The sequence below is a fragment of the Oryctolagus cuniculus genome, unplaced genomic scaffold (assembly GCF_964237555.1).
Source record: "Oryctolagus cuniculus unplaced genomic scaffold, mOryCun1.1 SCAFFOLD_81, whole genome shotgun sequence".
NCBI classification, from domain to species: Eukaryota; Metazoa; Chordata; class Mammalia; order Lagomorpha; family Leporidae; genus Oryctolagus; species Oryctolagus cuniculus.
The window spans coordinates 194,004-338,182 of NW_027208248.1; the positions used below are offsets into that span (position 1 = coordinate 194,004).

The window sequence follows — 144,179 nt, forward strand, 5'->3', positions numbered from 1 at the left end:
TATAAGTTGTAAAATGTGAATATATTGGATGAGGTTTATATACAGAGATAATCCAGGAAAAACTAAAAACAAATACAATTGATAAATGAGATTACTGGAAAGATTGTGTGTGTGTGTGTGTGTGTGTGTGTGTGTGTTTCTACTAAGTACCAGGAAGAAGCAAATAGAAAATAATATTAAAGGACAACAGGCAAACTAGAAATAAATGTGCAAGTAAAATTGGAAAAAAGGATTAAATTACGCGGCGGCCATTGGAGGGTGAACCAACGGCAAAGGAAGACCTTTCTCTCTGTCTCTCTCTCTCACTGTCCACTCTGCCTGTCAAAAAAATAAAAATAAAAAAAAAAATAAATAAAAAAAAACATTCTTTAAATCAATATTAAAAATAGCATAGAAGATTCATTAGACGAAAAGTGTCACATATATGATAAAAAAACAAAGCCTCTTAAGTCAATAAACAGCCATTAAATTGTAGCTGACCTGAATTACGTTCAACCCCCAAGCAGAAGCCACTCAGGAAGATGCAGGAGGGATCCAGCGGCTGGCAGGACCAGAGAAGAGAAGAGAGAATTCCCCCGCGCCCACCGCAGGGAGGTGGAGCTCAGGAGGTCCTAGTGTCAGAAATGAATCCAAACTCCCTCTTGTTTTCCCATCCAGAAAGACCTGAAGTTATACGTCAATGCTATGGAGGATGTTGATTGGCTGCGTCTTTTATGGCGTGATGCTGCCCCTGGTATGCAAGCTATGCAATCAGATCACGCGGGATGTTGACGCCATAGTAGTCCTCCCGTTCCACTGAGGAGAGAAGCCCCAGGAGGGGGCTCCAGCACTCGGAACACTGCGGGTAGCCGGCGTCCGCTGCTCTGTCTGTTCTCTGCCCCTCTTCCATCGCAGGACACCACCCCCTCGGACCCGGGACATGGTGAGTGTGTGGGGCCAGGTCTGAGGAGCAGGGAAGGGGAGCAGGTGGACGTTGCTAGAAAAGGCTGGTGGGATGCGGGCTTCCCAGAGGTCGGATCTGGGGTCTATGGGCCCTCTGTTGCTGGCATGACTCTTCCCTCTGTGTGGGGCCAGTGTGGAGGCTGGACTGCAGGATGGTGGCTGGACTGGCACCAGGGACTCCAGGCATCCTGTCCCATTCCTACTCACAGCTCAACCCTGCCCTCAGTGTGGGGGCTGGTCTGCAGGATGGGGGCTGGACTGGCACCAGGGACTCCAGGCATCCTGTCCCATTCCTGCTCACAGCTCGACCCTGCCCTCAGTGTGGGGCCAGGATGGGGGCTGGACTGGCACCCGGGACTCCAGGCTTCCTGTCCTGTTCCTGCTCACAGCACGACCCTTCCCTCAGTGTGGAGCCAGCATGGGGGCTGGACTGCAGTATGGGGGCTGGACTGGCACCCGCGATTCCATGCATCCTGTCCCGTTTCTGCTCAGAGCCATCACACAGGCACAGACCAGGTAAGTTAACCAAAGCAGCTTTATTTCAGTCAGGGTTTTAGTCTAGGTTTTAGGGGGTCACGAGGACGTTGTATTTTGCTACCTCGATGTCATCTTAGCATTTATATGTTCGCTAGACAGACTGCGATGTGTCTCTGTACTTTAAAGTTGGAAATTTTAGGTAGCCACATTTACGAGTGTTTTAAAACTGTTTCTGTTCCACCATGTCTTTCCAACCACAAAGATATCAATCTAGATTCCTAAGTTAATTTTAATTTTGATGTAGGGTGATTTTTTCAAGGTTATTGGAGTATAATTGACAAACAAAATTTGTATGTATTCGAGGCCTGCAACCTGATATTTTGATTTGTAAGGGGACTTTTTTAAAAGTTTATGGAAAATTCCCTTTATCTTTTAATCTAGTTTTTCACAAATCTTTTGGAGTTCCCTTGTGCATGTACATTACGAAATGACTAGGACAATCAACCTAACAAGTCCTTCACCTTACACAGTTTTTAAAAGAATAATTAATATCTTTACAAGTGTGAGTACCCAGTAGTGTATTCATTTTGATTCTGTGCTGTGTATTATGTCTCAAGGAGTTAATTTATCTCCTAGTGATAAATGGGTGTCATTCAACTAATATCTTACCATTTCCTTCACTCTCAGCCCCTGGAAACCACATTACTATGATCTGTTCTTAAATTTGATTTTATTAGGTTCCACAAATAAAGGAAAGTGTGAGAGATTTATCTTTCTGTGTCATACTTCAATCAACTTAATGTCCACATTCATACTTTTGAATCCAGGTTATGACAAAATGTCAGGATTTCTTTTTTAAGGTTGAATGTGATTCGTGTGTGTGTGTGTGTGTGTGTGAGTGTGTGGCATTTTCTCTATTCATTTTGATAGACAATGTATTTATATATCTAGTTCTTGTGAATAGTGCTCACATGAACATGGATGTGCAGATGTGTCTTTGAGATATTAATTTTATTTAGATACGCATCCAATTATGGGACCGCTTTATCATTTATTAGTTCCATTTTTAATTTTGTTTGAGGCAACTCTGTAGTGTATTTCATAGTAAGTATATCAGGTTACATTCCCAAAAAGAATTTATCTGTTCCCTTTCTCCAATTCTGGTTCAGTACTTATAGTTTCTACTTTTTGATAATAGCCATTTTTACATATGTGAGATCATAACCATTGTGCTCTTGATTGGCAGTGCTGAGAGCCCCTTTTCAAATACCTATTGGCTTCTTGTGGAAAAACTGATCAGATCCTTTGTCCATTTTTATTACAGTATTTCCCTTTGAGTTGTGTAAGTTCTTTGTATTATTCCTTTAATCATACTATGGTTTACCAATATTTTCTCCTATTCCTTGCTTTCACTTTTCAGCTTTCCCTTTAGTACACATAATTTTTTTTATGTTTTTTTTTGCAGTCCTACTTCTTTATTTTTCTTTTGTCACCTGTGCTTTTGATGTTATTCCTAAATCATTGTTGAGGTCTGTCACAACCATAGTTGTTGTAGGCATTTGTGAAGTGAACCAGTGGGTGAGAGTGCTCTCTCTCCCTCTCTGTTTCTCTATGTGTCTCTTTTTCCTTAAAACTAATTAATTACATAATTTTTAAAAACTACTTGGAGGGCTCCTCTCTTTTTGGAGAAGTTAGATGATAGATGAGTTGGATGGTAGGGGTGAGTTCCTAGTGTTACATAGCATGGTTGTGTGACTAGAATAGTAATACTATTAGTATTACTAATACTAATAGTATTACTAGAATAGTAATCTATTCTATATTTTATAAACAAACAGGAAAGGTGCTCAAAGGCTGTGATCATGAAGTGTAATTTCAGAGAAGGGAAAATGTTGTTTACCATGCTTTGTTCAGTACACATTGCATGCATCAATTAAAATCTCACACTGTAGCCAATAGGTATATATAATTATTGTCAATAAAAATAAACTCAAAACATCATCTTTCTTGGTGTATAAGGTTAAGGGGTATTAAATTAGTATTGCAACTAATAATATGATCTTTGGAAGGAGTTTATTAAGACAAACATAATCTGGAAATAAGTATATTGGCATTTTGTCATTCTAAGTGGAGTGATTAGGAGGCAATACTTTATCTTAAATTGATGATTAATACATCTTTTAAATTGTTTCATGTAACAAAAATGAAATATTTCTTTAAGTATGTATTCAATTAATTTGAATTAGGGCAGTATCAAACAAGAAATATGGAATTAAATCACTTGTTGAAGTATGAAACAAGACCAAAAATCCACTCAACATGCATTAAAGATCTAAATCTATGCCACGACACCATCAAATTAATCAAGAGCATAGGGGAAACTCTTCAAGATATTTGGGCTATTTAGATCCTTTGACATTCCATATGAATTTTCTGTATAGTTTTTTTAATTTTTTTTCTAAAAATAACTATTAGGATACTATAAAGAATGATTTGAATCTAAGGATCACTAGGATCATATTGATTTCTTATATTATATATTTTATAATCCATGAACACAGGATATATTTACATTTATTTGTGTGACATAGTTTTCAACATTTAGATATTTTATTTCCTTGGTTAAGTTTATTTCTAAGTATTTTATTCCCTTTTATGATTTTGAAATTGAATTGTTATCTTTATTTCCTTTTGATTTATTTACTGATTTTTACATTTTATTTATATAAGGGGAATAAATTTTGTGCATTTCATATATTCAGATTTTGGAGCATAGTGATCTACCCTAACCTCTCTCCTGCCCAGGCTCATAGCTTCCTCCCTCCTTCATTATTAGTTTAATTTTTACAAGGACATACTTTCAGTTTATGTTATAATCACAAGCTTAACCCTCCACAAAGTAAAGGATTCAACAAATAATAGAAGGAAACTTACTGTTCCTGAAGAGTATAGAAAGAGCTATAAACAATAATCTGAATTGTCAATTTCACTCCTATACATAACATTTTTGGACGCTATATATTAGTAACCACATATCATGGAAATCAGGATGTTTGTATTTTTTGAGGCTGGCTTATCCCACTGATCATAATGGTTTCCAGGTGCATCCATTTTATGGCAAAAGACATTATTTCTTTATTCAGTTATCAGTTGATTGGCATCTGGGTTGATTCCAATCTTAGTTATTGTGAACTGAGCTGCAGTAAACATGGGGACACAGATAACTCAATTATGCTGATTTCACTTCCTTTGCATACATTCCCAGGAGTGGGATGGCTAGGTCATATTGTAGATCTTTCTCAGATTGTAGAGGAATCTCTACACTGTCTCTAGTGATGGTTGTATAAATTATATTGCCACCAAATGTGTATTAGGGAACTTTTCTCCTCACATTCTCACTAACATTTATTGTTTGTGTGTGTGTGTGTGTGTGTGTGTGATTCTAACTGAGGTGAAGTGAAACCACGTTGTGTTTTTTTTTTTTTTTTTTTGGACAGGCAGAGTGGACAGTGAAGAGAGAGACAGACAGAGAAAGGTCTTCCTTTGCTGTTGGTTCACCCTCCAATGGTCGCTGCAGCCAGCACGCTGTGGCTGGCGCACTGTGCTAATCCGAAGGCAGGAGCCAGGTGCTTCTCCTGGTCTCCCATGGGGTGCAGGGCCCAAGCACTTGGGCCATCCTCCACTGCACTTCTGGGCCACAGCAGAGAGCTGGCCTGGAAGAAGGGCAACCGGGACAGAATCCGGAGCCCCGACCAGGCCTAGAACCCGGTGTGCCAGCGCTACAAGGCAGAGGATTAACCTATTGAGCCACAGTGCTGGCAACTCCTTTCCTTTCAAATGTGGGACTCAATAAGTCCAATTAGACAGAACTGTGTGTACTAGTACATGTAATACCTCAGGTGTGCTATTATTTTGGGGAAAGTGGAAGGGAACATCTGGGATCCCTCTGCAGAGAGAAGAGAGCCCCAGTACTGGTCCCTTTGCTGATTGGATTAGGGATTGCAGACTCCACTGCAGTTGGAACATTGACCCTGGTCACCAGTCAACAAAATTTCAAGATCCTAAGCAGACAGGTGGATGGTAGCCTAGCAGAGTTAGAGAAATCTATAACTCATCTTGAATCTTCACTAGACTCTTTGCCTGAGGTAGCCCTACAAAATCAAAGGGGCTTAGATCTTCTATTTCTAGAACAAGGAGGGTTATGCATGGCCTTGGGAGAAACTTGCTGTTTCTATGCTAACCACTCAGGTGTGTGATTAGGAACAGTGTAGCACTGGTTTGAAAACAATTGAGAAAAAGAGAACAACAAAGAGAAAGTGGAGATAATTGGTATCAAAACTTCTTCTCATGGTCACCTTGGCTAACAACACTTATCTCAGCAATTGTTGGAGCCCTGACCATCATTCTTATAGGACTTTTTATAGGACCATGCTTCCTAAATTATCTCTCAAAGTATATTACCAGCAGGTTAAATGCAGTCGAATTATTAATGCTCTGAACTCACTACCAACAGCTAAGTCAGGAGGAAAGAGAAGGGCCATGCCAGGTGTTGGGTCAGCAAGGCAAGTCAATAGTTTGACTCCTGAGTAAAACCAGTGGGGAATGTGACAGCATGTCTTTAAGTTTAAGGTTTTCTCATGGGACATAGCCTGCCCAAGTGGTTATAGGTTATCTTGGTTGGTTGTTTCAGAGCAGGGACTGTTCCTCTGAAAGAAACAAGTTATAGATATCAGTCTGCTCTTCCAGCTGTAACCAGCATATTTCTGGCTTCTGTATTTCTGCTTGCTTGCTTGATAATGGTCAAGACCACTAAAATGTAGTTTCTGCCTTTAACAACCCCCCACCACCACTAAAACTCTGGGCTACCTTCTCCAGACTTGCTCTGTGAGAGGGCAATCGCCAGCTGGCTAATAAAGACTCCTAATTTACTTCAGAGGTCTCACTATGTTTTAATCCGTGTACCCACAACAATGCAGCTTAACTCTCACATACTTAAATAAAATTTAATGAGGTTTGCAATGTATTGTTTAGTTCTTGTTTATTTGGTGTAACACACGTGATGACAATAATTGAGTGGAATGATGTGTTTTGTACCCTAACTGGAAGTGAAGTTTTCCCCATGAGATAAAGAATGACGAGCAATTTGGTCTAAGTATAGTTGTATTATTTGACGTAGAAGAATGACATTTATTTATTTCAAGTTTACATCTGGTTTAAGGACATAGTATGCATTCAGTATTGATAAAGAAACTATTGTAATCAACAACTCAACTTAGTCAACTTAGTTGCACTGTTGTGATGAATTTGGCAAAACAGTATTATTGATATTGCTATGTATATATTTTGTAGATGTGAATAACATGTCATTGAATAAGTAAGGAAGATTATGTTTGTTAATGCTAATTCCTCTATTAAGAACCCAGACTGATATAATAACTAAATACTGACAAGAAAATATAAATTTAAATTAGTAATATGCATATCTGCATGCTCTCTGTGAAATGGAATGTGGGCATAATTAGAAAGCTTATGGACTCTTAAGAATGAGTTTATGGGGCTGGCACTGTGGCATAGTGGGTAAAGCCACTGTCTTCAGGGCTGGCATCCCATATGGGTGCCAGTTTGAGTCACATCTGTGCCACTTCTGGTTAAGCTCTCTGGTATGGCCTGGAAAAACAGTAGAAGATGGTCCAAGTGCTTGGGATCCTGTGCCTGTGTGGGAGGCCTGGAAGAAGCTCCTGGTTCCTGGCTTTGGATTGGCACAGCTCTGGCCATTTTGGCCATCTGCAGAGTGAATCTGCAGGTGAAAGACCTCTCTCTCTCTCTCTCTTGCTCTCTGTGCCTCTCTGTGCCTCTCTGTACCTCTCTGTACTCTGTCTTTCAAATAAATTAATATTTTAGAATGAGTTTACTATTCAATTAATTAAATATTTTTACTCTGTATAATGTAAGTAAGTTTTTAATAATGCATTCTAGACTGTTGCTAGAACATTGCTGTTCAAGCCACCTGTAGGAAAGGACCAGTATCTTCCCTAATGCATTGTGGATTGATATTTTGTAACATTTAATACTAAGTAAAATGTAAATTAGTTACTAGAAAAATGAAATTCTGAAAGGACAGGAAATATATAATCCTGCTATTTCATTTTAAATCAGATGCTCCTACAAAATTAACCATTCTTTCTAATGATAATTACCATATTTTATTTTAAAATATCTGCAAACTTTATGTTTTGTGCTGTCTTTGAATATATAACAATTACCAATACAGATTTAATGTCATTTTTATGGGCTACTTTTTGGCAACTTCTCTTATCTCTTGGCATTTGTATTGTTTCTAACAAAGTACTCATTTCTTCTCATAGTAATGACAGCAAATTGCTTTTCATTTCATAATATTTGCAGCACATTTGAACTTTTTGTTCTTTGAATTTCTACTTACCACCTGTACATACCTTTAATATCCAAGTTTAAGTCAGTATTTGCCTGGTGGAATGGAGGCCAGAAGTTCTGTAAGCTGTCCTGGAAACTTTCATGTACACAGTTTCTCAGACTTAGGATGGGGTAATCATTCACCACTTTCAAGTAATATATTTTGTACATTTTATGGATGTTTATGGGTCTTAAATTTTCCTTTAGTTGTGAAAGATAAAGAAGTCGAAGACTATTCTGGTAAGTGCTATTGTCTTTGATTTTGTTTTTCTTGAGCCTTTATTTTCCTTTTTTCATGTGTTGTAATAGTCTGTTATCAGCAATTTTCCATATGTTTTTTATTAATCTATTATTTCTCCCACTGGATTACTCATTTCTCCTCTCTTAAACACAACTTATTTTATTTCAGAAAACATCCAATATTTTTATGCTTCATATTTCCTATTACCATTACCTGTGTGTGTTTATAATATCCTTTTTTTTTGAGAGGTAGAGTGGATAGTGAGAGAGAGACAGAAAGAAAGGTCTTCCTTTTCCATTGGTTCACCCCCCAATGGCCACTGTGGCCAGCATGCTGCAGCTGGTGCACAGCACTGATCTGAAGCCAGGATTCAGGTGCTTCTCCTGGTCTCCCATGTGGGTGCAGGGCCCAAGCACTTGGGCCATCCTCCACTGCACTCAGGGGCCACAGCAGAGAGCTGCACTGGAAGAGGAGCAACCGGGACAGAATCCGGAGCCCCGACCGGGACTAGAACCCAGGGTGCCGGTGCTGCAGGCAGAGGATTAGCCTGTTGAGCTGTGGCACCAGCCTATAATATCCTAATCTAAGTTTATCCTTCCATTGTGAACCTGTGAACAAATTAAATTTTGATTATGGGGTCATGAATTCCAACAAAATTAAGAACCCATCATTTACAAATATTTTGAAAGATCTTTGCATTCATGATAATTCACATCATCCGTGTCATGAATTTTAAAGCCATCTTTTATTCTTTTCCTTTTAAAATTTTTTTTCTTATTTGAGAGTTGCAGAGAGGAGAGTCAAAGATCTGCCATCTGCTGGCTTACTCTACAGATTGCTGCAATGGCTGTGTGGTCCAGGCTGCAACCAGGAGTTTCTTCCCATCTTCCACATGAGTGGCAGTGGCCCAATCACTTGTCTATTTTCCACTGCTTTTCTCATGCCATTAACAGGGAGCTGGATGAGAAGTGAAGCACCAAGGATAGGAACGAACACCAATATGGAATGCTTGCTTCACAGATGGAAACTTTATCTGCTGTACCATAATGTTGGGTCACAGGCAACATATTTCTAACTTATTTGAATTTTATGGGACTCTATATTTACTATCAGTGTATGATAGTTGCATTATAATAGGTGCAGACACTGGCTTCTTTGAATTTTTACTGCTAACTTACTTGAGCTTTGATTTCCATTTTTTATTTTTTTCATCCATTTTCCTTTTTAGGGTAATTATAGTCATGTAGTTTCCAGCCAAAGTACTTATATCTACTTGTTGTTGTACTATTGTTTCTCTAAAATTATTTTTCTTATAATATATTTGATTTCATAGCATCTCTATCTTTACTTAATTTTTTATCTTGGTCCTTGTAACTATCACCTATATATATATTTAGTGATCTATGCTCAGCAAATCCTACCACTGTGAACCTTAAGCCATCTTTCTTGGTGTTTTCATTATGAGGTTATCAACTACCACAAAATTGTATAAGTTGTTCTGGGAACCTTCATGTACAGAATTTTTCAGAGCCATTTTAGGAGCATTTGATCTTTACCCACTTCAAGGTAACAGATTTTATGGTAAGTGTGATTGTTTATGGAGCCATACCATTACCTTTGATTTTTTTGGAAATATCAGTAGGTTAGCCCTAAATACTGATATTTTACTGGTGTTTTTATTCTGGCAGGTGGTGTTTTATTTGATTAACACTTCCTGAAGCACTCATTTATTTTTCTTTCTACCTTAATTATAATAGTATATTGCTAAAATATTTTATTTATTTAAAAGGCAGAGTTACAGGGTGAGAGGGAGACAGTGAAATTAAGAGTGTGTGTGTGTGTGTGTGTGAGAGAGAGAGAGAGAGAGAGAGAGAGAGAGAGAAAAGAGAAAGATCTTAAGATCTTCCATCCTGGTTCACTCCTCAAATTCTGACAATGGCCATGGCCAAGCCAGATTGAACCCACACCCTAGTAGACTTCCATGTCTCCCACATGGGTGCAGGGGCCAAAGAATTGGTCCATCATCTAGTGCTTTCCCAATAGGGAAATCTAGATCAGAAGAGGAGCAGCCAGGACTTGAACAGGTACCCATTTGGGATGCCAGCCCTGAAGACAGTGACTTTACCCACTATATCACAATGCCAGCCCCAATAGTATAGTTTTCAACAGTTTTTTTTTTATCTTCTTTGCATTCTATCATTGCTACTAAAACTATTCATTTTTTCATTGCAATCATAATATATTTTATTTCATAACAGCCTGTTTATTTGCTTTTGCATTTGAGTTCATAACTTATACCTATATATCTCTTTAACTTGATATTGTAAGCCAATTCTAGCACTGTGAATGTGTGGTCATCATGGTTGGGCTTTTCTTTATGAGATCATCAACTCCATCCAAAGACTACAGTTTTTGCTGGCAATCATCATGGACACACATTTTCAGAGACATTGTAGATTTATCTGATAATTCTGATAAAAGCCGAGACACTGTGGCAAAAATATTCTACATCAAGGATTTCAGTGAATGATACCCCAGTGGAAAGAAAGGGTGATAAAAGAAAGATGTGCTTTTCTCTGAAGTGAAGGGAGAACTTCCACTTTGCTTATGGCCTTGTCTAAATATTGACAGAGTTTGTGGTCAAAAAGGCTTCCATAGCCTTGACAGGTCATGGCAAGAGCCTTGAGTGATCACTGAGGTCATAAATAAGAGTGGTAATTGTTAAATTAACAAAAGTCACAGTGTACTTATTCCCCATGTATGACCTCTGTCCTTAATGAGTTGTACTATGAGAACTGCAAAACTTGTTCTCAGCTGTTTTCTTTACATTGCATGTAGGTATGTGTGTAAATTGTTGAGAGCTTTACTTAGTATAAAGTTGGTCTTCTGTATATAAAGTTAATTAAAATGAAGCTTAAAAAAGAATGGGATGTGAGAGGAAGTAGGAGGTGGGATGGGATGGGGGAGGGAAGGTAGGTATGGGGGGAAGAACCAATATATTCCTAAAGCTGTACCTATGAAAGTTGTATTCATTAATTAAAAACTTTAAAAAAATAAAAGACACACACAAATAAATCAATCTCTATGATGTCAAGTCAAAAAAGTCAATGTGATGCCACAAATCCAATGTTGTTATATCATAATCTCTGAGATATCCTAATCCACCTTTGTGATACTATAATCAGTAGTGATGCTATAAAACAATTATGATGTTATAAATCAGTATTGGGGTGGCATAAAGTATTGTACTACAGTAAAACAAAATAATAACAGAAACTAACCATTGTGGTATTACAAAACTACCATTGTAACATTATAATCAATTGCAATGCATAAACAACCATAATTATGTCATAATGACCAATGTGATTTTATAAAATTACCATTTTGGTGTCATAATCAATTGTGAAGTCATTGAAATAATTGGGACATCATAACCTTACCATTATGACATTATAATTAATTGTGATCTCATAAAGTAACCATTATAATGTCATATTTAATTGTAAAAATCATGAAAACCATTGTGATGTCATAAACTTATAATATGATGTCTTATTCAATTACTATGTCATAAACCAGCATTTTGATGGCAGTATCAATTGTGATGTCATAAAACACAATATTGATGTTATAATAAAATCAGATATTATGAAAACTATTTTGATATCATATACTAATATGCTGCCATGAATGTTTAATTGTGATATCATAGATCAAACATTGTGTAGTCATGATGAAATAGTAAAACTATGAATATCATTGTGATGTCATGAAACTGCCATTGTGAGGTAACAATCAATTGAGATGTCATAAATGAACACTGTGTGGACATGACTTTTCACTGTGAGGTCATCATAATTTATAAAGTCATAAAACAATATTTTGATATCATAAGCCACAATTGAAATGTCATAAAACTGCCAATATAATGGTATAATCAACTATGATGTAATTAAAACAATTTTGAAGTCAATACCTATTATGATATGAAAAACCATGATGTAAATGACATAAAGCTATAATTGTAATGTCATAATCAATTAGGATATCATAAAAATCCTTGTAATTTTCTAATCAGCTAGGATATAATACACCTACCATTGTGATGTCCTAATCAATTGACTCATAAATACCATTGTGATGTTATACATATACTAGTATGAAGTTATAACCAGTTTGTGATGTCATAAACTATAATTGTGATAACATGAGCAACCATTGCTGTTTAAACTATAGTGATGTCATATCAATTATGATGTCATAAAGCATCATTTTCATGATAAACCCAATTATAATGTCATAAAATCTATTGTGATTCCATAAACCAGTATTGTGATGGCATAACATACAATTGTTATTGCAATAAAGGTACCAATGTTATGTCATAATCAATTGTGATGTCACAAAAATCAACTGGAATATGATAAATAATCATGGTGATTTCATAATCCATTTGATATTACGATCAATATTGCAGTCTTAAAAGCCACCATGATGTTATGAACCTATCATTGTAACATTATAAGCAATTCTAAATTCAATAAATCATTGTGATGCTATAAAGATACCATTTTGATGTCATAGTCAATTGTGAACTAATAAAAACCATGGTTATGTCACAAACTTACCTTTAGGAAGTCATAATCAATTGTGAAGTGTTAAACTGCCATTGTTGTATGATAATCAATTGTGATATAATGAAAGCCATTATTTTGCCATCAATATTATGATGCAATAAACTAATATTTTCATGTCACAAACCAACCACTGTGATGTCATAATCAATTGTAAAGTCATAAATACCACTGTGACATTTTAAACCTAGCATTGTGATGTCACATTATGATTCCATAGACCATGATTGTGATGTCATAATCAATTGTGATGTCATGAAAACCACTGTGATGACATATACTAATATTGTTATGTATACTGTGATAAATAGAAAAATGCGATTTCATAAACCAACTACAATGTTGTCATTATTAACTGAACTTTTATTTTTTTGACAGGCAGAGTTACACAATGAGAGAGAGAGAGAGAGAAAGGTCTTCCTTTCCATTGATTCACCCTCTCAATGGCTGCTATGGCTGGTGCTCTGCGGCTGGCACACTGTGCAGATCTGAAGCCAGGAGCCAGGTGCTTCCTCTTGGTCTCCCATGTGGGTGCAGGGCCCAAGCACTTGGGCCATCCTCCACTGCACTCCCAGGCCACAGCAGAGAACTGGACTGGAAGGGAAGCAACCAGGACAGAATCCGGTGCCCCAACTGGGACTAGAACCCGGGGTGCCAGTGCCGCAGGCAGAGAATTAGCCATGTGAGCTGTGGCACTGGCCATTAATTCAACTTTGAAGCCATAAAAGCCATTGTAGCATAACATACCATTGTGATGTTATAATTGTGATATCATATACTACCATTGTGATGTTATAAGCTTCCACTGTGATGCCATAAAACTTGTTATGGTGTTATAATCATCTATGATATAATAGAAAACATTGTGAAATCAAAATCTGTTGTGATTCTGTAAAAAATTTTGATGTCCTAAACTACCATTATTATCTCATAATCAATTGTGATGACATAGGACCTGGTGATGTAATAATTAATTGGAATGTCATAAACCACCATTATAATATCATATTTTTAAAAAGTTACCAGGGGAGTGATGTTCCATTTTTGGGCAATTTACATATGAGTGTGAATTTTCAGAAACATAACAATAGCAATGTTTCCCCACAGCATCAGCCCCAAGACCCCATTTCTTAAATCTGCAATTTAATATGCAATTCCAATTTTTTAATGTGCAGGCAAAGCTCAACATTTCTGCAAGACAAATAACATCAGTTTATGGCTCATGGCTCTAGCATTTACATGTTTACTATTTTTCATAAAAAGATCCAGCTGAGTATATATTCAAAAGAAATTAGATCATTCTATTAAAAATATACCTGAACTCCCATGTTTATTGTAGTGCTCCTCACAATAGCAAGATATAGAATAAACTTAAATGTACATTACCAGATAAGTGGATAAAGAAAATGCAGTACATATTCACAATGGAATACTATCAGCCATAAAAAGGATGACATTCTGTAACTTTCAGCAAAATGGATGGATTTGGATTTGATGTCACTTAAAATATGCAAAACAGACAAAGATAAATACTACACTTTATCCTACATGTGTTGAAGCTAAACAAGTCGATCTGAACACAAAATAATGATAATTGTAGGATGGTAAGTGTGTATGTTAGATTAAAGGAGTTGAATAATGGGTACTAAATCAGATTTTGAAGGAATAAGTTCCTAGTGTTAAATAACAGAGTGGGATGGCTATAGTTCACAATAACCTATTAGATATTTTTTGAGCAAATAAAAAGAGAGGTTCTTAATAGGCCGCAATCATCAACTAAAGGCAAAGATGGGAAAATGTTAATGACTGATTTTACCAGCTCATGTGATGTACATTTGTTGAAATTTCACATTACACTTCATAATTTTGGACAATTATTAGAAAACCATTTAATATTTAAGAAGATGAAAATGCTAACTAACCTGAGGTGTTCCCTTATCCTGTCATGTCCCATAAATATGTACAATTACAATAATTTAAAAAATATTATTCTAAAATAATTTTTACAGAATTTATTTTAATTAGTTGAGATGCAGAACACAGAAGATGAGGGAAAGATAGCTAGAAAGGTCTTCCATCTGCTGGTTCACTCCCTAAATAGATGCAATGGTCAGAGATGGGCCAATTTAAAACCAGGAACCAGTAGATTCTTTGGGGTCTCCCATGCTGGTGCAGGGTCCAAGCACTCAGATCATCTTCTGTTGCATTCCCAGGCATAGCAGAGAGCTAGATCAGAAGAGAAGCAGCCAGGACATGAGCCAGAACACCTATGGGATGCTGACACTACATGAGGAGGCTAAGCCAACTATACCATAGCATCAGCCCTTCTAAAATCATTTTTAAAAGAACTTTCTATTTGAGTGAATAGCTAAAATAAGCTTAAAATTATGAAGTGAACATTTGTCCTAACAGTTGAGATGCCTGCATTCCATGGTGGAATGCTGAGTTTGAATCCCAGCACTAACCCCTCATTTCAGTTTCCTGCTTAGGTGCACTCTAGGAAGCAGCAAGTGATGAAGCAAGTAGGTACCTAGATTGACTTCTCATCTGGTCCCAGCCTCACCTGGGCTATTGTAGGCATTTGAGGAGTGAACATGTGTGTGGGAGATGTCTATCTCTCTGTTTTATCTATTGGCTTGTTTCTCACTCTCAGACAAAAAATAATTGAAGAGGTACTTGCAGTATTTACTATGATTCCACAATAAACATCTTGTGCTAATATTTTTGGATGCACAGATTTTTTAAATGAAAATAATTAAGGAAATTACATAGATACTATTTACTTTGTGTGCATAAAATAAACAGCTATATGATAAAAATCATATATAGTATTTAAAAAGAAATATCAAAGCAGAAATAATCTTTCCATGTAATAAAGAACAGCAATATTAAACCCATGAGAATATTCATTGCTTCTACATTTCTATAGGCAAAATGTATGAAAAAGTTACAAATAAAAATACTTTCAGGATAATCATTTGTTCTAGCAAATAACACATAGGTTGGGATGTTTGAGTTCCATATCAGAGTTTGTGTTCCATATCCTGGGCTTGAGTCACATTTCCATTCTGAACTGTAGCTTCCTGTTAATGCACCCCTCAGGATGTGGCATGAGATGGCTCAAAAACTGGATTCCCTCAATCAAGTAGGATTCTGGATTGAATTCTAAGATCCCAATTAATCCTGGTCCAGCTCTGGCCATTGTGGGCATTTTATAAGAGAACCAGCAGATGGTGCTCTGTATGTTCATATTTCTCTGTCTTAAAATGTAAATTTAAAAATAATATTACTACTGATCTATTAAAACAATAGGCCTTTATCCTAACAAGGTTATTTGATATAGTATTATATATGTTTTAAATTAAACTGCATGAATGATTATTCTAGAATAGTTATCACATCAAGTATATTTAATTACATTATTACATCACATTATAGAAGCAGAGGAAACGTGCAGAAACTAATTCAGTTTTCTACTTTTCAAAAGAAGTCTCTGTAGAGCCCAGTTTATGCAGGGGCATCCCCGAGCATCACTGAATCCAGCAGCAATGGAGAAAGGCATGGAGTGCTCCATGGAAGAGAGTCCACCTGAAGTTCAGGAGGCACCACACACTGAGGGGTTGTGACAATCACTTTCCCCACCACCAATAAGGTCTTCTAGCACCTTGTACAGGAATTTCATGGGGATCTGAAGTGGGTTGTGATCAACTAGCTTGCTCGCCAGGAAGGGCCCACAGAAGCAGGTTGTGGACTAGTCAGAGTAAGCTGAGCAAAGGGCTCAAACAAAAAGAGTGTGGAAGCCTGGGACTGGAGACCAACCTTCAACAGCTGCTGTGAGGGGAAATCTGTGAGGGATGCCTGAGAGTGCTCCAGGGCCTTGTCACTTCTAGAGGCAATGTATTTGAATCATCTGAGAGGTGCCCAGCTCCAATCTGTGGTTACCAATGATGCCCCTGCATGAGTCTCATATGCTGCCATATGAAGCTCAATGAAATAGTACATCTGATACAGTGCCACCCTGAACGCTGTATCACCAGCTCCAGAGGGTAGTGAACAGAGCTGCATGATGTCTTCCACTTGGATCCCTAGGCAGCTCTGCACCCTTCCTGGATGTAGCCTTGCAGGCTGCAAGAAAAGGAGGGTTACTGTGCCTGACCTGAATAAACATGGTGGTGCTGACAGGGAGCAGTTGAGAGACCTGCTGTAGCAAGTTCAGTGCCATAGCCTTCAAGTACTGGATCTGCCACGAAATGGCCCTGAGGCTCATCTTGCAGTTTGAACCTCCAGACCAGCTGTTGCCAGTGCTCTGTGGTGCCACTGTTCATGTAAGAGACAAGTTCTATGAATGAGTGTTTGTTGGAGTCTTAGGACTTATCTCTCCCTCAAAATTCCATACCTAATGCAACAATATTCCTTTTGTTTTACTTGTTAAATATCTTGAATTTGACCTACTCTCATAACTTTTGAACTTGAATTGTATCAAGATGCTTCCTACTCATATCCAGTATTTTTTATCTTCAAATAAACCACCCAGTAGTGTATATTTTGTAGATGTGATTAACCTCTACCATCAACTAAGTAAGGGAGGTAATACTTTTTAATGCAAATTCCTCTATTAAGAACCCTGGCTAAAATAGTAAAAAGCAGAAAAATTATGAAATTAAATTAGTAATATTAATATCTACATGCTCTCTGAGAAAAGGAATGTAGTTATGATTAGAATATTTATGGGCTCTATTCTTTAAGAATGAGTTTATGGGGCCGGCACTGGTTTTTGACTTTCTATCTACCACCTACATATATCTTTTATATCTTAGTTTAAGTCAGAATTTGCTAAGTGAAATGGAAGCCATCTTGCTTGTATTTTACATTGTGAGGTCATCAGATTCCTTAAAGTTCTGTAAGTTGTCATGGGAACTTTCAAATACACAGTTTCTCAGAGAGACCTTAGGGTGGGGTAATCATTCACCAGGTAATATATTTTGTACATTTTATGGAACTTTATTGGACTGTAAATTTCCTTTTAATTGTGAAAGCTAAAGAAGTTCAAGATTATTCTGGTAACTGTTATTGTCTTTGATATTCTTTTTCCTGAGTCTTTATTTTATTTTTAATGCATTATAATAATTTGTTTATCACCAATTTTTCATGTCTTTTGTCAATCTATTATTTCTCCCTCTTAATCATAATATATTTTATTTCACAAAACAGCAATAATTTTATGTTTCATCTTTCATATTACCATTACCTGTGAATGTTTTTAATATCCTAGTCTAAATCTATCCTTCCATCGTGAACCTATAAACAAATTGAATTTTAAGTATTTTATCATGAACTCAAACAAAATTATTTCAGTTGTACAGACTACAATCATATATATCTATTTTGAGAAATCTTGGAACCCTGAATAATTCACACTATCCAGGTAATGCATTTTTAAAGCCACATTTTCTTATTTTCTTTTTAAAAGTTTTGTACACTTATTTGAGAAAACTTTTCAATTAGCAAGAAACTTCGTTGGCTATGATTAGTGCCCAATCAGCTTTTCCATCACTGGGTATAAAAAAGAGAAGTTTTAGAAGACACCATTCAAACTAGAAGGAGCACTAGAGGCTGAAGTTGGGCACCTTTTCCTCTGGACTGCTCTTAGTGATTGGTGCTGAAGATGAAGAATTCCTTAAAGAGCAACCCCAAAGGAAGGCTTTGGATATCTTGAGGGAAAGCAGGAGCAAGAGCTGAGAAAAATGCAATTTCCTTACCAGACACTCGGGGTCTTGTGCATTGTTGACTTCTACCACCCACCCACCCAGAACTCTTACCAAAGTTTGGTTTAAGGGTCTCAAAGTTACAGGTTTACTGGAAAAGATAATAAATCAAGGACTGTTGAGAACTGCTCTCAAACAGTCCTATCCTATTTTTAGCTAGACAGAGGCAAGGATCACCACTGACTGGCCCAAAGGAAGTTGAAACTCAAAAGTGCACCATTCTGCTCACCTTAATCTCATCTATAAGAACTATCTCTGTAGACTCCTGCATTGTTTTTCCTCTGGGAAAGTGTTGATGGTTATTTCTCTATTCAACTGTGTAATTCTAAAAAAATCAAGTATTTATACCAAACAATCCAGCAATTTAGCCCCTAAGTAACTACCCATAACTACACTAATAAACTATAGACTTGCATATAAATTTCCTAGCAATATTATACTGTGTAGCCCAAAATTGGAAACAACTTAAATGTCCTTTAACTGAAGATTTGACATATAAAATGTAGTATGTTCCTAGTATGGAGTAACACTCAGCAAACAAAGAATGAAATAACACAATCATTATGCATCTCAAAAACATTGTGATAACTGAAAGAAATCAAATGCAAAGAATTACATATTGTATAATGAAATATATGATATTTCTAAAATGGCAAAACTATAATGCACAAGAGTTGTTGCCTGGTGCTTTGAAATGGAGTAGGGATTAACTTAAAAGGGCAAGGGAGGTCTTTTCAGGAGAATGGGAGTGTTCCAAAATTGGATGTGGTACTGGTTATATAAGATAAATTTAAGAAAAATGTATTAAAAGTCATAAAACTGCATACATGAGGTAGGTGACCATATGGTATGTAAATTATACAACAAAGCTGACAAAATAATTCAGAGTCCCCAAAAGCATTGGCTAAATGAGTTTCTTAATGACATGTTCTAAAATAAAACTAGAAAAGAATTAAATATGCATTTACTGATCATTTGAAATAAGTTGTAACACAACCTTAACCATTGGTACATTTTTAAAATTATCTCCTTCTTGCTATTGATATATTTTCTTACATAATTTGATTTATTACCTTAATATTTTGCTTAGGATACCTATAGCTTGCCCTGTGAAATGGATGCATTTAAATAACTTGATTTTTATTTCATGTCCTGGTACCCTTACATCAACATCAATATAATATCAGTTTCCCAAAGGAAATTTTAAAATATTCTTTGTGTTTTCTACTCTGTGTAGGTATGGGAAATGTAAATTTATTTTTCTTCCTTAAAAGTGTGGAGTATTCTGTAAGTCTGGACATGAAATTTTGATTCTGTGGTTTCGTTTCTTGCTTGGTTCTTTGGAATTTTCAAAATGTGATTCAACTTTCTGGGTTTATATAGGGTTTTCCTGTTTTATGTTGTGCTTGTGTTTTATAAATTTGATTTTCAAAATATGGTGGATTTTGATCTTTGCAGTCAAATTTTTACTTTTAAGAATTTCAAACTTTTCTCCTAGTATCTCTATAAAACAATTATTCTGTTTAAAAAAATAAGAAAGAAGTTGTAATACTATAATTGTGGGGAAATTAGTTACATGAGGCAATTCAAAGATGGCACCCAAAGGAAGTAAGGTGGGTGGAATCCAAAGTTGTTTACCACTAAAACTAATTGGCAGCCGGTGCCTCGGCTCAATAGGCTAATCCTCCGCCTTGCGGCACCGGCACACCGGGTTCTAGTCCTGCTCGGGGAGCCAGATTCTGTCCTGGTTGCCCCCTTCCAGGCCAGCTCTCTGCTGTGGCCAGGGAGTGCAGTGGAGGATGGCCCAAGTCCTTGGGCCCTGCACCCCATGGGAGACCAGGAGAAGCACCTGGCTCCTGCCATCGGATCATCATGGTGCACCGGCCTCAGTGCGCCGGCCGTGGCAGGCCAATGGAGGGTGAACCAATGGCAAAGAAAGACCTTTCTCTCTCTCTCTCTCCCTATCCGCTCTGCCTGTCAAAAAAAAAAAAAAAACTAATTGGCTACACAACATCAGGGGGAGTGGCAACAACTGATAATGAGGGTATACACGTGGCTAGTCCTATAGACATTGCCCCATAAAGTGATCTTTGATTGGTTGGTCCTTTTGCCCTGCCCCAATGACTCTGCAGTTTTGTGCTTTAAAAGGCTTTGTTACACGTGAAATAAACCAGTTCTTGCTACACTTGGCTCCCTGCTGTGTCTGATTGTCTCCGGGATCTGGAGGCTGGGGAACGGGCAAGCAGAGCACTTACCTTTCCTCAGGCCCAGTCTATCCTGTATGGGTGGACTAAGACCCTGCAATAATCTATAGCAAATTTTTTTTTTGACAGGCAGAGTGGACAGTGAGAGAGAGAGACAGAGAGAAAGGTCTTCCTTTGCCATTGGTTCACCCTCCAATGGCCACCACAGCTGTTGCACTGTAGCTGGCACACCGTGCTGATCCAATGGCAGGAGCCAGGTGCTTCTCCTGGTCTCCCATGGGGTGCAGGGCCCAAGCACTTGAGCCATCCTCCACTGCACTCCCTGGCCACAGCAGAGAGCTGGCCTGAAAGAGGGGCAACCGGGACAGAATCTGCTGCCCCGACCGGAACTAGAACCCGGTGTGCCGGCACTGCAAGGTGGAGGATTAGCCTAGTGAGCCATGGCGCCAGCTCAGCAAAATATTTTTGTAAGTAACTACATTTTCTAAAACCACAAATATAAAAAATTAGGACAGTGGCATTGTTTTCTATTTTTGAAAATCTCTTTAATGTCTTGCTTAATAAAAAAAAATTATCTGGACTCTCATAGCTGCTTGTCCTTCAATCTTGGGTGATACTGCAAGTCACACTACCCCCTGGAAAAATATCCTGTAAACTCATAGAAGGACAAGAGGGCAGGGAGCAATTAATGACAAGGTTGACAGAACTATACTTTGAGAATACTTATAGTGAGGGACTGTTTCCCTGCTCATTTGTTGGTTGAAGGTTTAGTTGGGGAAATGGATGTTTTAAAGGGGCAGACTTTCTGGGCTCCTGAACAACAGAGCTGCATCTTGTGTCTTGTTTAAGGGGCAGAACTGATTCAGCCTCTGGACCACACAAAAGACCCATGAAATCATTTGGCCTGGCCTTAAGGCAGCCACAGGCAGGGCTGGAAATTCAACAGACTAATTTTTAAGCTGATAATTTTCTATGGCCTGTGAATGATGTTTTAAATATCCAAATGGCCCCAGGCAGAAACAATTTCCCCACCCCTGTTAGACCCTGGAAACCAAGTGTGCTGCACACTAGGCATCTCATTGCCCTCCACAGGTGCTGTAGCTGTAGGACCTTAAGGGACTGCATGTCCCACCATTCCCTTCTCCTCACCACAACCACAAGCTACAGCGTAAAATTCTTATCCTGGAATTATGTTGTGTTATCCAGGAAGATTCGATTGTAATTGCTTATCTTTGTGCAACCTAGAAGTATCATCTTTAATGAACATTAAGCTAAGTCAGAGGTTCTCAAAATACAGTCCAGGGACCAGCACCAGAAGCAGCATCTTATAACTGATTTGAAATTCAAGCTCTCTGGCCCCACCCTCCTGAACAAAGCCTCTGCAGTTGAGGCTCAGCAGTCTGTAGTCTAACAAGCCTTTCAGGTGATTCCAATGCACCAAATAGTTTAAGGCATGAGCCTTGAAGTTAAACTGAGCTGGATCTTTCCTTGGAAAGGAAACCCAGCACAGGTGATAAGGAAAGCACTTTCATTCCCTTCCTATCTCCTCCCCTTCCTGTGTGAGTGGTTCTGGAGAGACAGTGGCAGTACAAGCTTTGAATCAGAAACACAAGTTTTTGTTATTCTGTTTCTCTGGAGATTCCTGATTAATCCATGGTGAATAAATTACACTGATAAATAAGAAAAGATATTTGATAAAATTCCTAAACATTATGGATTAAAATCGATTAATACTGTGACCAACATTGTGGTACAGCTGGTTGAGGTGCTACTTGTGACACTGGCAACCTAAATCAACTGTGGTTGAGTCCAAACTGCTCTCTTTCTGATCCAATTCACTGCTAATATGCCTGGGAAGGAAACAGAAGATGGCTCAAGTACTTGGACACCCCCCAACCCAGGTGGGAGACCAGGTTAGAGTTCCAAGCTCCTGGCTGTGGCCAGGAACAGTCTCAGCCATTATAGCCATTTAGATACTGAACCAGTGGATGGAGGATCTACCTTTCTCTGTCATTTTGCCTTTAAAATGAATACTTTAAAAAGATAAAATTAATACATATAAACCCAACATTTACTTAATATTTAATTTATTTCAAATAATTTGCTAAAATAATGTTTATGGTTGCAGCCATTAGCTTCAAAGTCAGAAGATGAGATCAAATCATTACTATTATTTACCATTGTTTCTGATACTCACAATGAACATATTTAGAAAAGGAAGCTTGTGGTATAAAAATTGTAAATGTTTCAAAACTGACTTTTGATCTAGAAAAACACTTTAAATCATACTTTGTTAAGATTTCTAGGAACAAAATAAGCACTCAAAAATGGCCATCATACATAAAGGGTAGAAATACTAATTAGATATAAATATTTTTAGCACACAATGTAGAATTTGGGGAGTGAACTGGCAGATGGAAGAGTCTCTCTCTCTCTCTCTCTCTGCCAGTCCTTCTCTCTGTGTGTAACTCTTTCAAATAAATGAATAAATATTTATAAAAAAACAACAACAGAGGAGGGGCTGGCATTGTGGCATAGCTGATTAAGTTGCCACTTATAACTCTGGCATTCCAAGAGGGATGGTTTGATTCCCAGGTGCTCCAGTTCTGATCCAGCTGTTAATATACCTGGAAAATCCACGAAAGATGACCCAAATACTTGGGTCCCTGAATGCGTGTGGGAGACCTGGATGGAGTTTCAAGCACCTTTTTTTGGCCTGGTCCAACCCTAACTAGTATGGCCATTTGAGAAAGGAATCAGTAGATGGCATAACTCTCTCTCTGCCTCTCCAACTCCATCCCCTTCCTTCTCCCTCTCCCTGTAACTCCTTACCAAAAGTACTGTGAGATTAACTACAAAACTTGTTCTCAAACATAAACAAGAGTGTCAAATTGTTTAGTCAACAACAGTAGTCACTGTGTACTTATTTCTCATGTGGGATCTGTCCTTAATGTGTTGTCCAATGTGAAGTAATGCTATAACTAGTACTGAAACAGTATTTTACACTTTGTGTTTCTGTGTGGGTGCAAACTGATGAAATCTTTACTTAATATATACTAAATCAATCTTCTGTATATAAAGATAATTGAAAATGAATCTTGATGAGAATGGAATGGGAGAGGGAGAGGGAGATGGGAGGGGAGTAAGTGGGAGGGAAATTATGGGGGGGGGGAGCTATTGTAATCCGTTAACTGTACTTTGGAAATTTATATTTACTAAATAAAAAAATTCTAAAAAAATAAAATGATGATACAAAGTCAAAAATAAATAAATAATAAAAAATATTCTAATAACCAACTACAGTTCAGTTCAGTGATAAATCACAATAGACATTGGCTATAAGCAACATATATGAAGGTATGAATCGGACAGATTTTTAAACAACTAGATTTGTGTGGGTGAATTGTTTCACTACCTTGCATACACACACACACCAAATTCGTGCATTTAAAGACTTAGCCCTCAGTGCAACTCTTTGTGGTGACAGAGCCCTTAATATGTCATCAAGGTTAATTGAGTTCAAAGGCTGAGTCTCCATGCCAATAGAACTGGTGTGCTCAAAAGACCAGGAAGATGCTAGGATCTCCCTCATGCAAGCCAAGACTGTCTGAGGGCACAGGAATATGGCAGAAGGCAACCATGTATCAGCAAGCTAAAGGAGGCATCTGCTGGTCTCTTGATCTTGGACATCTGGTCTCCTGAAAGGTGAGAAATAGAATTCTAATGTTTCTGCCACCAGTAAAAAACTAGGATTGGCAATAGGAGATGGAGGAGGAAGATGGGATGAGGGTGAGAGGGAGGATAGGGTGGGAAGAATCACTATGTTCCTAAATTTGTATTTATGAAGTGCATGAAGTTTGTACCTTAAATAAAAGGTTTCTGGGGAAAAAGAAGATAATAAGAACAACCAAAAGAAGCATCCTAGATTCTCATATCTTGGAGGCAACAATTTTATACTATTTTAAACGTTTCTCCTGGAAGATGTCTTTATATTTGTAAGTAAAATATTTGTATTTTTTATATATTAATTACTGAAATAAAACTCTAAAAGACATGAAAAAAATCATCCCTTAGGACTAAAGGCTTAAGTTTTAACTTCCCCAAATACATAAATTATCTTTTTTTAAGATTTATTTTGTATCTTTCAAAGACAAAGTCACAGAGGCAAGTAGAGACGAACAGAGAGAGGTCTTCCATCCATTGGTTCACTAGCTAGATGGCTGAAATGGCCGGAGCTGTGCTGATCCAAAACCAGGAGCCAAGAGTTTCCTCCAGGTCTCCCTTGTGGGTGCACTGCTTTCCCAGGCCACAGCAGAGAGCTGGATTGGAAGAGGAGCAGCTGGAACTAGAACTGGTGCACACATGGGATGCTGACACTTCAGGCTAGGGCTTTAACTCACTGCATCACAGTGCTCGCCCCCATAAATAATCCTTACAAACACATCACAGAAAACTTGGAAGCATAGAAACACTGGCAAACACTCACAAACAGGCCCCCTTTCCTCCCACATTTTGACCCAAATTCTATTAATGGAAACAGTGTATCTTAGCTTATGCTCCCCTAAAGGTACCAAAGTGGGGAACAGAAAATATAATACAGTTTGCATTTTTGCTTAGCCTTCCCAAGCCACATGCACTGAGGGAAGAGAGATTGAATGGAGGATCTTTTTCAGGCTTCAGAAACTGCATGATTCTGAGGCAAGAGCCACCTGAGACCTGCCGCTTCTGAAACTGCATGCTGCTGAGGCGCATTCCCTAAGGCAAAAATCACACATTTGCTCAAGCACATTTGCTGAGGCAAAAATCTTGTGTTTGAAATGAATTATCAGGGCTGGGACTGTGGTGTAAGGGGTAAAAGCACCACCTGCAGTGCTGGCATCCCATATGGACTCCAGTTCAGGTCCCAGATGCTCCACTTCTGATCAAGCTCTCTGCTATGGCCTGGAAAAGCAGTGGAAGATGGGCCAAGTCCTTGGGCCTCTGCACCCACATGGGAGACCCTGAAGAAGCTCCTGGCTTCAAATCGGCGCAGCTCTGGACATTGCAATCAGGGAGTGAACCAGTGTATGGAAGACCTTTCTCCTCTCTCTCTCTCTCTCTCTCTCTCTCTCTCTACTCTCCTTCTCTCTGTGTAACTCAGACCTTTGTCTTTATCTCTCCCTGTCCCTTTAAATCTGCCTCTCAAATAAATAATTACTTTTTTAAAAATTCTAGAGATGGAGACTGCTAAATCACTCTCCACTTAGAACACTAGAGAAACAAATTGTCCCCAAGTAGTTGGTGGCCTAGCTGGCAGGTGAAGATCTGCTGGAAGTGAGAATGAGCCAGCTCAGCCCCAGGAAGACAGAGTCGCTTTCTTCCACAGCTGACTAATCAGTGGGGAATTAAAAAAGAGAATTTGCAATTATGAAGAGTTGGGGATGGCAGGAACTATAATGGAAAACAAACTAAAACTATGCTCATTATTTATGTCATTTTGTAATCATTTATTCATTAAATATATATTCAATTTTGATATTATTATTATCAAGTGTAAAGGTATATAGGGATGTTGATTATTATGAATTTTTAGGCAATCATTGCTTAAGATGACATTCACTCCAAACACTGAAGAATATTTACTCAGTGCTTTATATAATGTTGCAATAAGTGCAATTTAAATACTATGTGCCCCTCATAGTCATAAAACTCAAACTTCTAGCATAAATCCAAATATGTATATTTATATTACACTATTTACAGAATTACCAATTTCTCTAGTGCATATTTACATTTAAAATAACTTTTTAGGAATACTTCTTTATGTCTTCATGCTTTAGAAAATAAAGTAAATGTCTTTAGGAAACTTTTGCAGTAGTTATTCCTGTGAACAGTAGTCAATTATAAATTATTCATATTATTATGATTAAATATATTTAAAAATATTTATTTATTTACTTGAAAGAGTTACACATAGGAGAGGCAGAAAAAGAAAGAGAGTTCTTCCATCAATTGGTTCACTCTCCAATTGGCCACAATGGCTACAGTTGGGCCAATCCTAAGCCAGGAGCCAGGAGACTCCTCCAGGTCTCCAATGTGGGTGCAGGGGCCCAAAGACATGGGCCATCCTCCACTGCTTTCCCAGGCCATAGCAGAGAGCTGGATCAGAAGTGGAGCAGCTAGGATTCCAACCAGTGCCCATTAGGGATGCCGGAACCACAGGTGGTGGCTTTACTCACTACACCACAGTGCTGGCCCCATGATTAACTACTTTATATTTAAATTTTTTTTTTATTTATTAGACAGGTAGAGTTACAGACAGTGAGAAAGAGAGACAGAGAGAAAGGCACTCCTTCCATTGGTTCACTCCCCAAGTGGCCACTACAGCCAGAGCTGCACTGATCCGAAGCCAGGAGCCAGGTGCTTCTTCCTGGTCTCCCATGCGGGTGCAGGGGCCCAAGCACTTGGGCCATTCTCCACTGCCCTCCTGGGCCACAGCAGAGAGCTGGCCTGGAAGAGGAGCAACTGGGACTAGAACTCAGCACCCATATGGGATGCCGGTGCTACAGGCAGAGGTTTTGCCATGTAAGCCAAAGTGCCAATCCCAACTACTTTATATTTTAAAAATTTGACACCATTTATGTTCTTTCAGATAATTCTAATGAATTATCAAGGTATATTGGTATTTAAAATGTATTTTTTGGTGGGGAGCCTTGAAGTATCTCTTTTCTTAGAATGCCTCTGTTTCAAAGTACATTGAAAACATTTTAACTACACTTTTTCATGAACTCCTATAATGGGGAGGGTTTTCTTTTTTTAAGAAAATTTTCATTTAATAAATATAAATTTTGAAATTAGAACTTTTGCATTATAGCAGTTCCACCCCACAACAACCCTTCCACCCACAAACCATCCCATCTCCTACTTCCTCTCTCATCCCATTTATTCATTTATAGTTATCTTTATATACAGAAGATCAACTGAGTATATACTAAGATATCAACAGATTGCACCCACACACACAAAGTATAGAGCACTCTTTGAATACTAGTTTTACCATTAATATGCATAGTACAACACATTAAGAACAGATACTACATGGGGAGTAAGTGCACAGTGACTCCAGTTGTTCACTTAAAAATTGACACTCTTATTTATGATATCAGTAATCACCCGAGGCTCTTGTCACGAGCTGCCAAGGCTACGGAGGCCTCTTGAGTTCACAAACTCCGATCTTATTTAGAAAAGGCCATAATTAAAGTGGAAGTCCTCTACTCCCTTTGGAGAAAGGTACTTCCTTCTGTGATGGCCCATTCTTTCTGCTGGGATCTCACTCACTGGGATATTTCATTTAGGTCATTTTTTGCCACAGTATCTTGGCTTTCCATGCCTGAGATATTCTCATGGGATTTATAGCAAGATCCGAATGCCTTAAGGGCTGTTTCTAAGGCCAGAGTGTGGTTTAGGGCATTTGCCATTCTATGAGTCTGCTGTTTATCCCGCTTCCCATGTTGGGCAGTTCTTTCCTTTTTAATTCTATCAATTATTATTAGCAGACACTGGTCTTATTTATGTTATCCCTGTGATACTTAATCCTATCTTTATGGTCAATTATGAACTTAAACTGATCAGTTTAACTAGAAAGATGGCATTGGTACATGCCAACTTAATGGGATGTTTCTAGCTATACTGTTAGGGATAAGTGAGCATGTACCAAACTGTACATCACTTCCCTCTCTTACTCCCGCTCTTATTGTTAACAGGGATCAATTTTCAGTAACTTTAAACACCTAATAATAACCATTGTAAATTAAAGAGTTAAACCAATGGGATTAAGTAGAAAAAGAAAATACAGTCATCACAGGACTGATCAAGTCATTGTTTTTCATAGTGTCAGTTTTACTTCTACAGGTTTCCTTTAGGTGCTCAGTTACTTGTCACAGATCCAGGAGAACATATGATATTTGTCCCTTTGGGACTGTCTTATTTCACTCAGCATGTTGTTTTCCAGATTCCTCCATTTTGTTGCAAATGACCAGATTTCATTTTTTTTACTGCTGTGTAGTAGTTGATAGAGTGCTTATCACATAATTTCTTTATCCAGACTTCTGTTGATGGGCATTTAGGTTGATTCCATGTCTTAGCTATTGTGAATTGAGCTGCAATAAACATTGAGATGCAGACAGCTCTTTTATTTGCCAATTTAATTTCCCTTGGATAAATTCCAAGGATTGGGATGGCTGGGTCATGTGGTAGGGCTATATTCAGGTTTCTGAGGAATCTCCAAACTGTCATTCATAGTGGCTTTACCAGTTTGCATTCCCACCAACAGTGGATTAGTGTGTCTTTTTCCTCACATCCTCACCAGCATCTAATGTTAGTTGATTTGTGTATGTAAGCCATTCTAACTGGCGTGAAGTGAAACCTCATTGTGGTTTTAATTTGCATTTCCCTGATGGCTAGTGATCCTGAACATTTTTTCATGTGTGTATTGGCCGTTTGGATTTCCCCTTTTGAAAAATGTCTATTTAAATCATTGGCCCATCTCTTAAGTGGGTTGTTGGTTTTGTTGTGGAGTTCCTTGATCTCTTTGTAGATTCTAGTTATTAATCCTTTATCAGTTGCATAATTTGCAAATATTTTCTTCCATTATTTTGGTTTCCTCTTCACTTTCCTGACTGTTTCTTTTGCAGTACAGAAACTTCTCAATTTGATGCAAATCCCAATTGTTAATTTTGGCTTTGACTGCCTGTGCCTCTAGAGTCTTTCACAAAAAGACTTTGCCTGTGCCTATATCTTGCAGGGTTTCTCCAATGTTCTCTAATGATTTGATGGTTTTGGGTTGTAGATGTAGATCTTTAATCCATGTTGAGTGGATTTTTGTGTAAGGTGCAAGGTAGGGGTCTTGCTTCATACTTCTGCATGTGGAAATCCAGTTTTCCCAGCACCATTTGTTGAATAGAATGTCCTTGCTCCAGCAATTGGTTTTAGATCCTTAATCAAATATAAGTTGGCTGTAGATGTTTGGATTGATTTCTGGTGTTTCAATTCTGTTCCATTGGTCTATCCATCTGTTTCTGTACCAGTACCATGCTGTTTTGATTACAAGTGTCCTGTAGTATGTCCTGAAATCTGGTATTGTGATGACTCCATCTTTGTTTTTGCTGTACAAGATTTCTGTAGCAATTTGAGGTCTCCTGTGCCTCAATATTAATTTCAGCATCATTTTTTTCCTATCTGAGAAGAATGTCTTTCGTATTTTGATTGGTAATGCATTCAACCTATAAATGGCTTTTGGGAGAATGGACATTTTAATGATATTGATTCCTCCAATCCATGAGCATGGAAGATTTTTCCATTTTTTGGTATTCTCTTCTATTTCTTTCTTTAAAGTTTTGTAATTCTCATCATAGAGATCTTTGATATCCTTGGTTAAGTTTATTGCAGGGTATTCGATATTTTTTGTTGCTATTATGAATGCAATTGATCTTAGAAGTTCTTTTTCTTCCATGGCATTGTCTGTGTATGCAAAGGTTGCTGATTTTTGTTCATTGATTTTATATCCTGCTACTTTGCCTAGCTCTTCTATGAGTTCCGATAGTCTCTTAGTGGAGTAACTTGGATCCCCTAAATAATCATATCATCCACAAAGAGGATAGCTTTTCTTCTTTCTTCCCAATTTGTATCCCTTTAATTTCTTTTTCTTGTCTAATGGATCTGGCTAAAACTTCCAGTACTATATTGAATAGCAATGGTGAGAGTGGGGATTCTTGTCTGATACCAGATCTCACTGGAAATGCTTCCAGCTCTTCCCCACTCAATATGATGCTTGATTGTGTTGAGGTATGTTCCTTCTACACCAATTTGATTAGAGTTTTCATCACAAAAGAGTGTTTTATTTCATCAAATGCTTTCTCTGCATCTATTGAGATAATCATAATGGTTATTCTTCTGCAGTTTGTTAATGTAGATTGATTTGAAATATTTAACAATCCCTGAATACCAGGAATAAATCCCACTTGGTCTAGGTGGATAATCTTTCTGATGTGTTGTTGCATTCTATTGACCAGAATTTTATTGAGGATTTTTGCTTCTATGTTCATCATAGAAATTGGTCTGTAATCCTTTGCTGCAGCTTTTTCAGGTTTAGGAATTAAGGAGATGCTGCTTTTTAGAAAGAATTTCGATGGATTCCTTCTCTTTCAATTGTTTTGAATAGTTTGTTAAGAACTGAAGTTAGTTCTTTAATTTCTGGTAGAATTCAGCAGCAAATCCATCCAGTCCTGGACTTTCCTTTATTGGGAGGTCCTTTATTACTGATTCAATTTCTGACTCGGTTAGGAGTCTGTTTAGATTTTCTGTTTTCATAGTTCAGTTTATAGGATGTATGTGTCCAGGAATCTATCCATTTCTGATAGATTTCCCAGTTTGTTAGTATATTTTGTAGTTATTTCTGATGATTCTTTTTATTTCTGTGGTGTCTGTTGTTGCATTCTCTTTTTCATTGCTAAATTTATTGACTTTGGTCTTCTCCTTTTTTTTTGGTTAGTTGGACGAATGGTGTGTAAATTTTATTTATATTTTCAAAAAAATAGCTCTTCATGGCCGGTCCATGGCTCAATAGGCTAATCCTCCACCTTGCGGTGCCAGCACACCGGGTTCTAGTCCTGGTTGGGGGTGCCAGATTCTGTCCCAGTTTCCCCTCTTTCAGGCCAGCTCTCTGCTGTGGCCAGGGAGTGCAGTGGAGGATGGCCCAAGTCCTTGGGACCTGCACCCCATGGGAGACCAGGAGAAGCACCTGGCTCCTGCCATCGGATCAGTGTGGTGCGCTGGCCTCAGCATGCTGGCCATGGTGGCCATTGGAGGGTGAACCAACAGCAAAAAAGGAAGACCTTTCTCTCTGTCTCTCTCTCTCACTGTCCACTCTGCCTGTCAAAAAAATTTAAAAAAATAACTCTTCTTTTTGCAGATCCTTTGTAATGGATTTTGGATTCAATTTGTTTATTTCTTGTTTAATTTTAATTATTTCTCTTTTCCTACTAGTTTTCTGTTTGATGTGCTGTAATTTTTCTAGATCATTGAGATGCATTGAGCTAATTTATTTGGCGCCTTTATAATTTCTTGATGTAGGCACCTATTGCTACAAACTTTCCTCTTAACCCTGCTTTTGCTTTATCCCATAAGTTTTGATATGTTGTGTTGTTATCCCCATTTACTTCCAGAAAGTTTTTGATTTCTCTTTTTATTTTATTCTATGGCCCACTGTTCATTCAGGAGCATGTTGTTCAGTCTCCATGTGTTTGCATATGCTCTGGGGATTCCTGAGTTGCTGATTTTCAGCTTCATTGCATTGTGTTTTGAGAAGATGCATGGTATGATTTTGATTATTTTGAATTTGCTGAGACTTGCTTTATGGCCTAGTATGTGGTCAGCCCTAGAGAAAGTTCCACGCACTGCTGAGATGAATATGTATTCTGCAACTGTAGGATGAAAGCTCTGTAGATATCTGTGAGATCCATTTGGTGTATAGTGTAGATATAAGTTTATAATAGTTACATCTTCCTGTTGAATTGATGAATAAATCATTATTTGGCACTGCAGATGGCAGCTTTATCTGCTACACCACAGCACCAGCCCTTCAATTTTCCTCTTGTTTAGAAACTTGAGCTTTTGTTGGGGAAAATGTATTTACTTGCTTAGGTAGGAAATTTAAAAACTGGATGGTATTTTCATTTCAGTCCTCATTGGAGGGACTGTAGATGAGACTATCATCTACATATTGTAAGATTGCTCTATTTTTAGCTATAATTCTCTGAGTTCTTTTGCAAGCACATTACCAGACAAGTGCAGGCTGTCCAAGAAACCTTGGAGGAGGACAGTCCATGCATATTGCTGAATTATACTGGAAACTAGGTCAGTCCATTCAAAGGCAAATAAAAACAGATTCTGAACTTAACAGGATGCAGAAAAAAGCATCCTTTAGGTTTAAAGCTGTATACCATGAGATCCTTTCAGGTATTTGTGTCAGTATTCTATTAGGATTTGGCACAAGAAAATGAATTGAAGTAACTGCTTTGTTGACTGCCCTGAGCTCTTGAACCATCCTGTATTCTCCACTTGATTTTAAAACATACAAGATAGGAGTATTATAGGGAGACATGGATTCAAAAGTCCATGGTTGAGCAACAAAATTAACCTTAAGGAAACACGTAAGGAAGATAGCACATCTCTTAGAAGCATTTACACATAACTAAAACTTAAGAGATATAAAAATAATCTTTACTTAACACATTAAAGAAAGTAAATCTTTGAGAACAAGTTTTACCATTAACTCCAATATTGTAACTCTTTGAAGATAGAGGTCCTGCATGGGAAATTAGTACACAGTTAATCCTGTTGTTAATTTTAACAATTAATACTTTTTAAATTTTATTTTTATGTTTATTTTATTTATTTTAAAGTCAGTTACACAGAGAGAAGGAGAGGCAGAGAGATAAAGAGGTCTTCCATCTGCTGGTTCACTCCCTAATTGGCCACAACAGCTGGAGTTGCACTGATCCAAATCCAGGAGCCAGGCGCTTCTTCTGGGTCTCCCACACTGGTGCAGGGGCTCAAGAACTTTGGCCATCTTCTTTTGAATTCCCAGGCCATAGTAGAGAGCTGGATTGGAAATGGAGTAGCCGGGACCTAACCCAGCACCCATATGGGATGCTGTTACTGCAGGCAGTGGCTATACCCACCACACCACAGCACTGATCCCAACAATTAACACTCTTATGTATGCCATCAGTGATCACCCAAGGCTCTTGACATGAGATGCCTAGGCTGCTGAAGCCTTTTGAATCTGTAAACTATGTTTTATCAATGGCCAAGAACTTCTCAAAATAGATAGTGGCAGGACACAGGGAAATTAACATTCAGACAGGGACATCTCATTGTCGATTTCCCTGTCATGTAGCCAGCCTGTCCCCAGCATACACCACAAGCCTCCTTGGTTCCCTAAACCATTCTTTTGGAACCTCTAAACTCTAGTGGCTTACCCCAGCAACCAAGCACCATCTGCAATGGGTTCTAGAGCTGCATGGTCTGGGAGCATTGGGTTTCCATCAAGGCACAGGCCCAGGGTGCAAAATTTAAAAGACATCAAGTAATAATCATTGGAAGAAACATTGAAAACAAAAGTGAATGGACATTTGGCACAGCAGTTAAAATGTCATTGAGGATATCTATACCCATGTCATAGTGCTTGAGTTCAAGTCCCAGCTATGCTTCTGAACCCAGCTTCCTGCTAATGCATATCCTAGAAGGCAACAGTGATTTCTCCAGTGATTGGTTCCATGCCAACCAAATGAGAAACCAGTGTGGTGTTCCTGGCCCCTTAAGCCTAGCCCAGCACCAACTATGTCAGGCATTTGAGAGAGTGATCCAACAGATGGAAGATCTCTCTCTCTCTCTCTCTCTCTCTCTCTCTTTCTCTCTCTTCCTGCTTCTCTGAGTCTCTGACAGTTCTGGAAACCATTTCAGTGGGGTCACTTCACCCAGAGGAGACCCTGAGAGTCTGGCCAAGTAGCATTTCCAGGGAGAAGGGAGCTTACAGGCTCACACACAGGAAGGACACTGATGGTGGTGACGACCAAGATTTCCCAAAGGAAAAGCAAAGAACAGCTTCATGTGAACACCCAGTTGTTTATAACATGCTATGGAAGGTGCAGAGCAGAGTGACATATAAAATCATGACTTGATTTTCTAGGCTTCTCAGTTTCAATCACAACACCCAGACAACTATCTGGAACACTGTTCCAATATAGGAAGGAAAAGCCTTGCAGGGTGGTACAAGTGTGCCCCAAAAGAGAAACTCAAGAAATGAGAATGGGAACACTGGCACTGGGCAAATGAGGGCCTGAACCCCTAAGCCCTTTGGAGAGACACATGGACTCAGGAGGCAAAAGTCCAGGGATGACAGAGCCACCCATTTCAGAGCCTTGGCTGCTTCATCCACAGGATCCCCTTAATGGCAATCAACTGGGAAGGTCAAATTAGGTGAGACCTGGGAGGTGCCTTGCAAACAATAATGTCTCTACAAATGAATGTATGTCCACCTCATTTCAAAGGCACTGTCACAGAGACAGCATGAGAGACAAACACAAATTCTAACACACCTAAAGCAGGGCCACAACCGGGACGTCATGCTCTTCCTTGATTCATTGGGTGCTGTTGTAATGGAAAGTGAAAGAGATCATGCTGACACAAAGATAGAAAAGAAGAATCTGTATTAAAAGCCATGTCTGGCAATGATAGATCTCATTGGAACCTTGGAGACTGCCATGTTACAGTGAGGAGGGCAAGGGTTTTTAAGTTTTCAACTCATATTCTGTTTGGCTTATTTCCAGGGCCTAAGCACAGGTCCTGCTAGCCAATCATGTTGCTCTAAATCTTATCCTCATTTTCTTATCCAATCCAGCTGTAAGCATTTTACAGAGTGAGAAGTAACAGTCGCTCAATGTCTGAATATTTTAAACTATTTCATACAATTTCTTTAGTCATTATCTTAAGAAAGCAGCAAGCATGTTTACAGAAGCAGAAGGCAGCAGTTAATAGAGATCCAAGTCTGAGGTGAGAAAAATATTTCCTGGAACAGACCCAGACAAAAGCACTTTCTGGAACCTAAACCAAAGCCCACAACATGGGGCTTGGTCCAAAAAATGGAGTAACTTTGGTCAAGCCCAGATTATTTTTGCAATAATGGGGTGTCTTAATTTTTCTGTACCTTATCATAGTCCAATCCATGTGATCTTGGGCAAATAATTTTCCTTACTTGAACAGCAAGAAGAACTGGAAAACAGCCAAGGTCCCTCTGAAGAAAAAATACTTTAGGAAGCATATTCTGGTCTGCATGGGTAAGTTCTAGGGAAATCACCACAAACCAGATACAATTGCTCTACAATGTTGCCTCCAAATCAGTTCTGTGGTTTCTCTTCTAGCACTTCCTGTTCCTAGCACTTCCTGTTGGGAATTGTCTCTCATAGACCTAAATGATAGAAACAACGAAAGAGAAGAAATTAACAGGTGCAACTGGATCCTGTGCCCCCAAAACAGAGAATGCCTTTTTCTCAAGATATTAGTGAAAGATTTCAAACACTTACTGCACCTTTGTATACAAATATGTAACTTTTCTTAAATTCCAAAAGGCAGGAATTGCACAAGTCAGGTCTTTCTCCAAACCATAAAACCAAAAGCAAGCTAAACAAGAAACCTGCATTTCTGAACAATGAAAGATAGAGGATAGATAGGTAGGTACATAGGAAGAAGGATGGATAGATATAGCATAGATGGATGGATGGATGGATGGATAGATACAGAGCTTAGATAGAACTATCTCATTTGAAAACCAAAATGTTCCTATTCTGGGTTCATAAAATAATACATGCAATGGCACTGTACTGCATGGCTTGAAACTTACCACCTAGGAGGTCAGGTCATGATGTACAGACAGCTGCACCACTGAATGAACAAATGCAGTCTCTACCTCTGGGATGACATCACTAGCAGCCCCTGGATCATGCTCCAGTGAAACAGAAATCTGGCAATAAAAACAACTTAAAAATTAGACAGTTAAAGTCTCCACAAACTGTTCTAAAAGCATAAAACACATGAAGAAACATGCTTTCAAAAAAACCTACAAAAGGGTGGACAGCGAGAGTCTGAGGAATGTAGGCTACAACTTTACCTCCTCCTAAGCTCAGGCTCATCTCACAGAAGCTTCACTCTGGCTGCTTTTCCCCCACCTCCCATACAAGTCTTGCTGTATCTCAGGTCATTCATTTATCAACCTGTCCAGTTCCAACTGAGAAAGGCTATATTCTTACTGAGTGTGGCCAAGAGACTGGAGATATCTTCCTTTGAGTCACTACCCATAAAATAGATGCTGTATATCAGGCATGACAGCCAAGACACTTGGGCCTCAACTGTGCTCACCATAGCTCACCTGCAGGACTGAATTTTCACGGGAGAGGGAAACTGAAAATGCAGAAGACTCATCTCCTATCCTCTCCTTTGGTTACTGTTGGTTGAAACAGATTCACTCCCACACTGAGAGGTGGCATAGGCTTAGAGGAACACCAGGCTAACCAGTTCAAGCTGCTTATTCTGACTTTAAAAATAATTTAAATTGAACCAGAAGTGAATTATTTAAAAGAGCTACCACATCCTAAGAGATTAGCCAAGGGCCATTAGGATTGTGTCCCTTTGGTTTGTTGTCTGAGTAATGGACTCCATCACACTGCTGCATGTGTGTTCTATGTAGCATCAGCTGGGCTGCAGGACAGGGGTGGACACTGGGATGGAGGTAGGGGGGAAGTCTTGATAAAGCACAGGCACCCACTAGGGTTGGCAAACCCCACAGTTAGGAGTCTCCCCCAAAAGACAAACCCTTGGCCACTGCTGTTCCTCTTTATTAATTGCTAATGCAAATATTTGGAAATCAAATCATATATAATTTGGTCCAGGAAGGTGGCCCATTGCTGGAACAGAATGAAGTCTCCTTTTGGTTTATTGAGAAAATTTTGGAGCTTCAACCAGGAGCAGATTCCTCTCTGTCTCTGTCTCTTTTTCCCTTTCTCTCTCTCTCTCTCTCTCTCTCTCTCTCTCTCTCTCTCTTTCTCTCTCTCCATCAAACACACAGTTGTGGGGAAGGAAGCAAAGGAAAGATTAAGTAAAACCACTAAACTGGAAAACGAATCATTTATAATCAGGCCTGTTGGTGGGGTGACAAAAATGTTAACAAGTCAAGAAAAACCTCTTAGCAGAATATGGAGCATTCTCTCTTTAAGAAACAGTTCCAGTATGCTTGATTTCCAAGACACTGAATGAGACTGTGGACCTTCTCTCTTTTTCCTCTATTTTATCTATATGGGAATTGGCAGTTGCTGAAATGTTTTACTGCAGCAGAAAATTGGGCTGAATGATAGACAAGGATTAAATCATTCCTTCATATGATGAAACAAACATTTTGTGGGAAACAGACCCTCAGAACCTAGACAGAGGAGGACTATGGGTCCCACCTGCTTCATTCAGGCATGATGTTTGGGTTCCATGTAATTTGTGGGGGTTTCAGGTAGGATACTGTTGTTCCAAGCAGGAATCCAATGTGAGCTCTGGTTCAGGATTTTTCTTAAGCCTGGAAGCCAGGTACCTTTTGGAGCTATGATCAATTCAAGATTGCACTGAGGGATAATCCACTCTACTGTCAGGCTCAGCCACATGGTTATTGGCCAGATTCCTTATACAGTTAGGGACCACAAACTTCAGTGCATAGCTAGCTTCTGACATAAGGCCTCAGTCTGCAGTGGACCACTAAGGCTTTGTCACAGAGCAGATCACAGCAGTTCGGCTGGTTTCTCATAGAGTGAGGGGGGGCACAAAGGAGGTAAGCAGGATAGATTCTGGGGACTCTGGGACCAACATCTTTGAGTGACACATATCACTCAGGCCATCTTTCCCTAGAGGTGCATCACTCTCTACAGGGCATGCACAAGAGGAGGGCATCCCACAAGAAAAGCAAATATGTTAAAGTGGGGAACATCGGCAGATGATGTAGGAGTTGCCTACTCAACAGCCATCCCAGTCTAGTGCTGTGTAGCACAACACCCTAAAACTTGACCAGTAATAACATATTTTATCCCCTCACAGTCTCCATGGAAGCATCTTGGCTGGGGACTGCCATGTGATGGTCTCTGTGGTGAGACTGCAGTCAGTGTCAGCTGTGGCTGATGTCTTCTGAATGCCAGACTGAGGCTGGAGGAGCCACCTCCAGGTGAAACACCCTCATGGATGGCAGGTAGGTGCCGACTACTGGTGGGGAGCCTTGGATCCTTGCCATGTGGACCTCTCCAGTGGCTGCCTCTGGATACTGGTCTCCTCCCACTCACTTTTCCATACATTCTTTCATGGAACAAATAATCAGGGTCATGTAATTTTTGGTTCCCTGGTCCCAGAGACTTGGAGGTAGGTAGATAGGGGATATTTTCATTTTAAGCTCCTGATCAGCATTCCTGTTCAACCAGATTTAAAAGTCCCTATGATGGAGGGAAAATAACTATCCAACCCTAATTTTCTGACACAATCCTTGTTTCATAGGATCTAGCAATGAAGGTAAATTTTATTCAAATGGGAATTATTTCATTTTCTACCCATTAAATTCTCACATGTAAATTCACCCTTGTTTGTGATCCATTGCTCCATTATTGAGCATTATGAGTTTTTTGTTTGCTAACAAGAAGAGGACAAAGTTCTTGAAAAGGATTTCCAGAAAGAACCAAAATAATAGCCTCTTTCCTAATGACTTCACATTGAATCTATCCTCTCACTGCCTCTAATTTAATCTCTGGCATAATAGCTGCTAGGTCTAAGGAACAGGAGTGGGAACAAGGCCTGAAAATCTGATATCCTATGAGGCCCTGCCATCTAAGTCCAAAGGCCTGACTGTATCACGAATCAGCTAAACCGAGGCTCAAGGAACCTACTGGCCTTCTTTATTTCCAGTTAGCAGGTATGGGTCATCTGGACACTGATCCCGAGGGGTGGTTCTGGGTCAGGTTTTCAGGGAGCAGTTCAGGGACACTCCTGTGGTTTCAGTTCTCCCTTAGATGTCTGGGAAGAAGGAGTGTATCCTGAGTTTGTCAAGGCAGCCCTTGGAGGGCACAGGGCCCCTGGTCAGAGAGGTGGTCCCAGGGCCAAAGAAAGGAAATGAACATTATGTGTAAGCAGTACAGTCTATGTACCTCTTAGGGCCTCTCACACCCTCATTTTGAAACATCTCCCACTCCAATGGTCCCTACATTCCCAATCCAATGGTCCCTACTTCCCCAAAGACACTTTTCACTAGAGAAGTAAAATTCCAAAAGCACAGTCCAGAAATTATACTAGAATTTTCATAGAGAGGTGAAAGATTATTCTGCTTGTCTCTGCAAAACTTCTGTAGGACACTCTATTTTTAAAGATTTATTTTATTTACATGAAGAGTTACAGAGACACACACAGAGAGTGAGGGAGTTCTTCTATCCACTGGTTCACTCACCAAATGGCCACAATGGCCAGGGCTGGGCCAGGCTGAAGCCAGGAGCAAGGGGCTACTTCCAGGTCTCCCACTTGGTGCAATTCCCCAATTACCAGGAGCATCACCAGAAATCTGGATTGGAAGTGGAGCAGCCAGGGCTTGAACCAGCATCCATATGGAGTGCCAGTTTAACAGGCAATGGCTTAAGACACTATGCCACAATTTCAGTACCTGTAAAATACTTTTAAGGTGTGGGGATTGTAGGGCTATAGGTTAAGCTATCACTTGGCAGGGCAGATTCCAGTTCTGGCATCAACACTTCCCATCCACCTTTATGCTAATATGCTCTGGAAGGCAATGGATAATGAACCAAGTACTTTGGTTCCTACCACTCATGTGGGAGACCACCCAGATGGAGCTCTTGCCTCCTGGCTTTGACCTGGCCCAGCCTAGGCTATTTTGAGGTGTGAACCAACAAATGGATGATCTCCCTCTCTCCCTGAATGTGCCCTCTTTTTACTCTGCTTTTCAAATAAATAAATCTTTTTAAAATATCTTTTGTTATCTCTACTTATTCCCAAAATTCCTTTCCTCTCCCCGGAGATTTTTCTGTCTCCTCCTTGTCCTGTTCAGCCCCATTGGCTCCATCTGGTTCAGAGGCCTCACTTGCCTGCTCCGTGGGCTGGAGGGATCCATATGATTCTGAAAGCAGCTTATGTTCACCATCATAGCTTATGCTGTCCCTGTCTCATCACCACCTGCAGATGAAGATGTCCTTCATGGTCATGGTAGTCTTCCTGGTCATGGCTTGGGGATGTTCCTGCCCTGGGATAGAGTCCTCCCTGAGGGGAAGAAAGTTTTTGTTTATGCAGTGCACACCATTACTCTATACCCACATGCTACATTCTATGAAACACCTTGAAGTGGTCTACCTTCTGTAGAAGCAAGCTACTTCCTTTGCCCAATGCCACCATACTGTGGCAGTAAATTACACAGAAAATTTCCCTTACATTGAGACAGAGATGGACCCTTGACTTTGGAACTCACTAACTCCCTTAGAAAGCACAAGGCACAAGTTCCTCTTATCCTCTTACTTGTTTCAAACTCAAAATGTCTCTATATGTCTGCTGCTACTCACCCCAAGAGCCCCTTGTACCCAGACTTCCTTCTACAGGCTCCATCCTGCCATGAACATGAAAGCACGGGTTCTCCAAGAATCACTGGATTGGCAATAATTGATGCTCATTCAATAAATCTCACAAATGTGAATTTAGTCAGAGTTATAGGGATTATATTGAGGAACTGAAGAAGTTTGGCCAGGAAGTGCAGGTATAGTCCAAGGGACCAAAGGTGGTGGGACGACTCCTTGACATTCTCCATCCCCCATGACACTCAGGACTGTGTAGTTCCCACCTCTGCATCTCTGGTCCTCTGATTCTTTAGTTTTCCCCCTCTTTAAGATCTTTCCTCCCCGACCTCAAATGTTCAAACATGGATACCTCAGTGTCAGTGCCATCAGTCAATTGACCCATGGATCTGATCCCAAATTCTCAGGATTGATCTGTTTGGTTCCTCTGAATCATGGCATTTCTCTTGCAATCAGCTATGACATAGAAGTAGTGGGTCACCAGGTTCAAACCCTCCCTTGTGGAGGTGTGGGTGATTAGAGGCCCCAGGCATGGACCGTTTTCACTGCTGACTAGATTCTCATTTATCTCTAACCCTACTGTCCTCAAAGAGCTGAACTGAGACAGGACTTGTTTTTTCTTTCTGAACCTTTTCTTTATTTTAATCCCCATTCAGGTTTTTGGAATCAATACTCTTCCTCATATTTGTTCTGTTGGAAACTATGGTGCACATGTTTGTTGGCCCCTATTTGGCCACAGCCACAAGTGCAACATAGGGTGGATGAGGTACTGAGAGAAAACCTGGAGTCCTGCCCATGGATCTGGCACCAGGACTTTCACCAACTGGACTCTGGACTATGCACCTTTTCTTGCTGTCCACCACTGCCTGTCCCTTCCTGCCAGAACCTTGGCTTCTGATAACTACACCTGCCCAGAACTTTGCTTAGCCCCAACTTAGTGCCCAAATAGCAGGGTTCCCCAAATTACTGCCCCAATCCTAACACTTAGCAGGTGGTCATGCCCCCTACACTTTCCACAGAACATAGAGAGACACTTGACCCCAGAACTCTTATAGAAACTCCTGGATGACAGAAAGGGACAGGCATTCTTCTTGAATTATCTGAATTCAAACATCAATAAACAGGGTCCCAGGCTCCCTCAGCTGGGAAGTAGCACCTGTAACAGACTGATAACAAGTGCCAACTTTATAAGGACTGTGGATTATAGTACTCTGCTGGCCACAGAGAAACACAAGGAATTCATCATATTTCTCAGACACTGTCCTCTGCACCACTGCTTCCTGGAGCTGGGGAGCATTTCACAAACACATATTCTGAGCATTGTGGGAGTGCATATGTGTGTGTCTGGAGGTGTTCTTCAAGTATGAAAACCCTTGGATTTTAGGAACCATTTTGGAAGTTTTGGCAGGGCTCATTTTCAAGGTTTGAATGAACATTGTCATGAACACATTTTAAAAAATCATGTTGCTAATTCAATTTCTATGGAAGAAAATCCAGCAAGATTTTCTTACTTAATATTTCAGTAACCCAAAAAGACATCATGCATCTAAGGCAATGATTAAATCATTATTCACTCCCCTCTTAGGAATGTTCTAAGGCCACAGCAAGCTTCCTACCCAGGAAGATGGGTTATAGTGATCTAGGCTACATCTGCTCATGTTTTTCAAAACTGGTCATATCTCATCTGCATGTTCCATGGTCCCACGCTATCATGACCATGACCATGACCATATTATATAATAAAGAGCCCACTGTAGAGGACCTGAGTGGGAGCCACACGATGGGGTTGAAGATTTGCTCTCTTCCCAAGGGTTTCAACACGCCTTTGACACAGGCAAATGGACAGCTTGTGGCAGAATCCTTGCTGCCCTTTTTGTATCCCAAGGCCTACCTCTGACAATGTGACTTCTTGGTGAGAAGTACCAAGAGCTCGGTGACCTCACCGTCATCTATACTGATAGCCTCATGCCTATTTTCAGGTGCATGGGAAACTGCTCTGGCCAAGTTCCCACAGCCAGAAGTGCAGAATCCATGCCTCCAGGACCAGCTCATCTCACTGGGGGAGGGGCCTAGTAGGTGAACAGTCCATGCTTCCATCCTTCCAGTAAGCAAATCCATTCCTGTCCTAGAGGTGGCAGTGGATCAAGCTTCAGGGCCAAAGAAAGCAGCCTCAGCCTTTCTTCGTTCCTTAGAGGGACTTCCTTATCTTCTGCTCCTTTTCTTCTGATTACTGGGACCAGGGCTCACTGGGTCTCCCTGGACCTAAGTCTCAGACTTGGCATCCTAGGAACTCAAACTAAGGTCCTATACCTTCCCCACCACAGCTACACAGAAAACACATGATACTAGGGCTTTTCAGAAGTATCTAGCAGTGAAATCTCATGCATGTCCAAGTGGTCTGTATAGGGTCACTCACAAAAACTCTAGCAGCTTCCCCCCACACTGGCCTCTCCTTACTAGCCCTGAGCTGCATCTCAGCCAAGCATGGTCACTCATGATAGGGACTCCTTGCTCTCAGGCTGATGGAACTCACATCGTTGGTTTCTTCCATGCCATAGTTCTCAGTCCATGAAGGGAGGCTTAGAGGCCAGAGATGGGTCTTGTCTTTGGGCTCATAGAGCTACCATCACTGTTGTCACTATCAGATAAGCATGACTCCTGCCTCACAGGCCTACAAAGTGTTCCACAGGGAATGTACAAACATCATCACTTTCTACTGAGGGTCCAACTAGACTCTGCCTGAAGCCAGAGGCCACATCAGACACCTAGACCTAGATGGGGACTCTAAGCAGTCCATCTTCCAAGCACTCTCCCAAACTCCTTGCAGAAGAGCCCAGTGGAAAGAAAATGCAGTTACTGCACAGATCAAGGAATTTGGAACATACTAGTGCCAAGAAAGATGTGGGTGTATCATGAAGCCCACATAGGAGGGAAAATGGCAGCCAGGGTCTCTGAACCCAGGATGACTTGCAGGCTCCATCAAGAAATTCCTTCCTCACATAAGGACTAGCTTTTCCCAGTGACAGAATAAGAAGGTTGGGCAACACCTGCACAGGCCATCCTGGCTCCAAAAATTCTTACTCTGACCATGACTCCAGAGCACCAGACCTGGGAGCCAGAGAAGGATGCTTCATGGATATGGTGTCTATTGGTCCCCAATATCCTCAGGAAGCCCTGCACACAAGAGTCTCACTGGACTGACACAGCTTCTCTGCAGACCCTGAGAAAGCCTGCAGTACCTGTATTTGAGTTTCCCTAACATATGAAACCACAATAACACTTTTACACAAGGATACTCATTACTGCCAAACACATGTTGAGAACTGATTATTGTGCCCCCTCCCAATTTGGTTGATCTTTATCAGTGGTCCTCTGAGGACAATGTCTCTTAGGTCTGTACAGTCAGAAGAATCATCTCAAATAATAAAGGTCCAGGCACAGGAAAACAGATGTTTCCAGGGATTGTTCTCAGAATAGTGCAATGAGGAACAAAGAAGGGAAACATCTGAAACTCTGAGAGGCTCCTTATTTCCACTTGTGTTTTGTCTGTATGTGGTCAGAGGTGGAAGAATAGGCATCTCCAGCTGGCCAGGCCTTAGCAACTCCTCCTCCTGGTCTGTTTGCCCAATGATAAAATCAGGAAGACCCCAAAGCCACCCAAGCTCTGCAGATCTTCCATAAGTCACAACCTCAGGGGGCTAAAAATTGACATGCAGGGCAATGTATTTAAGGTCTTGAAAGAAAAACCTTCCAACCAAGAATGGTTTTTACAGAAAAACTATCTTTTCAAAGTGAGAGAGAAATAAAGTATTTCCAGACTAGCCAAATCTGAGAGAATTCCTAACCATCCTAACCTTACATGTTATAGTGTAATTCTGAAGGGAGTCCTACATTAGAAGTAACCATATTGAAAGCACATAGTGGTACAAACTTCACTAACAGAGTTGATAGAATCAGTAATCAATCAAGAAAATGACACCACTAAGTTCTTATCTATCAATATTAATCTTGAATGTAAGTAAAATAAGTTCTGTAGTGAAAGATACAGGTTGACTGGTTTGATTTTTTAAAAGATGCAACTATATGCTGCCTATGATATATTCACTTCACCGATTAAAAATACACATAAACTGAAAGTGAATGGCTGGAAAAAGATATTCCAAGCAAATGGAAGCCAAAAACAAGCTGTATTAAAATAGATTTTGAATCAAAACTTGTATAAAACACAGGGGAAATATATATTGTGAGAAGGAACAATGTAGCAAGAAATGCAAGAAGATATAACAATCATAAATATATAGGTACCCAACAAAAGACAACCCAAATTATACCACACATATTATTAGACATAAACAGAAAGATAGACTCCAATACAACCATAGTAGGGGACTTCAACATCTGACTATCATAGGTAGAGAGATCATTCAGACAGAATGGGGGCTGGCACCATGGCACCACAGTAGGTTAATCCTCTGCCTGCAGTGCTGGCATCCGATATGGGCGCTGGTTCTAGTCACGGCTGCTCCTCTTCCAATCCAGCTCTCTGCTATGGCCTGGGAATGCAGTAGAAGATGGCCCAAGTTGTTGGGCCCCTGCTTGTGCATGGGAGACTGGGAAGAAGCACCTGGCTCATGGTTTTGGATCAGCACATTTCTGGCCATTGGGGCCATTTTGGGAGTGAGCTAATGGAAGAAAGACTTTTCTCTGTCTCTGCCTCTCACTCTCACTGTCTGTAACTCTACCTCTCAAATAAATAAATTTTAAAAAAATCTTAAAGAAAGAAAACCAAGAAATATACACCAGATTTCAACCACACTATTTAACGAATTGACCTAACAAATATTTACAGAATATTTCATCCAACAATTATGCAACCCATATTCTTCTGATAAATACATGGAAGATTTTCTAGGATTGTCCATATATTGGGCAGGAAACTAAATCTCAATAATGTTTTAAAACTGCTTTATATCTTCTAAAACCACAGAGAAACAAAACTAGAAATCAACAAGAACAATGGAAAATTTACAAGCATGCCAAAATTGAGCAACATGCTCTTGAATGACAAGTTGCTCATTAAAGGAATTTTAAAGAAATATTTTGAAGCAATTGAAAATGAAAATTCAACATATCAAAAATACATATGGTATATGGAAATATTGTTAAGAGGAAAGTTTATAGCATTAAGTGTATACATTAAAAATAAATATTTCAAATAAATAGTCAAATGATGCATCTTAAAGACTTACAAGAGCAATAAAAAACACGAAAAAATTATTAGGACAGTAGAAACAATGAGGATCAGAGAAGGAATTCATTAAATTTAAACTAAGAAAACAATACAAAAGATCAACAAAAAGAAAAGCTGATTTTTCAAAAAGTTGATTACAAGAGGCAAACATGTCAGAGAAACAATGAAAAAACTGAAATGAACAAAATTTGGCATGAAAAAAGAAACATTGCAACTGATAAAGTGCAATGGATCATAAGAAGCTATATGCTAACTAATTGGAAAAGCTTAGGAAGTGGATATATGACTGGATACAAGCAACCTAATAACATTAATTCAAGAAGATATAGAAAATTTACACAGACCTGTAATAAGCAATGATACCTAAATCTAAGCAGTAACAACATTTTTTCCTAACAAAGCAAAGTCCAGGACCTGATGGTTTTACAGCTGAATTCTACAAAAAGAGGAAAAAAAAAGAGGAAATAAATCTGGGAGCAGTGTTGCAGTGCGGTGGGTAAAACCACTGTCTGTGATGCCAGCATCCCTTATGGTGTTGGTTCGTGTTCCACTTCCAATCCATCTCCTTGGTAATGACCTGAGAAAAGCAGGGGAAGATGGCCCAAGTACTTGGACTTCTACCCCTGACCTGGGAGACCCAGATGAAACTCCTGGCTCCTGGTTTCAGTGTAGCCTATCCCCAGGCACTGTGGTCATCTGGAGAGTGAACTGGTGGAATGAAGATTTTCTCTCTCTTTCTCACTTGCAAATGAATCATTTTAAAGAAGAGTAAATTACTCAAATATGTTCTAACAATTCCAAAATATTGAAAAAAATAGAACTCTGTCAAACTGTTTTTTAACACCAGTATTACTATGAAACCAAAACAAAAGAAGGATACAACACACAAAAAACTACATACTGATATCCCTGATGACCATAGATGCAAAAATTCTCAAAAATATTAGCAAGCCAAAACCAATACTACATCAAGATAATACATCATGTACAGGTGAGATTCATTCCGGGGATGCAAGGATATCTCAACATTCACAAGTCAACAAAGGTAATAGATGACACCAAAATGAATGAATGAAGAACAAAAAAGCCATATGATTATATCTGTGGTGGAATGAGGTGAAAAGGTCATATCAAGATGGATGCTAGGCTGGAGCTGTGGCTCAATAGGCTAATCCTCCACCTTGTGGTGCCAGCACACCAGGTTCTAGTCCCGGTCAGGGCACTGGATTCTGTCCCGGTTGCCCCTCTTCCAGGCCAGCTCTCTGCTGTGGCCAGGGAGTGCAGTAGTCCTTGGGCCCTGCACCCCATGGGAGACCAGGATAAGTACCTGGCTCCTGCCATCGGATCAGCGCTGTGCGCCGGCCTCAGCATGCCAGCCACAGCGGCCATTGGAGGGTGAACCAACAGCAAAGGAACACCTTTCTCTCTGTCTCTCTCTCTCACTGTCCACTCTGCCTGTTAAAGAAAGGGATATAAACAATAATCAAATGAAAAGATGTTTAACTCCTTTCAAATAATGCAAATTTAAAATAGTCACAGAATCATAAAAGTTATAGGGTCATAAAACCTAAAGCTAATTTCTCTAAGTTAACAGGGCAACAATATGGAACTATTGGAAACTATATGGAACTAATTGGAAAATGAATTTTTTAAAGATTTATTTATTTGAAGGTCAGAGTTATACAGAGAAGGAGAGGCAGAGAGAGAGAGAGAGAGAGAGAGAGAGACCTTTCATCTCTGGTTCACTCCCCAATTGGCCACAACAGCCAAGCTGCACCAATCTGAACTCAGGAGCCAGGCACTTCTATTGGGTCTCCCACAAGGATGCAGGGGCCCAAGGATCTGGGCCATCTTCTGCTTTCCCAGTCCATAGCAGAGAGCTGGATGGGAAGTAGAGCAGCCAGGATCTGAACCGGCACCCACATGGGATGCCAGCACTGCAGGCAACAGTCTTACCCATTATGCCACAGTGCCGGCCACTGGGAAATTAAATTCTAAATGCTTACCTATATTTGAGTGTTTCTGGATTTTCTGTTCTTTCGTTCATTTCTTTCCAATTTTGAATAAATGATTAATTTGTGGAAATCAATACCTTGTCATATCTAGAAAGACAAGACTTTTTAAAAATAAATTACAAACATCATCACAACAGTAGAAGAGCATTTGTAACTCTAAAATTTGAAAACCTTGTGGTTTTGGTAAAGGCAATAAACATAAAGTACTAACATTTTGACAAAAATAAGCCTCCTTATCCATGAACACAGGGGCATCTTCTCACTGCAGTGCCCCCTCTTCAAAAATGCACACATCAAGTGAGGTGTGCACTGATATAACATGGATACTGGGATTTACTGAAAGAATGTTTTTAAAGACATTTATTTATTTTTATTTGAAGAGTTCAGAGTTATAGAGAGAGGGAGGGAGAGAGAGAGAGAGAAGAAAAAGACAATGAATGTGAATGCCTTTCAACCCCTGGTTCACTCTCCAAACAACTGCAATGGCTAAGGCTGAGCCAGGCCAAAGCCAGAAAAGAGGAGCTTCTTTCAGGTGTCCCATTTAGGACAGAGGGCCCCAGCACTTGGGCCCTCTTCCCCTGCTTTTTCCAGGCTGTTAGCTAGTAGAGAGACAGGTTTGGAAATGGAACAGCTGTACATGAACTGGCTTTACTTTCTTTGCCACAAAGTTGGCCCTTACTGAAATAATTTTTAGCCCAGAAGTTGACATATTATAGGAAGTGGTTTTTGGATCATGTGCTTCTCTAAAATTGCACAACAATATGGCTTTTTAATTGTATATATTAAAAGGAAAATTCCATATAAATTTTGTTGGTACAGTCCCTCTCGAATGATAAATAAACGTCTATCAGTGGGAATTAGGAGTCCATGGGAATCAGCCAAGGTTCCGGTTCTGGGTTTGCTCCTCAGAAGGATGACCTGGGCACCTGGTCAAGAGTGACTCCCTCCTCACTCATGAAGGTAAGGAGCTCCCTCATCACTGAGGCTGTGTCCTCACAGACACCGCAATAACCCATCCACTTTTACTGCCTCAGGATCCCAATCCTAGTGATCTAGACAGACCAAATGGTGTTCCCACAAGGTGGCCACAGGGCAGCTCCACGCTTTCCAGGCTCTACATTCAATACAACTGCAGCAGAACAATGTCACTAAACACTAGTACATGGGCGCACCTCTCACAGCTGCAGGCTTGGTGCATGAACACTAAGGCCCAGGTGCCAGGTGGCTCAGGGAACATATGCACAATCCAGGGCTCACAAATCTTGAGGTTGCACTCACTCTGAGCCTAAGTGGGACTTGGCTGATTGTTGATGCTTGTTAGTAAAAGAAAAACGCCTTTGTGGAGAAGCAGTCTTTGTAATGCATTGGGACTCAAGTAGCAGGAAACTTCAGGATGCTTAAAGGCATTGCACCAAAGACAATTTCCTCAAAACATCTTTCTAAATTTCCTGATCCCTCACATCATCCCCTTCTCTATCACTGTAGACCACATCTGGTTTCCATCAGAGTTTAGCTAGCAACCACAAATGACTACTTTTGTGATTTCAGAAAGTGTGGTTGTATGTGTCATCGAGTGTAAACCTAGGAGGCAAAAGGGTTTCACACTTTCCAGAAGACATAAAAGCACATTTATGCAGATCTCCAATATTTACTCCAGCCTTATAATTGTTTTATGATTTTTTTTTACATTTTACTCCCAATTTCATCTTTAATCGAACCACAATTTATTTGGAGTATTTTGTAACAATTAAAAATTTTAAAAATAGCTTTTCACTTATTCCAAATAGTTCATCGTTTTTCAGAATTCAAATATCACTTTATCTTTCCTTATGCTTAAACCAGGAGACAGAAACTCTATTTTGGTCACCCGCATGGGTGATAGGATCACAAGCACTTAGAGCATAATCTACTGCCTTCCCAGGTAATGGTCAGTAAAGAGGAGCCTATATTCCTATATGGAATGCCGGTGTGCCAAGCAATGCCTTATACCAGTCCTCAAGTCTGATTTTTTATAAAGACTATTTTTGATATGAATTGAAGAGAGGAAGATTTCCCATATACTAGCTCACTCCTCAACTACTCTCAAAGGCTAAGGCTGGGCCAAGGCAATGCTGTGAGATGAGATGGTAGCCCAGGTTCTCCTACAGGGAGGGCAGACATCTCACTACTTAAGTCATCACATTTTGCCTACCAGGATGCACATTTGTAGGCAGCATGAATCAGGACAAGAAAAGACTCAAATCTAGGCAGATCAATGTGATGCTGGCTTCACAACTGCTATCTTAATGGAGAGACCAAAGACCCACACCCAACAATAAAAATGTTACATGAACTTTTTGAGTAACCCTTCTGTATAAGAATCTAAAAAATGAATTTCACAAAAATATGTAAATATTTAAGTTTATTTTCCATTAACTTTCAGAAATTATGGAACAGCTGGTTAAGTGACAATTTGCAATATTGGCATTTTATATAAAGAGCCAATTCAAGAACAATGTTGCTCTGATTCTGACCTATGTTCCTGTTTATGAACCTGGGAAGGCAGATGAAGCTGGCTCAAGAGATGACCTGCATGGAATTACTGAGTCCTGGCATTGGCCTATACTGGACCTGGATTTTGGCCATCCGAGGAGTGAAGCAATACATAAAACTGCTCTTTTTCTCTACCTCCCTCTCCCTGTATCATTTGGTCACTCCTTCCCTCTGCTCCACCTTTCAAAGAAAAATTAATAACTATTTTTTCATGCTTTGTTGTTAGTCTTATTAAATTATGTTAATTGCCCTATTTTAATATTATTTAAGGGATGTAGATTTCATGCCATTAATATGTACAAATTTAGGAACTTAATGATAATTATAACCCTACCTCCCTCCCACCTATATTCCCATCCTTCTTCCTCCTCCCTCTACCACTCCCATTTTTATTTTTTACAGAGACCTCTTTTCAATTAACTTTATACTCATAAGATTAACTAGACTAAGTAGAAGGATCAACAATAGTGTGAAGAAAAAAATCATAAGAAGCAGAAAAGAAACAAAAAGCAATGTTCCTCAATAGTCAAGTTAGGACTGTTCAAAATCATTGCATGATAAAGTGCCAATTTCACTCCCATAGATTACCTTTTAGGTACTATACTAGTTAGCACAGATCAGAGAGAATATATGGTATTTGTCTTTTTGGACTGGCTTATTTCACTAAGTATAATGGTTTCAAGTTGCAATCATTTTGTTTCAAATTACAGGTTTTCATTTTTTAGCAATGCATGATATTCCATACTGTGTGTGTGTGTGTGTGTGTGTGTGTGTATAGCATAATTTCTTAATCCAGTATTCAGTTGATGGACATCTGGGATGATTCCATATCTTAGCTATTATACATTGAGCTGCAATGAACATGAAGGTACAGATAACTCTATAATACACTGATTCATTTACTTTGGATAAATTCTCAAAAGTGGGATGGCTGGTTCATATGCTAGGTCTATATACAGCTTTTGAGGTATCTCCACACAGTCTTCCACAGTGGCTGCACCAGTTTACATTCCCTCCAAGAGTGGATTAGTGTACCATTTCCCCCACATCCTCACAGGCATTTGTTGTTTTATGATTTCTGTATGAGAGTCATTCTTTTTTAAAAAGATTTATTTATTTGAAAGTCAGAGTTACACAGAGAGAGGAGAAGGAGAGGGAGAGGGAGAGAGAGGGGAGAGAGAGGGGGAGAGGAGAGGGAGAGAGAGAGGGAGAGAGAGGTCTTCCATCTGCTGGTTCACTCCCTAACTGGCTGCAATTGTTGGAGCTAAAGTGATCTGATCTGAAGCCAGGAGCCAAGAGATTCTTCCGGGACTCCCATACCAGTGCAGGGGCCCAAGGACTTTGGCCATCTTCTACTGCTTTCCCAGGCTTTAGCAGGAAGCTGGATCAGAAGTGGAGCAAATGGGACTCGAACCAGTAACCATATGTGATGCTGGCCCTGCAGGTGACAGCTTTATCTGCTATGCCACAAAGCAGGCACCTCCATTCTCTCTTTCCACACCTTCAGGACCTCCTAATTCATATATATGGATTATTTGATAGTATCCATACATCTCAAACAGTGTTTTTATGCTTTTTAATTTCATTTGTTCTGGTATGACTGAATTATTTCCAAAGATTTGTCTTCTAGCTTGGACAGTCTTTCTTTTTCCTCTCCAAATCTGTTGTTAAGGCTTTCTACTGCATTTTTATTTAATCTATTGAATTCTTCATTTCTAATATTTCATTTTGATTTCTCTTTAAAATCTCAATTTCATGTGAAAAATTTTCATTCATGTCACATATGGTATTCTTTAGCTTGTGGATTTGCTTCTGACTACTTTTGAGTAATCCTATGACTAATTTTTTGAATTCTGTTTTCATCATTTCATCCATTTCTTGACCTTCACATTCTATATTGAAAAATTGTTGTGTTCCTCTGAAGGGCCATGATGTCTTCCTTATTCTCATTTCCTAATTTTCTACATTTATTTTTAGGCTCTTGTGGAGGTAATTGCTCTTTTTTGTTTCCTCTGATGAGTTGTATCTTTGAGCTATGCCTATGTGCATTGTCTGTACTTTCAGTGAATACCAAGAGGTGTATGATGGATGTTTCCAGGGACCTCTGTTCAGTGCTCTAGAGTGGGGTGAGTATCCAGAGTAACAATCAAGTTGGGTTTGGTAACTCTCCTCTTATTAACAGAAGTGGAGGGAGGATGGTCATGTTTGTTGGTGTGATCAGCCTCTCACCTCTTTTCCTCCAAGCTGAGTAATGCCCAGGTGTTTGTCCCCAGTGTCTTCAACACTCATCTGCACTTCTGTATGAACCACACAAATGATCTGCATAGTCCTCTCTGTGAGCATGATTCCTGCTACAGGGATTTGCCCTGGCAACCAAACAGTTCTGAGAGTGTGACTCTGCATCCAGAGCTTGGCCAGACCCAGGCTACACCTTGCCTCCTCCCAGGCAGTCACAGTGTTTTCACAGTCTCAGCACCCAGCGCTCCCATGGTCAAGGGCTGTAAGAGGGTGCACTCTGCCCTGCTAGCCTGTTCTGTCCACACAGTGACTGGGGAGTTCATGGAGCCACTGCCCATGTATTCTACCCTGGCAGATGGAGCCTCTCAGCCAGACTGAAAGTGGAGAATGAATGTTTCCCTCTGGAAAAATCCTTGGGTGATGTGTATGTACAATACCTGCTGGCCACAGCCCCACTCCTTTCACAGTTGTGCTGGGTGTGTACAAACATCCCCACTGGCAGCATTTCCCTTTGTTTAGATTCTCCTCCAAGCCTATTGCAGTTTGGGCATGGAGGAATTGGTGTTTACCTGATGAGAAGGTGGAGACAGTGACCACCAATTTACTTAAACAGCAGTGGTTGCCCCTGCTGACAATTCTTGCTAGTTGCTGGGTATGCACAGAAGAGCTGGAGCAGCTGCTACCTGTTTATGTCCCAAATGGCATCAGCCTTCCCACAGCTAGCCACAGGGCACTGCTATGAAGTGGAGAGAAGGGAAGAGAGAGATGCACCACTTTTTTATTCCTCCCCTCAAGGTGAGCAGTTGCCTTGCTCCCATGAAGTTTCCCAGTTGGACTCAAAGACAGTGCAGTCCACTAGCTTTCCCTCCATCTGTATTAACAATTGTGCAGGCCCATGCAGTTTGACTGTACTTTGCTCACCAGAGTGGACTCTAGGTCCTTTTTCATGTTCATGCCTGTTGCTGAGCCTTCCACTCAGTTCCAGGCCATTTCCATTGCTTTTGCAGGACTTCCCACTGCAGTTTTCTCTGCAACTTTCTCCTGAGAGTACTTTCTCTACTTTTTTTTTTCCTTCTAACTTTGCCTAGTGTAGAGCACACCTTCTTGTCACTATTTTACCATTGTGCAATTAAGTTAACAATGCAATGCCTGTAATGCTCACTGATACAATGGTTCAAGATGAAAAGAATGAAATCTTTGCTTAATGCATACTAAACTGATCCTCTGTAAAGAAAAAAAAGAAGAAAAAAAAAAAGAAGGAAACTATCGGCTCACAACTTGACTCTCACTGGGATTAAACATGACAATAGGTCTGATCTGATTTCATCATCATTAAAAAAATCATCTATTATTTTTCACTTTATGTTTCTGTGTGGGAGCAAACTGTTGAGATCCTTACTTAATGTATACTAAGCTGATCTTCTGTATATTAAGATAATCGAAAATGAATCTTGATGTGAATGGAAGGGGAGAGGGAGTGGGAAAGGGGAGGGTGTGGGTGGGAGGGACGGTATGGGGGGAAGCCATTGTAATCCATTATTCGTACTTTGGAAACTTATATTCATTAAATAAATTAAAAAAAAAAAAGAAAAGAAAAGGGGAGCCAAAGAGGATCTGAAATATTTCTTTTTTTTTTTTTTTGACAGGCAGAGTGGACACAGAGAGAGAGAGACAGAGCGGAAGGTCTTCCTTTTGCTGTTGATTCACCCTCCAATGGCTGCTGTGGTCAGCGTGCTGCAGCCGGCGCACCACGCTGATCCGATGGCAGGAGCCAGGTACTTATCCTGGTCTCCCATGGGGTGCAGGGCCCAAGGACTTGGGCCATCCTCCACTGCACTCCCTGGCCACAGCATAGAGGAGCAACTGGGACAGAATCCGGTGCCCCGACTGGGATTAGAACCCAGTGTGCCGGCGCCGCAAGGCAGAGGATTAGCCTAGTGAGCCACAGTGCCAGCTGAAATATTTCAAAATCAGGTGTGTCATACAAGCCAATCCCAAGAAAAGCCTACCAAAGATTTAATGTAATTCCAAACAATAAATAAAGTTGTATTTTTGCTGGAATATACACTATTACTGTGACATTCCTAATTACATGTGTTTTTTATAAAGTAATAAGCAGGGTCAAATATTGTGATGCAGCACTTGGGACTCAGACATCCCATATAGCAATGCCAGTTTGAGTTCTGTCTGTTTTGCTTCTGAGACAGCTCTCTGCTAATGTATCTGGGAAACAGTGGATTTAGGAACACTTTAGAATTCCAAAGTGACAGCAGTTCAAGTCTCCAAAATCTTGAAGACATTATTCATGGCTGATTTCTTTATACTAAAGCATGACCATCATCTGGGCAACATTCTTTTATTTGTTCAAATTGAAGTAAAACAAAACAACACTTCATATGAAAGGAACATACATAATAAAATGAATGTTATTTTTCTTCTTATTTCATAAATTTTATGTTTTCTCATTAAAAATACACTCAATCATTTTCCAATTTCAGCCATGCAAAAATTAAGCCAATTCTCCCAAATCCATTACCAGAAAATAATGTTTTGCAATGAAGAAAAACATTTTTGAAGGATCTGAATTTTGACTTAATGTGAAACAAGTTCTCATTGTTTTATTTCTCAAATTTAGAAAGAACCTCTCACATCTGGATACTATTTTTTTCAGGTACCAAGCCACTGGCAGGATCCATCAGTAGGAATGCTTTTTAATCACAGAGAGAAAAGATGGTTAACATTTACAAAGCATATTCTACTCTTCTTCCAAGCAGAAAAGATGGCCAGGGCAACGTGAACAAATCACTCAGGTGGCATTTCTAATCTCCTAGTGCCTCCCTCCAACACTGAAGTCTGGTGTTCACTGAATTTATACAAGATGTGCAGTGCAGCCACCTGAAGGCGAGGAACAGTAGAAACCTGCAGGGGACAACTCTGGACTGGAAAGTCCAAGAGGGGTAGCCTGAGCATAGATGGCCCTACAGTGGTCTGGGGGTTGGGTGTGAGCCAGGCAGGGTTAAGTGCAGTGTTTAGAGGCCCCTGAGAAAGATCTAGTGACAAGCCAGGGTGACCAGGAGGTGCAGAGTTTCTGGACTTTGTGAAGGATTGGAAATTCTCTGCAAGAGCAATGGAATGTCACTTAAAGTTTTGAACTTCAATGCTAAATGTGAGAGCCCAGTACACCATGTGCAGGCATCCCCCGTGCCATTGAATGTCAACCTGACAGCCCCTACCATGCCTCCTGGGAGCAGAAAGTGTCTGTTGTAATCCTAAACTGGACAGTGGTGAATAATCTGGAAGTGGCCTTCAGCATCCTTCTTCTCAGGGTTCCTAGTCAGGAATGCATGGTTGTCTGCTGGGTGCCCAAGCTCCCATGAAGACAAGGATCAAGTAGAGCCAGAAAGTCCTGAGGCCTGATTAGACAAGCCAACAACATGATCAGACCTAACTTCTCCACCTTTGAAATGGGTCAGGATAGCCAACAGAGTCCCTGCAGAGTCACAGCCTGCTTGCAACCCATGTGCCTCCTGATCATCCCCTTCCATCTCCTTCCATATGGGCACTGACCCCCCATGCCCACAATTTGCATTCAAGTTCACTAATGACTCAAGACCCATTGGTGTCCACCCACTTTAAAAGTTAGAAATTACTGAATGCAAGTCCATAATTATTTTAAGAAAACACCAACCAAAAACATGAAGCATCATTGATATGTGTATATTTTCACCCCTCCCCTTATGTCTTGAAAAGTCTTTATTACTATTGTTAAAAACAAATTACCTCAGCTCAGTTAAGGTTCATGGAGTATTGGGCACCTGGTGTCCAGGACTTTGTTCCTCTGACAAGTCCAGCCATCAGCCTGGCCTTGTACAGCTGGGGGAGACACAAACACAGAACCCTCTCCAACCATCTGTTTGTGGGCCCCTCACACCAGTCAGGGAGCAGAGTTCATGTTACATTGCAACTCAGGCAGTATCCATATCACATTGATCCACAGCAGCATGGCTGGGAAGGGACCTCACAACACTCTCACTTGTGCCATCATCTTGGATCTTTTCCCAATTTCTCCTGTGTACCCATCCTTCTTTCCCTTTTCCAGGCCTATCAGGCTCCACAGAAATCCAGGTTTCCTATGACCTATCTACTGATGCCAATTAATAGCTGGGGATGGATCTGCATTCTACTGAATGTAGCATTCTCAGAGGCAGGCCTCAGAAGCAGCCTCATATTCTCTACAAAGTACTGCCCATAACTTCATAAGTGGTTCCATTCTTACTTAAAAAAAACCCAGGAGAATCTTCTTTGATTGACATTAACAGGCTGCCCTGATAACATTGAGTAAACCTTGGGAGGAAATTCTACTGTTTCTTTTAGTTAAATTTTTTTGAAGTTTTTTTTTATTATTATTATTTGACAGGTAGTTATAGACAGTGAGAGAGAGAAAGAAACAGAGAGAAAGGTCTTCCTTCCATTGGTTCACTCCCCAAATGGCTGCCTTGGCCAGAGCTATGCCGATCTGAAGCCAGGAACCAGGTGCTTCTTCCTGGTTTCTCATTACAGTGCAGGCACCCAAGCACTTGGGCCATCCTCCACTGCCCTCCTGGTCCATAGCAGAGAGCTGGACTGGAAGAGGAGCAACCAGGACTAGAACCCGGTGCCTATATGGGATGCTGGTGCCAGCCTTGACATTCTACTATTTCACACTCAAGAAACATTTTGTCAAAGAAAAGGGGATGGGAGAAAAGGCAAGATAAATTGGACCTCATACCCACAGAAGCCCTAATCTGCAAACTGATATTAGCTCTTTGCTGAGATGCCTACCTGGACTGTCAAGTGTATTCTCTTCATTAAAGTTTCTTATCTTGCTTAGCCAACTCTGAATGACTGGGCACTCCCACTCAGATTCATCTGAAGAGATGTCCATTCATTCTGATGGAGCACTACCTCATTGCACCTCATTACCTTGTTTATCACGACTCTGTGTCTCACATCAAAAATTCTTTTCTTATGCAAATAGAATATTCTCTATTGCAGCCATTGCAAATAAAACATAAAAATACAGACAGCAGCTTATAACTTTCAGGTTAAAACTAACTTGGGAATATGCAACTAATTGCCAGTTGAGTAAGTTTTATTCATTTTTGTTGGTGAAGTTCACTTATTTTTATTTGAAATAAACTCGATTATATAAAATGCTGAGCAAAAAGAATAAAAATTCAAATTATTATTTTACAAAAACTAATCATAACTGCTAATTCTCAGCCATTTTTATGCTTAAAAAGATGAGTAGAGGAAAATGTATAAGTGATGGTGTAGTTTCCTCTCTGACAAAAAAAGTCTACTGAACAATCTTGCTGGTGGTACTTGATATCTGAAAAAAAGTACCCATGTGTGAGAATTTCTTTTAAATTTGAGAAATAATAAAATGAGAAATTGTATCATGCTATGTAAAAACTTCATGTCCTGTAAAAATATGTTTTCCTTAATTTCAAAACATTCTTTACTAGTAATGAATTTGAAAGAAATGGCTTAATTTTCTGACTGGAATCAGAAGATGCTTGCTTGATTCTCTTTTTATAAGAAAATTTAAAAATTATTTTTGTGTGCAAACTGTTGATATCTTTACTTAGTATATATTAAATTGATCATCTGTATATAAAGATAATTGAAAATGAATATTGATGAAGAATGGGATGGAAGAGGGAGTGGGAGAGGGGTTGGTTGCAGGTGGGAGGGTGATTTGGAGGGGGAGCCTCTATACTCCAAAAGTTCTACTTTGGAAATTTATATTTATTAAATAAAAGTTAAAAAAATGAAAAAAATATTTTTGTGAAATAAGTAGCAAAAAAAGATTAGTTTTTATTAAGCAGTTTTTTTTTTTTAACATGAAGTGATGGGTCTATTTTATCTCAATTTAAAAAATAAAAAAGTTTGCTTCAGTACCTAGAAGTCAGCCATGAGTGATGTCTACAAGATTTTGGAGACTTGAACCACTGTCACTTTGCAATTCTAAAGTGTTTCCAAATCTACTGCTCCCCAGATACATTAGCAGAGAGCTGTATCAGAAACAGAGTAATCAGTACTCAGACTGGCACTCTTATATGGGATTTCTGAGTCCTAGGTGTGGCACCACAATGACTACCCTTGTTTATAATTTTATGAAAGGAACAAGTAAATAAGAATTTAAAATGTAGTAATGAGTATTTCTGTCAAAATTATATTTATTTGGCTGTTTCAAATTGAATTACATTTTTGGTGAAGTTTGCTGACAGCCTACGGAAATGTTACATATTTTTAAGTGCTAGACTTGGGACTGGTTTGCATGAGACACTTCATTTGAAACATTTCAGATCCTCTTGATATCCCCTTATCTTTGCCTCCCACAACCAGTCCTGTGGGCATTGCATTTGTTTTATGTAACTACAACCTAATAGATTTGTGATTTATGTCTCTACACTTCTTGTATCTGAGTGGCTATGTTATTCCTGAAGCAAGTACCCTTAAGGAATAGAAATTTATAACAAAGTAAATTTTATGATTTCTTCTAAGTAGTTAAAAGCTAGTTTTGTTACTTATGGATGCTTGCTCCGTAATTGTCCTCACAATTTTTAAGATTTATTAATTTTTATTTATTCAAAAGAGCAACAGAGAGGTAGAGACTGAGAGAGATAGGAAGACAGAGCATTTGTAGCCATTGGTTCACTCTCTAAATGACCAAAACAGCCATGTCTGGGCCAGGCCAAGCCAAGGGTCCGGGTGTCCCATGTAAGGGGAAGAGCTCAACTACCTGGGACATATTTAAATAAAGGCTTACACATGAGGCCAGCTCCATGGCTCAATAGGCTAATCCTCCACCTTGCAGCACTGACACACCAGGTTCTAGTCCCATTCGGGGCACTGGATTCTATCCCAGTTGCCCCTCTCTGCTGTGGCCCGGGAGTGCAGTGGAAGATGGCTCAAGTCCTTGGGCCTTGCACCCCATGGGAGACCAGGATGAGCACCTGGCTCCTGCCTTTGGATCAGCACGGTGCACTGGTCGCAGCACACCAGCCGCAGCGGGCATTGGAGGGTGAACCAACAGCAAAGGAAGACCTTTCTCTCTGTCTCTCTTTCTCACTGTCCACTCTGCCTGTCAAAAAAAAAAAAAAGACCTACATATGAAACAAAGAGTAATAGAATTCATTAAACTGTATATTAAATTTCTATAAAGTCACAAATGTTTGAAAAATCATAATACTGTATTAGAAAAAGGTATTTAAATCTGAAAATATTAATATTATTTAATACATTTTTAAAAATTTCAAAATTTGAAAATATTTTGAGCAAAAATTTAAAACTTGAAAGTAGTTTAAGTAAGCACTTTCTGTGATATTATTTTTTTTATTTGACAGGTAGAGTAATACACAGTGAGAGAGAGAGCCAGAGAGAAAGGTCTTTCTTCCATTGGTTCACCCACCAAATGGCTGCTACAGCTGGAACTGCGCCAATCCAAAGCCAGGAGCCAGGTGCTTCCTCCCAGGCTCCCATGTGGGTGCAGGGGCCCAAACACTTGGGCCATCCTCCCTTGCCTTCCCAGGACACAGCAGAGAGCTGGACTGGAAGAGGAGCAGCTGGGACTAGAACCGGCACGGGGTGCCGGTGCCACAAGCGAAGGATTAACAAAGTGAGCCACAGTTCTGGCCCCTGTGATATTATTTTTGAAACTTATTTTATGTCGTGGTGAATTAAAAAGCAAATATAAAATATAATCTCATAATTTTTTTCTAAGGGCACAACGGTATTGAATTCCCTAAATGTGAAGTTGAAGCAATTAGTTCCTATTTAATTGCATAATACCTCAGTGTAACCTCAAAATATCACTTCAGTTCTGCTCTAAGTGCCACACATTTTTCAGTCTCACCTTAAATCATTCTATGTAGATAGATAGATCTATAAAATGTAGATAAAGTGTCTTTTGTTATTTACTGGGCTTTAATTTTAGGTCTTTCTGGCAATGATCTCTTCACCAAATTAATTTCAAGAGAGAGAGAAACAAGAAGAATTTATAGAGGAATATGTAGTGGTAAATGTCATGAGACACATATGAATTTTCATTTGTAATACTTATAAAGAAAATCATAATAGACTATTTCAATAATTTAGCTAAAATTATAAATTATAAAGCCTTTTGAAAGCATATCAGACATAGAAAATTATTATAGAGAGGTAGATGTATTTATAGCAAAGCAGTGTATTTTATGTTAATTGACTTTATATATATGTATATCAGAATATATATGAGAAGGGTGGCGTTATCATGACATTTTTAAAACACATTTCCAGGAGAAGTTTTATAGATTTAGAATTATTTAAAATACAAAATGGTGAAATGAAGGTCTAGCATTTTGGTGTCATGGGTAAAGCTTCTGCCTGAGATGCCAACATTCCATATGGGCACCAGTTCTTGAACCAGCTGACCAACTTCCAATCTAGCTCCTGGTTAATGTCCTGGGAAGATCAGAAGAAGGTGGCCCAAGTGCTTTGCCCCTGCTCTCCATGTGGCAGAGCTGGAAGAAGCTCCTGGCTCCCAGCTTTGGCCTGGCCAATGGCTGGCAATGGCCATCTGGGGAGTGAACCAAAGGGTGGAAGATAGCTTTCATTGCCTTGATCACTCTCTCTCTCTCTCTCTCTCTCTATCTCTCCCTCTCTCTTTTCTCTCTCTCTGTAACCCCTTCAAATAAATATTCACTTTTATATAAACACTAAAATGAAACATCCACCAGAATAATAAAGTCAAGTAATACAAGAATGGCTTGGTTTCCTGACCCAGAATTTAGCTATTTCTACATGACTTCCAACTAATCACAAAAATGAAAAACACAATAGAAATACAGAAAAAATCTAATCCATCTTTATGACTCTTTAAACGATGCTTGAAGTGTCTTACATGTACTCTCTTATAATATACTAAAACCCAGTGACAATTATTACTATGACTGCCACCAAAAAATTTAGTGTAGATGGAAGCTATTAAGAAGTATCAATTATTCAACATTATTATTCATCACCAAATGCTTTACACTTACCGTTTTATCTGGATAGTGAGCATTCAGCAGATAATTATGAAACAACTGAATGGAAAACTGGTTAATATTTCTAACTCTCTCAGAAGCTCACCTTTCTTAAGGAATTTCTTAAGGAATTTCTCTTGTCCTAGCAGACATATCAAAGATATCAAAATTTTGCTTTGCATGTTATAGGCTTTATTCACTATTTGCTAAGTTAAGATGCAGTTAACAATAAATGAAAAACTTTATCGAGGTCAGTGCTGTGGCATAGTAGGTAAGGCCACCCATATGGGTGCCGGTTCCAGTCCTGGCTGCTCCACTTCCAATCCAGCTCTCTGCTATGGCTTGGGAAAGCAGTAGAAGATGGCCCAAGTCCTTGAGCCCCTGCGTCTGTGTGGGAGACCTGGAAGAAGCTCCTGGCTCCTGGCTTTAGATCAGTTTAGCTCTGGCCATTGCGGTCATTTGGGGAGTGAACCAGCAGATGGAAGACCTGTTTCTCTCTGCCTCTCCTTCTCTCTCTGTGTAACTCTGATTTTCAAATAAATAAATAAATATTTAAAAAAGAATATTATATAATAAATCCACAGGAATAATTCCTTTGTAAGTTTTTGCAGAGAAATAACTTCTTCAGTGTATTGGAGTAGGAGAGTATAGGGGGATCACTTGCCATATTGTTTCAAATAATTATTTAACATTAGTTTTATCATATTGGAGGAAAATTATTACATCATTGTGTGTTCTGAACACAATAATAAAATGAACCACATATGTTCTTCAACAAATTCTGGCTGCTAGGTTATTACAGAATTCTCTGGTGATATGTTTACACATGGGGTGCCACTGCAAAGAAGGTAATAGTGGGGCTTTCAGCCTGGTAAGTGTCCTCTGACCTTTTATATTTTGACAGAAGGAACTTGAGTTGGTTGTCTGCATTTAGTGTCTAAAGCACATACATACAATGAAATGAATGTTCTTTATTTTTGGAAGTTTTCTGTAAGTATCATGTGGATAAATACCAACATATCTGAGATCCTGAAAAATCTCACTTCACCTCTATTTCTATTTCTCTAGACTTATTCTCTAAGGGAAAGTAAACAAGGAGTAGTGGAGTGAAGAGAGATGAAAACCTCAATTTCTGAGACTAGGAAAATAAACTACACATGAATGTTTTCTTTAGAAAATTCACTTGTAATGCTTGAAACAGTATTTTAAAAATTAGGTTCTGTTTCTGATAATAATTCCTTCTTGAAATCACTTTGTAGACCTTTCATTAAGTTATCCAGAAAAAAAAATACTTACAAATTGTCCTACTATTATATAAGGCACCATATTATGAACACTAAAATTCACACACAGAAACATATGCATATAGATATATACTATGAAATTTTGTATAAGCACATGACACCAAATTAAGTAATAATTTAAAATGCTGTGTCATTGTTTCCTGGTGATTAAAAAATATATGATATTTTTCATACAGTTCAATGTAATCCGTCTAAATAACACGTCTCACAAAGGAGCAATATTGTATTTACATGGTTTAATGTGACATAGACATTAATGACCTATTCATAATTTTATCATAAACTTCAGTACAATTACACAAAGAATGTATGAAAGCATATTCATTGTACACTACTCTGTGACAAAATATTCTTAACATTAAAATATTTATTATTTATTTTAAAGATAGATTTAATTATTTGAAAGACAGAGTTACAGATATGCAGAGCCAGAGAGAGAGAGAGAGAGGAAGGTCTTCTATCCACTGGTTCACTTCCCAGATGGCCACAATGGCTGGATCTGCACCAATCCAAAGCCAAAAGTCAGGATCTTCTTCCAGGTCTCCCATGTGGGTTCAGGGGCCCAAGGACTTGGGCCAATTTTCATTGGTTTCCCAGGCCATAGCAGAGAGCTGGTTCAGAAATGGAGTGGCCAGGACTCAAAATGGTGCCCATATGGGATGCCAGCACTGCAAGCAGTGGCTTTACCCACTATTCCACAGTGCTGGACCCTCAACACTAAAATCTTACCATGGAATCTTACATTGAAAATATAATTGAGCAAATTACTTTGTCAATATTGTTAAGCCATATTGACCATATTGGCACTATATATATTTTCAAAATTATATTTAATTTGGATGTCACAGTGATGTGTTGCCAATAGAACAATGCATTTGTTGTTTCAGATCATTCAGTAGATCCATTAGCAAAGGTGATAGTAATAATGATACTTCTGGAATCTCAAGGAGAAATTTAAATATTATTACACAGGACATTGCTTGTTAATATAATATTATCAAAATAAAGAGTTTATTAAAAGAGAAAAAGTCCATTGCTGGCAGATTTTGTAGTTCATCAGATTTATCTACACTAAATATAATTTGGAAAACAGATGTTGACAGGGTGAGAACTGATTCCCACTCTGGTAAGGCCGCCTGGCATAGCCACGGTGGCTGTTGCTCAGCAGAATGGCAGGAGACAGGGGCAGCACCATAGTGCAGCAGGTTAAGCTGCCTCCAATGATGTGAGCATCCCCTGACTGGTGGTTTGATTCTCAGCTGATCCACTTCTGATTCTGCTCTCTGACAATGTACTTAGGAAGTCAGCAGAAGATGGCCCAATGTTAGAGACATGGATGGATTTCCAGGCATCTGGCTTCGTTCTGATGTCAGAACCAGGCCATTGTGGCAATTTGGGCAGGAAATGAGTAGATGGAAGTGAAGGCTCACTTCCCCAAACCCCATTTCTCTCTCTGCCCCTCTCCCTCTCTCCATATCCCTCTTTTTTCCACTTGATCAGTTTTTCTGATTTTCAAATAAATAGATATTTGTAAAAATAATTCCTCTGAGTTCTCCAGTTTTGACTAAATTTAATAAAATAAATGAGAGTTGTCGCTCCCCCTCTTCGTGGAGGAACGACACAAGACCCTGCGCTGTTCTTTTGTCTGCTCGGCCCTTACCGGGTTTGCTGCTGGTTCTTCCCAGGTTGGCTACCGACCGTTCCACCTCCGTGGAAGGGCGGTTCCCCCTGCCACTTTCCCCACATCCACGGGGGAGCGGCACACCGCCAGCCGGCTCTCTTGTGGACTGCTTAGATGTTCCTGGTGCATGTTGTCTCTCTCCTCCTTTATAGTCCTCTTCCACCAATCCCAACTCTGCTACCCACATGCTGAGTACGCTGCTCTCCTCCAATCAGGAGCAGCTCCTACAGCTTGTCAAGTTGGTGAAAGGCAGCTGTGTAGAAGCTGTTTACTCCTCTCCCAGCACCATATTGTGGGAGAGCAGATGCATAGAATAAGTCTTAATTCGAGTAACTTAGTCTAGTCTGAGTTGCTCCCCACAGAGAGTGGAGACAGGCTGTTGTTTGACAGAGAAGAGCACTGGCATGAAATTTTAGGGAGTTCACCAGTGTGTGGAAGTACACCACAAACACCTCAGGATGATCAACAACAACCACAAGGAAGCACTTTAGGTTTGGGCTATAGGCTCTCTGACCTGTCCCATGACATCTTTTGAATGATTAACCAGGACAGGGGCAGATACCATTGCAACATCATACAGGGCTGCATTGTCCTGCAATCGTTGATGGGTGTATTCAGACACTGCTATATGGATCAGGATCACAGGATTCGGGTGTCTTATCAACAGTACCTTCCTAAGGTCCTCAGAATAGTATAACACCACCCTTTTGTGAATAGGAACACAACTATGCAAGAAACACTGAAATGCTGGGGCCAGTGCTGTGGCTTAGCAGGTACAACCACCACCTGCAGTGCGGGCATCTGATATGGGTGCCACTTCAAGTCCCGGCTGCTCCACTTCCAAGCCAGTTCTCTGCTATGGCCTGGGAAAACTGTAGAAGATGGTCCAAGGCCTTGGGCCCCTGCACTTATGTGGGAGATCTGGAAGAATCTCCTGGCTTCTAGCTCCTAGCTCCTGGCTTCAGATTGACACAGTTCCAACTTTTGTGGCCATCTGGGGAGGGGACCAATGGATGGAAGACCTCTACACCTCTCTCTCTCTCTCTCTCTCTGCCTCTCTTTCTCTCTGTATAAATTTTTGAATAAATGCTGAAATTCCAAATATCTTACGTTTAATGAAACAGAATAGAGACACTAGATTTTATATAGATTTTTAAAAGATTTATTTATTGATTTGAAAGTTGCAGTTACACAGAGGGAGAAAGAGAGGCAGAGGCAGAGGCAGAGAGAGAGAGATAGAGAGAGAGATCATCTATCTGCTCTTAAACTCCCCAATTGTCCACAACAGCCTGAGCTGCACCGATTTGAAGCCTGGAGCAAGGAGCTCCTTCCAAGTCTCACAAGTGGGTGCAGGGGCAAAAGGGCTTGAGCCATCTTCTACTGCTTTCCCAGGCCACAGCAGAGAGCTGGATTGGAAGTGGAGCAGCCAGGACTCGAACCATTGACCATATGGGATGCCTGCACTGCAGGCAGTGGCTTTACCCCCTGGGCCACAGCGTCAACCTTAGATTTTATATAGTTTATATTTTAGGACTTGTCTTAAATGTGTGGATAATTGATTTATGTTTTGTCGTTTTAGCATTATCATTATAATGTAAAAATTGCAGTTGTGAAGGTATGATGATGAATACATTGGGTCTGGTAACTCTTTAATTGTGTCATTGCACATATTACATCTTCAAACTGAATTATGCTTGGACAAAATGATCATGAAATTTTCTAAATATCTCCAATTCTACAGTAAAAATAAAATTTTCAACCAATATGGGCTTTAAAATAATACAGAATTTGCATGGAATTATTTTCCTGTGCCTTATTTTAAAAGAGACATATTCATTTGAACATACATAGTATAAGCAATGGGGCCGGCGCCGTGGCTCAATAGGCTAATCCTCCACCTAGTGGCACCGGCACACCGGGTTCTAGTCCGGGTCAGGGTGCCGGATTCTGTCCCAGTTGCCCCTCTTCCAGGCCAGCTCTCTGCTGTGGCCAGGGAGTGCAGTGGAGGCCAGGGAGTGCAGTGCTTGAGCCCTGCACCCCATGGGAGACCAGGAGAAGCACCTGGCTCCTGCCTTTGGATCAGCGTGGTGCGCCAGCTGCAGCACGCCGGCCGCAGCAGGCATTGGAGGGTGAACCAGCGGCAAAGGAAGACCTTTCTCTCTGTCTCTCTCTCACTGTCCACTCTGCCTGTCAAGAAATTTAAAAAAAATAAAAATAATACAGTATAAACAATGAAGCAATATTTTTTTGACAGGCAGAGTGGACAGTGAGAGAGAGAGAGAGACAGAGAGAGAAAGGTCTTCCTTTTCTGTTGGTTCACCCCCAAAATGGCTGTTGTGGCTGGCGCACTGTGCTGATCCAAAGACAGGAGCCAGATGCTTCTCCTGGTCTCCCATGTGGGTGCAGGGCCCAAGCACTTGGGCCATCCTCCATTGCACTCCCAGGCCACAGCAGAGAGCTGGACAGGAAGAGGGGCAACTGGGACAGAATCTGGCACCCTGACTGGGACTAGAACCCAGAATGCCAGCGCCGCAGGCAGAGGATTAGCCTATTGATCTGTGGCTCTGGCCCACAATGAAGTAATATTTACTAAGTGAAAAATTACTTGAATTCTTCCTAAGACTTACATGGTCATCTAGATTCAGGCAGCTAAAAGATGCAATGCAGTCTACCCCACTGCAAAAGAAAAAAAAATTATCCAGAACACACTTTAGTCAAACTATGAAACATAAAGGAAAAGGAGAGAATTCCAAATACAGTAACAGACAGTGTCATCTTTGTCATGCTTAATATAAAGGAAAAGAAGCAAGTTTGTCAGTAGAAATCATAGAGGCCAGAAGAGATTGGGGCAATATATTCAATATTTGAAAAGAAAAAACAAAAACACTGAACCATGAATATTATATCCAGCAAAGATATCCTTTAGAAATGGAGGCAAAAAAAAAAAAACTATTTCATAGGCATATAATAACAGAGAATTCTACACCACTAGACAGGCTTATAAGAAATTCTGAAGGAAGGCCTATATTAGAAGTAAACGATAAAGACACATAACACTACCAAATTCACCAACAGTGCTGATACCATCAGCAACCAATCAGCTTAATGGCAGGTGGTAGATCCTATCAAAACATACTAAACTTGAATGTAAATGGGTTAAATTTTCCATTCAAATCATTCTGTTTGGCTGAATGGATTAAAATTAAAAAGACCCAACTCTACACTGACTACATGAAACTAACTTCACAAGAAACAGATGGACTAAAAGTGAAAGCCTGGAAATTGATACACCAGGCAAATGGAAACCAAAAATAAGTGAGAGTAGCAATATTCATATTAAATAAAAATAGCATATTAAATCAAAATAACATATAAAACCAAAAAATTATATTGTCACAAACTATAGAAAGAGACTAAGAAGGGTATTTCATACTGATAAAAAGGTTTAAGTCCCAAGAGGGTATAGCAATCATTGATATCTATTCACCTAGCACAACACCACCAAAAGATATACAGTAACTATTATTTGACCTAAAAGGAGAGATGGACTCCAATACAGTAATAGTGGGCAACTTCAATGCCACACTGTTATCAGTAGATAGATAAACCAGACATAAATTCAATAAAGATATATCAGAGTTGAACCATAATAAGCAAATGGATCAGCTACATATGTAGTTACAGAAGTAACTGGGTGTAGTTTCATCTGACAGCTGCAGAAAGCACATTTTCTCATCAACATATGGAGGATTTTTATTTTACTATCATTTCACATTTTAGACCTCAAATAAAATCTCACTAAAATTCAAAAGAATGAAATAATCCCATATAGCTTCTCAGACCACAAAGGAATAAAACTAGAAATCAATAAGAACAATAGAATATTTACAAATTAAACAGCATGCTATTGAATAGCCAGAGTCACTGAATGAATCAAAAAAATAAAAAATGCTCTTGAAATAAATGACAATTAAAATGCATCCTATCAAATCCTGTGGATACCGCCAAGGCAATGCTAAGAAGAAAGTTTGTAACAATAAGTACTTATATTAAAAATTGGTAAAGACCAGAAATAAGTGACTAAATCATGCAGCTCTTGAACTTAGTAAAAAAAAAAAAAAGTCAACGCAAAAGTGAGATAAGATGTCATAAAAATTTTTAGTTTAGCAGTTTAGCAGAGTGTTCCTGTACTTTGTGATTTGGGAACCAGCCAACCTTTCCCTGGCCTGAAACAGCCCCATTGCTAGCTTCCCATGAACAGAGCCCAGACTGAGTGCTCAGGAGAAGTGGAATGAGACACCTGTGCCTCTCCCACAAGGCTGTGGCAAAACCCGACTTGGGGTCAATGAGTCCCTCTGGGAGTGGCTGGAGCTCTCTTTGGGAAGAGGATCTTGGTTCATTCAGTAAATATTGCTTTAGGGAGGGGCTGGATACAGTGGCAGGGCGGTCCCCAGCCTTTGTGTAGTAACAGCACATTTTTAAAGAACAATTTCTGACTGACCAGGTGATGCCTCACTTGAACTACCTGTGCTGATACCACTGGGTAAGTGGAGAAGCCAAAGCTCTGAGTGGTGGTAGGTCTCCCACCTTGTGAAGGGCAGGGCTGAGAAGGGGAAGCGGGGCATGGGGTTGCAGGATTTGCAGCTCCTCTCCACACCTTCAGATGGTTCAGGGGTCACAATTTCTTTCTTCATGACCTTGCCCTGAGCTACAATTTCTTTCTTCATGACCTTGCCCTGGCCTAAGTTTACTGGGCAAGGAATGTCACCTCCTCCTGCTCAATTTTAGTATTAGTTCATTTAAAATTTTATGTCCCCATGGCTATGCTTGTCTCTTTGTTAAAAAAAAAAAAAAACAGAATAAACAAGATGTGGCTATGAAAAAAATTGAAACTAAAAAAATATTATAAAAGATCAACAAAACCCAAAACTATTTTTAAAGAAGATAAACCTAATACACAAACTTTTATATAGATTAACAAATGGAAATAGATAAAATAAAACAAAATTGTATATAGAGAAGGAGATATTATAGCTGATATCACAGAAATAGAAAGAACCATATTGAATAAATGCATGCTAAATCTTAAATAAAGGGATAAATTCCTAGTTCTATATATTATATCAAAAACAAATTTTTTGGCCAATGCCGCAGCTCACTAGGCTAATCCTCCTCCTAGCGGCGCCAGCACACCGGGTTCTAGTCCCAGTCGGGGCGCCGGATTCTGTCCCGGTTGCCCCTCTTCCAGGCCAGCTCTCTGCTGTGGCCCAGGAGTGCAGTGGAGGATGGCCCAAGTGCTTGGGCCCTGCACCCCATGGGAGATCAGGAGAAGCACCTGGCTCCTGGCTCCTGCCATCGGATCAGCACGGTGCGCCGGCCACAGCGCGCCGGCCGCGGCGGCCATTGGAGGGTGAACCAATGGCAAAGGAAGACCTTTCTCTCTGTCTCTCTCACTGTCCACTCTGCCTGTCAAAATTTTTTTTTTTTAAATTTAAAGCTTTTTAAAATTTTTTGGAAGGTGGAATCACAGAGTGAGGGAGAGGCAACAAAGAGATCAATCTATCTACTTGTTCATTCCCCAAAGGACCTCAATGACCAGAGCTGAGATGGGCAAAAGCCTGGGATTCCATCTGAGTCTCCCACATGGTTGGCAGGGGTCCAGCTACTTGGTCCATCATTCTCTGCCTTTTCAGGTACATAAGCAGGGGGCTGTGTTGGAAGCAGAATAATGGTGACCTGAACAGGCACTCTAGTATGAAGTGTCAGCATCACAAGAGTAGCTTAATCTGCCGAGCCACATGCTGGCCCTCATGGTTGGATTTTAATCCAGGGGGTAACATCATCAGGTCAAAAGTTTCTGGGAAAATATCAGAGAATATCCAAAAGTCTGAACAATGTTTCAGGAGGCAGGGCTGCAGAGAACACAGTTCAAAGATTACTGCAGTAATCCTACGGGTACGTAGTAGTAACCTGAACTTGGGTAAAGACATAGGAGAGAGTCGAATCAACAAAAAGACCAGGAATGTCACCCTTACTGAGAATAGTACCCTGGGAATTATATTAACTCCTGGGTTGAGAGTTACAGTATATAATATTTTCAATTCAATTTAATTTTAAGGTATATTTCTGAGATAGCACTGTAACATATTAGTACTTGATAAGCAGTGCTAAGCAGTGTATGAAGATATTCTTAGAATTACAGGATATGTAAAAGTGTCATATATTCATGCATTGGAATTATGTTTACAATTAATTTCAAGTTGTTCAATTAGCAATATAGGGGGCCAGCACTGGGGCGCAGTGGGTTAAAGCTGCGGCCTGCAGCACCGACATCCCATATGGGTGCCAGTTCATGTCCTGGCTGCTCCACTTCCAATCCAGCTCTCTGCTATGGCCTGGGAAAGCCGTAGAAAGTGGCCCAGGTTCTTGGTCCCCTGCACCCACTCACGTGGGAGACCCAGAAGAAGCTTCTGGTTCCTGGCTTCAAATCAGCTCAGCTCTGGCCATTGCAGTCAATTGGGGAGTGAACCAGCAGATGAAAGACCTCTGTCTCTCTCTCTCACTCTATCTTTCTCTGTAACTCTGTCTTTCAAACAAAAAAATGAATATTTAAAAAATAGCAATACAGAAATTTTAGAATAAGGCCACTCAATCCTCTCAGGTTGCTTCAGGTGACTGAGTGATAGCATGGACATCTGTAAAAATTATTCTAGTTGTAACTTTTAAAAATTCTTGTACTGTATTCTTAAAAGTACAGAAGAACTAATTCTTTTTTATGAGGAAACCCAGGAGTACTTGTTAATAGAGCCAATTTCTTGTCAAATGATAATGTCTTAATCACTCTTTCAAACTAAATCCCTTTGCAATACAAAAGATTTTTCACTTTTCCTTTTCTATTTCAAATTTATATTTTTGTTTTTGAAAAAAGACTGTTTATTTTCATCTACTTGAAAAGCAGAGCAAGACAGAGAAAAGAAATAGAGACATCTTTTTTCTGCTGATACACTCCATAAATTACCACACATTTCAAGGTTGGACAATCCACAATCAGGAGAAGGACGATTGAGCTAGGGACTCCATCTGTGACTCCCATGTGGTAGGAAGAAGCCCAATTGGTCCATCATCTGCGGCTTCGCAGGGTGCTTTGGCAGAAAGATGGATTGGAAGTTAGGTTGCCAGGACATGAATCAGCACTCCAATACTAATGTGGAAATCCCAAGTGGTGGTTTAATCCGCTGTGCCACACTAGCCCCTACCTAACACTCTTGCAATATATCACTTTGTTGAGAGAAGCCTGTTGGCCATCCTTTATAAGACACATAATATGTTATGCAAGTCATAGAATTTTTTTGTGAGGACTAAAATGAATTTAGCAAATTTATACTGCTTAATAATAATCATTTCATGGGATGTCCTGCAATGAAACTAAATATTTTACAAATTGTTTTCAGTACCCAGAGATGCTTGTCTTTATTGAAAATGTCTTTAAGGGTGGGCATTTGGCTTAGTGGCTAAGACACCACTTGGTATAATTCTATCCCATATTAGAGCACCTGGGTTCAAATCCTGGGGTCCACTTCTGTTTTCTGTTTCCTGAATGACAGATTGTGGTCCAAGTACTTGAATCCCTGCCACTGCTGTGGGGGACTCAGACTGAGTTCCTGGCTTCTGGCTTTCTCTTAGTTCATAACTGAATGTTGCAGGCATTTGGAAAGTGTATTAATGGGTAGACGAGATATCTCAGTCTCTCTTTCTCTGCCTTTCAAATAAAAAATGAATTTTAAAAATATCAAACTTTTATTTCTTTCTATCAAACATTATGAATAACTTTGTTTTTCCTTTTGCTTTGACAATCAGAAAGCTGAATCTAAATTCAATCATATGTTCAGTTAGTATGAGTGCAATAATTTTCTTTATCCCTGAATATCACTTTCTAGTTTAATCCCCATTGTATAACATTATTGCACTGTGAGTTACCTAGAAACTATCACTAGGAAAAAACATTAAATTACAAATTGATTTTCAAATGCAGATATTCTATTTAAACAGATAGTATTTTAACCATTCTAATTTTTAATTTTACCATACCCTTTTTGTATTTTATTTTCACATTTTAGCTTTTTAATTTTATTTGCTCATTTTAATTTTTGTCTGTTCTTCCTTGAATCTTTACTCAGAAACAAGTTCTGGACCCTGAGTTGTGGATACTTTAGTCTAAACCATAAGCTATTTCTCTCCACATGAATTCCCTGTAATGTATACAGTGTATAAAATGAAACATGTACATTAAACTACGGGAAACAATCAATTTTGTTCAATCACTTATCACCTGTCAGTGAAGTCTATACAAGGGATTATGATTAACTTGGACGCCAACTGAGGTTTAGGCTTTGCTTCTGCTGCTCTGAAAGGCGGCCTGGGTGCTTCCCCCCTCAGGGGAGGAGGGCCTGCGGGAGCTGGGCGCCCAGTGTTCCTGGTCACAGGAGGGCGGCCTCGGTCACTGTTCCTGAGCAGCAGAGCTGCTGCCCTCAGACTTCCTCATTCACGCTGGCAGCCTTATCCTTGTCGGGAAGAGGTACCTGGGCTGTGATTTTATCCCATTCGCCATCTCTCACCCAGCGGAGGAGCTCAAGAGACACGCACCCTCTTCAATGGGGAGGTAAGACCTCCTTCACGGCTGATCCTTCTAGCAGCTTTTCCCAGCATGGGAATCCTGAGGCAAGCCCAGGAGAGGAGAAAGCCCTGGCCTCAACGTCCCAGCACACAGGCTTCCTGTTCCCACAGAATTAACTCACAGTGACTGTAGCCAAGCAATGAGGTTAAACGGAAGTGAACTCGGCCTGCAGAGGGCAGTCACTGCGCATGCGCACAGAAGACCAGTGGCCGCCAATAATCAGTGCCTATGTTGGGTCCTCGCTTCTGAGCAATGGCCTTCCTTGCTTCCAAAATGGATGGGCCCTGGTGACAGCAGGCAACATTTCCAGAAGTAAAAATTCAGATCTGGAACTTCAGGAGGCTGCAGACCTTGTGCCTAATAAGTTTCCCTAAATTCTCTGTGCCTCTCTTTATCACTGAAGTACATGTCACTCTGTCCTAGGCAGTTTCTTTGGGAATTTAATAGCTGCAGCAAAACTGTGTTTTCATGACTTTAGACACTGGCCATATGTGTTACCAATTATGATTTTAGAAGCAGAAATCAGTGCATATTTGTGTTATTTCAATTGTTATTATTTTTTATATATAGGAATCACCAAAGAAAAATATACAGTTAAATAAACTGTTTTCTAAATGGTAACAGAGGGTATAAATTTTAATAAGACTATGTTGCTTCTCAAATGTTGCAATTTCAATCTGGAAAAATAGTTTGATTCAAAACCTTAGTATATTATAGAGCTAGAAACAGAATGTTTTAGGCAGCTCCTCCTTTCAACTCTTTCACAAGTCAGAAAAATAAGCTAAGTTTTCATCTAGAATACCATTCAATTTAGGGAAAAATTGTAATATGGGGCATACAGGTAAGAAAAATCAGTTAAGGAAACTTTTAAAAAATTGTTCAGTAAGAAATGTAGGAGGTAGAAAAGAGACATTTCAATACAAAATTTGATATTGAAGACTTACAAAATAGATAAGTGCAGTTTGAAAATGTTTCCCGTCACCATTTAGAAAGCAGCAAGCCTATTGAGAATAAACACAAATGAAAGGAAATTTCTTTGTAAAACACCAAAGATGAAATGAAGCAAAGGAATTAAGATTTGTTTAAAATATTCTCTCAAGTGCTTTATAGGTCTCCATGAAGAAATGGAGTTTAAACCTTTTAGGACAGTTTTGGATGTTGGCATTCTGGGTAAAAAGATACTACAGCATTTTCTTGCCAAAAAAACATGTTTTTGAAAGACCAACCTGCCTTGATAATTCATTAGATAATTAAAGTTCTTGCAAAGTATAGAAAATGCACTAATGTTTCATAATATAATACTTAATCATAATGGTAGAAATAATGTTATAACTAACTTCTATTCAGATAAGTGACTAACTCAAAATGTATGTTAGAAAATAATTTTATAGACTAAAATATGTAGAAATATAAGATATTCATAAAAATTATAATTGAAATATGAACATTAAATCAGTAACTTTATAAATCATAATTATATTTTGAGTTTGAAGATTGACATTTTATTACTATAATGGCACATAATATTTTGCTTTATCTTTATTGAGACATTATATAATACACTGACATTTCTTAAGTTTATTTGGGATGAACATCACCTTCAGCAAGAATTTTTATTAAATTTTTAATATTTTTGGGGGACTCAGCAAGATGGCGGAATAGGAAGGGAGCACACTGATAGTCCGGGGAGAGACAGTTTAATAAAAGTGGAGATACTGCAGGTTCAAGGAAGAGTAGGGGAGGAAACAGCAGAAGAAACTCTTCCGGAATGCGTGATTCACAGTGGACCTGTGTGGAGAGCGTGGGAGCCCACAGTTCAGGACACCAGCGGCAGACTCAACACACCAGCCCTGGAACGCGAGGTGAGCCAAACCTCAATAGCCCGGCAGGCAAGTGGAGAGAGGAGACTAGAGGGAACAACCCCCGGGGGGGAAAAGTTCACCAGGCTAACTGGAAGAGAGAGAGAGAGAAAAAAAAATGGTGACTGGTACTGACACGGGTTTCTCTCTCTCCGCTCACCTCTCAAGGGCGAGCAAGACAAAGAGCAGGCGCCATCTTGGACATACGTCATAAGCAGAGCGACCTCAGGTCTGCACCGGCCCTGAGCCTAGCAGAAAAACCTGACTCTGGGTGGGGCAAATTAACAGGAGATTAGGACCTAGTAAATTTGTGGTGCTACTGAACTGAGACTGTGAAAAAAGAGACAGTGGGGGAGAGAACTCACAGAATTCACGTGAGTACTCTCCAGAGACACTACAATTCCGTAATTTTGGCAACCCAGTGGGAGACTGAAGGAGAATCTGAGCCCACTCTGAGGGCAGAACAGATTCCCTGTGTGGTCCTTGGGAAAGAGCTTCCGATCTCTGGCTCCTGTGGGTATATCATTTGCCTGCTAACTACCTCCAACTTCGTTCAGCTGTGCAGAATTACTTCCCTTTTGAATCAAAAAAAAAAAAGAGAGAGAGAGACAGAGATCTACCACGCCTAACCTGGGAGTGTCACCTTTGGCACACCAAACAGAGCTCTCAGGCCACACCCATCTCAAGCCCTAAGGCTCCATCAAAAACAGATAGTCCACTTAATCTAGAGTCATAGTATAACAAGAAAAAGCACCACAGTGAAGAAACCAAATATCTCCAATATGCCAAATAACAAACGCAAAAACCGAGGTAATAAAAACAAGGAAGTCACCATGACACCCCCAAATGAAATAGACACCCCAATTCAAGATTATGAAGGTGATGAGATAGAAGAAATGCAAGAAGCAGATCTCAAAAAATTGATAAGAACCTTAAGAAGTTCTCAAAAACAAATTCTTGAACTACAGAAATCCTTAATGGACAAGATAGAACATCTCTCTCGTGAAAATGAAATTTTAAGGAAGAATCAAAATGAAACGAAACAACTAGTACAACAGGAAACTGTGATAGTGACGAGAAATCATAAGGAAGTGAAGAATTCAATAGATCAAATGACAAACACAATAGAGAGCCTTACAAACAGAATGGGTGAAGCAGAAGAGAGAATATCAAACTTAGAAGATAGAGAACAGGAAAGGATACAGTCAGACCAAAGAAAAGAAGAGGAAATTAGAAATCTAAAACATATTGTCGGGAATCTTCAGGATACTATTAAAAAACCCAACATTCGGGTTCTAGGAGTTCCTGAAGGCATGGAGAGGGAGAAAGGATTAGAAGGCCTTTTTAGTGAGATATTAGCAAAAAATTTCCCAGGTTTGGAGAAGGACAGAGAAATCCTAGTACAGGAAGCTCACAGAACCCCTAATAAACACGACCAAAAGAGATCCTCACCACGACACGTTGTAATTAAACTCTCCACAGTGAAACATAAAGAAAAGATCCTAAAATGTGCAAGAGAGAAACGTCAGATTACTCTCAGAGGATCTCCAATCAGACTCACAGCTGACTTCTCATCAGAAACCCTACAAGCTAGGAGGGAATGGCGAGATATAGTCCAGGTACTAAGAGAGAAAAACTGCCAGCCCAGAATATTATATCCTGCAAAGCTATCATTTGTGAATGAAGGTGAAATAAAGACTTTTCATAGCAAACAGAAATTGAAAGAATTTGTAGCCACTCGTCCAGCCCTGCAAAAGATGCTTAAAGATGTGTTACACACAGAAACACAGAAACACGGTCATCAATATGAAAGAAGGTAAAGGAAGGAAATCTCACTTCAAAAGATCACAGGGAATTCAAAGCACATATTAGAACTTATCTTTGGCAAATGGCAGGGCAAAGTTACCACTTATCATTAGTCACATTGAACGTTAATGTCCTGAACTGTCCAGTAAAAAGACACCGATTGGCTGATTGGGTTAAGGAACAAAACCCATCTATTTGCTGCTTATAAGAAACACATCTTTCCAACAAAGATCCATACAGACTGAAAGTGAAAGGCTGGAAAAAGATATACCATGCCAACATAAATGAAAAAAGAGTGGGCGTAGCCATATTAATATCGGACAACATAAACTTTACCACAAAAACTGTTAAGAGAGACAAAGAGGGATACTATATCATGATTAAGGGATCAATACAACAAGAAGATATAACAATTATCAATGTATATGCACCTAACTACAGGGCACCGGTTTATTTAAAAGATTTATTAAGTGACTTAAAGGGAGACTTAGATCCCAATACAATAGTACTGGGGGACTTAAATACTCCACTCTCAGAAATAGATCAATAGGACAGAAGATCAACAAGGATACAGTCGATTTAAACGACACTATAGCCCAAATGGATCTAACAGATATATACAGAACTTTCAATCCTACAGCTAAAGATTTTACATTCTTCTCAGCAGTACATGGAACCTTCTCCAGGATTGACCACATACTGGGCCATAAAGCAAGTCTCAGCAAATTCAAAAGAATTAGAATCATACCATGCAGCTTCTCAGACCATAAAGGAATGAAGTTGGAAATTAGCAACTCAGAAATCCCTGGAGCATACACAAACACATGGAGATTGAACAACATGCTCCTGAATGAACAATGGGTCATAGAAGAAATTAAAAGAGAAATCAAAAATTTTCTGGAAGTAAATGAGGATAACAGCACAACATACCAAAACTTATGGGATGCAGCAAAAGCAGTGTTAAGAGGAAAGTTTATATCAATAGGTGCCTACATCAAGAAATTGGAAAGGCACCAAATAGATGAGCTTTCAACTCACCTCAAGGATCTAGAAAACCTACAGCAAATCAGACCCAAATCTAGTAGGAGAAGAGAAATAATTAAAATCAGAGAAGAAATTAACAGGATTGAATCCAAAAAAAAATTACAAAAAATCAGCCAAACGAGGAGCTGGTTTTTTTTGAAAAAATAAACAAAATTGACACCCCATTGGCCCAACTAACTAAAAAAAGAAGAGAAAAGACCCAAATCAATAAAATCAGAGATGAAAAAGGAAACATAACAACAGACACCACAGAAATAAAAAGAATCATCAGAAATTACTACAAGGACTTGTATGCCAGCAAACAGGGAAACCTATCAGAAATGGATAGATTCCTGGACACATGCAACCTACCTAAATTGAACCAGGAAGACATCGAAAACCTAAACAGACCCATAACTGAGACAGAAATTGAAACAGTAATAAAGCCCCTCCCAACAAAGAAAAGCCCAGGACCAGAGGGATTCACTGCTGAATTCTACCAGACATTTAAAGAAGAACTGACTCCAATTCTTCTCAAACTATTCAGAACAATCAAAGAAGAGGGAATCCTCCCAAATTCTTTCTATGAAGCCAGCATCACCTTAATTCTTAAGCCAGAAAAAGATGCAGCATTGAAAGAGAATTACAGACCAATATCCCTGATGAATATAGATGCAAAAATCCTCAATAAAATTCTGGCCAATAGAATGCAACAACACATCAGAAAGATCATCCACCCAGACCAAGTGGGATTTATCCCTGGTATGCAGGGATGGTTTAATGTGCGCAAGACAATCAATGTGATACACCACATTAACAGACTGCAGAACAAAAAACATATGATTATCTCAATAGACGCTGAGAAAGCATTTGATAAAATACAACACCCGTTCATGATGAAAACTCTAAGCAAACTAGGTTTGGAAGGAACATTCCTCAATACAATCAAAGCAATCTATGAAAAACCCACAGCCAACATCCTATTGAATGGGGAAAAGTTGGAAGCATTTCCACTGAGATCTGGTACCAGACAGGGATGCCCACTCTCACCACTGCTATTCAATATAGTTCTGTAAGTTCTAGCCAGAGCTATTAGGCAAGAAAAAGAAATTAAAGGGATACAAATTGGGAAGGAAGAACTCAAACTATCCCTCTTTGCAGATGATATGATTCTTTATTTAGGGGACCCGAAGAACTCTATTAAGAGACTATTGGAACTCATAGAAGAGTTTGGCAAAGTAGCAGGGTATAAAATCAATGCACAAAAATCAACAGCCTTTGTATACACAGACAATCCCATGGCTGAGGAAGAACTTCTAAGATCAATCCCATTCACAATAGCTACAAAAACAATCAAATACCTTGGAATAAACTTAACCAAGGATGTTAAAGATCTCTACGATGAGAATTACAAAAGCTTAAAGAAATAAATAGAAGAGGATACCAAAAAATGGAAAAATCTTCCATGCTCATGGATTGGAAGAATCAATATCATCAAAATGTACATTCTCCTAAAAGCAATTTATAGATTCAATGCAATCCCAATCAAGATACCAAAGACCTTCTACTCAGATCTGGAAAAAATGATGCTGAAATTTATATGGAGGCACAAGAGACCTCGAATAGCTAAAGCAATCTTGTACAACAAAAACAAAGCCGGAGGCATCACAATACCAGATTTCAGGACATACTACAGGGCAGTTGTAATCAAAACAGCGTGGTACTGGTACAGAAACAGATGGATAGACCAATAGAACAGAATTGAAACACCAGAAATCAATCCAAACATCTACAGCCAACTTATATTTGATCAAGGATCTAAAACCAATTCCTGGAGCAAGGACAGTCTATTCAATAAATGGTGCTGGGAAAACTGGATTTCCACATGCAGAAGCATGAAGCAAGACCCCTACCTTACACCTTACACAAATATCCACTCAACATGGATTAAAGACCTAAATCTACGACCTGACACCATCAAGTTACTAGAGAACATTGGAGAAACCCTTCAAGATATTGGCACAGGCAAAGAATTTCTGGAAAAGACCCGGGAGGCACAGGCAGTCAAAGCCAAAATCAACTATTGGGATTGCATCAAATTGAGAAGTTTCTGTACTGCAAAAGAAACAGTCAGCAAAGTGAAGAGGCAACCGACAGAATGGGAAAAAATATTTGCAAACTATGCAACAGATAAAGGGTTAATAACCAGAATCTACAAAGAGATCAAGAAACTCCACAAAAACAAAACCAACAACCCACTTAAGAGATGGGCCAAGGACCTCAATAGACATTTTTCAAAAGAGGAAATCCAAATGGCCAAGAGACACATGAAAAAATGTTCAATGTCACTAGCAATCTGGGAAATGCAAATCAAAAGCACAATGAGGCTTCACCTCACCCCGGTTAGAATGGCGCACATACAGAAATCTACCAACAACAGATGCTGGCGAGTATGTGGGGAAAAAGGGACACTAACCCACTGTTGGTGGGAATGAAAACTGGTCAAGCCACTATGGAAGTCAGTCTGGAGATTCCACAGAAACCTGAATATAGCACTACCGCTCGACCCAGCCATCCCACTCCTTGGAATTTACCCAAAGGAATTTAAATTGGCAAACAAAAAGCGGTCTGCACCCTAATGTTTATTGCAGCACAATTCACAATAGCCAAGATCTGGAACCAACCTAAATGCCCATCAACGGTAGACTGGATAAAGAAATTATGGGATATGTACTCTTTAGAATACTATACAGCAGTAAGAAACAACAAAATCCAGTCATTTGCAACAAAATGGAGGAATCTGGAACACATCATGCTTAGTGAAATAAGCCAGTCCCAAAGGGACAAATACCATATGTTCTCCCTGATCGGTGACAACTGACTGAACACCAAAAAGGAAACCTGTTGAAGTGAAATGGTCACTATGAGAAATGGTGACTTGATCAGCATAGCCCTGTTAATGAACAACTTAATACATTATCCCTCTTACTAGTTTTTTTTTGTCTGTTCTACTTAATATGACTGGTTTAATTCTGTAATTAATCCACAGTTATTCTTAAGTGTTGAAATTTAACTGAAATGTGATCCCTATTAAACATAAGAGTGGGAATAAGAGAGGGAAGAGATGTACAATTTGGGACATGCTCAAGCTGAATTGCCCCAAATGGTAGAGTTAGAAACATACCAGGCGACTCCAATTTAATCCTATCAAGGTGGCATGTACCAATGCCATCTCACTAGTCCAAGTGATCAATTTCAGTTCACAATTGATCATAATGAAAGTTCTAAGAGTCAAAGGGAGCACATAAACAAGTCTAGTACCTGCTAATACTAACAGATAGAATAAATAAAGGGGAGAGTGATCCAACATGGGAAGCGAGATACTCAGCAGACTCATAGAATGGCGGATGTCCTAAACAGCACTCTGGCCTCAGAATCAGCCCTAAAGGCATTGCAATCTGGCTGAAAAGCCCATGAGAGTATTTCAGGCATGGAAAGCCAAGACACTCTGGAAAAAAAAAAAAGAAAAAGAAAAAAAAAAACACCTAAATGAAAGATCTCTGTGAGTGAGATCCCAGTGGAAAAGAACAGGTCTTCAAAGAAGGAGGTATCTTTCTCTGAAGGGAGGAGAGAACCTCCACTTTTTCTATGACCTTGTCTGAACAAGATAAGAGTCGGAGAACTCAAGGGGCTTCCATAGCCTTGGAAACTCATGACTGGTGCATAGGGAAATTACTGATGCCATAAAGAGGAGTGTCAATTTGTAAAGTCAACAACAGGAGTCACTGTGCACTTACTCCTCATGTAGGATCTCTGTCCTTAACGTGCTGTACATTGAGACTTAATGCTACAACGAGTACTCAAGCAGTATATTTCACTTTGTGTTTCTATGGGGGTGCAAACTGTTGAAATCTTTACTTAATGTATACTAAACTGATCTTCTGTTAAAAAAAAGAAGAAATTAGCAATTCCCAACTTGACTCTCACTGGGATTAAACATGACAATAGGTCTGATCTGATTTCATCATCATTTAAAAAATCATCTTTTCACTTTATGTTTCTGTGTGGAGCAAACTGTTGAAATCTTTACTTAGTGTATGCTAAACTGATCTTCTGTATATAAAGAGAATCGAAAATGAATCCTCAAATGAATGGAAAGGGAGAGGGAATGGGAGAGGGGAGGGTTGTGGGTGGGAGGGACATTATGGGAGGGAAGCCATTGTAATCCATAAGCCGTACTTTGGAAATTTATATTCATTAAATAAAAGTTAAAAAAAAAACAAAAGCAAAAAAATTAATATTTTTTTCAAAATGATGTTACATGTTTAATAATAATATCATATCTGTATATAAGTTTAACAAATGAAAAGTTACAGTGTAACAAAGAAGAGCATAGTTTGTTTCCCATTATAACTCCCTGTATTTTCACACTATCATAACTGTAAATTCACTTCTTCAGTCCCTCTGCTCACTCTGCTGTGGCATGACATGACTCTGTCTTCATGTGACTGAGCTGGCTCATTCTTATTTCTAGCATAGCTCCTCCTGTCAGCTGTGTCATCCTACTGCAAGATGGAAACTGGCATGAGAGTGATGATGACCTAAACTAATATCTAAAGACAGATCAGAACCCATGGCCTCCTCAGCCCAAAACCACTGTAAGTACTGCTGAGCATGAGAATATCTTATTGTTAAAATTGTCTCTGACCAAGTTAGCTGAATGGTGACTATCACTTGAAATGTGGCTGCCTGGTCACCAGGGTTCTAAGTTCTATCGTGTTCTATCACTAAGGAAATGATAACACCTTTACTCCCCTTACCTGATCCATCTCCTCTAATAGGAAAACCCCCAAGAATCCTCCATTGATTTCCCAGGCACATTAGCAGGGAATTGGATTAGAAGTGGAGCAGCTAGGACTTGAATTGGTGCCCTTAAGTGATGCCAGCCCTGCAGGCCGGGGCTTTAACCCACTCAACAGCACTGGCCCCTAATGGTTCTTTTTGACTTTTCTGTCTCCCATGTTTTCATTAAAATGGTATTTTACTCTTATACAAAAGAAGAATATTTAAAAAATAGCATTCTACCACTACCTGTATTATAGATAAGCATGTAGCTAAAATTTCTTTTAAAAGTATGTATAAAATTCAAAACCTAAACCATATCCCCATGAATCATTCATTCATCAATTAATTTAAACTTTTAAACTATATTCTTAATACCTGTATTCTTTCCCATGCTAATACTTCCTACCTAAGAATTGACTCATATAGACTCATTTAATTTACTCTAAAGTTGGATTTATTTTAATCGCAGCATTATAAGTATGTAGCAAGTTAATATGTAGGTAGCAAGTAGATAATCTCTTTGGAAATCTTCAAAGTGTACCTAGATAAAATGAAAACCCATTAACCATATGAACAAAACTTTATTGTCCAAGTATCTGGACTTCAATAGCAGATATACCTATATTAGAATTCCAGTTCTGTTAATGACATCTTGAGTGCTTCCAGACAATATCATGTCACTTTCTAATCTTCATCATCTGTTTCAGAAATCAGGATAATAGAAACATATAGAGTGTTAGTGAAAATTCAATGATGTAAGTAACATTTACCAATCTCAGTGCCTGACACAAATTCATGGCTCATTCATTGAAGATTTTTAGGTGTAATCCATTTGAGATTACTTCTGAACTTAATACAGCAGAATGGGAGGTCCAAGATGGCTGAATAGAGATAAGATGTGCTGATTTTGACCACAGGAAGATAACAGAAAGAGGGTGAAGTAACTGCATTTCCAGGACAGAGTTTAAGAGAAGTTTGAAGTGGAAATCCTATGGAAAGTAGGAAGACTCCGTGGAGCATGGACAGTACAAATGCATAACAGTGGGTGGGGACACCATGGGGAGACTCTGGCAGCTGGATCTGGAGGAGACAACATCTTCTTGGAGCTAGGTGAGCTCTATCTGTGACATCCTATGTCACTGATGATTTTGCTGAGGGAGAACCATGTGGACAGCATTGACGTTGAGTCAGGCCTGGTGAGATAGTGAGGGGCAGTTTTCCCACCTTACCCTGTGACAGGAGAGCACACTGATTTCCTCCCACTCCCCCACGAGGGTGACTGGTGACTAGCAGGAAGAAAGTGCCATCTTATTATGGTGAATAAGGCTGCTGCAGCTCACATGTGCATGATTAGGTTTTATTTACTTATTTATTTATTTTTATTTAAGGAATACAACTTCATGCATTTAATATATACAGATTTAGGAATGTGATGTTCTTCCTCCCACCTCCCTCCCATACTCCCACCTTTCTGCCTCCCCCCTCTTCCTTTCCCATTATTATTTTTTAAAGATTTATTTATTTATTGGAATGTCAGAGTTATACATAGAGGGAAGGAGAGGCAGAGAGAGAGAGAGGTCTTCCATCCACGGGTTCACTCCCCAGTTGGTTGCAACAGTTAGATCTGCACCATCCTTTCACTCTTAGCCCCTGGCAACCTGTAATATATTCTGTGCTTATGATTGAGTTTCATGGATTCCACAAATAAGTGGCATTTATATTTTTCTGTGTTAGGTCAAGAAGCCCAATGTCCACATTCATACTTTAGGATCCATGTTGTGACAAAATGTCAGAATTTCTTTTTTAAGGTTGAATGTCATCCCATTTTTTGTGTGTATCATTTTTTCTCTTTTCATATGTTGACAGACAATGCAGTTATTTCCGTATCTTGTTCTTGTGAACAATGTTTACATGAACATGGATGTACAGATGTATCTTTGAGATAGTGATTTTATTTCTTTTGGATACAAATCCATTAGTAGGATTGCTTTGTCATTTGTTCCATTTTTAGAAGCACCTCAATAGTGTTTTCCATAGTGGATGTACCAGTTTACATACCTACAATTTATGTGTTCCATTTTCTCCACGTCTGGTTCAATACTTGTTCTTTCTTCTTATTCTTTTTATTTTATTTATTTGACAGGTAGAGGTAGAGACAGTGAGAGAGAGAGAGACAGAGAGAAAGGTCTTCCTTCCATTGGTTCACTCCCCAAATGGTCACCACACCCAGCACTGTGCTGATCCAAAGCTAGGAGCCATTTTGTGCTTCTTCTTAGAATCCCATGTGAGTGCAGGGGCCCAAGCACTTGAGCCATCCTCCACTGCCCTCCCGGGCCACAACAGAGAGCTGGACTGGAAGAGAAGCAACTGGGACTAGAAACCAACCCCCATGTGGGATGCTGGCACCACAGGTGGAGGATTAACCAAGTGAGCCACAGCCCCAGCCCCTTTTTTCTTTTGATAATATCCATTTTTACATTTGTGAGGTGATAAGAATTGTAGTCTTGATGAACAGTGCTGAGCCCTTTTTTAAAAGATTTATTTATTTATTTGAAAGACAGAGTTACACACACAGAGAAGGAAAGGCAGAAAGAGAGGTCTTCCATCCACTGATTCACTCCCCAGTTGGCTGCAATGGTTACAGCTGTGCCGATTGAAGCCCGGAGCTAGGAGCTTCCTCCAGGTCTTTCCATGCAGGTGCAGGGGCCAAATGACTCAGGACATCTTATCCTGCTTTACAAGGCCATAGTAGATAACTGGATTGGAAGTGGAGCAGCTGGGATTCAAAGCAGTGCCCATATGGGATGCTGGCACAGCAGGTGGAGGCTTTACTCACTACACCACATTGCCAGCCCCAATGCCATTATTATTTTTGAAAGATTTATTTATTTATTTGGAACACAGAGTTACAGAGAGGCAAAGGCAGAGAGAGAGAGAGAGAGAGAGAGAGAGAGAGAGACTTTCCATCTGCTTGTTCACCCTCCAGATGGATGCAAAAGTTAGAGCTACATAAATCTGAAGCAACAAGCAAGGAGCAGGAGCTTCTTCCAGGTCACCCACATGGGTGCAGGGGACCAAGGACTTGGGCCATCCTCTACTGCTCTCCAAGGCCATAGCAGAGAGCTTGATTGGAAGTGGAACTTCTGAGATTCAAACCAGCACCCTTATGGAATGGCACTGCAAGTGGTGGCTTACTTGCTACACCAAGCACCAGCCCTTCTATTCTTATTTTTTACAGAAATCAATTTTCAGTTAATTTTTATACTCATAAGACTGTCCCTATACTAAGTAGAAAGTTCACTGTTTAGTATGAAGAAAGAAGTAAAGAACAAAAACAAAAAAAAAGCATTGTTCCCCAATAGTCAAGGCACATGCTATTCAAAACTATCATTTCTCAAAGTGTCAGTTTCACTCCTCTAGATAACATTTTAAGTATTCTGTTAGTTAACATAGATTAGAAAGGCCATATGGTATTTGTCCTTTTGTGATTGGCTTATTTCACTAAGTATAATGGTTTCCAGTTGCATCCATTTTGTTTCAAATGACAAGATTTTATTATTATTTTTACCACTGTGTAGTATTCCATAATGTATATATACCATAATTCTTTATCCAGTCTTGAGTTGATGGACATCTGGGTTGATTCTATATCTTAGCTACTTAAAATTTAGCTGAAATGAACGTGAGTGTACAGAGAACTCTTTCATATGATTTAATTTCCTTTAGATAAATTCCCAGGAGTAGGGTGAATAGGTCATATGGTAGGTCTATATTCATCTTTCTGAGCTATCTCCATACTGTCTTCCAAAGTGGCAGTACCAGTTTTCATCCCCACCAACAATGGATTAAGGGACACTTTTCCCCACATTCTTGCCAGCATTTGTTGTTTGTTGATTTCTACATGCTAGTTATTCTAACAAGAGTGAGGTGAAACCATATTTGGTTTTGATTTGCATTTCCCTGATGGCTAGCAAGCCTGAACATTTTTTCATTTGTCTGTTAGCCATTTGAATTTCCTCTCTTGAAATTCAAAAATTCTTTAGTTCATTTGCCCATTTCTTTATCGGATTATTTATTTTGTTATTGTTGAGTTTCTTGAGCTCTCTATAGATTTGGGAAGTTAATCCTTTGTCAATTGCTTTGTTTGCAAATATTTTCTCCCATTCTGTTGGTTGTGTCTTTTTTTTATCGAGTGCTTCTTTTGCAGTGCAGAAGCTTCTCAGTTTGATGTAACCCACATGTTAATTTTGGCTTTGATTGCCTGTGTTTCTGGGGGCCTTTCTAAGAAACCTTTCCCTATGCCAATACCTTGCAGCATTTCTCCAAAGTTTTCTAGTAATTTGATGGTATCACCTTATAGATTTAGGTCTCTGGTCCATTTTGAGTGGATTTTTGTGTAAGGCATAAGGTTTTGTTTCATACTTCTGCATGTGGAAATCCAGTTTTCCCAACACCATATGTTGAAGAGACTGTCTTGGCTTCAGGAGGTGATGTTTGCTTCTTATCTTCAAAGATAAGTTGATTGTAGATGTATGGATTTATTTCTGGGGTTTGTGTTCTGCTCCATTGGTCTACATGGCTGTTTTTGTGCCATTGTCAGGCTGTTTTGATTATACCTGCCCTGTAGTATGTTTTGAGGTCTGGTATTGTGATTCCTCCCACTTTGTTTTTGGTTGTATATTACTTTAGCTATTTGGGATTTTTTGTGTTTCCGTATGAATGTTACCATCATTTTTCTAGATCTGAGAAGAATGTTACTGGTAGTCTGGTTGAAAATCACATTGAATTTATAAACTGCTTGCAGTAGTATGAACATATTGACAAGGTTGATGCTTCCATCCATGAACATGGAAGACGTTTCCACTTTTTTATGCCTTCTATTTCTTTCTTTAATTTTTTTGTAATTTTCATCACAGAGATCATTGGCACCCTTGGTTAAATTTATTCCAAGGTGTTCTTTTTTTTTGTAGCTACTGTGAAAGGGATTGAACTTAGAAGTTCTTTCTAACTTATGGCATTGTCTAATGTTGCAGTTGATTTCTCAACGATGTTGCAGTGGATTTGTTTCTGAGAGGAGGAGTGTGGTGGAGGCAAGAGGTGTGGAGTCACCACACATACCCTGGGGAGTCAGGTGAAAGCAGGCTTGAGGCAAGCAGCCTGTGGACTCCTTTATTTCAGTTGCTATAGTTGCTTATATAGCTGAGACCAGCCAATCTGGTCAAGGGGCTGTCTATGCCCCAACCAATCACAGCCTGTTGCCAGGCAGGCTCCATTTGACAGGTGGGTTTCAAAGCCATTCCTGAGTAACTGACACTCACTTACCAGTGGCCATCTTGGCATGGCCTTCTCATTCAACCACATACAAAGGCTCTTTTTTTTTTTTAACAGGCAGAGTGGACAGTGAGAGAGAGAGAGAGAGAGAGAGAGAAAGGCCTTCCTTTTCCATTGGTTCACCCCCCAATGGCTGCTGCAACCAGTGAGCTGTGGCCAGTGCACTGTGCTGATCCAAAGCCAGGAGCCAGGTGCTTCTCCTAGTGTCCCATGCGAGTGCAGGGCCCAATGACTTGGGCCATCCTCCACTGCACTCCCGGGCCAGAGATGAGAGCTGGGCTGGAAGAGGAGCAGCCTACACAGAATCCAGCACCCTGAACGAGACTAGAACCCAGTGTGCCGGTGCCACAGGTGGAGGATTAGCCTATTAAGCCACGGCGCTGGCCAGTTCTTGATTTTTTTTTAAGATTTTGTTTATTCTGAGAGATAGAGTTACATACAGACAGTGAGAGGGAGAGACAAAGAAAGAAAGGTCTTCCTTCCATTGTTTCACTCCCCAAATGACCTCAATGGCTAGAGCTGAGCCAATTTGAAGCCAGGAGCCAGGTGCTTCTTCCAGGTCTCCCACGTGGGTACAGGGGCCCAAGGACTTGGGCCATCTTCTACTGCTTTCCCAGGCCACAGCAGAGAGCTGGATTGGAAGAGGAGCAGTGGGACTTGAACTGGCACCCATATGGGATGCCAGCACCACAGGCAGATGATTAACCTATTGCACCACAGCACCAGCCCCAAGGCTCTTGATTTTGTGTGTTGATTTTATATGCTACTTTACCAAACTTGTTTATGAGTTCCAATCATCTCTTCACAAGCTCTTTTGGGTTTACTATATATAGAATCATACCATCAGCAAATAGGGAGAGTTTGACATTTTCCTTCTCTATTTGTAGCCCTTTGATTTCTTTTTACTTACCTGATGGCTCTAGTTAAAACTTTCAGGTCTACATTAAATAGCAATGATAAGTGTGGGCCTCTTTATTTCTGGATCTAAATGGGAATGCTTCCAATTATTCTCCATTCAGTAAAAGGTTGGCTGTTGGTTTGTCTTAGATTGCTTTGATTGTGGTGAGGAATGTTCCTTCTATAACCAATTGACTTAAACTTTTCATCATAATTGGGTGCATATACATTATTCATTGTAATTGGATGCATATACTTTAATTATAGTCACCACTTTCTGTTGTGTTGATCCTTTGACCATTACATAGTGTCCTTCTTTGTCTCTTTTGATGAATACAGTTCTTATTATAAGTGGTCATGAACATTAATTCTAGAGATTATCTTTTAAAGTAATTGAGGATTCAAAATTAACTGCAACGAAAAGTGCTTTTGCCAATGTAAAAGAGATGAAAACTTCTTGAGTATATCCATCCTTAAAGTAGTTGAAAATGTCAAACATCAATTTGCCTCATCCTATCTTCCCTGTATAATGTTATATATATGTTAATATAAAGTTATTTTTGACATCACTGTTAAATCATATTTCAGTATCCATGAAATTGTAAACGTATATGTTATCTTAGAATTGATTTTTCTTTCCTGAGTACGAGGTGATTTGTAACATAGTAGGTTGTAATTTTAGTTAACATTTAGGATACTTGCCCTTATAACACCAAATCACATAAATTTGCTATATTTAAGGTTTTTCTAAGAACATTTGAATTTATATCATGTTATTAATCTATCCGAAAGGGAGGTCAGTCATTGGAGAAGCAGCAGGCCACTTTCTCACAATGCTATGCATATCAGATAAACACATGTAATGAAATGGAAGGCTAGTGGATGAGTTACTAAATATTAGAATACTTAATTTCAATTGAAATTAAATAAAAAATAAAGTAAACTCTTTTGGGCTACAAGATTATTGAGGAACTGTTGTTGGAGATAATTTATGATGAGAAATATGCTTATTTGTTGAATTTTTGATATTGGTTTATTTTCATAGGAGAATATATTCACAAATTATTAATTTTTATTTCTTCATGATAGGTTAGATGGAGTTATATTTGAAAATGAAAAAAGTTAAAGTTATTTCCAAGAAAACTGCTAATAAACTTAAGATAAATCAAAACAAATGGTAGGACTGAAAAACTTTTTATCTCCAGATCTGAGCCCGTATGTGTCAAAATGTATTCTTTTTCCCCATAAAGCAAAATATGTAGTTAACTGCCCTCACTTTTTCTTCTTAATTCTGAAAATGTTTCACAACTAAGTTGTTGAATTACTCTAAAATCTTAACTGTTCATAAGCCATTAGAGGGTTTTAATTCTTCCAATTACTTTTTAATGAAGAGAATAATTTTAAATTTTTCTTCCTTGAATTCTGTCTTGATAGTGGAAAATAATATTAATCTCAATTAAAAATTATGCATTTCAACATTATGATCCTTTCATTTAGTGTAAATTTTTGTCAATGTTAAACATACTGTTCTAAATGTATTGGTATTAAAATCGTATTTAGACATTTATACTTTATAAATAAACAGTGATGGGGAAAAATTGCCGAAGTGTGTAGTCTGTACTTAGCACGGAATAATTTTACATCTAAAGACCTTTACTTGTGATGCTATATACTGTTACATTATTAACACCTCACCTGGGATAATAAATGAAAATGAAAAGAAATATGATTACTTAGTTGTATTACATTACCTTCACAGATGTTATCCTAATTGCTAGACTTTTAAAACTTCCCCTATAGTGGAAGGAGCTGAAGTTCTTTATTTTATGTATACAAACAAATTTAATTAAGAAATTCAAGAAACTGACAGAAAGTCTAGTTAAGCCAAACAGTAGAACAAACTTTTCTACTTGCTAGTTATTTAAAGAAATTGCTCTTGGTTCACCTGAACATTTTTCTTGCAGCTCATTTCTGTGCGATGTGACATGAAACCAATGGATAGAAATAAATTTTCTTTTAATAAATGTGTTCTTTGTGTTAGACATTGTAAGGACATTTTATGTTATCTGATAATGGTTCCACTATTCTTATTTCATTGAACTTTTTTTTCTTTCAGAATATTTTCATAGTAGGCTGAGAAACTCATGGTTAGAGTTATAGTTGATATAAACTACTTGGGCTGTTGAGTATATTTTATGTTTTTGAGAAATTAGAACTTGATGCTATCACTCAGTTTTTCATGGATTGAAGTTTATGATTAAGGATGATGGAAAATACCAATATTTAGGAGTTAAAATTGTTGCTAAAATGGGATGGTAGTATTTTTCTTTGTTGCTCTTTCATGTAATATTTTAAAAGTAAATATACCTGACCTCAGATTGTGTTTTATAAATTTTATTCTTCTATATTTGATTAAATTTCCTGTTCAATATTTCTCAGATCAATAATGTAAATTAGAGTACAATAGTATTTTATTGTTTAACTATTTTATCCCATTAAGGCTTCCATTTATTTAGATTTCCACTGAAAATCTCAGTACATTATGACATTTTAGATTAATTCTGTACTGATGAAGATGATCAAATATTTTAATAACATTTAATACATATTAAATTAATGTATATTATGCTATTTCATATGCAATGGATTAATCATAAAATCACCATGAGTATGAACAATGGCGCTACTGAAAATGAGCTTTAAACACAGGCTTGATTTAGTGAAGGTGCAGAAAAATGTTCTTATCACTCATGTAAAAGTTAACTCTTTAAGAATTACATTTAATGATTCAGATTAGATTTACCAGGTCCATTTCCCACTACTTCTATAACTGATTTAGGTGAAGTGACAAGGAAGTTTTGGCAACTACTCTTCATAAGTTCTTTCTTGCCTATTTCCCCTCCTTATTACAAAATATCATAAGTAAAAGAAATATAGTAAGAATTGTACCAAGATTTATGGCAGATGCATTTATACACTCTGACAGGCAAAATGCTATGTTTTGATTTTTGGATATCTTTATTTGTTGATATGTTACTGCATGTTCGGCCATATTCATTTAACCATTAGTTTTATTTTAGCCAAAGCCATATATCAGGGATCAAAAAATAGAAATAAATAAATATTTTTAAAGAACTTTACAATGTAGTGGAGTAACAAACATATGAACAAATGTAATTCAATATAATAATCCTCTGAAAAGTAGAGACACTTTTACTATAGCAAAATAGGCTAATAAAATCCTTTTCCTAGGCTGGCACTATGGCTCACTAGGCTAATTCTCCACCTGCGGTGCCAGTACTCTGGGTCCTAGTCTCAGTTGGGGCGCCGGTTCTGTCCTGGTTGCTCCTCTTTCAGTCCAGCTCTCTGATGTGGCCCGAGAAGGCAGTGGAGGATGGCCCAAGTGCTTGGGCCCTGCACCCGCATGGGAGACCAGGAGGAAGCACCAGGAGGAAGTGCACCAGCAATAGCAGCCATTTTGGGGGTGAACCAATGGAATGAAGACCTTTCTCTCTGTCTCTCTCACTGTCTAACTGCCTGTCCAAAAAAAAAATCCTTTTCCTAGTTTTGGATGCTCTTATAATGAAGAAGTGTGGGGTTTTGTCAAATTGTTTTTTGTTTATTGAGATGTTTATATCCTTTATTGTTCTATTTTTTGGATATTACATTGAATGATTTTCATTTGTTTACTTTTCCTTTAATTCAAAAGATATTCCATTTGGTTATATATAAAGTATCTTTTTTAGGTGTTACTGAATTGTTTGTTCACATTTTTGCTGAGGATTACTCATCTATAAAAACAGGGAATATTGTCTTGGTTTTCCTGAGTGTATTTTTTGATTGTAGTATGAGGATAATGCTGGCCTCACTGAATGAGTGGAGTGTTTCCCATCTATTTTTGAAAAGTTTGCAAATAATTGGAGTTAATGTTTCATTTTTCAACACAGACACGTTATCCTTTAGGAATGTGGAAAAAAGAGTTACAGTGAAAATATATTATTACAGTTTGTTTTTCTACATTATGCTATTAGTGGTACATTTTATGTCTTTGTGTTAATATTTGCTATCATCAAATACCCCTTCATTTTACCTTGAAGTACTTTCAGCAATTCTTGTAGGATATATTTACTGATGACAAATTCCCTCAATCTATTAAATCTATGAATTTCTTAATTTATTCATTAATTTCTTTTTTGAACTTTAATGACTATAAATTTCCAAAGTACAGCTTATGGAGTACAATGGCTTCCCCCCATAACTTCCCTCCCACCCACAACCCTCCCCTTTCCTGCTCCCTCTCCCCTTCCATTCACATCAAGATTCATTTTTGATTCTCTTTATATACAGAAGATCAGTTTAGCATACATTAAGTAAAGATTTCAACAGTTTGCACCCCCATAGAAACACAAAGTGAAATATACTGTTTGAGTACTCGTTATAGCATGAAGCCTCAATGTACAGCATATGAAGGACAGAGATCCTACATGAGGAGTAAGTGCACAGTGACTCCTGCTGTTGACTTAACAAATTGACACTCTTGTTTATGGCATCAGTAATCACCCTAGACTCTTGTCATGAGTTGCCTAGACTATTGGAGCCTTTTGAGTTCATCAACTCTGATCATATTTAGACAAGGTCATCGTCAAAGTGGAAGTTCTCTCCTCCCTTCAGAGAAAGGTACCTCCTTCTTTGATGACCCGTTCTTTCCACTGGGATCTCACTTGCGGAGATCTTTCATTTAGGTCTTTTTTTTTCTTTTTTTTCCAGAGTGTCTTGGCTTTCCATGCCTGACATGCTCTCATGGGCTTTTCAGCCAGATCTACGTGCCTTAATGGCTGAATCTGAGGCCAGAGTGCTGTTTAGGACATCTGCCATTCTATGAGTCTGCTGTGTATCCTGCTTCCCATGTTGGATCATTCTCTCCCTTTTTGATTCTATCAGCTAGTATTTGCAGACACTAGTCTTGTTTTGTGCTCCCTTTGGCTCTTAGTCCTTTCATTATGATCAATTGTGAACAGAAATTGATGACTTGGACTAGTGAGATGCCATTGGTACATGCCACCTTGATGGGGTTGAATTGGAATCCCCTGGTATGTTTCTAACTCTACTGTTTGAGGTAAGTCAGCTTGAGCATGTCCCGAATTGCACATCTCTTTCCTCTCTTATTCCCACTCTTATATTTAACAGCGATCACTTTTCAGTTAAGTTTCAACAATTAAGAATAACTGTGTATTGATTACAGTATTCAACCAAAAGTATTAAGTAGAACAAACAAAAAATACTAAGAGGGATAACTTATTAAGTTGTTCATCAACGGTCAGGGCAAGGGCTGATCAAGTCACCGTTTCTCATAGTGTTCATTTCACTTTAACAGGTTTCCTTTTTGGTGCTCAGTTAGTTGTCACCAATCAGGGAGAACATATGATATTAATTTCTTAAAGATTTATTTATTTCTTTGAAGGGCAGAGTTACAGAGAGGCAAAGGCAGAGAGACAAAGAGAGAGAGACAGAGAGAGAGCGAGAGAATCTTTCTTCTGCTGGTTTATTCCCCAAATGGCTGTAATGGCTGAAGCTGGGCTGAACTGAGCCATGAACCAGGAGGTTTTTCTGGGTTTCCCATGTGAGTTCAGGGCCCCAAGGACTTGGGCATCTTCTACTGCTTTCCCAGGTTATAGCAGAAAGCTAGATAGGATGTGGAGCAACCAGGACTTGAACTGGCACCCATATGGGATGCCAGCACTGTGGGTTGCATCTTTACCCACTATTCCACAATGCTGGTTCCTCAAACATTCTATTTCTGTCGCTTTTCCTTTCTGGGACATGCATGTGTATCATGATATACTTGATCAGTTTCCAAAGATCCCCTTGGCTTTGTTCATTTTTATTTATTCATTTTTCATTTTTCCATAGATTGGGTAACCTGAAATGCCCTTTAGTTTCTATCTTCATTGATATTCTGAGCAGCATGGAGACATTGACCTCATACTTTATTATCTTTAGATAATGTTTCTTTTGTTCTTTGTGAATGGTTTAAATAAGTGATTTAAACTCTTTGTCTAGTAAGTCTACCTTGAATTCCTCAGGGATAGTTTCCATTGGCTGATGTTTTCCTGTGCTGGGGACATACTTGCATCTTTCATTATATTCTCCCATCTCTGTTTCTTGTATAATATTTCTGTTCAAAACTGGAGATTGATATAATAAAAATGAGGATTCAGATTATCTCTCATGCTAGTTTGTGTGTGTATATGAGGGGATTACTATTTGGTTAATGACTAATGACTTTTCAGAACTAATTCTATAGCCTGTTTTTATGTATGACCACTGAAGTTTCTGCTTGGTTAGCTTAGTGGTCAACTAATAATTAGACAGGATGTTCCTTACATATTTGGAACCAGTGAATTAATTGAGTAGCCTTTGCCTATTGGATTATGTACTCACTCTTATGTCTCATTCACCATTGATATTGGATATCATATTCAAAATATGAGTTTGATGTGGGCACAAAAATGCACTCCCTACCAACTTCACATTCTTCAGCTTTTCTTTTCAAATTTGTTTTTGTCCACTGCACATTTTCTCCAAATGTTATCATTTCTTGAAGCCTCAGTGTTGAAAGTATTGCTGCCTCTAATTCTCAACAAATTGATTTAGATCAAATATTGACAGGCCCTTCTACTGGGGTTTCCAGGGAAGAGGAAGGCTGGTTAAATAATGGAAGCTATATGTTAACATTGCTGCACAACTGTCCTGTTTCCTCTGGTGTCTGCACAGCTGCTCATTTTCACTGTGAATATGTACTTGCTGGTTTTTAATAGAAGTTCAGTATCCCTCAGGTGAAAGATCTGAAAATAAATTATTTTGGACTTTGCAATTTTTAGATATTGAAATAGTTATAGATTTCATAATTAGAAGTCATGGAGATGGGGCTCAAGTCTAAACATGAAATTCATAACCTGAATGTAATTTTATACAATATTTGTAATGTGCCTGCATTTTGACCATAACTCTTCACAAGAGATCTAGTGTGGGATTTTCCTCTTGTGATGAGCACACAAGTTTCAGACTTTGGAATTTAGGAGTTTTGATGTTTGGATAAGTGAAGGCAAATTTTTTACTACCAAGCAGGAGGGGAGAGGGAGATCTGAATAGGAAAGTATCCATTGCCCCAAATCTCACTACTTTCAACAAAATTCTCTCACTCTTCTTGAGTAAGCATTCCCTTAGTTATTGCAAGCCTTTAAGTAATTTCCAGATTTCTGGAAAGGTATACATTGAAACTTTCGAGAGTATTCTTATTGATTTTATAGGGGAAATGATTTTTCAAAGAAAATTTAGATAGTCATTTCCAGTGATTCCATCTCTTGCACCTTTTCAAAATTGCATTTTCTAGTTAATTTTTTTGGTTTCACTTTAATCCATTTCTCCCATTCCTTCCATCATTTTTGTTTTTTACCTTTCTTTCTAGTTATCATTTATGTCCTTTACTCAGGGGCATTTTTTATGGACATTAATAACATTTAGAATCAATGTTTACTTTTAAACTAAAAAAAAAACTTTCAAAGCATTTTTAAAAGTATTCTTAGATAACAAATTTTGTTTTAAGTTAAAAAATGCCTGAGTGTGTGTTTGTGTGTGTGTATGTGTGTCTTTGTGAAGATTTGAGTTTTCCTTCTGCTTATTAGTTTGAAATATATTTCTCTAATAATAGGAAACTGTAAACAAATAAGACTTTCTGGTAGACTTCTAAACTTAAATGATCTCATGTTGGCCATTTGATAATTTCAGATAGCCAAGACATTTTATTTATTCTGTTTTTTAAAGATTTATTTATTTATTTGAAAGTCAGAATTATACAGAGAGAGAAGGAGAGGCAGAAAGAGAGAGAGCTCTTCCATCTGCTGGTTCAATCCCCAATTGGCCACAATGGTCAGAGCTATGTTGATCAGAAGCCAGGTGCCAGGAGCTTCCTGCGAGTCTCCCACATGGGTGCAGGGGCCCAAGGACTTGAGCCATCTTCTACAGCTTTCCAAGGCCATAGCAGAGAGCTGGATCAGAAGTGGAGCAGCCAGGAATTGATCCAGCACCTGTACGGAATGCCAGCACTGCAGGTGGCGACTTTACTTGCTATGCCACAGCAACAGACCCAGCCAAAGCATTTTAATAGATTACTTTTTAGTTTTTTTTTTTTTTTACCTAAGATGTAGAAATGTTTTGATTCATTTCCTATTTATTAAAGCCAATGACATTCCAACATTTGGAAAATAACCATGAATGTCTCTTAAAATATCATTAATTTGAGCATTTTCCTAGGTATAATGTTATAAAGTAATATGATAATGCTTGCTTTCATTCTTTCTAGAAAAGATTTTATTTGTCATATTCTTGTGTTAATTCACACTCTCCTTATACATTTTTGAAAGAAATATATGAAGTGACATTAACTGAAAAATACATTGTGAACTGAAATATTAGTGTTTTCAGGATTATCCAAGATGATCTTATCAACTTTATGATGGCATTATGGTAAAATACACAATTTCTCAAATACAAAGATTGTAAACATTTTCTATTATACCATGTCATCATTTTAAAGCACATCCTAATTTCAGAAATATGTGACAATATATAAAACTTAGATTCGAAATATATTAGTTTGTACTGAAACATCATGAAACCTTGAATAATAAGAATGGCAAATTTATGGGAATTTCAAAGGTCAGAATATAAAGGTACAATGTGGTCACCCTCTCACTGATCTTAGTTATAACTTTGATTCTACCTATCTACTTTTTTATTGTTTACTTAAGTTTATATATGATTATATCATTAATATACCTTAACAAATCATGTTTTTCCTTTCCTCAGACTTTTCTCTCTCCACTATTTCAGTTAATTGTGTGTGCGTTCCTTACACTCAAATTCTTTCAAATTTTTCAGTACTGATTCATCTCAACTCTGTTGGTAATATTTCCTCCAGCTTTTATTCTGTTACTATGCTAGTTGAGGTCATGATTTTCCATTTCTTCTGTGAAGTCTCACAGTAGATTTTAAATATTCTTTCTCTTTTCTGATTTCTAAAAAATGTAATTATGTATTCCATCAGTTTGGATATTTTTTAATCATTTGTACTAGAACATTGGTAAAAATCTCTTACTCTGACTTGAGTTTTCTTTTTTTAATTTTATATTTGTTCTACTTCATTGCTACATCAGGAATACTCTGATCTCTTTTTTAGCACGAAAGACGTATTAAGGGATAGAGAATCCAGGATGCATTTTAGTAATATTTTCACTTGCAAAGTTGACTTTTCTGACCTCCCTTGGATATTCTTGGTCTTTACTGTACAACTGTCTACATTCATTAATTCCTTGATCTTTGAAAACTCAGAAAGCAAACAATTCCACAGAAATGTTCCTATATTTGCTGAGACTCTGGGTAAGTAAGAAAAATATTAGAGTGGTTCAGGAAGCTAAAGCTATGTGTTACACAGGTAAAATATTCTTACTGTGTAAAATTATTTCATATGTAAATTGAATTGGGATTGTAAGAAAATCCTCGATCTTGTGTGCAGTACACCAGATTCTGTACTATCATGACCTTTATAAGATTTAAACGTACTTATTTTCTGTGTCTCTGTGTGTGCAAATAATATATTTTATAAAGTTACTTCATCAATTTCTTTAGTTTTTAGATATTTCCTTTTCACTTTCATGGAAAATGGAATAACTACTGTGCTATATAAGTTAAAGGAAAAGTTATAGTTAAAATTATAGTTAAAATATTCAGAGATTGGTGGAATACTGTCATGTCTTATGTATTTTAGATGACACTAATTCACCTTTTATACTTTGTTTTTCTTAAAATTTCTGCATGTGTGAACTTCTTTTTCCTTATAACCCCAAATCCTTTGTTGTATTGGGATGGAAAATGAGCTCAATTCTGTCCACAATATGCCTTAATCTGGCAATGGGATACTTAGCTTTCCTGTTCTAAATATTCAAAACCTACACCTTTAGAAATAAGTGTATTTTTGTTTACTGTATGAATGTTTCTCCCACCATTTTGCAAATTTTATCTTCCTTTGTTAAAGCATTTTTTCTTTTTCTTTTTCTTTCTTTTTTTTTGTTTTTGGACAGGCAGAGTTAGTAAGAGAGAAAGGTCTTCCTTCTGTTGATTCATCCCCCAAATGGCTGCTATTGCGGGTGCGCTTTGCTGATCCAAAGCCAGGAGCCAGGTGCCTCCTCCTGTTCTCCCATGCAGGTGTAGGGCCCAAGCACATGGGCCATCCTCCAGTGCCTTCCCAGGTGACAGCAGAGAGCTGGACTGGAAGAGGGGACAGAATCTGGCGTCCTGACTGGGACTAGAACCCAGAGTGCTGGTGCCACAGGCAGAGGATTAGCCTAATGAGCCACAACACTGGCCTGTTAAAGCTTTATTAAAGCTACTGCTATGCTACTGGAATTTACAGCTGTGCATAATGCTGAACAATTAAAACTTCTTATTTATTGGTTATGGCAGCTTTACTTATAGGTAGTATGCATATATTATGGGATTATTGGAGCATATATTATATACAACAACAGATATGTTAGTCTTTTTAAAAAAGATATTTATGTATTTGAAAGGTAGAGTTACAGAGGAGGGGGAGAGAGAGAGAGAGAGAGAGAGAGAGAGAGAGAGAGAAAGTTCTTCCATCTGCTGGTTCACTCTCCAGATGGCCACAATGCCCAGAGCTGCACAAATTCAAAGCTAGAATCCATGAGCCACTTCCATGTTTCAACTGTATGTAGGGGCCCAAGGATTTGGGCCATATTCTACTGATTTACAGGACATAGCAGAGAGCTGTATCAGAGGTGGATCAGCCAGGATTTGAACCAGTGCCCATATGGGATGCTAACACTGCAGGCCGCAGTTTTACCTATTAAGCCACAGCTCTGGCCCCATGTTAGTCATTAAGAGTGCATTATGTTTACTCAGAAGTAAAGAATAAATACAAATAATTTAGTAGTCATAGATATTCAAAATTAGATCATTTTTAAAGATCTATTTATTTATTTGAAAGTCAGAGTTACACCAAGAGAGAAAGAGAGGCAGAGAGAAAGAAAAAGGCCTTCCATCCATTGTTTCACTCCCCAATTGGCCACAACAGCTGGAGCTCTGCCAGTCAAAAGCCAGGAGCCAAGATCTTCTTCCAGATCTCCCAAGTGGGTCCAAGGGTCCAAAGACTCGGGACATCTTCTATTGTTTTCTCAGGCCATAGCAGAGAGCTGGATTGGAAGTAGAGAAGCCAGGACTCAAACTGGTGCCCATATGGGATGCTGGCATTGCAGGCTGCAGCTTTACCCACTACACCACAGCACCAGCACCCATAATTAGATTGTGGATGGTTTTCAATAGAGTCATGATTTTTACAAAAATTGATATTCATTTTAACATAATTTAAAAATTATAATGAGAGAGGAGAGAGAGAGAGAGAGAGAGAGAGAGAAGATATCTTCCATCCATTGATTCACAATTGAAATGGATGCAATAACCAGGGTTTGGCCTGGCTGAAGCCAGGAGGCAAAAACTCAAGCTTGGTTTCCCACACACAGGTGGCATGGGCTCAAATACTTGGGTCATCTTTGTGTTCCCAGATGAATTAGCAAGAAACCTGATCAGAAGTGGAGCAACCAGCACTCAAACTGGCACTCTGATATGGGATGCTTGCATGGCAAGTAGTAGATTAACTAGCTGGACCACAATGCCATCCCAAATAACATATTCTTTTTAACATGAATCACTTTATTTATTGAAAAGTAGTATGGCAAAGATGGAGAGGGAATGAGGGGGGGAATTGATCTTCCAACCATTGGTTCACTCTCAAATGACTGTAACACTGGTGTTTTTTAGGTGGGATTCAGGAGTCAGGAACTGGATAATATGAGTCACCCACAGGGTGGCAGTCACCCAAGTACTTGAATCATCTTCCACTGCTTTTCAAGGTACCTTAAAAGGGAGCTGGAATAAAAGTGGAGCAGCTGGAATTTGCAAGTGATAGCTCATCTCACTGTGATGAATAAATTTTATTTATTTATTTGAAAGGCAGAGTGACAGAGAAGAATAGACAGTATGAATAGATTCTTAATCATTTCCAGAGTTTAATTTTGAAATACATTACTTGTGGTTTGGGGCCAGTGCTATGGCTCAGCAGATAAAGCCAAGGCACCTGATGTTGACATCCCGTGAGTACCAGTTTGAGGCCACCAGCTCCACTTCTGATCCAGCTTCCTGAAAATGTGGCTGTGGAAACAATGGGATGTGACCTATGTGCTTGGATCCCTGCCAATCATATGGGAGACCTGGATGAAGCTCCATGCATTTTGCATTGGCCTGGCTTAGATCAGGCCACTGAGTCCATTTGGGCAGTACACCAATGGATAGAGGACCTCTTTCTCTCTCCCTATCTCTCTCTCTCTCTCTCTCTCTCTTTCTTCCTCTGACTTTCAAATAAATTCAATCTATTATTTATCTAAAATGCTTTAATGGGCCAGCGCCATGGCTCAATAGGCTAATCCTCCACCTTGCAGCACCGGCACACTGGGTTCTAGTCCCGGTCGGGGCGCCGGATTCTGTCCCAGTTGCCCCTCTTCCAGGCTCGCTCTCTGCTATGGCCCAGGAGTGCAGTGGAGGATGGCCCAAGTGCTTGGTTGGGCCCTGCACCCGCATGAGAGACCAGGATAAGTACCTGGCTCCTGCCTTTGGATCAGCGCAGTGCGCCCGCTGCATCGCGCTGGCAGCGGCGGCCATTGGAGGGTGAACCAACGGCAAGGGAAGACCTTTCTCTCTGTCTCTCTCTCACTGTCCACTCTGCCTGTCTGTCACTCCCCGTCTTCGTGGAGGAACGACACAGGACCCTACGCTGTTCTTTCGTCTGCCTGGCCCTCCCCGGGTTTGCTGCTGGTTCTTCCCGGGTTGGCTGCTGGTCCTTCCCGGGTTGGCTGCTGGTCCTTCCCGGGTTGGCTACTGTCCCTTCCACCTCCGTGGAAGGATGGTTCCCCCTGCCGCATTCCCCACTTCCGCGGGGGAGCGGCACACCGCCAGCCGGCTCTCTCAGGGGCTGCACAGGTGTTCCTCTTAGATGTTCCCCTTAGATGTTCCTGGTGCATGTTGTCTCTCTCCTCCTTTATAGTCCTCTTCCACCAATCCCAACTCTGCTACCCACACGCCAAGTACGCTGCTCTCCTCCAATCAGGAGCAGGTCCTGCTGTTTATTGGTTGAACTGGAGGCAGCTGTGTAGAAGCTGTTTCCCCCCTCTCAGCGCCATATTGTGGGAGAGCAGATGCATAGAATAAGTCTTAATTCCAGTAACTTAGTCTAGTCCAGGTTGCTCCCCACAGATCCCCCTTTCTTTTTATTTTTTGGCGTTGATACGCGCCTGTCTTCGGTGCCCCGCGGCACACACTCTGCTCTGCTTGCTAGAGTTGCCCACAGGTGCTTACAAGTCCTATCAATCACGCAAACCGAATCCGGGTCCTCTCTTCGCCATGTTGTGAGGAGGTTTTTAGGCGCTGATGTGTGCCTGTGTTCGGTGCCCTGCAGCGCATGCTCTGCTCTGCTAGAACTGCCTGCAGGTGCTTACAAGCTCTATCAGGCAAACCGAATCCAAGCCCTCTCATTGCCGTCTTGTGGGGAGACTTATTGGTGTTGATAACGTGCCTGTCTTCGGTGACCTGCAGCTGCCCACAGGTGCTCATCGCCTCACTAATCAGGCAGACCGAATCCAAGCTCTCTCATTGCCATGTTGTGGGGAGGCCTTATTTTTCTCTATTTCCCTATCTCCGGGCATTCCTATTTCTCCTATTTTACTTCTATCTACCAGCATTCCTATTTCTCTCATTTTACTTCTAAACTTCTGTTTCTCTTATCCCTGTGGCTTCCCGGTGCCCGCCCCGAGGCTGCTTCTCGGCGGCTTCCCAGCTCTGAGCCACTTCAGCCCGTGCTTCTCCCATCTGCGTGGCTTCCCGGCTTTGCGCGGCTTGGCTTCGCGCGCTCCACGGTCTCCACACCCTTCGCGTCCGCACCACGGCCTCGCGCCAGCCCCGCGTTCCCTATCTATTCACGCCCCGTGCTCTCTCTGCACGCGGCAGATTCTGCGAGTCACACAGCGTAGCTTACGTCTCCGCCACTAGCATTCAATCCAAGTTCCCCGGACTAACCTGGCGAATTCCAACCTGGCGGCCCACGTCTCTGCCTCTGGTTCCAGATCTTCGCCTCTTGCTCCCCGGGGTGACTTGAAGAATTCCAAGCTGGCTTACGTCTCCGCCTCGGCCTCCACTCGCGGCTTCATCCTCCCTAACATATTTTTCTACCCGGTATGTTTCCCTAAGTTTTCTTCCAACAATATTCCTCCCTCATTTCTCCTGGCCTCTCCCCACAGTCCGTATCCAAGTCTAAGTTTCTTATAGGTTTCACTTTCACTTTCAACCTGCAGTCCGTATCTAAGTCTAAGTTTCTTCTTGCTTTCACTTTAAATCCTAACTTCTTTCCCACAGTCCGTATCCAAGTCTATGCCTAGGCTTTCAATAGCTTCTTCCGGCACCTTTTCCGACCGGCTTTCCCCTAGGCTCTTCTAGTCTCTCTCTCCGGTATTTTCCTGCTTCTTCCCGTTTCTTCCCTCCTAAGTTTCCTATCCGAGTCACAGCACCATTATGTCGCTCCCCCTCTTCATGGAAGAGCGACACTAAACCCTGCCTAGGCTTCATATCCGAGTCACGGCACCATTATGTCGCTCCCCGTCTTCGTGGAGGAACGACACAGGACCCTGCGCTGTTCTTTCATCTGCTTGACCCTCCCCGGGTTTGCTGCTGGTTCTTCCCAGGTTGGCTGCTGGTCCTTCCCGGGTTTGCTGCTGGTCCTTCCCGGGTTGGCTACCGTCCCTTCCACCTCTGTGGAAGGGCGGTTCCCCCTGCTACATTCCCCACTTCTGCGGGGGAGTGGCACACTGCTGGCCGGCTCTCTCAGGGGCTGCACAGGTGTTCCTCTTAGATGTTCCCCTTAGATGTTCCTGGTGCATGTTGTCTCTCTCCTCCTTTATAGTCCTCTTCCACCAATCCCAACTCTGCTACCCACACGCCGAGTACGCTGCTCTCCTCCAATCAGGAGCAGGTCCTGCTGTTTATTGGTTGAACTGGAGGCAGCTGTGTAGAAGCTGTTTCCCCCCTCTCAGCGCCATATTGTGGGAGAGCAGATGCATAGAATAAGTCTTAATTCCAGTAACTTAGTCTAGTCCGGGTTGCTCCCCACACCTGTCAAAAAATAAAATAAAATAAAATGCTTTAATGGCCGGCGCTGCAGCTCAATATGCTAATCTTCTGCCTGTGGTACTGGCACACTGGGTTCTAGTCCTGGTCATAGCACCAGATTCTGTCCCGGTTGTCCCTCTTCCAGGCCAGCTCTCTGCTGTGGCCTGGGAGTGCAGTGGAGGATGGCCCAAGTGCTTGGGCCCTGCACCCACATGGAAGTCCAGGAGAAGCACCTGGCTTCTGGCTTTGGATCAGCGCGGTGCCCTGGCCACAGCATGCCAGCAGCAGTGGCCACTGCGGGGTGAACCAATAGAAAAAGAAGGCCTTTCTCTCTGTCTCTCTCTCACTGTCCATTCTGCCTGTCAAAAATAAATAAATGCTTTAAATGTAAATTAATATTTTCAGATATTAGAAATGTCATTTTAAATGTCTGATATCTTGGTATCAAGCTCTGCTAAACTAAAATTAATTTTATGGTTCATATGATTTTGGTAATTCTGTTCACAGCAATTTTGTTCATCTACTGCCAAATTGAACTCATTTAATTTGTCAGAAAAGACTGAATCGCAAATTAAATGAAGCACCAACCCTATCCAAAATATATTAAAAATATGCCACAATACTATTGCTTAATTAGTTGACAAGTTTGTCAATTGAATAATTTGGATCGCACCTGCTCCCATGATGTCTCTGTTCTTAGTTTTACATGAATACACATGTATAGCTTGCATTAAGATGAATATTTGTACAAACGTAACCATTGTTTTTGTGGTTACATCACTAGCTTTTTTTTAACTTTTATCTAACAAATATAAATTTCCAAAGTACAGCTTATGGATTACAGTGGCTTTCCCCCCATAACTTCCCTCCCACACGCAACCCCCCAAACTCCTGCTCCCTCTCCCATTCCATTCACATTAAGATTCATTTTCAATTATCTTTACATACAGAAGATCAATTTAGTATATATTAAATAAAGATTTCAACAGTTTGCACCCACACAGAAACACAAAGTGAAAAATACTGTTTGAGCACTAGTTATAGCATTAATTCACATTGTATAATACATTAAGGACAGAGATCCTACATGAGGAGTTGTGCACAGTGACTCCTGTTGTTGACTTAACAAGTTGACACTCTTGTTTATGGCATCAGTAATCACCCTAGGCTCTTGTCATGAGTTGCCAAGGCTATGGAAGCCTTTTGAGTTTGCCGAAGCTTAACCATTTTTAATAAGATATATAGTTGTTAGAAGCATAAATGCCTAGATCTGTTAAGAAAAGAGGACTGCATCCAAATACACTGAGCATCATGAGTTAATGCAGTAATTATCCCCAAATATTGAAATTGGATATGGTACATATGTATAGATCTTATAAAGTGATATTGTAATTTGGAAGAGTTTTCTATATTCTAAGTCAATTTAGTGAGTAGAATACATGAAGATATATATTAGAAACACACTCAAATTTAAGAATGGGGAAAATTCTACGTGTATACTAGCAGAACATCAAATAATCATTACCTTCAAAGGAATTAAAATAACACTTACCTTCTCATATTGGTCATTTTCAACAATGAATTCTTTTTTATTTTTTTTTTTTATTTTTGACAGGCAGAGTGGACAGTGAGAGAGAGAGAAAGGTCTTCCTTTTGCCGTTGGTTCACCCTCCAATGGCCGCCGCTGCAGCCGGCGCACCGTGCTGATCCGATGGCAGGAGCCAGGATCCAGGTGCTTTTCCTGGTCTCCCATGGGGTGCAGGGCCCAAGCACCTGGGCCATCCTCCACTGCACTCCCTGGCCATAGCAGAGAGCTGGCCTGGAAGAGGGGCAACCGGGACAGAATCCGGCGCCCCAACCGGGACTGGAACCCAGTGTGCCGGCGCCGCAAGGTGGAGGATTAGCCTATTGAGCCACGGCGCCGGCCAACAATGAATTCTAAAAGTAGGGATTTTTAAAATCTTTATAAAGTCTTTTATTATTATTATTTTGTATTTGAAAAGGAGAGAGAGAGCAAGATAGAGATGAACCCCCATCTGCTGGTTCATTCCCCAAATGTTTACAATAACCAAGGTTGGCTCAAATATAAGCCAAAAGTGAGCAACTCCATTAAGATCTTCCTGGTGGGTGAAAGGGACCCAAGCACTTGGACCATAATCTCTGCCTCTAAGGTGCATCAGCAGGAATCTATGTGGGCAGCAGATCCCAGGAAATCCAATATCTATATGGGCAACAGATCCAAGGCAATCCAGTATCAATATGGACAGCACATCAAAATCTATTTGAGCAGCACAATCCAAAATCTATCTGGGCAGCAGATCCCAGGTAATCCAATATGGGATGTGAACATACCAAGAAGCACGTTAACCTGCTGAGGGGCAAAGAACACCCAAGTATTTTCTAATAAATGTGTAAAACAGGAGTGCTATGTGAAAACAAAGTTATCATTTATGTTGAAAAACAACAGAAATTTATTCTCATCTCCAAAGATTTGTGAAAATTTTCCATTCAGTTGTTATTTAGTTAATTTAATGACATGCCATAAATATTCTTCTGAAAAAATGTAGTCATAAATAAATAATTATACCAGAAAAGGATTGATAATGATTTTGACTCTTTTTATTGTTTATACTGAAGAGAGACAGAATTTACCACCAATTAGAAAGTTATAATTATTAAATATATTTAATTTCTAAATTCACCAATCTATACCCAAGAAAAATTGCAAGAGCATTAACTGCAATGAAATAATACAAAATATTGCCTTTTTCCTTTTTTAAAATTTTTTATAGGCAGAGTGAGAAAGAGAGACAGAGAGTTATAGACAGTGAGAGAGAGACAGAAAGGTCTTCCTTCTGTTGGTTCACTCCCCTAATGGCTGCTATGGCTGGTGCTGCACCTATTCGAAGCCAGGAGCAGGTACTTCCTCCCAGTCTCCCAGGTGGGTGCAGGGACCCAAGTACTTGGGCCATGCTCCACTGCTCTCCTGGTCCGCAGCAGAGAGCTGGACTGGAAGAGGAGCAATTGGGACTAGTACCTGGAGCCTCAACTGGGACTAGAACCCGGGGTGCCAGCAGCACAGGCTGAGGATTAGCCAAGTGAGCCATGGTGCCGGCCTGCCTTTTTTCATTTTGAGCCTTGTTGAAGTAATTGGTACCAGATTTTTCTTCCCACCATAAACAGTAAGAGCACAGAAAAATGAGACCAATGCATACAGATATTGGGCAACAGCAGTGTTGGGCCATAATCCTTGAGCAAGAAAACAATAGACCCCTATAAAAGAGGACCTATTTCTGTTAGAAGAAGGTAGCTCAGGAGGATGGAAACTAAGGTGATTCTCTGGGCTGAGTAGACCTTGTGTTGTCAGAGGCTGAAGCAGGTGTGATTTGGGAGACGTGGATCAGGAAGAAGGAAGCTATCCAGAGAAAGATCTACATAAATCTGCATAAGGGTCTCTGCATTGGTGGATATTAAGGTGTGTGTGAGTCATGTGCAACTAGGAAGCCCAAGATAAAACCATTCCCCAAACTGGGAGGTTTCCAAGTTCCAACAATGAGAGTGAAAGACTCACCATAACACCTATATTTAGTTTAAAAGTAGAAACATATGTATGAAACATATATATGTATTATATATATACATTTGTGTACACACACAAATATATATGTTTCTTTCATACATGTGATGAAATGCTTTTTCAGGTATACAAATATGAAAAAATTATCTGCTACAAATTACACAATAATTTGAACAAAATTTTATTGTACAAATATTTATTGTAAATTGAAGGAAATTTGTGCAAATGGAAATCCAGATCCACAAAAAAGAAATAGAACCCAGAAATGGTAAATACATAGGTAAATATAAAATGTGTTTCTCTTATTTTTAAAATTCTTTCAATACACATTTATCCATTTAATGTAACAATAGTAACAATGGGTTTTGGAATTAATAAAATACATATGGGGCAGGACTTTGTCACAGCGATTAAGATACCACTTGAGACAGCTGCATCCCTTATGGGAAGGCCTGGATTGGAGTCCCAGCTCCACTCCTGATTGCAGTTTCCTGCTGGTGCAAACTCTGGGAGGCAGCAGGTGATGGCTCAAATAGTTGAATCTCTGTCACCCACAGAGGTGGCTTGGATTGATTTGCCATCTTCTGGCCTGGACCAGCTCTGGGTATTGTCATCATCCAGCATCTGTGGAGTGACCTAGCCTATAGAATGTCTGTCTCCTTGTATCTCTCCCCTCCCCTCCCCTCCCCTCCCTTCCCCTCCCCTCCCCTCCCCTCCCCTCCCCTTCCCTTCCCTTCCCTTCCCTCCTCTCCCCTCTGCTCCACTCCCCTCTCCGCCCCTTCTCTCCCCTCCCTTCCCTTCCCTTTGTTTCCCTCCCCTCCCCTCCCCTCCCCACCCCTCCCTTCCCCTTTCCTTCTCTCTCTCTCTCTCTCTCTCTCCCTCCTTTTAACATAATGGTTTGAATCCTACTTTGATTTCTGATTCCAGTTTCCACCTGGTGTACACAGTTGGGCAGCAACAACTGATGACTCAAATTGATGGGTCCTTGCCACCAATGTGGGAGATCTGGATTTCAGTCCAGTTACCACTTTGGAATTAGCCCAATCATGAGCATTTTTGGTATTTGAGAGAGAAGCCTGCTGATGGGAGATGTCTCTCTCTCTCTTTCCCTCTCTCTCCTTCACACACACACTCTTTCTCATTTTCTTGCTCTCACTCTAGCTCTCACCCTCATCTCCATCCCTGCATGCCCATAAATAAATAAAAATGCTTAACAAATAGACTGAGATAAGATAAATGTGGTTATACTAACGCATAGAAAATCATATTTTAAAAAGAATAAAGGGCTAAAGCACATAAACAAATAGCTAGGACAAAACATATTCTCAGTGAATAAACTCAATCAGCTGAATCAAGAAAGAAAACTTAGTAAGCAAGAACAAAAACAACAAATATACAGTACAATAAAACACTGAAAGTCTTACTGATGATTATGTTAACTATAAAGGCTGTAAACATTCCAGTTAACTCAGTTTTCATACTGAAGAAAAAAAGCCACTCCAACTATATGCTACAGAAGTTAAATTTCTAAAATAAATGAAAATTAAATTAAATATTAGTACACAGACAAATTAAAAAATAGAATACCTTGCAAACACTAATCTTAGTAAGCTAGACTGACTATATTGATAAGAAGCAACATAGATTTCAGGACATGGCATATTGCTAGGGATAAAAAATAACATTTCATAATGACAAAAAGACCAATTGACAAGGAATATATCATTATATATCTACAAAATGACAGAGATTCAAAATTTGTACATATAAAAATGGCTGACTGAGGTAAGAAACAATTGTGTACATAAATGATAGCTGAATGTTTCAGTATGCATTTACAGTGTTACAAAAAAAAGGAATACCACCTACTAACTGGGTGAAAACATTTGCAAATCACATGTCTCAAAAAGTACATGTATCTAGTATGTATGTGTGTGTATATAGATACTATATATACATATACACACTTTATACACCTTATATATATATGAGTATATATATACTCAACTCATTTGTAGGAAAATAGGATGTCCAATTAGAAACGGATAAAGACATTGTCGCTCCCCGTTTTCATGGAGGAGCGACACTGAACCCTGCCTAGGCTTCATATCCGAGTCACGGCACCATTATGTCGCTCCCCATCTTCGTGGAGGAACGACACAGGACCCTGCGCTGTTCTTTTGTCTGCTCGGCCCTCCCCGGGTTTGCTGCTGGTTCTTCCCAGGTTGGCTACTGTCCCTTCCACCTCTGTGGAAGGGCAGTTCCCCCTGGCCACATTCCCCACTTCCGCAGGGGAGCGGCACACCGCCGGCCGGCTCTCTCGGGGGCTGCACAGGTGTTCGCCTTAGATGTTCCCCCTAGATGTTCCTGGTGCATGCCGTCTCTCTCCTCCTTTATAGTCCTCCTCCACCAATCCTAACTTGGCTGCCCACACGCCGAGTACGCTGCTCTCCTCCAATCAGGAGCAAGTCCTACAGTTTATTGGCTGAACTGGAGGCAGCTGTGTAGAAGCTGTTTTCTTCTCTCCCAGCGCCATATTGTGGGAGAGCAGATGCATAGAATAAGTCTTAATTCCAGTAACTTAGTCTAGTCCAGGTTGCTCCCCACAGATCCCCCTTTCTTTTTATTTTTTGGCGTTGATACGCGCCTGTCTTCGGTGCCCCGCGGCACACACTCTGCTCTACTTGCTAGAGTTGCCACAGGTTCTTACAAGTCCTATCAATCAGGCAAACCGAATCCGGGTCCTCTCTTCGCCATGTTGTGAGGAGGTTTTTAGGCGCTGATGCGTGCCTGTGTTCGGTGCCCTGCAGTGCATGCTCTGCTCTGCCTGCAGGGGCTTACAAGCCCTATCAGGCAAACCGAATCCAAGCCTTCTCATTGCCGTATTGTGGGGGAAACTTATTAGTGTTGGTTCATGCCTATCTTCGGTGACCTGCAGCTCATACTCTGGTCGAGCTGCCTGCTGGTGCTTACCGCCTTACTAATCAGGCAGACTGAATCCAAGCTCTCTCACTGCCGTGCTGTGGGGAGGCCTTACTTTTCTCTATTTCCCTATCTCCGGGCATTCCTATTTCTCCTATTTTACTTCTATCTGCCAGCATTCCTATTTCTCTCATTTTACTTCTAAACTTCTGTTTCTCTTATCCCTGCGGCTTCCCGGTGCCCGCCCTGAGGCTGCTTCTTGGCACCTCGCCCCGCGGCAGCTTCACGGCTCTGCGCGGCTTCCGGGCGCCTCGCCCTGCAGCGGGCTCCCGGCTCTGCGCGGCTCGGCTTCGCGCATGAACTCCGCGGTCTCCACGCCCTTCGCGTCCCCACCACGGCCTCGCGCCAGCCCCGCGTTCCCTATCTATTCACGCCCCGTGCTCTCTCTGCATGCAGCGGCTTCCGCGAATGTTTCCGCCACCACCGGCATTCAGTCCAAGTTCCCCGGACTAACCTGGTGAATTCCAACCTGGCGGCCCACGTCTCTGCCTCTGGTTCCAGATTTTCGCCTTTTGCTCCCCGGGGTGACTTGAAGAATTCCAAGCTGGCTTAAGTCTTCGCCTCGGCCTCCACTCGCGGCTTCATCCTCCCTAACATTTTTCTCTACCCGGTATGTTTCCCTAAGTTTTCTTCCAACAATATTCCTCCCTCATTTCTCCTGGCCTCTCCCCACAGTCCGTATCCAAGTCTAAGTTTCTTATAGGTTTCACTTTCACTTTCAACCTGCAGTCCGTATCTGAGTTTAAATTTCTTCTTGCTTTCACTTTAAATCCTAACTTCTTTCCCACAGCCCATATCCGAGTCTATGCCTAGGCTTTCGATAGCTTCTTCCAGCACCTTTTCCATCCGGCTTTCCCTAGGCTCTTTGCTAGTCTCTCTCTCCGGTAATTTCCCACTTCTTCCTGTTTCTTCCCTCCTAGGTTTACTATCCGTCCTAGGTTTCCTATCCGAGTCACGGCACCATTATGTCGCTCCCCATTTTCATGGAGGAGCGACACTGAACCCTGCCTAGGCTTCATATCTGAGTCATGGCACCATTATGTCGCTCCCCGTCTTCGTGGAGGAACGACACAGGACCCTGCGCTGTTCTTTTGTCTGCTCGGCCCTCCCCGGGTTTGCTGCTGGTTCTTCCCGGGTTGGCTACTGTCCCTTCCACCTCCGTGGAAGGGCAGTTCCCCCTGGCCACATTCCCCACTTCCGCAGGGGAGCGGCACACCGCCGGCCGGCTCTCTCGGGGGCTGCACAGGTGTTCCCCCTAGATGTTCCTGGTGCATGCCGTCTCTCTCCTCCTTTATAGTCCTCCTCCACCAATCCTAACTTGGCTGCCCACATGCCGAGTACACTGCTCTCCTCCAATCAGGAGCAAGTCCTACAGTTTATTGGCTGAACTGGAGGCAGCTGTGTAGAAGCTGTTTTCTTCTCTCCCAGCGCCATATTGTGGGAGAGCAGATGCATAGAATAAGTCTTAATTCCAGTAACTGTATAGTCCGAGTTGCTCCCCACACATGAACATACATTTCATAAAGGGGTAGGTATATACATATAGGAAGTAAGTACATGAAAAATAAACAAGTTCGTTAGCCTTTGTGGAAATACAAATTAAGGACAGAATCAGATACTGCAACAATCTATTGTACTGACTAACATTTATGCTGATGATATAAAGTGGTAGCAAGGATTTGGAGTGACAAGACCTCTCTCAAATTACAGGTTGGAATGTAAGCTGGAATATCAGCTCTTGCAAAAAATCATGGCTGTGTTTTATAAACACACATCACCATATGAGTAGAATTTAAAAGTTGCATTCCCAGCTATTTATCTTAGGGGAATGAAAACTTAACATTCACACAAAGAATCTGAATCTGAATATACATAACAGCTTTATTAATACTCAAATAAAACTGAAACAACCTAAATGTTTTCAATGAGTAAATAGATAAACTATGGTGCATCTGTTCAGTGAAATTATTACTCAAACAAAATGTACAACATAAATGGATTTTAGGAACATTATGCTAGGTGAAAGAAGCTAGACAGAATCTACATGTCTTTTTTAAAAAAATATATTCTATAAATGCAGAAAGCATATTTGTAGTTTCCTAGTGTTGAAGTTGGGAATGGGATGAACTGCAAATGGGCATGAAAGGAATTTGTGAGTGGAAGAAATGGATTATTGTGGGGCTGGCACTGTGGCTTAGTGGATAAAGCTGTTGCTTGCAGTGCTGGCATCCCATATGGGTGCTGGTTTGTGTTCCAGCTTCTCTACTTCAGATCCAGCTCTCTGCTATGTCATGGCAAAGCAGTAGACGATTGCCCAAGTCTTTGTGCCCCTGCACCCACATGGGTGACTCAGAAGAAGCTCTTGCCTCCTGGCTTCAGTTCGGCGCAGCTCCAGCCCTTGAAGCCATCTGGTGAGTGAACCAGCAGATGAAACCTCTCTCTCTCTCTCTCTCTCTCTCTCTCCCTGTCTCTCCCTATCTCTCCCTCTGCCTCTGCCTCTCTGTAACTCTGCCTTTCAAATAACTAAATTATCTTATTTAAATGGATTATGATGTTAGTTATATAAACTTTATATACCATAACTTTGCTAGCAATCATGAAATTGCATTCAAACAATGTGTTCTTTAAATTAAATCATACTGTTCTGTAAAAAGCATAATTTAGTATGTAAAATTTGATGGTGTAGCATGTGGTTTATGAAATAAAGTTAGGTATACAAGAAAATAAGATAAAGGTGAAGAGGAGAAAAGTCAAAAACATGGTGTCGCTCCCCCTCTTCATGGAGGAACGACACTAAACCTTGCCTAGGCTTCATATCCGAGTCACGGCACCATTATGTCGCTCCCCCTCTTCATGGAGGAACGACACAGGACCCTGCGCTGTTCTTTCGTCTGCTCGGCCCTCCCCGGGTTTGCTGCTGGTTCTTCCCGGGTTGGCTACTATCCCTTCCACCTCCGTGGAAGGGCAGTTCCCCCTGGCCACATTCCCCACTTCCGCAGGGGAGCGGCACACCGCCGGCCGGCTCTCTCGGGGGCTGCACAGGTGTTCCCCCTAGATGTTCCTGGTGCATGCCGTCTCTCTCCTCCTTTATAGCCCTCCTCTGCCAATCCCAACTCAGCTGCCCACACGCCGAGCACGCTGCTCTCCTCCAATCAGGAGCAAGTCCTACAGTTTATTGGCTGAACTGGAGGCAGCTGTGTAGAAGCTGTTTTCTTCTCTCCCAGCGCCATATTGTGGGAGAGCAGATGCATAGAATAAGTCTTAATTCCAGTAACTTAGTCTAGTCCGAGTTGCTCCCCACACATGGTATTATAAAATTCTCATATGTAAAGCAGTATAATATTTTAATGCCATTTTTTTTATTATTTAAACCCTATACTTAAACCCTAAAGCAGTACCTAAAATAATGAAATCAATAGTTTTGTATAACTGTATAACTCCCATCTGGGGAGTGAACCAGTGGCTAGAAGTGCTCTCTCTCTCTCTCTCTCTCTGTCTTGCTCTCTTTCTCTCTAAATCATTCAAATAAATAAATAAATCCTTAAAGTATTTTTAAATAATCATAAAATGGAACTAACACATGAGTTTGTGTTGGTGCAATGCTAATTTTGAAATTCATGTGCTTCTCATTATCATGCATTCTCTATATATTATGAAAATGTCTTTTTGCCAAAAATGTACCAAAATAAACTCATACTTTCAACTCCAATTTTCATGAACTTTTTGAAGTTCTCTCATATATGCTTCACTTACCACACTGCACACTGTAGGGCAGCCAGAACTGTTGCTCCCACCCAGACAATTGATCCAACATCTGGGTTCCATTTGCTGCATAAGCACCTACAGCTGTACTTCTATGTAGCTTCCTTGATTTCACAATGGGGAAGAGAGGTAACAAATTGACACTCTTGTTTATGGCATCAGTAATCACCCTAGGCTCTTGTCATGAGTTGCCTAGGCTATGGAAGCCTTTTGAGTTCGCTGACTTCAATCTTATTTAGACAAGATCATCGTCAAAGTGGAGGTTCATTTCTCCCTTCAGAGAAAGCTACCTCCTTCTTTGATGGCCCGTTCTTTCTACTGGGATCTCACTCATGGAGATCTTTCATTTAGGTCTTTTTTTTTTTTCCAGAGTGTCTTGACTTGCCATGCCTAAAATATTCTCATGGGCTCTTCAACCAGATCCAAATGCCTTAATGGCTGATTCTGAGGCCAGAGTGCTGTTTAGGACATCTGCCATTCTATGAGTCTGCTGTGTATCTCGCTTCTCATGTTGGATCGTTCTCTCCCTTTTTTATTCTATCAGTTAGTATTAGGAGACACCAGTCTTGTTTATGTGATCCCTTTTACTCTTAGGCCTATCAGTATGATTAATTGTGAACAGAAATTGATCACTGGAACTAGTGAGATGGCATTGGTACATGCCATCTTGATGGGATTGAATTGGAATTCCCTGGCACATTTCTAACTCTACCATTTGGGGCAAGTCAGCTTGAGCATGTCCTAAATTGTACATCTCCTCTCTCTCTTATTCCCACTCTTATATTTAACACATATCACTTTTCAGTTAAATTTAAACACCTAAGAATATTTGTGTGTTAATTACATAGTACAACCAATAGTATTAAGTAGAACAAAAAATACTAAAATGGATAAAGTATTACATTGTATATCAACAGTCAGGACAAGGGCCGATCAAGTCACTCTTTCTCATCGTGTCCATTTCATTTCAAAAGGTTTCCTTTTTGGTGCTTGGTTAGTTGTGTGTATGGGTATCTTAATAGGTGTGGCCTCACCATTCCTCAACTACACTAACACAGGTGTCTTCTTAGGGTGATAACATCCATCCAGAGCAAGCACAACAGCTTACTGAAGTCCTCAAGAAGGATCCATCAGTAAGGGGCAATTCATGACATTAAAGCCACAGATCTGAGATTAAGTAACATAAGATTTAAGGCAGAAGTAGATTTTAATGGATGAGTTGTTACAAGATCTGATTTGGAAAAACCAGACTTTGATCAACTGCCGTAAGAAATTTAAAAAGTGAAAACTCCAGAAGCACCAGAGACGTCTATGAGACATATTAAATGTTCAATCAACTGACAATCATGTATTTGTGCTTCAGTAGGGAATATTCTGGTCCTTAAATTGTTCATAATTTCTCATCTAACCTGTAAATATGTGTTGTACATTGAAATCATGTTTCCTTTCTTTACCTTGGTAAAAATAAGCAGCATCACCAGGATTATGGTTTTTAGTTGTTTTTCCACTGAAGATTAAATTCCATCAAACTCTGCCCAAATTGAATATGCTCGCTGTATATCAGAATGTGATTTTTAAAGTCACTCTATTTCAGAGTTATCCTTTCTCATAAAATGTGTAAATTATTTCTACATAACTTGTGACTTTGACCTGAATGCCAACAGAAACACTATCTAACCTAATTATCCACATTGTTTATTCCAGAAATGACTTAGTTACTGAATTTGAATGAAGACTTTACCATACATAATTTTAGGCCATAGTTGTTGTAATTCTGTATTTTTTTGTTTCTCTGTAACATTTTCCTTTACTTTAATTTTTCTAACATAAGGAGTTATAAAATAATCATAGATATTGCCATGGATCAATTTTTTTTTCATTTTAAATGGGTTACAGTGCCATATTTATATACTGAGAATTAATGCATTTCTAAGCCTTTAACATTATGTAAAATGAACTAGTATAATGTCCTATACAGGGTAACATTTTTGTTTAAAAACAGGTAATTCTTGTGTAAATTCCTACCATGGAATGTTTCTTGCCTTTGTGAGAGAGAGCAGTAAATCTACACTGAAACTTCAGTCACAATTTTGTATAATATAGTCAATACTTTGTAAGCTCCTTGCAATCATACATGGGTATTTATCATTATGCATTGGTATAATCTAATATGTACTTAAACAGCTTTCTAATGACCATAACCTGTCAAGGTTAAAAAAAAAGGAAACACATGTAATTCAGTAATTGAAAGTTTAACAGAAAATTGCAGTTGTCTCCACTGAAACAACTCACATTCACTTTAAATCATTCAGGAACCACTGAACATTGTTCATGAGACAGTGTTTGCTGGCAACCTCTTTTATGGATGAATGCTTAACTTGAAGGCATAACTACCTTTGTGAAGTATTTTCATATTTACTGAGACAGGAGCTTATGAAATACCACAAATTTTATGCTGGAAGAGAAACATAAATCTTTGAACAAATAGCCAAAATTAAATCTATGAAAATGAGAGATAATTATGCTTCCCTGAGAACTACTGTAATTTTTATTGTCTGAAGTATTAATGAGCACAGTTTTCCTCATTGGGAATGTTTTGCCTTGGCTTTCTTTCCCCCTTATTGTGATCAATTAATGTATATGTTGTAGGATATCATGTCTTCCTCTCTCAAAGGCAGGTTGTGTTTGATTAGCACTTTTCTATGTAGGAGTGATTTTTAGGGTTTATTAAGGTAATTATAGGAACTATGTATTTGTGTCAGAATTTGAAATAACTTAATTGGTATAGTACATGTAATTAAATGTTAACATAATTGACATCAACATTATTGCTAAAGGTTTTCATTGAGTCTTATTGATCCCCATTTTTATACTTGCCAACTTTTGATGCTTTTTATATTTATAGCATAAAACAGAAAGAAACAAACTGTAGACTGCTGCAGCTAAAGGTTTATGTATTGTTTATTTTACAACAAATAGTATGTCTGTGCAGTGCTGGTATTTCTTTTGCTTTGTTTTGAAGTATAACAAAATTTCACAAGGAAAAGACAGATGGCAACGTATGCATCTAAAGTATAGACAGCTATCCAAATAGTAAAGTAGGATACTCTAAGTTTATTGGTAAACACTGTCAAGCCAATTATTTAAATGAGAGTATAGGATTAACATCTTTAACTTCCAATTGTTGAAATGTCTGATTTAAAAGTCCAAAATTTTAACAACTGCACATAGTAAATTTTATATTTTTAGTCATATTGCACAGGCTTAGGAAAAGGTAAATAAGTATCACTTTGAAGAATGAAGTGATGGGGCTGGCACTTTGGTGTACTGGGAAAAGCTGCCACCTGCAGTCCTGGCATTCTATATGGGCACCAGTTCAGTTCTGAGCTACTATACTTCAAATCCAGCTCTCTGCAATGCCATGGGAAAGCAGTAGAAGAATGCTTAAGTGCTTGGGACCCTGCACCCTCATGAGAGATCCAGTCTCCTGGATTCGCATCAACTCAGCTCAGTCCATTGCAGCCATTTGAGAAGTGAACCAGTTAATGGAGAACCTTTCTGTCTTTCCCTCTCTCTGTAACTCCATTTTTCAAATAAATAAATAAATAAATAAATAAATCTATCTTTATAAAGAGAATGAAGTGATAAAAAATGGCATGGGGTTAAAAGAAGGTTTATTAGTAACTATACAGAAAGGAACATGAAATTTTCCAAAAATGAAGTTAAAAGGCAAGTTCATTTTTGTACAAATATGCATGAAGCTTTTTCATAATACATATTCTGTTTGCATTTTTAGACTCATCATATCATCCCAGATATCTTTGTGAAGAAATATTTTTGTTTATGTCCAATACGACAACATTCTATGTGTACAATAGTTACCTGATTTCATGAATTCATAATATGTATTTTTGTTCAGCAATGCATTGCTATCCTATTTTAAGAGCAATGATTACTGCCAGCACTGTGGCTCAATAAGCTAATCCACCTGTGGTGCCGGCACACCAGATTCTAGTCCCGGTCAGGGTGCCGGATACTGTCCCGGTTGCCCCTCTTCCAGGTCAGCTCTCTGCTGTGGCCTGGGAGTGCAGTGGAGGATGGCCCAAGTGCTTGGTTGGGCCCTGCACCCCATGGGAGACCAGGAGAAGCACTTGGCTCCTGCCTTTGGATCAGTGTGGTGCACTGGCCATGGCAGCCATTGGAGGGTGAACCAATGGCAAAGGAATACCTTTCTCTCTCTCTCTCTCTCTCACTGTCCACTATGTCTGTCAAAAAAAAAAGCAATGATTACTTTATTTTTCCATGTATCAGATATGTCCAGGGAACAAAGGAGGACAACTGACTGAATTCATTCTTTGCCCATTTCTGTCATTTAGTCTTTTACCTTTCCATTAAGATTTCACTGATGTGCTGGAAACAAAGTCTAGTTGTCCTTAAGAATGTCCATTTTTTTCTTTTTTTCATCTAGATTCTCTTAATTTGTCTTTTAATATTTTATTCTGCCCTCTAAATATCCTTGAAACAGGAGACAAATCATTTGAGGTTCAAGTTAAACATGTTTGACAGGAAGAGCATATGTATATGAAATATGTGTATCACACATTGTATTGCTACAAGAGCAGTACTGCCTGATAAAATACAGGATACCCTAATACTGTGTGGAACATAATTATACTAAAAATCATGCTGTTTAACTGAAATTTATATTTAAATGAGAGCCTCGTCTTTCTTTATATAGACCAACTTAATAAAAAATATAAAAGCTTCTCAAATTAAGTAATGAGGTGATAACACATTGTTCATTGTAGTTATTCCACTTTGTAACAAAGGATGTGAGGTTACTCTGATACTATATAAATTTCCACTCCCATAAAACATTTAACTGCCCAGTTAATTATGCTTCTTGTTGTCTAGTCCATAGATCTTTAGGCTTCAGGGAATATTTATTTTATAGTACTATCTGAACATACATGTTATTTTATTACCATTCTACTGAGGAGGAAATATTTTGTCATCTGGGTATATTAGTAATGCCCAAACTATGGTTACTAATTGAAAGATGGAAGGCAGGATTAATAACAGTAACTACTACTTGAATTTTTCTCAAATTGCTATGACTCAGTGAAATGACTCCCAGATAGGATGACTTGTGCAATGAAAGATTAGATTGAGTATGCCCTTTAATCCAGTTATTTCATTTCTAGAAATTTATTCTAGGGGAACAAAAAGAGTAGACCATAAAAATATCTGCACATTATGTTCCACACAATGTTTGCAATGACAATCAATCAACAAATAAACAGGCAGAGTGGACAGTGAGAGAGAGAGAGACAGAAAGATCTTCCTTTTCTGTTGGTTCACCCCCAATGGCAGCTGCAGCCAGCATTCTGCAGCTAGTGCACCATGCAGATCCAAAGCCAGGAGCCAGGTGCTTCCTCCTGGTCTCCCATGTGGGTACAGGGCCCAAGGACTTGGGCCATCCTCCACTGTACTCCCAGGCCACAGCAGAGAGTGGTCCTCCACTGCACTCCTGGGCCACAGCAGAGAGCTGGAATGGAAGAGGAGCAACCAGGACAGAATCCGGCACCCCAACCATGACTAGAACCCAGTGTGCCAGTGCCGTAGGTGGAAGATTAGCCTATTGAGCCATGGCAGCGGCCCTAATGTGGTCTTACCAATTACTCTTATACTTTTACTGTCCAGTGTCTACAGGATATGTTGTCTCTTAAAACACCAGAGACATAAAAATGATCTCTATGCTTGAAATTCACCAGTAACTTCTCATTTTTTTAAATTTATTCACTTGAAAAAATAAATAAAAACTAAAACATATACAGTATATAGTCACATATTACATACAATGAATATTTCAAAATATTTGAGGTGAATGAAATTCAAAGACAAGTTTATTTTTGTGCAAGAAAATTTGTAATCCATATAATGGATCTTTAAAAACACATTGAAAATTTGTATTATACATATCTATAAATCTATTTTAAGTTTTTCTTAATATAAATCATTTAATCCCACCTTATGTGAACTTCTTTGCAGTGTCATTATACATATCATTTTGAAATATGTATGTATTGTGTAATGGCTTAATAAAGTGAATTATCATACATATAAACTTGCACATTTTTCAGAGGTAGAACATTTTCAATCTCTTTTCTCAGTAATTTTGGAGAATAAATGACTTTGCATTGACTATAATCACCATAATTCACTTTTTTCTTCATCTTCCAGGTCAATACTTCCATATTTTTCTTTCCCTCATAAAGATCATTAAATATGTTTCTGCTTCAACTTAAAGGCAATCTTCCTAGCTTCCTTACTGAAAGTTACTCTCTATCATTATGTTTTTTAAAATATTTATTTATTGATTTGAAAGTCAGGGTTACACAAAGAGAGAAGGAGAGGCAGAAATAGAGAAAGAGGTCTTCCATCTGCTGGTTCACTCCCCAGATGGCCACAATGGCCATTGCTGCACAGATCAAAGCCAGGTACTAGGAGCTTCTTCCAGGTCTCCCATGTAGGTGAAGGGGCCCAAAGACTTGGGCCATCTTCCATTGATTTTTCAGGCCATAGCAGAGAGCTGGATCAGAAGTGGAATAGCTGGGACTTGAACTGATGCCCATATGGGATGCCGGCACTGCCTGCAGTGGCCGTACCTGTTAGGTCATAGCGCTGGTCCCTGTCATTATGTTTTAAGCTCAAATAATTGCCCATAGTTGAGTTTTTCAAAGTGTTACAGCTAAAATAATCTTTGCCCCCTGCATTAGGACCTATCCATTATTTTATTTTTTCTCCAGAGCACTTTAAAAAATTAACTGTTTTTACATATATAATTTGTAAAACCATCTTCATATATGCTCTGTGAGGTGGAGTTTTGCCATTCAGGACACTCCAGTAAATAGAAAAATCAGGTATATGAATCTCATTAGCATCAATACAATTTGGCAATTAACTAACATCCTCATAAAGAAAAAAATAAAAGCTGATGATCAGAACAGATCAGATGATTCAGATATTGTCAATAGTAAATAACGGAATGTCTACCTAAGATGTCTGGGAAATTTTAGTTGCTTCACTAAATGAAATCAGGAGAGACATGGCTCTATGAGGATGTGATAGGTTTTGAGGGCTCACCTCTTTTCCATATATGGAAATAGTAGTTGATGTGCTGAGATTACTAGGCACACAAGAGTAAAGAAAAGGAGTGCAATGAATCTGTTACCAATCAGAACATATGGTTTGCAGACATTGAGACACATTTAGCCTGTGACGGCTGCAGTACCATGGGGGTCAAAACATTGGGAGACAGACAGGGCCTGCATATACAGGGTTTGGAAACACAAGAGAGAATAAGAGAATGCAGATAAATCAGTGCCTAGAGATAATGTACAGCTTTAAATGATGATGTTAAAACACTGAAAATCAAAGATTACATCTTCTTTGTCAAGAATCAAAAATATTGAAAGAATATTTAATAAAAGCAAGAGAAAAGGATAACGACAGACATCTATGAAATACCATATAAAGTACCACAAATAAACAAGGATATAATGTTTTTTTAATAAAAATGTTAGCAATGTTAGCAAACCATTAGAAAAAGCATTTAAGGAAACAAATGGAACAGTAACACAAACAAATGTCTTCATACGTTAAACAAGATCATTATTTTCTAGAGATAATAAGCATTTCCTAAGATATAAGGAGAAAGCTGTGAAAACCTTAGAGGTAAAAATATGACTACAGAGTTCAAAATTCATTGTATTTTGAAAATCAGTTTCCAAAACAAAATACAAATTAGAAAAACTCATATAAACCAAGTAAGTTGAATCGATTTAAAAAATTCCAACAAACCAATTATGAAAACAGTCTCACAAATCTAAATTTCAGATACAGATTTAAAGAATACCCCAGACTTTCAAAGAGGAAGATGCAAATCTACATTTCCCATACATACTCAAAGTGGAAATAAGCAGAGAAAAAAAATTTTTTTTAATTTCTTTTGGAAAATCAACATTACATTAAAGATGATGCAATTGGACCAGAACTTACTTTTTTTAAAGTACCCCTTCAATAAACACAGCTACAAGTATCTTAAGCAAAATATCAATATAATAAATGAACTCACTTCATAAAAACATAACATATCCATAGCAAGCAAGAAGTAATGAAAAATGCAATAGTGGTTATGATTTCCAGACCAGGCATCCAGGAAGCAAACAGTAAAGGGAAATCACACAATCATGTAGATTACGTGTTGAAAAACATTGGATAAAGTTCAGCATCTAGTACAAAATAAAACTGCTAGGAGAACAAGAGAAAAGTCAGTGATCTCCTTATATGATCTAACTTTGGGATCCATATTGTGACAAAACGTCAGGATTTATTTTTTAAGGTTGAATGTGTTTCCATTGTGTGAGTATCATGCTCTATCTTTTGATCTGTTGACAGACAATGTGGTTATTTCAATATCTTATTCTTGTAAATAATGCTTCCATGAACATGGATGTGCAGGTGTACCTTTGAGATAGTGATTTTATTTCTTATGGATGCACATAAATTAATGAGATTGTTTTGTCATTTGTTCCATTTTTAGAGGCATTTCCATAGTGTTTTTCATGGTGGATGTACCAATTTACATTCCTACAACCAATTTATATGTTCCCATTTCTCCACACCTGGTTCAATACTTGTTACCTTTTTTCATACTTTTTGATAATATCCATTTTTACATATGTGAAATGATAACCATTTTAGTCTTGATAATCCGTGCTGAGCCCCTTTTCAAGTACCTGTTGGCTGTTTGCATATCTTCACTGGAACAACTGGTCAGATCATTTGTCCAAACTAATTAGGTCGTTTATCAGTTTTTATTATATTTGCTTTTGATTTCTGTATGTCTTATGTATTCTTTCTTTAATCATACTGTTTGCCAATATTTTCTCCCATTATTTGCTTTATGTTTTTATCTTTTCCTTTAGCATGTAGTTTTTTTGGTTTGTTTTTTACAGTCCTATTTCCTTATTTTCATTTTTGTCACCTGTGTTTGGTGTCATATCTAAATCATTGTTGAATTTTTAGGCATTTGTGAAGAGACAAGTTGAAGAGAGTGGGATGTAATTTGATTATATCAGGACATAGATTTAGAACTTTAGTCCATTTTGAGTTGATTGTTATGTAAGATGAAATGTAGGCATCTTGTTTCATGCTTCTGTAAGTGTGGATATAATTTTTCAACATAATTTGTTGAAGACTCTCATTTCACCAGGGATTGATTTTAGCTCATTTGTAAAAGATTAGTTGGTTGTAGATGTGTGGGTTAGTTTCTGGACTTTCTATTCTGTTCTGTAGGTTGTCATGTCTGTTGTTGTGCCAGTACCAGGTTGTTTTGATTATAACTTCCCTGTATAGTGTGTCTTGAAATCCAATATTGTGATGCCCTCAGTTTTGTTTTATTTCTTTACTAGTGCTTTAGCTATCAGAGATCTCTTTTGTTTTATATTAATTTTAGCATAAATTTTTTCTAGACATGAGAATAATATGGCTGATATTTTGATAGGGATTATGCTGAATTTGTAAATTGCTTTGGGTAATATGGGTATTTTGATTGTATTAATTCTTCCAATACACAGACATGGAAGAGTTTTCTATTTTGTTGTGTGTCTTCTTCTATTTCTTTTTTTTAATGTTTTGTAATTTTCATTATACAGATTTTTCACATTCTGGGTTAAGTTTATTCAAGGGATTTAAATTTTTAGTAAATATTGAGAATGATACTGATCTTACAAATTTATTCTCTGTCATGACATTTTCTGTGCATACAAATGTTATTTATTTTTGTGTGTAGAATTTATTTTTTGCAACTTTACCAAACACTGTTATGAGTTGCAATAGTCTCTTGGTGGAGTTCTTTGGTTTCACTATATATAGGAACATGTCATCTGCAAACAAGGATAATTTTACTTTCTCCTTTCCATTTGGTATCCCTTTAATTTCCTGTTCCTACCTAATGGCTCTGCATAAATCTTTGGAAACTATGTTGAATACCAATGTTGAGCATGGACATCCATGTCTGGTTCTGGATCTTAGTGGAAATGCTTCATACTTCTCCACATAAGGCTTGGTGTGGGTTTGTAATATTTTGCCTTGACTGTGTTAAAGAATAAAGACTTTCATCATTAGATGATGTATTTTATCAACTGATTTCTTAGCATTTATTGAGATAATCATATGAATAGTGTGGTGTGTCATATTTATTTATTTCTATATGATGAACCATTCTTGCAAACCAGAGATAAATTCAACTTGTCCAGTGAAGGATCTTTCTGAAGTGTCGTTGGATTCAATTAACTGTTATTTTGTTTGGGTCTTTATATCTGTTGATCAGGGATATTCATCTGTGAGTATCTTTCTTCTATACTTTTCTGCTTTAGGAATTTAGGTGATGCTTGCCTCATAGATGTAGTTTGGCAGGATTGCTTCCCTTTCAAATGTTTTGAATGGTTTGAGAATTGGAGTTAGTTGCTCTTTAAAAATTTGATAGAGTTCAGCAGTAAAGCCATCTGGTACTAGGCTTTCCTTTGTTAGGAGGTTTTTATTACTGAATTAAACTCCCTCTTAGTTATTGGTCTGTTTAGGAGTTCTAGACCGTTAGGAACCAATTATGCAAATTAAAACAACAGTTGGAGCAACTATTCTCAGGCCATAAGTAAATGCTCATGAGGATGTATAGAAAAAGGAGCCCTTATAAATTGTTAATGAGAATGAACTTTAGTACAGCTATTTTGGAGACCAGTGTGGATGTTCCCCCCAAAATTAAAAAAAAAAGATCTGACTAATGATGCAACTATTCCATATCTAGTCATATGTTTGAATTAAGTGAAATTAATACATCAAAGAGAACTTGTGCTCTCATGCCTGGCCTTATTCACAGTAATGAGGTATGGAATCAATGTAGGTGTCAATTGATTCATAAACAGGTGAAGAAAATTCAATACATAGAGGCAACAGAATATAAAAAGAATAAAAAGAATGAAATTCTACCATCACCCAAAAAATGGATCCAACTGGAGGCTATCATATTAGGTGAAATCAGCCAATATTTCACAACAGAAAGTTGAATACAACATTTTATTACTCTTATGTGAAAGTTTAGTAAAAGTATATCTGAAATTGGAATAATAAGTACTGAAGCCTTGGCACTATGGTGTCAGGGTAGAGAAAGGTTCGATAAGGTGTCAAAACATAGAATTAATAAATTTTAATGTTCCACAGTACACTGGGATGACTACAGCTCATAATAATAAAGTTGATGTTTACTTTTTTGAAAACAAATCAATTATATCACAGAATAGATTTATTGCAATAATCATAACGTGGGAAAATGTGGTATATTCCCATATGGGAATATGGCTTAATTCTGTAAAGAACTATTTATATCTATATAAAAATAATATATTCATGCAATTTTTATACTCTTTCTATATTAATGTCCACAAATAACAGAAGCATAATAATCTCCAGTTGCATCCATTTTGATGCAAATGCAAGGAATTCATTGTTTTGTGCCTGTCATATTCCATCATGTATATGCATATATATAAAAAATATTTTATTCTTTTTACATTTTAAGCTTTGATTCAGTACGAAGAATGCATAGGAAAGTGAGGGCTTTATCTATAGGAGGGAGATAGATCTGGGTTCATACCAGCTACCAGGAACCATCCATATGGAGGAGCATCCAAGTCAGGAAGCATAGCATGGGTGGCACAAAGCCACATGCCCTGAAGGCACAGGCCTACAACCAGCCTCCTACTGGCAAGAGGCCAGGGTGAAGAGAAAGTAGGAAAGGGCCAGACATACCCTGTCCCAGGCTTTTGATCCACTTTCAAAGGGGAGGGGTTCATTAACCTGATTGGCCAGTGGGCACTCAGGTGTGGCAAGGTAGGGATATGAGGTCACAAAGGGGCATGGTGAAGGCATGATGTTCCAGCTCTCAAACCTAATAAATTTTTAAAATTTATTTATTTGACAGATAGAGTTAGACAGTGAGGGAGGGAGACAGAAAGGTCTTCTGTCCATTGGTTCATCCCCCAAATGGCTGCTAGGATTGGAGCTACACCAATCCAAAGCCAGGAGCCAGGTGCTTCTTCCTGGTCTCCCATGCAGGTTCAGGGGCCCAAGCACTTGGGCCATCCTCTACCGCATTCCCGAGCCACAGCAGAGAGCTGGACTGGAAGAGGAGCAACCAGGACTAGGGCCTGGTGCCCATATGGGATGCTGGTGCTGCAGGCGGAGGATTAACCAAGTGAGCCATGGCGCCAGCCCCTCAAACCTAATCAATTTTAATCTGTATGTCTGTCTACTTCATTCCCCCCTCAGAGACTCCATCCCTTAATCCTAAGGGAAGTTGAAGGACGTAGAATCATCTCTTTTGTAACTGCTTCCTGCTTATGAAGGGTGTAGTGCAAGCCTTGCCTATCCAGGGTCTGGAAGTCTCTGTCTATCTAGCAAATTTGTCTTGTGAGCTGGAGCAATCTCGGTCATTGCCAACATCTGTGTCCACTGAATGGTCAGTTACTTCCTGAAGTCAAGTTCTGAAACATTTGTTTGTTAATTGCTATAAGCAAAATTGGAACAAATCCAATTATAAGTGGGGTGCCCCTTAAGATGAAAACAACGTATCTTATAGATTTCCAGATAGTGGTTAGTGATAGGCTATCTTTATGTAGATTATAAACCCTTTTAGCTTGAGTATGGAGAATTATATAGAACTCATTAGGTAGCTTTATCCTCAATAACAGTTCCCAGATATAATCAAGAAAGGCAGGTAAAGCATGTTTGCCTTAAGGTGCAGCAGTCTGGATGTGACAAAGGCAAAACTTTACATATCCTTTTTGCTTTGAAGAGGTACTAAGGTTTCTGATTGGCTAATAGGAATAATTAGGCATGTCTTTCACATTCACCTGTGAAGACTTAAGAGGTTCGAAGTTAATCCTAATTTCATAGAGGTAGTCATGCTCAATAGCACCTGGTAAGGTCCCTTTAATTTAAGCTGTTTCTGATCTGAAGAGGTCTTCTTGTGAATGGCTTGCTCAGGAATTTCTAATGTTGGAGTTTTTGTCAAAAACTCCTTGATTCTTTGGAACACCTTCTGTAGCTCCCCTGTCCAGCAGTGTGTCTGTGTCAGGGGCTTTAAGGAAACACAAGGCTTAGAATCCAAATACGGGAATCAATAACTTTTGTAGTTACCCTTTCCCATACAGAGTCTGCATCAGGGCCTCTTTAAAGCTATATACAAAAGCTTGGAATCCAAATTGTATAGAATCCTGTCATCTGCAATTCTCAATACAGGAGCTTTAGTTAGAACCTCCTTAGTTCCCTGGAACAACTTTGGCAGCTACCTTTCAGTACAGAGTCTGCATCAGGATGTCTTTAGAACTATATGAGGCTGGTGCCATGGCTCATTAGGCTAATCCTCTGCCTGTGGCACCGGTACACCAGGTTCTAATCCCAGTTGGGGCACCGGATTCTGTCCCAGTTGCTCCTCTTCCAGTCCAGCTCTCTGCTGTGGCCCAGGAAGGCAGTGGAGGATGGCCTAGGTGCTTGGGCCCTGCACCTGCATGGGAGACCAGGAGGGGACACCTAGCTCCTGGCTTCAGATTGGCCCTGCTCGCTGGCCGCAGCGGCCATTTGGGGGGTGAACCAATGGAAGGAAGACCTTCCTCTCTGTCTCTCTCTTTCACTGTAGAACTCTACCTGTCAAAAATAAATAAATAAATAAAAAATAAAGCTATATACAAAAACTTGGAATCAAAATTCCACAGAATTTTGTTATTCCCAGAAATCTCCTTGGCTGCCTTTAAATATCTGACCCTATGTTTAAACATACGAGATAGGAATTTCAGAGAGAGACATGTGTCCAAGATTTTACATTTGAGGCACTTAATAAACTTTGAAGAAATACTTAAGAATACAGGCAATGGAGTTTGACATTTAGAAATAACTAGAACTTAACACATGCAAATAAAGTAAATCTTAGGGATCAAATTTTACCATTGATGTTAATACTGTAGCTCTTTGAGAACAGAGGTCCTGCATGGGAAGTTAGTACACAGTGACTCTTGTTAATTTAACAATTAACACTCTCATGTGTGATGTCAGTGATCACCTGAGGCTCTTGACATGAACTGCCTAGGCCATGGAAGCCTTTTGAGTTCCACAAACTCCATCAATATTCAGGAAAAGCCATAAGCAAAGTGGAAGTTCTCTCCTCCCTCCGGAGAAAAGTACATTCTTCTTTAATGGCCGTTAGTTTCCACTGGGGTCTCACCCAGGGAGGTTCTCCATGTAGGGACACTTTTTGCACAAGGGACCTGGCTTTCTATGCCTGAAATGCTCTTGTGGGCCTTTTTAGCCAGACCAGAATGCCTTTAGAGCTGATTTTGAGGTCACTGAGTGCTACTTAAGGCGTTTGCCACTCTGTACAGTCTGCTGTACAGACTCCTTCCCATGTTGGAGTATTTACATTTTTTAAAATTTTATTATTATTATTAGTTAACACAAAATATTATTGACATGATCACTTTTAATAATCAATGTCACCTATATAATCACTTTAAAATTTAAGATGTTACCATTACCATGTAGTCCGAGGGTATTTGAGATCCCATAGCAAGTTTTAAACTATACCCTTAGAAGTAAGTCCAGGCTGGCACCGCAGCTCACTAGGCTAATCCTCCGCCTTGCGGCACCAGCACACCAGGTTCTAGTCCCGGTCGGGGTGCCGGCCGCAGCGTGCCAGCCACGGTGGCCATTGGAGGGTGAACCAATGGAAAAGGAAGACCTTTTTCTCTCTCGCTCTCTCTCTATCCACTCTGCCTGTCAAAAAAAAAAAAAAAGAAGAAGAAGAAGAAGAAGTAAGTCCATAGGAATGCATGCAGAGCTACAGTTTTTACAGGCTCTTTTTAGGTCCAAGTACCAGGAACCAGCCACATGGAAGAGCATCCAGGCCAGGAAGCATAGCACTGGTTGGCCCGAAGGCCATGTGCCCAGAAGGCGCAGGGCTACAGCCAGCACCCTACTGGCAAGAGACCAGGGTGAAGAGAAAGGAGGAAAGGCTATATAATATTTTCTTGTCCAACCTTCAGTTTATGGACAACTAATCTCACTCCATATTATTTCTATTGTGCATTTTGCTGCCATAAACAGTTTTTATACGTTGATTGTATTTCTTTGGATATATCCCCCTGCATCAGACAATTGAATCATAAAGTAAATCCACCTTGAGTTTTTATTTATCTCTATACTGTTTTCCATAACAGTTATTCATTTTCCCACCAATAGTATATTAAGGTATTCTTTTCTCAACAATATTGTCAGTTTTTACATTTTGATTTGGGCATTATAGCCATTCTAACTGGGGTAGGTTGATATCTAATTGTGGTTTTTATTTGCATTTCCCTGAAGGCTAGTGACACTAAGTATTTTTGCATATGTCTGTTGGTCATTTGTATTTCTTTTGTAAAATAACCGTGGATATCCTTTGTTTCTTATGCATATTGTCTTGTTGATTTCTTGAGCTCCTTATATGTTCTGGATATGAATCATTTATCAGATGCATAGTTTGCTAATATTTTTTCTATTCTGCCATTTTTCTCTTCATTTTTTTTTCCTTTGGAGTGCAGAAGCATTTTAAGCTTGGTATAATCCCATTTCTCTATTTTTTTCTTTATTCCCTGTGCTTCTGGGATGCTATACAAAAAATCTTTGCTTAGGCCAATGTTGCAACATTTTTGCTATGCTTTCCTCTAATAGTTTGATGGTTTTGGATCTTAAGGTTAGATCCTTGATTCATTTAAAGGAATTTTTTGTATAGATTATAATCTACTGGCTTCATTTCAAACTTCTGCATGCATAGATTCAATTTTCCCAATACCTGAAAAATTTTAGCACATTTGTCTAGTATTAATTGATTGTAGATGTGCAGCTATTTCTGCCTTGTATAGTGTCCCTTTAGGTTACATGTCTATTTTCACACAGTGCCATACTTTTTAAATAATAATTGTCCTGCAGTGTGTTGAAATCTGATATTTGATGCCTATAGCTTTATTTTTATTGTTTAAACAGCTTTGGCCACTTACTGTCATTTACATTTCTGTATAAATTTCAAGATTTTTTTTCTGTAAGGAATGTCCTTGAAATTTTGATGGGCATTGTACTGAATCTGTAAATTCAGGGAATAATGTGGCCATTTGGAATAATATCAATTGCTACAATACTTGAACCATTGATTTTTTCATTGTTATACCTTCTGTTTCTTTCATTAATGTTTTACAATTTTCATTGTAGAGTTCTTTCACATCTTTTGTTAAATTTATTTCATTATTTAATATTTGGTAGCTTTTGTGAATGGAAGAGTTCTTATAAGTCCTTCAGCCAGATAATTGATATGTATGAGTGATATGGATTTTTGTGTGTTCACTTTGCATCTGCATCCTGAAACTGCTGAATTCTCATATAAGTTCTAATAGTCTCGTTGGGGGGGGTGTCTTTTTGTTTCCCAATATACAGAATCATATCAACTATAGTGATACTTTAATTTCCACCTTTCCAATTTTTATCCTTTTTGTTTCTTTTTTCTTGCCTTATGGCTCTAAATAAAACTTCCAGAATTATATTGCATAAAAGTGGTGACAGTGGAGAGCCTTGTCTAGTTGCAGATCTTTGTCCAAATTGTTCCAGTTTTTCCCCATTCTATATGATATTGGCTGTGGGCTTGACATATATTTCCTTTATTGTGTTGAGGTACATTCCTTCTAAACCCAATTTTTATGACTTTTATCATAAAAGGATATTGTATTTTATCAAATGCTTTTTTGGCATTTACTGAAGAACTTGTATGGATTTAATCCTTATATTATTGATGTTATGTATCACATTTATTGATCTGGGTATGCTATAACAGCCCTGAATCCCTGGTATAAATTCTATTTGGTCAGTGTGGATGTGTCATTTAATTCAGTTTGCTTGCATTTTCTTAAATGTTTTTGCAGCTACATTCATCAGGGATAATGGTTCCTAGTTCTCTTTCATATTGTATCCTTGTTTGGTTTTATCTTTAAGGTAAGTTCAGCCTCATAGAGTAAGTTTTGAATGGTTTTCTCCCTATCCATTGTTTTGAATAGTTTAAGGAGAATTGATGTTAGTTTACCCTTGAAAGTTTGAGAGAATGCATGAATGAAGCCACCAATTTCTGAGCTTAGTATTGTAGCAAGGCTTTACTACTCAATCTCAACCTTTTTTATTGGTCTATCCAAATTTTCTATATCTTCATGCATAAATTTTGGTGTATGTTTCATAAGGAACTGAAGGAGAGGACTAAGGTACTAAATGAAAGTGGTGGAGCGGTAGAGAGGTTGATTACTTTCTTTGATCAGTTCTCACTGTGTTTGTGCATTGAAATATTGCATTGTGACATAAAGTGTATAATTCAATAAAATTTTACAAGAAATAGTTTTTATTGTGCTTTTAATGAGAATCAATGAGAATGCCAAGGGTAAGTAGGGTAAAGAGGCTTAGGATTAGCTTCTTTGACTTAGTTCCATGTAAGTCTAGAGTGTAGTAGCTGGGTATCTCTGATTTTCTGTCACTTGGCTTTGGAGTGATTTAGCAGAGGAATGCCAGACTAAAATGTGAAAACCTTATACAGAAGGCAGTTGGTGCTGTGTGATGAATTCTGAAGTTTGCCTAGAAAGCTGCATTCACAAGCCAGTCTTTTACCATCACAAAGAATCAACTAATCCTGAGAACCATTTGTCCCTGGGCAGCCTTCAGTTTATCTATCTCTTGTAAATTCTCATTTTTTGCAGAAATGTGTTATCATATTACCTTATATTATTCATCTACCCATTATATGGATGTTATCTCTTTCACTTCCTGATATTGTTAAAGTATGTCAATTATCTATTCTCCTCACAAGTGTTGCTGTACTGTGATGCAATTTACTGATCATCTTTAAATCATATTTTCATATCATTCATTTTTCTATATCATGTTTCTGTTTTCTGTCATATTATTTCCTTTTATTTACATTGTGCTTTATTCATTTTCCTCTGTATAGTTTAAGATTGAAAGACACAATTCCATTTTTAAAGACATTTATTTCTTTGAAAGGCAGAGTTACAGAAATGCAAAGGCAGAGAGAGAGTGAAGGGGGAAAATGGAGGGGAGAGAGAGAGAGAGAAAGAGATAGAAAGAGAGAGAGAGAGAGAGAGAGAGAGAGAGAGGTGTTTTCCACTTTTAGGTTCACATTCAAAATGGCCACAGTGGTTGGAGCTGGGCCAATCTGAAACAAGAGCTTGGAGCTCCTTCCAGGTTTCCCACATGGCTGCAGTGGCCCAAATACTTGGGCTATCTGTTGCTGCTTTCCCAGGCACACCATCAGTGAGCCAGGAAGTAGAGCAGCTGAGGTTCAAATTGGTACCCACATGGGATGCCAGCACCGCAGGCCATGGCTTTAACTGCTGTGCCACGGAGTCAGCACCATATTTTCAATTTTAAAACATTCATTTTTTGCAGATGATTGAATTGAAAATTTGATCTTCAATAAAAATCCTTTCATTGATAGTAAATTATCACATGCTCAGAGATTTAATTTTACAATATGGAATTCCTCAGAATTAAGTTTAGTTATTTTCGATAGCATTCTTGTTGTTAGTGGCAAAGATCCAATGATGCCAGTCTGGTAATTTAATTATGGCAGTGTTTTTCTTGTTCTCTTTCAGATTTTTAAGGAATCTTTTTATCACAGCCACCAAATGGTCAAATTTTACTTAAGAAAATAAATACAATATTTTTGAAAACATCATTCTCTTCTTTGCATATTAAAAGTTGCATCAATTTTTTATTATGGAACTGTTCTTGTGCTTTAGGAAATATAATGTGCCTTATAGTAAGGCCGTTTTAATACATTTGTTTTTGGTTCTGAAGACTACATGTCATTTTAGGTGAGTATAGATGTCTTTAATTTCTGTTTGTATTGTGCTTTCATTCCCTTCATTCCCAGTACCATTTTCGAAGGTACTCTCTGCATTTTTCAGCATGGCACCTGACCTCAGTCAAAGGAATCAACTTGTGATACTTTAGATCCAAGTATGAACAGCAACTATTTGGAGGAGGATGTACATTCATATTTGAAAAATGTGATTAGTATCCTTCTTAACTCTTTTCCGTGGTATGTTTTATCTTCAACCTGTGCCTCTGTGGCTGAGTGGAGTGATTGCTCCCTCACTGAATACAGAGGTGCTTCATAAGGCAAGTCAGCTCTGGTCAGGGATCAAGTGTGGGACAAGAATCCAAGGTGACACCCATGTTGGGCCTGGTGAATATGTATTGTCAGTAGGATTGAGGGTAGGATCATGCCTGTTGCCATAATCACAACCTCACTCCTCTCTTCCATGTTGATCAATGCTCAGGATTAGCCAATGATGGGTATAAACCTCACCCATGCTGAAGCATGAACTGCAAAACAGGATCTGTGCAGTCCTCAGAGTGAGCATGGGACCCTCTGTAGTGATCTATCTCAGGCAGTTAGGGTGATCTGAGCTTCTGATGCCTGACACAGTGATTGCCCAGAAACCCAGTTAGACCCTGTGCCCTATCTTGCAGTCACAGATTTCCAACAGTCATGGGGTGAAGAGGATACCCTCTGCCCCATGAGCCTGCCTCATCCATGTAGAAAGCAGAGTCGTTTCCAGAGCCAGCTGCTTAGGGGTGATCTGCCTTGGCAATTTGAGCCCCAGAGCCTGTGATATGTTGAGAGGTTGGGGGCACCTCTAAATCCTAAATAGGAGCACAGCTCCCTCTCAACCCTTCCAACCAGACTCAAAGTCAGAGGAGAACACAGCATTTTTCTTCTAGGAATCTCCCCCAGTCATGCACAGGAGAGCCACCGCAGCTTCTGCTGGTGTCGAGATGGTACCTTCTCCCTGTTGTGAGCACCCTTGTGTGGGGATGAGGAGAAAGAAATGTGCTTTTCCTTCACTGGATGAGGTGCTTATCCTCCCTCTCCCTCAGGCTCCAGATGGATTCAAACTCAGTGTAGTCTGAGAGGTTCTCCCTCATGCCATATCACCAGTGGTACAGGCTGCCACAGTGTGCCCTCACCTTGATATTAGAACCTTTTGTCTCCTTGAGGATTGTGGGATTCACGTGTAGTGTGACACTTGCTACTTTGTATCTGCACTCTCCGTGCTGCTCCACAGCATTCCTATTCTTTCTGTAGAATTTCCACTGCAAACTTCTCTCCAACTCTCCCCTGAGAATTTACTTTCTATTTTTTTCTAGTACTTCCTCTTCTCAGAATCAGCACGTGTCTTCCCTATTCAACCATCTTTGAATCCCCTCCAACCTGCACTTTTATAAATAATTTTTGTCAAGAGAAATACTGCATAAAGCAATTTTAGGTGGCCTTGTCCATTCACAACTTGCATTCTTACATGTGTTGAAGAAACTTTATATGACAGAATGATCAGAGATATTAAAATATATATTAAGGAATGTATAATACAGTAGTGAGAAAGAAAATTGTGAAGTACATGGAAATATCCAAAATAAATTCAGTGAGTAGTTGTAAGAAATGCCTTGGAAAATTTATGAAAGTAAGAAAAAAAATTGGGCAAAGACAGAACCCACTATGTCACAATAATACTGAGCTCTATAGCAGAGCAACCTACAAAAGATAGCTCGGTTTTTCTCTCCATAATTTTGATTGAAAATATACAACTTCTTTTCTGAACAAAAACTACAATTTCTACAAGCTTAAGCTACTAATATAGCCCTTATAGAAATTATGTAGTTCATTTTTATTTCCTTAAGAATACCTACACCACTAAATCATCAATCTGGAATATATATTATAAGCACAAAGCTGGTGATTTAACCAAAATCAAAAGAAAAAAAAAAAACAAAGGAAGCATCCTATCTCGGTAGGGCCTTAAGGAAGAGAGCTACTGTAGATTATGTCTATATTGGTATGGAATGTCACAGCTCCTTATTCCAAACCCAGACAATGAGTAGCCCTTGCTGATGCTTCTGTCAGCATAAACTCCAATGCAGGAAGTTACACCCATATCAGAACAGAATTTGGTGTCATCTGGTTTATCAAGGATATATTCTGTATTTTCTAAGACATTAATCATCCCCATTCCATCCATGTGCACATCTTTATATGGATACCTCCACTTCTTTTTTAAGAGTTATATTTACTTGGGTGTCAAAATTACAGAGAGTGAGGGAGGCAGAGAAAATTGTTTTCTATCTGCTTGTTCACTCTTGAAATGCCTGCAACAGCCAGAGCTGGGCCAGTCAAAATTCAGGAGCATGGACTTTCTTCTAGGTCTCCGACATGGGTGCAGGTGGTACTTGGGCCATCTTAAACTGGTTTCCCAGGCCATTAGCAGAGAGATGGATTGGAAATGGGGCAGGCAGGCCTCAAACTGGAACCCATATGTGATGCCCACACCACAGGCAGAGACTTAGCATACTAAACCACAATTCCAGCCCATACACCTCCTTTTCTTGAGTTTGATCCTTTAGGTCCAATTAACTTCATGATGGAAGAATTCCTAAATCAACAATTCAGATATCAGATCTTAGAGACTGACCATTCCTCCCACCATGGGGCCAACCAGCCCAATGTTGGTAAGCAGAGAAACTCCACCTGATGGTGACATGGACCATAATCTTAATCATTCCTTCCATAAATTGTATCCTTAGTATCTGGTGGGTCCCTGGGGCCCATTAAGAGGATCTCAAGGCATGCAGATCCTTGAGCACCATCTCCCAGATATGGCCCCACTTGTAGAGCAAGTCCAGGGGATTGGTCTCACACACCTAACTTTGAAGACTGCCTATGAAGATTCCGATTTCTTCTATGCCACCACACTCCTCCACCCAGAACAACGTCCACACTGCCAGGTAATGTGTCTCTTCACAGCCCATGAGGATATCACCACTACTCTGCCCAGGTCTTTCTATACCATCCACATAGGCTCCAAAGCACTCTGCACACTCCAATGCACATGTTAATCACTTCTAACTTTCAGCTTCTATAGTAATTGGATGATTATTGAAGAATTTCAAGTTATCTGTGTTATAATTCAGATTAATAAACAGGAATGCTTCTCTATAAAAATATATGTTCTCATGCATATATAGATAAAGATATCTTCCTTCTCAGTTTGAATGTGTTTTCATTCTTGCCTAATTAGTCTCATTAAGTCTCCTAGGGCCATGTAGATTACAAATGGTGAAAGTGTACATTTTACCTTGTACCTGTTCATTGAGAAAGTTAATGGTAACTGTTTTTTCTTTCATTATTTATTATGTTGAGATAGTTTTCTAGTACTAATTTTTTGAATCTCTTTATCATGAAAAGGTGTGTGACTTTTTTTCTGTATCAGTTTAAATGGTCATATTTTCCCCTTCATTCTGATAATGTGACATTATGACAATGATTCATTTTCATAAGTTGAACTAACCTTGCTTTCTAAGAATAAATCCTTTCTGTAAAATCTTTTAAACAAGCAGTTGCATTTATTTTGGTATTATTTTGTACAGATTTATTGTATCAAAATGCATAATAGGTATGAATTTTTGGGATCCCTCTTTTTGTTTTTCTTTTTTTTTTTGACAGGCAGAGTGGGCAGTGAGAGAGAGACAGAGAGAAAGGTCTTCCTTTTCCATTGGTTCACTGCCCAATGGCTGCTGTGGCCGGCACACTGCGGCTGGTGCACCACGCCAATCTGAAGCCAGGAGTCAGGTGCTTCTCCTGGTCTCCCATGTGGGTGCACGGCCCAAGGACTTGGACCATCCTCCACTGCACTCCTGGGCCACAGCAGAGAGCTGGACTGGAAGAGGAGCAACCAGGACAGAATCTGTCGCCTCAACCAGGACTAGAACCTGGGGTGCCTGTGCCGCAGGCCGAGGATTAGCCTATTGAGCTGCATCACCGGCTTGGGCTCCCTCTTTTTCTAGCAGCTTTGCCTGCCATTCTTATTAGGGTATTGTTTTCCTCATATAATAAATTAGAAATGTTTCCTTCCTTAATTTTCTATGTTTGGAAAGAATTGTTATTAATTATTTTGTATTTTTAAAAATTCACCCATGAATGCATTCGTCCTCAGCTTTATCTCCATTCTGGGGTCTCATTATTAATTCATGTCTATCTCATTAATTTTCTCATTAATTATAATTTGATTTAAAATTTTTATAACTTTTTTAAAATCTCAAGATATCTATTTCACTCCATTACATTATATTTCAGATACTATGTTAGTTATCCCAGATCCGGGAACACATATGGTATCTGTCATCTCAGGATTGTCTTATTTCACTCAGGATAATGGTTTTCAGTTGTGACCATCTCGTTACAAAAGACAGGATTTCATCTTTTTCTCAGCTGAGTAGAATTGCATAGTGTAACTATAACAAAATTTCTTTAGCCAGTCATCAGTTGATGGGCATCAGCATTGATTCTGTCTTAGCTATTGTCAATTGTGTTGTAATAAACATGGAGGTTCAGGTAACTCATCTACTGTTTTTTTTGTGTGTAAATTCCCAGGAGTGTGATGGTCTGTTGGATAAATTGTATGGTAGGTCTATATTCAGATCTCTGAGATCTCTGTCTTCCATGGTGGTTGCACCAGTTTACATTTCCACCAACAGTGTACTAGGGTACCATTTTACCTACATGCTCTTCAGAATTTGTTGTTTGTTGATTTCTGTATGTGGACTGTTCTAACTGGAGTGAGGCAAAACCTCATTGTGGTTTTGATTTGCATTTCCCTAATTGTTAGTGACCCCGAACATTTTCTAAGTGTCTGTTGGCCACTTGAATTTACTTTCTTGAAAAATGCCTGTTCAACTATTTTTTCCATTTCTTAACTTAGTTTGTTGTTATTGTCGCTGTTGTTGTTGAGTTTCTTGAACTCTTTATAGATTCTGGATGTTAACCCTGTATCAATTTTGTAGTTTGCAAATAATTTCTTCCATTCTGTCCATTAACTCTTACTTATTCAAACTGGTTCTTTTACAGTAAAGAAGATTCTCAGCTCTATGTAATCCCATTTGTCTTATTTTGATTTAATTGCCTGTGCTTCTGGAGTCTTTTGCAAGAACCCTTTTCCTATGCCAAAATCTTGCCTAGTTTCCCCATTGTTCTTTGAAGATTTCATGGTATCAGGTCATAGATTTTTGTCTTTGATACATTTTTGAGTGGATTTTTGTGTGAAGTGTGAGTAGGGGTCTAATCTCATACTTCTGCACTTGGAGATCTAGTTTCCCCAGAGCCATTTGTTAAAGAGACTCAGTTCTCCAGTGGTAGATTTTAGCTTCATGATCAAAGATAAATTGGTTGTATGCATGGATTCACTTCTGGAATTTCTATTCTGTTTCATTGGTCTACCAGTCTATTTTTCAGCCAGTACCAGGCTGTTTAGATTGTAACTTCCTTGTAGTATGTCTTTTTTTTAACTTTTATTTAATGAATATAAATTTCCAAAGTACAGCTTATGGATTACAATGGCTTCCCCCCCATAACGTCCCTCCCACCTGCAACGCTCCCCTTTCCCATTCCCTCTCCCCTTCCATTCACATGAGGATTCATTTTCAATTCTCTTTATATACAGAAGATCAGTTTAGCATACATTAAGTAAAGATTTCAACAGTTTGCTCCCACACAGAAACATAAAGTGAAAAATAATAGATGATTTTTTAAATGATGATGAAATCAGATCAGACCTATTGTCATGTTTAATCCCAGCGAGAGTCAAGTTGGGAATTGCTAATTTCTTCTTTTTTTTTAACAGAAGATCAGTTTAGTATACATTCAGTAAAGATTTCAACAGTTTGCACCCCCATAGAAACACAAAGTGAAATATACTGTTTGAGTACTCGTTATAGCATTAAGCCTCAATGTACAGCAAATTAAGGACAGAGATCTTACATGAGGAGTAAGTGCACAGTGACTCCTGTTGTTGACTTTACAAATTGACACTCCTGTTTATGGCATCAGTAATCTCCCTATGCACCAGTCATGAGTTTCCAAGGCTATGGAAGCCCCTTGAGTTCTCCAACACTTATCTTGTTTAGACAAGGTCATAGTAAGAAACAATGAAATGCAGTCATTTGCAACAAAATGGAGGAATCTGGAACACATCATGCTGAGTGAAATAAGCCAGTCCCAAAGGGACAAATACCATATGTTCTCCCTGATCGGTGACAACTGACTGAACACCAAAAAGGAAACCTCCTGAAGTGAAATGGACACTATGGGAAACGGTGACTTGATCAGCATAGCCCTGACTGTTAATGAACAACTTAATACATTATCCCTCTTAGTAGTTTTTTTTGTCTGTTCTACTTAATATGACTGGTTTAATTCTGTAATTAATCCACAGTTATTCTTAAGTGTTGAAATTTAACTGAAATGTGATCCCTGTTAAACATAAGAGTGGGGATAAGAGAGGAAAGAGATGTACAATTTGGGACATGCTCAAGCTGACTTGCCCCAAATGGTAGAGTTAGAAGCATACCAGGGGACTCCAATTTAATCCCATCAAGGTGGCATGTACCAATGCCATCTCACTAGTCCAAGTGATCAATTTCTGTTCACAATTGATCATAATGAAAGGACTAAGAGTCAAAGGGAGCACATAAACAAGTCTAGTACCTGCTAATACTAACCTATAGAATAAATAAAGGGGAGAATGATCCAACATGGGAAGTGAGATACTCAGCAGACTCATAGAATGGCGGATGTCCTAAACAGCACTCTGGCCTCAGAATCAGCCCTAAAGGCATTCCGATCTGGCTGAAAAGCCCATGAGAGTATTTCAGGCATGGAAAGCCAAGACACTCTGGCAAAAAAAAAAAAAAACCTAAATGAAAGATCTCTGTGAGTGAGATCCCACTGGAAAGAACAGGTCTTCAGAGAAGGAGGTACCTTTCTCTGAAGGGAGGAGAGAACTTCCACTTTGACTATGACCTTGTAGTATGTCTTGAAATCAGGTATTGTGATGCCTCTGCCTTTGTTCTTATTACATAAGATTGTTTTATGTATTCAGGGTCTCTTTTGTTTCCATATGAATTTTAGCATCATTTTTTTCTGGATAGGTGAGGAATGTCTTTAATATTTTCACTAGAAATACATTGAATCTTCAAATTACTTTTACTAATATGGGCATTTTGATTATATTGATTCTTTCAATCCATAAACATGGATAATTTTTCCATTTATGTCTTTTTCTATTTCTTTGTATGGCATTTTGTTATTTTCATCTTAGATATCTTTGACATCCTTGGTTAAATTTACTCCAAGATATTTGATTATTTTGGAACTATTGTGAATGGAACTGATCTTTCTCAGCCATTACCTTGTCAGTGTATACAAGGACTATTTATTTTTCTGTGTCGGTTTTATATCTTGCCACTTTATGAAACTATTTTATGAGTCCAGCATTCTCTCAGTGGTGTTTTTGGGATCCTTTTGGAAATGGATGTAGTTTGATTTCTTCTGTTCCAATTTGTAACCCTTAGATTTATTTTTCTTGTCTAATGGCTCTGGCTAAGACTTCTAGAACTCTATTAAATAGCAGTGGGGAGAGTGGGTATTCTTGTCTGGTTTTGGATCATAGGTGGACTGCTTCCAGCTTTTCTTCATTCCATAGCATTCTAGCTGTGAGTTTGCCATAGATTGCTTTGATTGCATGAGGAAATATCCTTATATATCCAATTTGCTTAAGGTTTTCAACATGAATTGGTGTTGTATCACATCAGATGCTTTCTCTGCATCTATTCTTCAGTTCGTTAATGTGATGTATCACATTTATTAATTTATGTATCTTAAACATACCCTGAATACAAGGGATAAATCCCACTTGGTCCAGGTGAATGATCTTGCTGGTGTGTTGTTGGATTCGATTGTCTGTTTTGTTGAAGATTTCTGTATCTGTGTTGATCAAAGATTTCTGTTTATAGTTCTCTTTCTCTGTTGGATCTTTTTCCTGGCTTCAGAATTAAGGTGATGCAGGCTTCACAGAAGTAGTTTAGGAGGTTTCAATCACTTTCAATTGTTTTGAATAACTTGAGAAGAAATGGAATTAGTTCTTTAAATATCTGGTAGAATTCAGCAGAGACGCCATCTAGTCCTAGGCTTCTCTTTTTTGGGAGTGTCTTTATTACTGATTCAATTTCTGTCTTGGTTATTGGTCTTTTTTGTTTTCTATGTCTTCATGATTCAATTTTGCAGGAGATTGTATGTATCTGGGAATCTATCCATTTCTCCCAGGTTTCCCATTTTGTTGACATACAGTTCTTTGCATTAAATCCTGTTGATTCTTTTTCCATGGTATTGTTACATTTATTTTTTCATCTCTAATTCCATTGATTTAGGTATTTTCCCCCTTTTCTTGGTTTGTTGTGCTAATAGTGTATCAATGTTTATTTTTTCAAAAAGCAGCTGTTCATTTCATGGATTTTCTTTATATTTTTCTGTTCAAATTTTATTTCTTCTCTAATTTTAATTATTTCTTTACTCCTAATCATATTGAGTTTGGTTTGTTTTTGTTTTTCTAGGTCCTTAAATGCGTTGATAGCTCAATTATTTGGTATCTCTCCAAATTCTTCATGTAGGCACCAGTTGCTATAACCTTCTCTCAGTACTGCTTTTGCTGTGCCCTATACGTTTTGGTATGACATATTGTCATCTTCATTTGTTTCCACAATTTTTTTAATTTATCTTTTAATTTCTTCTATGACTCACAGTGCTTTCTGGTGCATGTTGTTAAGCCTTCATGTGTTTGCATATATTCTAGAGATTTTTGAGTTGATTTCCAACTTCATTTCATTGTGGTCCAAGAAGATGTGTGGTACTATTTTGAATTTTTTGAATTTGCTGAAACTGTGGCACAGCACGTAAATGCCCTGGCCTGCAGTGCCAGCATCCCATCTGAGCGCCAGTTCAAGGCCCAGCTGCTCCAATTCCAATCAAGCTCTCTGCTGTGGCCTGGGGAAGCAGTTATAAGATTGCCCAAATCCTAGGGGCTCTGTACCCATGTGGGAGACCCAGAAGAAGCTCCTGACTTCTTCCAGGCTTCAGATCAGTGCAGCTCTGGCTGTTGAAGCCATCTGGGAAGTGAACCATCAGATGGAGGACCTCTCTGTCTGTCTCTCCTCTCTCTGTGTAACTCTGACTTTCAAATAAATAAATAAATCTTAAAAAAGGAAAGAAACAAGGCAGGGAGAAAAAGAAAAGAAACACTTTTAAAAAAATAGAAAGAGACTTGCTTTATGTCCTAGCATATGGTCTATCCTAGAGAAAGTTCCATGCACTAATGAGAATAATGTGTTCTGCCACTGTAGAGTGAAAAGTTCTGTAGATATGGTAATTCATTTGTCTATAATGTTTATTAACTCTGTTTTTTCCTTGCTGATTTTCTTGCTGGTTGATCTGTCCATTGCTGAAAGTGGGGTATTGAAGTCTCCCATTACTATTATACTGGAGTCTATATCTCTATATAAATCCAATAATATTTCTTTTAAGTAGCCAGGCACCCTGTAATTAGTAATTAGGTGCATATGCATTTCTTGCACTCATAGCTTCCTGTTGAGTTGATCCCTTAATCATTACATAGTGCCCTTCTTTGTCTCTTTTAACAGTTTTTATGATAAATATTTTATCTGATATTAGGATAGCAACAAAAACTCTTTTTTTAGATTCTGTTAGTATGGAATGTTTTTTCCCATACTTTCACTTTCAGTATGCCTGTTTATTCATTGGGGAGATGTGTTTCTTGTAAGCAGAAAATAGAGGGGTCTTGTTTAATCCATTCAGCCAGTCTATATGATTTAACTGGAGAGTTGAGGTCATTTACATTCAAGATGGCTATTGATAAGTAACAACTTGACATTGACATTTTTCTGTAAATATTACTGTTTTACTTTGGTTCTTTTGTACACCTGGAGGATTTTCTGCCTTCTCATTCTTTCATAATGACGGCTACTTTTCTGTGTTTCTGTGTGTAGCACCTCCTTAAGTATCTTTTTAAGGCTGGAGACATGGTGACAAATTCTTTCAATTTCTGTTTGTTATGGAAAGAATTTATTTCACCTTCATT

The 144,179-nt window shown here is 39.2% G+C and overlaps 2 long non-coding RNA genes across 2 annotated transcripts in view; both read right to left on the bottom strand.

Moving 5' to 3' along the window:
* The window catches only part of LOC127489839 (uncharacterized), a 16,811-nt gene extending 15,794 nt beyond the window's left edge, over window positions 1-1,017 (bottom strand). Inside the window, exon 1 of the long non-coding RNA XR_011385933.1 lies at window positions 481-1,017. This is a non-coding gene — a long non-coding RNA (uncharacterized lncRNA). The remainder of the gene's footprint in view (window positions 1-480) is intronic.
* Window positions 1,018-31,714: 30,697 nt separating this feature from the next.
* On the bottom strand, window positions 31,715-104,655 carry LOC127489655 (uncharacterized). Its single transcript, XR_011385932.1, has 4 exons — window positions 103,587-104,655; window positions 40,402-40,573; window positions 36,138-36,257; window positions 31,715-35,705 (listed from the first exon to the last, which is right to left on the bottom strand). It is a non-coding gene; the product is annotated as an uncharacterized lncRNA (long non-coding RNA).
* Between the last annotated feature and the right edge of the window lie 39,524 nt (window positions 104,656-144,179).